This window comes from Athene cunicularia (assembly GCF_003259725.1).
Source record: "Athene cunicularia isolate RWA chromosome 3 unlocalized genomic scaffold, athCun1 chr3_part1, whole genome shotgun sequence".
Taxonomy (NCBI): Eukaryota; Metazoa; Chordata; class Aves; order Strigiformes; family Strigidae; genus Athene; species Athene cunicularia.
In genome coordinates, this window is record NW_020799097.1 from 96,730,895 (window position 1) to 96,832,538 (window position 101,644).

Consider the following 101,644-nt stretch of genomic DNA (forward strand, 5'->3'; position numbering starts at 1 on the left):
CGCCGCCGCGTGTGCGCGGCAGGCTTAGCTCGGGGGCAAAGGCCGCGGCGGAGCCCCAGTGCCCTCCGGCTGTGTCGGCGAGGGCGGGCCGCCACTTCCGCAGCGGGGCCTCGCTGGGCTCAATCGGAAGGCGAGAGCTCTCCTCCGGGAAGAGCGAGGGGCACCGTGCCCCGGAGGGTGCTGCTGTAGCGGGGTAGACAGCGCGGAGGAGGGGAGAGAGCAGGCGGAGGTCAGCAGGGATTATCCGCGCAGGTGCCATCAAGTCTTATTCCTTGTGCTCATCGCTCGGCTGTGTCTGTGATCAGGAGGAATATTTTAATTCCTTTGCTGTGGTTCCCTCTCCTCCATCAGGCATGTAGGGTGGAAACTCACCCCGCCTATGTGCATCCCTGTCACCGTTTTGACCACACTAATATGTCGTTGATGCCCCGCAGGAAGTTTAAAAACACAATCTCTCCTTAACTGGAATACATACTTTTTTTTTTTTTTCTTAATAATAATAATAAGTTAGTTTTCAGAGAGCTGAGCTTTCTTTCCAGTGGTGGTGCACTGCAGATCTACTTTTGGGATGCTTTTTATGTTGGCTGCATAGGTCTTGGATGTAGAAGTGCAAAAGTCTCAGCCCCGAATACATGAAGAAACATGTCAGAATCCATGTTTGTAGGAGACACAGTATTTCAGGGTCTTTTGCCTGCACTTTTTTTTTTAATCATGAGTGTGATATTGGAGTTCTGTTATACAGGCAAGCTAGTTGCTTCTATAATTTTTTCCTTAATTACTTGTCCTAAGAAGGAAGCACCTTGTCAAAATTGTAGTTAGGTCAAAGAATTTGGTCTTTATTTTTTGTATTTATTGTAGTGAGTATGGTGTTATAACTACATAAAGATTTGTGCAAACTTTTTTTTAACACTGGGGTTAGTTCATTGTTTACACGCTCTGTGAATGAGAGAGGTTTGTTTATGACTTCTGAGCCCTGATGGGGTTAGATTTTGTTTTCCACCATGTCCAGTTTTTAAGTCTTAAAACAGGGTTTTGGGAATGAGTTAGCTTTCATTTATGTTAAATGACTTTTCTGTGATAATTTGCATAAACAAAATAATTATAAATAATCTGTAAATATAAATGCCTAGCTAAATAGAAGTTTAGACCTGTTTCCACCAAGGATATGAATGTTGTATTTCTTCCAGTGTTTGCAAAACCTAGTGAGGTTCCAGTGCAGGTGGGTGGGAAGGTGCCTCGTTGTAGCTCTGGTGGTCCCTCCTAAGTCAATGTAAATTTAGTGCCTGGTAGAAAGCCAGAACAGTTTTCCGCCATTCTAATTAGATAAATATGTTCAGCAGAGGACTTTGTGAGTTCCAGAGCTGGATCAGGAGAAGGGATGGGAACAGAGTCAGCAATAGAGAACTCCTAGGGGGAAGTCTCACCATCAAAATAAGGAGGTTATTGCTACCCACACCAGCTTTAGTGGTTGTCGAACCTATTGTGAGCTGATTTGATTCAGTAGTCTGACAGATCTTACCTAAAAAGGTATATAGTGTTCTGCTGGTTTTAGTGACTGAAGTGCAACAGATCATTACATGCTGAAGTTGATGTGAGGGATGGAGTAGACTTGTGCAGGAAAGACCCGGAACTGGGAAGACATCTGCTGTATGGCTGGCAGCAGAACCATGCATTTAGTGTCAAGTCACAAATGAACTTTTCTACTTTGTGGTAATCCAGCTGATACTTTTTTTTTTTTCATCAACTGGAAGCTTAATTTCCTAAATTAGTTTGTTGTAAGATGTAGTGTTCACAGAACTTTACATACAACTTGAAGGACAAACAGTGCTTTTTTTTTTTTTTGACTGCATTCCTAGAAAGGACTTAGTGTTTTATGCGATGGTAATTTGTCTCCAACAGCTGGGTTTTGAATATTTGGTTGCTTTTCTACTCCCCCCACCATGATATTTTTTTCTTGCACCAAAGTATACTCTTCTGTATTTTCAAGTATAAGTAGGGTCATATGTGGGATAGTTTACTGATTAACACTAAAATCTCTTTAATTCTCAGGCTAGGTTTAGTTAGCCATGAGAAAGGGTTCTCCACCAAACACCTTTCACAGGAAATGACAGCAGTATTTATTTCACAGTTTTTAGATTTCAGTCTAAACTGTGAGTTACATTGGAGTAGGACTGAGCAGCACACCTAAATTTGTACGTTCTTTCTGTCCAGTAATTTCATTCCTAAGTATATATTTATTCTAAAATATTTGTCTTACTGTCACTTTACTATGTGGGTCAACGCATCCTAGTGCACAAGTGATGCTCTAGGACCAGAGCGTAAAGCAGAGGTAACATTTATGAGCTGAAATTGCATGTATAAGCATATAATATAATTTTTTTTGTTAATCGTAAATAACTTGGTTTTTTTTACCTAAGCTTTAACTTCTGGAAATTGACCTGTTTTGAAGAATAGAATGACATGGACATCATTTAGACTTGCTGTACTCATTGTTCAGGTCTTGAAATGGTATTTTGAGAGTGAAATGTAGTTTGCTGCAGTAAATTCCAGAGTCTGTTGATGAAGTTCTAATTGTAATAGTGGGGGGAAAAAAAACACATTTTAAAGAGTAAATAAATAACAAAAACAGTCTAGCATTTCAGAAGACAACTGGGTAGATTACTATAAGTTTCTATGTGCTTGTTACAGTTGCTTTAGAATCAAGTCAGTTCAGAGGCAGATTTGACACATTGATTACAGTGGTTATAGAAAAGTTGCAAATCTGTTAATTTCTTTAGAGATGTGAAACTGCAACCATTCATATTAAAGCAGAGATTTTAACAAAGCCTCATATTGCTCTGATTTTTCTAGGAAAGGCCTAACTACCACTGCTGAACTGTAGAGTACAGAAGTGATGGTTGGACTGTTTGTTATGCCTGTGTAATTTTACAGATTCAGAATACGTTGCTTTTCTGCTCAGTGCCAGTATGATATGCAGTGGACAGAGAAGCTGTTCTTCATGCAAATAAGGCTTCAAATTATGTGTCAGTACTTTGAAGGGCACCTATGGTGGAGAGACAACTTTGACCACAGTCGGACAGGGTAGATATGCAAGATTAAGGTGGTCTCCCTGCAGTGACTGATGGGTACTGTTTCACACCATAGTTGAGCCAATGCAATATACTGTGGGAGTGTTTCCCATTTAATTTTGTGTTGGTTAAATATAAACTTCTGAAAATAGATTAGGACAGTACATGGATATCAGATGGCATTGAGTGGTTGAGAAGCATTTCATAGAAAATTAGATCTAAACCAAATTTAGTATTTCACTTGTCTGCCTCTAGTATGAAATGTGAAATGTACTGAGCTATATGTCATCATTCTCGTGGCATGCAATTATGACAAGATAAATAAGCTGACAGATGAATACAACAAACTTCAGATCTAGAACAGCACGCTTTAGCACCGTGCTGATTTAGGTAGTACAGATTATTTACTGGAACTTTGTTCACAGAAGCTTCACTTAAGGGTAGAGATTCTTAAATCTGCTGCATGTAGCTGACTGATGAGAATGCTGTAACCTCTCAATTGATTTTGAAGTAACATTAGAATATCTTTTGGGGACTTTATTCTACACACTCTAGGTGATTATGTTATGGTTTGATGGTACACCTTGCTGCTGTGGGAAAGCTAGTGCTGGGAAGAAGGCTATTGGCTCCGTTCTTCTCTCACTGACCATCCTTCCATTGCTGGCCAGCTTGTCCTGCTCTAAATCAGGGTGCTCCTTGGACCTATTACTTAGATGATATAATTTGCTAGACTGCAAGGAAAAGTTTTCTGACAGGTGGACGGATTTTATTATAAAGGTAAGGATCTGATGAACTCAAAAAGAGTGGGACCGCAGGCAAAAGGAGAAGAGGGAACCCGCTGTGACGACTGTGATACTAGATCAGTTCAGCTGTACTGCTGAACTGCCCTCTTAGATGTATGAGCGCCAGGACACTCATCCTGAGGTCAACATCCTATCTGTCCTTGGAGAAAAGGAGAATTAGGATCTTAATACATACATCATAAACATATAGCTGGAAAATCAAGTGAAATCTCTATTGCAAGTCTCGCAAGGCATCTTTGGCGTTCCTGTCACTTAATTAGTTTGATATTCTCTCCAGTGAGTTTAAATAACAGTTTTCATGACTACAGAGAAAAGAGCATCTGCTCAGACAGCAAATTGTGCTGTAGTGAAGCCTGCTTTTGGTAAGATCTGTGTTCTGTTCAGGGGAGTGTTTGCTGAGGAAGTTGATAAGAGAGTACCATGTGCAATGCTTTTCAAGTTGTCTTTGTAAAGACTTTTCGTACATTGTGGTGTGTTTGTACAAGACTGAAGCATGCTGGTGAGATGGGAAGAATACCCTTTCAAAGAATCTCGGTTTAGATCTGAGGGTTTTGATTTGAGCTTTGGATAAGCCATAAGTTAAAACCCCAAATGATTCATGGTTTATTGCATGCTACTTTTTGATTATTTTATTTTAATTAGCTGCAAGCAAGTTGCTTTTGGCTATTCACTGTTGTACTCAGCAATCCGTCACCAGTGGACAAAAATCTAGAATTGAGTGCTTTATTACCTAGCATTAGCAAAATGATAGAATTAACAGACTTTAAATGCAGAGGAGCCATTCGCTAGACTTGCTTTTGGTAATACTGAAGCAATGTTCTGTTGTAGTAAATTTGCACAAACTGCACTGTTGTATGTGTTTTACCAATGTATATAAAATGTCTAGATAAGAAATAGCACAAATCAAGGTTTTTCTGCTTTTGTTCTTGTGCATCAGACAAAATTTTTAGATACTCTCTTAAGAATATCTAAATAGATAGTCTAAATGAAAAACCAAAATTTTTTCCATTCTTCTAGGATCCTACTGCATCTCATTGAAACAAGGGTACAGTGGCCTGAACATTGTAGCCTTTTTTTTCGTATGTGACCATAGTAAGTTGGGGGAAATACTGTTTAGTAGCCATGTGAATCATGCTGGGATCTCAGGTGGTATATTTAGTCTTATATTTAGTAAATTTAACTCATGTTAAGTCTGTAGTGGTTTTATGAATAGTAATGAATCTTAACTCTTAAATTTACCATTATTCTACCTTAAGCATGACTCATATTTTGAAACCTTATTTCCTACACGTTTTGCCTGTTTAGTTTAGAAAGAACTTAACAAAATATGCACTACTTTTCTTAGAAAAAGCATAACAACTACCTTAGTGTGGCTCTGATAAAGGGAGGCAAATATCCTTATGGTAGTTCTGTAATCCTTTTTTGAATGTTTGAAATTGGGCGGGTTTTACAGAAAGTAAAATTTCCCGTGCTGCTACTGCCAGGGAACCACCTACTTTTGGAGTTTTGGGAAAGATGAGACACTTTTTTACTCAGACAGGTGTTTAACATGTGTACCTTTAGGAAATCAAAGGCACTGCCTAGATCTAGATTCTAGGTCTGCTCTAGAAATGAAAGCATGTAAGTACATGTTAAGTACTGTACTGGGATTCTCGTAAATTGCAAATTTAGGAATATTTTATTAGTTAACTTCCCCATGCATACTTCATCTCAGCATGAGTTTTTTATGAGTTTATCTTCGTCTACTTTCTAGACATTGTAAGCTAAATTGGAGATGAAAAGTTACAGCTAAATGGTGGGTGGTTCTGTGTTGGGATTGCAAACACATAATTGGTTAATTTCTCTGATGTAGGCAAGGTCTATGTTTTTAATCCTCACCATTGTAGACACAAAGCTGAAAATTGTCTAATGGTACAGTTATGTAAAAGCTCAAATATTGGAAAGCTACTTCTAGGCTTGTGATTGTGGGAGTAGGAGAGAGATCACTTTATAGGACTTAATATATCCTTTTGAGTTTCTCTGGCTAGCTACAAAAAAACACAGTTCTGAAGCACAATAAAGAGAAATTGCACATGTTGGGGAAGAATCAGGTTGCTGATCCAAACAGGTTTGAAGTTTATTGAGCAGCTTCATGTACTTGCAAGTATAATGTTTCACATGGAGAAAATTTTAAAATACCATTTAACAGTAAATACTTGGCACTCATTGCAGTACTTGGAGAAGTATCATGCATTTTTCTGTGTAGCATAGCATTTAATTCTGGACAAAGTTAATTACAGTAATTGAAAAAATATGGTTACATCGTAAGATTAAATAATCTAACATCTAGCACTGAGGTAGGATCAGCAGTGCCAAGGTCATATGTGATAGATTTTGGGGTTTTTCCACTCCTAATCTTATTTCATAGTTTCCAAGTGATAAAATTTGACTGTCTAGAACTTATCCTGTTCTAATATTTAATTACAATTAATATTGCCACAATTAATTTTACCAGTGTGATGCCTGATGGATTGGGTACAGTTGCTTCTCCATTTGGAGAGTGGGATGGGATAGATGAGTCTTTTAAACCTATTTTTTTGTGAGTAAATGCACCATGACAAGCAGAATGATTCTCTGTATTTTATCTATATTGCTTTTCTTAGGAGTTGAAGGTTTGCATTTTTCTTCTTTGCTGCATGATGTTTCATGTTTAGTGGTGGCTTATTTTCAGTACTTTCTCAGTTGTACTGCTGTCTGGCCAATTGTACATCATTTTAAGTTTCTGCATGCATTTTTTTGTCCAAAATGCTCAACTTTGGTATGTATTGAATTTCCTTTTTGTTGATTTCAAACCATTTCAAGTAATCAAGATGACTTTGAAGTCTGAGGCTCTCCTTCTAAGAGTTTGCAACCATTATGGTGTTGTCTGTAAATTGTGTAAGTTTATTAACGTATATCATCCAAATAGTTAATGAAATCATTGAATGGGCATGGGTCATATCAGTCGTGTCCCATTTGGGTCAGGACATAGCTGAGGGTCTCACAAAATATATTCCCAATTTTGCAACAAACATTGATCAGCACATTTTAGTTTTTATATATATATTTTAATTATTATTAATATTTTTTAAACAACTACTGCACCCATATTTTTGTAACTAGAAGTACATTGTATCTCCTTGTTTTGCTTATTGTCAGGTAACATAATGCCAGAAGCTGGTATATCAGTCCATATTTTATACTGATTATTCTTCTGCTTTTTCTAGAACTTTCATGAATTTTTGAAGGCAATTCCAAAGGACTAGGGATTGAGTAAACTCTGTTAATGTGTCTTAAATATAACATACCTTAATGTTTCCGGAAATTACTTAGCTCATTCTTTCCTATTCTCACTTGCACACCCATCTCCTTGTTATAATTTAGTCATGGTAAAACTTACATAGTACAGTTGCAGTTAACATTTTTTGAACGTTAAACAGTGTATGATCTATATTTTTTTAAAAAAATCATCTTGGATTTGGAAGCCTTTCCTGTAACCTCTTTATATGACTTCCTGACTGAAATGGTTAACATGGCCTTGATTTTTGTCCTTGCCTTTTTTTTTTTTTTTTTAATTCCCCTTGATCATGTGTTCTTTCTCAGCTTCTAAAAATTAAAGAATCAAACAAGGGACTTGAAGATTTGTAATGGATAACTTCTTAATTTTGTTAGCTTCTTTTTCTGGGGAGGTTGTGCCATTAATTGTCTCTACTGCATTCTTCTTTCTTTCACTTGATTATCTGAAATCAAACCTGTTACTGTGTCCCTTAAGTTTGCATTTATTTGGACATTGACTGTCTGGTCTGCTCAGTCTTTCATCTTTTAGAACAGTGAGTTCTTAGCATTCTTTTTTTCTTTATTTTCTTTTAAGTTTTGTGTTAATAGTTGATTTGTAGTGCTAAGAACCAAATTCAAGACAGTAGATGCCCTTCATCCAGCTTTTGAAGCCAGTTATTTTTAACAAATTCTTATTGTGGGATTGGCTTAGTATTACTCAGTGCCTTAAATCATGCTGAAAGTGTATTTTATTCAAATGCTGAAAGCATACAGATGATAAGATATATCCGAGTCTTATGCTAGACATTGTATTTCAGATTGATAATTGTAATTTAATTGGTGGATGCTAGTGGAGGCGTAAGAGTTCCTCAGGTTATTTTATACTCTTATACTGTTTTCCCCTGTCTTTCTAAAACTGAAGCGTGGACTTGTGTGTTGACATTCCTTAAAATGTATAAATTAACAGAAACACCAGTACCATATTTGATAATACATGGTGTGGAGGGGTAAGTAGAAATGCCCAATTCTGCTGATCTTTCATCAGGTTCAGTTAGTGCATAAAAATAACACTTCAGATAAGAGTATAGTATTTTACAGTGTGTAACTGTGGCAATTGATACAGTATAATATTCTAAATTTATGTTTGCAACAGCATCATGCTAAATTCTAAGCAGGGAGAATTTAGTAACAAATGAAAGTGCAGAGTCCTCACATGCTGTTAACCAGCATATTTTGAGCATTCACGTACTGTTTTTATCTTCATACTTAATCTGAAAAAGCTATACAAGTGATTTAAAATGTTTGTAACTTTTGCTATGTGGAGAGTCTTACAAAGAGGGCTTTTTAAAACAGTGTGGGATTTAAGCTAAGAAATGTAGATATCAGTTTTTGGTTAAAAGTGTGCTATATGGCATAAAATCTAATCCAGTAACTTGCAAAATACTAAAAGCAATAGCAGATTTTTATAGAAAAAGACATTTCAAATTTAATCTGAAGATCAGGAGTTTTGTCCACTTGCACTTTGATTGTTAATGGAAATCAAAGTGTCAATTTCTGTGTTTACAAAGTAAGCCCTGTGTTGCTGTTTGCTTCCAAAGCATTTTTTTCCAACATGACAAAGTATTCTGAAAATACTTTTTTTAGTGGGTGTATGAGTGGATGATACCATTTTCTTTATAAAATCTGTATCTTTAAGAAAAAATAGTTAAAGAACTTGCAATCACTACATTAATTCTTCTAGCTATCCAGTGGCTAACTCATAGTTGAGTATTGCTATTTATGTGTTATTAAAGAGTTAAAGTTGTAGACATCTCATTTGGTTGTTACAACAAGACGCATCAACAAAAAGTGCTGCCATTACTGCATAGGACTCCTCCAGAATCTGTAACAGCAGGGAGTAAAACAACTAGGTTTTTTTTAAACTAATCTGGAGACCTTGCAGAAATTTAGTTGAAGAGCTGGGAGCTGTCTAGAGAGCCAGAGATGAGGCAGGGTAATTTCATAAGTTGCTCAATCTTTTTTGCCATCCAGCATGTATTAACTTCCTTTGTATAGGATTCTGAAGGAGGATAGTCTGGCTTATTTTATGCAGTTGTAAATCAATTGTGTGTAATGGTATTTTTACCTGCACAGGCTGTTCATGATTCCACTGTGGCACAAACACTATTCTCTTATGTACATCAGCTTGTTCTTTTTTTTTTTTAAAAAAAAAGCAAGCCAAGTGCTTATAGTTTAGCTGGAAATAAGAATACTTTCACATTATGTTTCTTGCTGTTGTCAAACTTTATTTTGAGAAAATAAATATTTACATAAATCCAGTGGTGATGTTTGGTTTACATTGCAGGATGTCTGCTTCACACTTGTTCATGTAAAGTCTGCAGAATGGAGAATGATCCTGTTATTCTTCAAGCCATTGTCTAAAGCACTGGCCTCTGCATTAGTTTTTTGTGTGTTTAAATTTAAAAGAATGATAAATAATTTGCTGCCTTGATTTCCTGTGTTCTAGAAGAGGTGTCTGACTGTTCTTGGAGTGATTTTTTTTCAAAAGCATATGAAAGCTTTTGTGAGAAGCCATAATGGGACAATAGACTTCTGTAGCACTTGGACAACTTCAAAATTTTTATTTTTGTGGGAATAGTATTTGAAGCATTTAACTCATGAGGTGATCCAACTGAAAATCTCAGAGAAACAGTTGTCACTGTGAGAAAATATACATGACTATGCCTTTTTAAGTAGAAAGACACTGAAATGAATCACATGTATTTGTCTGCTTATATTAATATGGAATGTTTTTGAGAAACTGTTCATCAGCAAGAAGTGCATTATCTTTTTGACGTTGTGTGACTAGTGCATTTGCAAAATGACTCATAGAAGTGTAATATCTATTTGTTTGTTTGTTTGTTTGTTTTTTATTTAAGCAGAAACATTATGTACCAAATCAGGTTCCTTACAGTTGCACCTCAACAGGAGGGAAGTGTTAAAGAAGAACCAATTTCAGAAATTCAAACCAGACGGACCTGGCAGTTTGACTGGGCATTAAATAAACTGGATAACTCTGTCAGGAAAACTGGCCGCATCCGTAAAACCCTTCTACTAAAAATCTTCCATGAAATATGCAAAACAGGTAAGTTGCTTCCAATTAAAACAAAATAAAAGCTAAATTTAAAGTTACAATATAACGATTCAGCAAACCAAGGAAATTAATTGAATGATCTAATTTATATTTCGTTTTTGAGTGTTGTTTAATCTGCTGCATGTGTTGATGAACAGACTTTAAATGCTTTAAAGATAGTATTATGCTTTGAATGCACACATTTACTTTTCCAGGTTTTTTATGTCTTTGGGCATTTATAAGCCTTTGTAAAAATTCAGTGTACTTCTAAGAAATCTTATCATATTGCTTTGCCTATTCTGGATTTTTAATCTGGTAATGTTACACCTTCCTCATTGTGCACTCTGAACAGGGATCATATCCATCTGTTTTATACTGTATATTTTTAAAATGTCTGTAATAACCTCTTAAGGACAACATGGTTTATTTGTTCTAAAATGGCACTACAAAGGGAAACACAGAGGTGATCCCCAATTTTCCGCATTCCCAGGTAGCTGTGCTTATTCAGGACAAGAAAGGTTTGGGGTTTTTTTGAATAAAACAAACAGCAGAGGCATTGTTTGTTTTCACAGATTCAATGCCCCATTGACTAAAAATAACCACAGTATATTAATATTTTGCAAACCAGGTACCACAATTTATGAGGTTTGGTACCAGCTAGGGTGAGTCAATGGAGATACTTGCTAAATATACTCACCAAGTACTACTGCCAGTATCTATCACTGACAGCACGTAGTTTAGTTTTAGTTTTAAACTTTGCTGTGTAATGCTCTGGATTGTTAATAGCTTGTATACCTGGGATTGCACTTTTAAAAAAGTTTTGCATTTCACTGTTTAAAAGTTGTCTTCAATTCATGTTCTCTCTCTGTTGAGCTGGGTTGTTTTTTTTGTTTTGTTTTGTTTTTTTCTTGTGATGCCCTTTCTGATTCTAACTGCTTTGTCTTTTTTAGGTATAAACTTATAATTTGTGACTGTGCCTTGGCAAGAATTGTATGTCTCTAAGCTTACCTGCAAATCACAGTTCTTCATGATCTTTGGTTAGTTACACAGTTTTTAGGAAGTCATATTAACAAAAAGATTAATTGCTTATAGTGATTTCCTTCAGCTGTGTAAGTATATTTAAAAAAGTGTGGAACTTCAAGAGATTTAACTAGGATGCTATTAAAAGAAATGACAAATGTTTTCATGTGAGAAATTCAGTCCTTTTTTTATTAATAATGTTGAAAACTAATTTAGCACAAGTGTGGGAGGTTAGTTACTGTTGATGTCCTAAAATGATTTGTCTGTGTTTGTATTGTTCTTCCATTTCTAATTACAACAGGAAAAATGCCCAAAGAAGGTCACTGCTGTAGATCTTGTCCTACACCTTTCCATACTCATACTTCCAAACCTTTTCCTGTTTCTTTTGCCTTTCAAGCTATTCAGTCACTAATGTAACACTGGTATTGTGAAAGGCCGACATATATCAGCATTATATTGAGTGAACTAATTGTATGCAGGGATTTAAAGGTTAGTCAAATCCAAGTCCAACTCCCCATTTGGAATTTGTACTTGCTCCCTCTCAATGTTTTAACTTATTTCTTTTCCTGTTATTTCTTACTTTTAACCCCCTACTGCCCGTGTTTCTTCCCTTAGAAGTTTACTCTGTATAAATAACTTTTCTGCTGTAGGTTGCGCTCTTGAAACATGTGATATCCTAGATTTGCTGGTCTTTTTTGGTACCTGAAAATCTGATTCTAGATGGCATATAGCTTTCTGCCGTTGAGGTTTTTTACTTTATTTTACCAGTATGTATAGATGTTTCTACAGCCCTCTATAACTGAAAATTACACTTAGAGTGATCATCAGCAGCTGAAGGTATCTTTACTGGCAACGCTGGGCTGTACACAATTTTGGAGTGTTGGCATGATGATTTGGAAGTAACTTAGAAAGCATTAGTGATGCTTTAGACATTAACTAATTTTGGAAGTTTGAATATTTCAAGTCTGCATGTATGTCTCAGAGAGAAAACTTTTTTTTTCATCGTTTATGTTGTATGTGAATATTTATTGTGCTTCTTGTTAGATGCAATTACTGAAGGTAATATTGAAGTATACCTTTCTCTTTGATAGGAAAGGAAGAGACAACATTTTTGTATTCTTTTCTTTTTTCTTTATGGTGTACTGCTTTCTAAAGAAACTCTCCTTTTTATTAGAAATTGCTGGGTTTGCATATAAAGATGTGATTGAAAAAATTTTTGTGTCTCCAGTTTCTGATAGATTCTGCAGCTCTGCCTTACTTTGCCTCAGGAGTGGTAGTGAAGTCCAAGGGAGACAGATGAGATAATAGTTACTTTTTCAATATTCTCAGGTTAGTGTAGAAGTCAGAGAAGGTAGATATTCTTACAGTTTCTTTCACTATTCTCTAGATGTAAATGATCTCATTTATTTTATGTTGAGCATGGGCAGAAGTGTAAATGTAAATGTGGGATGTCTCTGAATACCAGTTTTGGAGTACTAAGGAATTGGTATAAAGTATGTTGCAGTTTTAGAAATTTAACAGGAAGTTATGTCCCTGTTAGGATTAAATGATGTATGGATGTTGGATTGGGAAATTTCAAGGGCTAGATCATCCGAGTTTAGTATTTTGTGTTGTATTTTTTAAAATTTCTGCTCAGCTGAGCTTGTTATTATACTAAATGGCATCTTTAATTGTGAATCTTTTTCATGGCAGCACATAATATTTTCATTGTTTAATCATTTGGGTATACTGTTCAGTAAAGATCTTCAGTCTTGGAGAAGATTCTTTTCTATACAAAATGCTTAAATATTTCAGTGGGTCAGTCTCGAATCTTCTTTCTAATATTAAATGCATAACTATAAAGAAACTTGTGGTTGTGTTCCACTTGCAGGGTGTCCAGGAAGTAACCAGACCTTGCTTTTGCTGCGAAGTTGTGGTACTCTTTTACCAGAGGTATTGTTACCTGAAAGAACAGAACTAGCCCATATGATGTGGGACAAGATGAAAGAACTGGGTAAGTTAGTTTTGTTAGTCCCTCTTGCAAGAAGAGCTATGTGCTTTAGTTACTGTCTTTGTAACAGAAGACTGAATGTATTTTAATGGTGTTTAAATGTTAGATTATAACAGCAAATACTCATTACCAAATAAATGCTAGGGTTTTTTATTCAGGTGAGAGACCTGTTTCCTATTCTGGGAGTTATACTGACATCTAGGGGTGTTAGTAATAAATCTAAAGATAGTTTTTTGGTAAGATACTTAAATTGGACTTTTGCTTGATTCTGATTATTGGAAGAATGAATTTTACTTCTCTGTTAGATACTACCCTGATATCTGGTGGGCTGATATCCTAGTGCTGCTGGATATTTTATCAGATGATTTCTTAAATTTTAAGTTAGTCATTTATCTGTAGATGTTGCATAGGTGAATTGCTGTTTGATAGTAATATTGCTGAATCTGTAATGTAAATACAGCCATAGAGACTGTGGAATAGCATGCATACAAACATTGATGTTACTGTGCTTTTGTTATGTTTTAGCCTTTTATAAACATATGTGCTGTTAAATAGTCTGGTATTGCAAAGGTGGATGAAAGGAAGCAGTCTGATTATACATAAAGCTCATACAGAATAAAATTTATATGAAATTAATTACCTAAGAAAGCTATAAAATCATGTTGAATTTAGAGAATCTATATTCACTCACTCTGGTTGAAATATTTCCTTAGGTGCTGTGTATGATACAAGCCATTATAATGCTTTACTTAAAGTCTACCTTCAGAACGAGCACAAATTTTCTCCGACAGAATTCTTAGCCAGAATGGAGGAAGCTAATGTGCAGCCCAATCGAGTAGGTACCCTTTTATGATATCTTCACTCTTAATAGTAGTATCTATTTATTGCATGGAAATCATTAAGTTCCTCTTTTTTGTTTTCTGTAGGTTACATACCAAAGGTTGATTGCTGCTTACTGCAATGAGGGTGACATTGAAGGAGCGAGGTATTCTTTTGCATTTATGTTTAAAGGGATTTCCACAGAATCTGTTTCTCATATTCCCTACCATTAATATTAAAACTCATTTCAGTGTAATTCTTATAAATTGAGCAAAGCAAAGACAGGGTTTTAAGTATATTTTAACCAAGCACTAAAGAGCAGTTTCTTAGAGACATCTGGAACCTACACAAGCAAAATAAAAATAAATGATAGACCAGTGTGTTCAAATCAAATTGTATTCAAGTTGTTGAGAAAATAACTTGTTTTGTCATTTCTAGAACCGACACGAAAAAGTGTGAGGTTATGACGGCTTACTGCCTATGTAAGAAAATGGCTACTGGGAAAGACATTTTAACTAAGTGGGCTAAGGAGTAATTATTTTTTGTTGTTGTTACACAGGTCTTGCTGGATATCTAACATCTTAATTTTAGCAAGGTTAAGTTACAACAGCGATTGCTGGGCATGAGAAATAAGTAAAAGGAAGATAAAAATAAAAAACAACCCAGTCCCATCCTTGTGTCTGCATATTTCAAGCTGAAGAATACAATTCATCTGAAAAAATGAAAATGACCAGATTATGAGCATATTATGCCGCATCCCCAAATGTAATTGTTCAGTGACATCAGGATTTGGTTTTGTTTGATGATGCAGTACTTGTCCAGTGAGCAGCAATATCTCAGTAGTTTATCTTTTCAAAGGAAAAAAAATACCTAATCTCTTTTCAAAGGAAACAATTATCTAATCATTCATTGTTTTGTATTTTACAGTGAGATTCTTGGATTTATGAAGAACAAAGATCTCCCAATCACTGAGGCAGTATTCAGTAGCCTTGTGAAAGGTCATGCAAGATCAGGGTAATGTTTAATACTTTTTTTTTTTTTTTTTTTTTTTTTTTTTTAGTTCTACTACAATATAGAGTGATACTGTACAGAAAAATTACATGTTGCAGAATAGTGTGATGGTTTTGAATAATAAATATGTACAAGACTCTCTTTTTGTAGATTTTTGAAGCAAAACAGGGATATTTAACAAAGGAAGTATATTTTTTTCTTGTCTGAAAATCTTGGATTTCAAGATAAATTACTGTACTTTTGTGCTGTTTGGAAAAAATCTGCACTTAATTTTGAACTTTTCCAACTGTTGAAAGAGTATTTTAAATAACACAATAATTAAAGTCCTTGCACTTTCACCTTTCAGGATTTTCTTACTTAAAATAAGTTTCACTATGCTTGTTGCAGTCTTTGTTTACAATTCTAATTATTTTAATGAGGAAATGTGGAAGTCACAATAAACATTATTATGATTAAATCTACTGAGGGTCTTTCTTTTGAATTCTTTTAGAGATGTGAAAAGTGCAGAAAATATCCTTTCAGTGATGAGGATGGCTGGTGTTGAACCGGGTCCAGACACCTATTTATCTCTTCTGAATGTGTATGCTGAAAAGGGTGATGCTGATAGCATCAAAAAGGTATTGCAAGTTTGAGTTTAAATACAACTTGTTTGATCTTTTGTTCAGTTTAACTTTGGAGTGCTTTCTATCCATGCAAGAGGAATAATACTGAATTTCATCACTTTTTTCCTCCCAGTCCACACCAATTAAACAAGTTTGGTTTGTTTTTTTTTTTTATCTGAATAACTGGTTAACTGAAAGCAGTCTCATACTTTATAAAAAATACTCATCTTTTGATAGTCGCCTTTCACTGTGAGAAGATATGTTTGCTGGTGATTTAATAATTCAGGTTTTTTGAGACACATTGTGCACATGGGATAGTTATATATTTATTTAGAAAAATAAACAGGAAGTAATTATTGAATATCCTCCCATTGAGCCATTTTTTAAGCTCCCATTGAAGCCACAGAATCTTACCAGTAAAACTGATTTTTTTTCTGAGAGTTCATACCAACAGCTTAGATATTCATGAAGTGCGGATAAGATAATGCTGCCTTACAGCCCTTTGTGGAGCTGATTTTTTTTAAAGTATTCTCTTTTTTTTTTTTTTTTTTTTTAAATTTGGAAGGGAACGAGAAAAGAAAATTGGTTTGCGTTTAATAAGTAGTATCAGATGGAGAGGACCAAATCAAGGAAGAGGATGTGGGAAACAATATTGTTCTGTGACTTACAAATTAAACAGATCTTCATCAACCAACCTTCTTAGAAACACTAACAAAAAGTTTGATTAATCATTCTCCCCTTTTCAAGGCAATTTCTTTTGAAAGTCATCTCACAATGGGAATACCTCTGGTGTTTTCATATGTTATTAGATATTAGAGAGAAACTATCTATTACATCCCTTTTATCTGTCCCTTTTTCTTTTTACAGTTCAAAGGTGTTTGAGGCCCTCTCTGTAGATCTTGGGTATTCACTCAAACATATTCCATGTATCTAAACCCATGGCTTTAAAAAAGGGGAAAAAACCCCAGCTTTTTTTCCTATGTATCCTGTTTTGAGTCACTTTAGAGTTTATTAAAGGTAAATTTCTGCTCATTTACAGACTATAGAAGAGGTTGAGAAGACTGAAGGTTACGTTATGGATCGGATTTTGATGCAGGTGATTTTTAGCCTTGCCAAGGCTGGATATCCTCAGTACATTGAAGATATTAAAGAACGCATACGATTTGAAAAGGAATTACTTCCAGGTATGTCCTTGGCTACTACAGCAGTGTTCTGCTACTCAGGGTAGAAAGGGAAAGCGTTTTCTTTTTTTTCCTCCCCCTCCTCCCCCAACAATAACTAAGGTTACCAAAAATAGGGAATTTTGTATTTTTCTCTTGAATACTTAGGGAATATAATATTTTTGCCATTAGTTTGTTGATTCAATTGTGCTGCTTTAGATTACATTTTATAAAATTTAAATATAAATCATTTTTAATAATTTACTTATAAAAGTTAAACTATCCACTTTTTAAACCTGTAAATTTCATTAAGATTTTATAGGAAGGCTGTAACTGTGGAGTCCTTTATTCAAACAACACTGTTGTAATTCCTGTTGTGACAGCTCTTTATGAATATCGTAAAAAGGGAAACTAAGAACTGAATATAGTTTTCTTTACAGTTAAAGTCACTTTGTATCGCAGTTATGTGTAATCTGATTGATAACTATTAATTATACTTCATCCATTTTTTGATGTGTCTAGAAATGTGTTTCTATTATTTAGTGTTCTGTCATGCTGCAGTGGTTATGCTTCTGTAATTTTTGGCATGGTCTTCTAATGGGATAAGTGAATTTCATTGGTAAATATAAATCTGAAAAGGTAGTCTTTGATTGGTTAATTATGTTTAAAAGTATGCTAAAGTTTCTTGTAAAATATTTTGCTAGTTTAACTAATTTTAGTATTTTAATGCAAAAATAGTTATATGCACTTTTTTAATTGTGTTGTTCTCTGCTTTTCAATTGCTAGATGCAATGAACCTGTGTTTGACTCTCGTAACTCATGGCTTTGAAGATATAGGTTTCCATATTTTGAAGTCTCTTAATCCTTTATCACGTGGTAATGTGGACCACGGTAACTTCTTCTTGCAACATTGTGTAAATAGAGATATGGTATGCAGAATAGTAATACTTTTTTCTTAATATAATAATAACAGTATGTTTATTTAGTTTAATGAAACTGTGAAGATGGAAAATGATATATTTTTTGTGTGGTTCTTAAAGAATAAAAGAAGGATTTAAATATTTCATATCAATTTGCTTAGTAAATTGAAATTAACAAAGGAATCATGTTTGGCGTGTGTAATATCCATTTCCTAAACATCGAAGAGTCTGATATTCTTATTAATTGGAGAAACTGAAATATATATTTAATTTTTGAAATTCTTTGCAGCCTGTGAACAAGCTGAAGCAATTTTGTACTGAGTTAAAAGAAGCAGAAATGCACTCAGCACCATTACCATTTATTTTGCGTTGTGCTTTGGAGACCAACAAATCAGGTACTCTGCTTGTTTAGTTATTTTACATATGTTTAATTAAAGTACTTGGTCACTGTTTAATTATCTTGTGAATGTTTTCAGCCTTGGCCATTGATGTGATGAAGATAATGAAAGAGGAAGGCTTGCCACTCAGACCTCATTATTCCTGGCCACTGCTAGTTGTGTTCCAGAAAGAGAAGAATCTTGGAGGTTAGTTATCTGAAAGTGCTCCTCTGGCTTTATTGCAAACCTGGCACACAAATCCATATTAAAACATTGCTACAATGTTCAGCAGACTCTTGAAAGTAAACAAGACCTTGCTGCATGTCTTACTTTGTTGCAAACAATTTTGCCTTCAGAAACACTTTTAAAAAATCTTTCTTACTTGATAGTGGTACAGGTTTACAAATTTAAAGTACCTTTGCATAGAAAGATGTTAAAGAGTGTTTAATTATCTTTTTAACTCTTCACATTCTTTCTGCTTTCCACTGGTTCTTTTTGCTGCTCATTACCTTTTACAGAGTTTACTCTTGAAGAAACTGAAATTTGAGAGAAGAATTTAAAAGTAAGGTTGTGTTATAATAGTTCTCTTGGACTGCAAACCCAATCCTTTTTTCAAACCAACTTCTTATCATCTACCTGATAAGCCAAATGTGACTTTTGTTACTATAATAAAAAACACAGGAGAACTTCCATTGCTGAACGTGTGAGCCTGACCTGACAGCGTACTGATTGAAGGACAGAAATGCTCAATCTTTGGGATTCTTAAGTAGGTTTAAGCATTTAGCATACTTACCCCTGTTACACATGGGGATGCCTACAGGATATGAATAAGAATTGAACAAATATTAAATTTGAGAGTACAGTATCTAATTCTTTGGTTTGCGTTATTGGTAATTCAGAAAGAATGGTATTGTAAAAAGATGCTTTTAACAGAAGTACTTCCCCCTTGGGGAAACAAAAAACTGTCTTTTTCATCTTATCTCACAGTATAATGTGCTTTAGAATGAGATGCAGAGTTGTTAGTGTGACATTGGGTGACAAACAAAATGCACAAACAAAAAAAAAGTGCTTTTAGCAGACTCTTCATATCGCAATTTTATCTTAAATATACAGTCACATTCCAGTTCAGAAGAAATGCTGAAACAAGTATTCCCTAATTGTTTCTGGCTATAAAAATGTCTCGAGTCTTTTTCAAAAAGCCTTTGTGAAAACAATATTCAGTTTTTATTAACTCCTTAGGCTCTGTTCCTGCTAGAATACTTTCCAAGTTTGTCTTTCAGGTTTTCAAATGCTTGAAAGTTCTTTGGCAACCTTGTTTTAGTTGGGTACTTTGTGACTTAACTTGAGATATAATGTTGCCAAAAGTAAGTAAGTTGGAATCAGCAGTTTTACTTCTCTGTTGTGCATGTTGCCTGCTGAAAAAAACGTTTTCCACGTTACTCTGTGGAAAGCTTTACCTCACTAACACAGTTATAAGAGATGTCAAAAGTATTTTTGGTTTTAGATATTCTTAGATAGCTCCCAAAACTGAAGCAATAGCTGACCATAGAGAGCAACTTAAGTTTTCATACATATTTTGGTCTTCAGCAAGGACAGAAGTTGCCTTAATTTGGACTCCCACTATAGAAATAGACTGTGCTTTGGCTAGTAGTTACTGCTGCAAGTCATATAAGCAAATTGAGAAGAAAACTTCTTTGCCATTTTCTAGAGAGCCTTTCTTTTTATATTTGCAAAGGCATCGGATACCTACACTTCTGTATGGCTGTATGATAATACTGTGGATTTGCAAACGTGTTTTTATAACCTGGTAATTAGTCTGCAAGTTTGAATTGTCAAGTGGTAGCATTACTACTGTGTGCATACCTACAGAAGTCAGTGATTTCGCAATTCTTAAAATACATAAGAAAATATCTAAGGAATTTCGTCTGCAGTGAAGAATCAGTGGAATTATTCTTGCTGCAGTGAAATAAGTTGTCTTGTTTTTTCCCATGTGTAAGCTCTTATTCATTTTTTGAAATTTAATAATAAAAATATGAATAAATATCATCCCACTACCTAAAAATACAAGAAATATTCTTGAAGAAAAGTAAATGGGGTGAAAAACCCCACCCTGAAATTGTTTCATAGAGCAAAAAATAATGCTGCAGTGAGAACCTAAAGGTGAGAGCAGATAGTAAATTAACAGAACGGTGCTTTCTAGCAGCAAAAGATAATAGAGCTGTGTGAACAAAAGTATAGATAGACACTGTGTCACATCTCATACCAAAATCGAAGTAATGATTCCTTTCTCTACACAGTAGTAATCCTGGCCTAATGTGTGTAATTTTGCATCTCGGTATAGGTAAGGCTGAAAACTGAAAGGAACTTTGAGGAAAAACTATTAAAAATCTGATATGATGTAGACATAATAACGAGAAGCAACAACCTCTCTAGCACTGCAGGGTACAGTGTCTTAATCAGTATGTATAATGTGACACAAACGCTTATATTATTAATCGTAATAATTACACATTTATATAATGTTTATTATAACAAAAACTGACAATGGATATCAAAGGAAGTTCCCTAACTTCTGTACTGTGGAATTGAGTTTGAAAGAAAAATAGCTGTGAAGTGGTGGCTAAGAGGAATGAAACTAAGCAAGGCCAGTTTTAAATATACTGTAGAGAACTTAACCACTCTGAAATAGCAGACAGCTCTTTTCAGTCATCTTATACAGGAAAATAATTTCAGGTGGGCATTCCTGCTTTTATGTGCATCTGTTATATAAGTTGATAATTACTTATTTCCATAGTATTTATCTAAATAAAAGCTATTAGGCTTTTAGGAATGGAAAGTGCTTGCAGGGTTTAAAGGATCAATACGTGGTAGGTCTGAAACTGTTACTGGCACTGAGATACATCTTGTATCAGATTATACACTAAAAACAGGAGGGCCTAGTATAAATAAGCAGAAATGTTTGATTTACACTGGCAACTGAGTATTTTATAGCTCCCCTTCATCTTTCTATAATCATATTCTTTTTAAAGACAGTTTTTAAAAGTCAGTTGTGTATTTTACTTTGGTTTTCTATGAACTGTAACAACACAAAGCACATTTAGTGAATGGTAATTCAATTTTTACATTGGGAAATACGGGAAATTAGAGGCTGAGTCCAGAGAGTAATAAAGGTGGTGGTTTCATGAAGTAACTGCTTGAAATACTGTTTTGAAGACAGGTTTTTCTGGCAAAGAACTTTGAGTGCATCTGAAACTAACAGCACAGCAAAACTATGTTAAATATTATGCTGTTTTCTTGAATGTGACCTCACTTTTTGAACTGGAGGGTGATTTTTTTTTTCTTTAGAAAATGCTTAAAGCCCACTTTTACTGCCCTTTTACATGTGGAACTGGATGTAACTGCTTTAGAAATTCTGATCAGACTGCTTTAGGAAGAAGGCACAACTTACTGTGAGAAACTTAGGAAATGAGAAGTGGACTGAAATGCATGTCTCCCTTTTTACTTCTTGAAAAGCAGCAATTTGCTCTGCTCTACCACGAAAATATTATGACCATCTTGTAATTCATTTCTTCTGTATTTGTTCTTCGATGTACTGATTCAAGGCTGGAATCTGTTCTGTTGAGGTGTTTGAATGCTCTTTCTAGTACTGACAAAAAGGAGAACAGAAGTTTGGCTGTTTTGTTCCCTATTTTTGTTCTTTTCACTCACTCAATTATTTGATTATACTTGGGTCCTGCAGTCCTTACATATCTTAGCCCCAGATCTAAAAAAAACCTATTCTTGATCAAGCAGGGAGATGGCCAGAAGACTTTATTGTGGGTTTTAGTCATACCCGGTTTTCTGGATCAGTAAGCACATCTCCAAAGGGATGTGCAAAGCAATACATTGGGGTGTGAGTGGGCTGTTAATAAATAAAGAATTATTTCATCCTTTTTTATATTCTATTTTTGTGTATGTTTTATATGCGTAATACATCAGTACAGTAGTACATTTATATAATTTCTAAATATACATGTATTAGGGGTGTGTTCCCAAAAAAGTTGGGGAGACCGGTGGTTCTAGGTAAATGTGACTCCACTTCTGTGTCTCTTCTTTAGTCTGTTCTTTGATTTGAGGAGAAGGAATAGATTAGTGTATTTTCCAATATGAGGAGCAAAGAATTTGTTAAAGTCCACACACATAATGCTCAAATCCAATTTCATGTACGTATTTGACAATTTTTACAGCGTTTTGAATTGGCAATGTTTTGTTGCTTTGTATTGTGGAAGATATCTATATCATAATAAAGTAGTTCTGCTGTCATAGAGGTAGAAAAACTGTAGGAATCTGTGTTTGTTTTCACTGATCTTCTGTTCACCCCAAAATTGTTCACTAGCCATCTTAGAAATGAAGTATTGTGTGGCAGCATTTTTTTAAAGTTTGTGTTTAATATGTTTACATGCAGTATTGTTACTGGTATTCCTCCTTAATCTGCATCTCACTGTTTCACTGATGTTCTAACCTTCACATGTGCCCTGTCCTACTGAGGAACTCACAGTTCATGTTTGTGTACTCAGTCACATTTGTGACAGATTTCTACAAGGGAATGGATATGCTTAACAAGCCTGTTTTCTACTCTCTTCTTGATACAAATTTCAACTCAAATCTCCCGAGTTCTTGGTCTTCAAATTACTTCCTAGTGATACAGATACGATTATTTTTGAAAAGGTTTCATCATATTCTGGGAAGCTGAAGACATGAAATAGAAACTAGCTGTCACAATTTGAAAGGGATCAAGAAAGACTTACTGTAATTAATTCTTCATTTATATTTTTTTTTCAGATTCTAAGCCAAAATCACAGTTTTGTTTAAGGCAAACTTGAACAGATGATGCGACTTTAATCTAGTGTGACTTGCCTGCATGTATTTTCAAGTGCTCAAAGGGAATTCACATTTGATTATTTGCACCATAGTGCACTGCATAAAATATTCATGGAAGTGTCACTTTTCCATAGGTGGCACTCCAGGGCAAAGACAGGGACTTTGGGAAACTTTACATTTTTAAAGTAATAAGTATGAAATGCAAGTTGAAAAAAACATATGCTGTTTGGTACTGGTGTCCTGCAGCAACTGACAAATCAATTTTAGACCAGCAAAAAACGATAATACCTGTATTAGTTTTGACAGGGGTTCACAGTTTGCTAGCTAGGGTTACTTTACTGTAAGAAGTTTCTGCAAATCAGCAGAGTGTGAGCAATTAGAAAGTATGTCTTATACTCTAAAACTCTGCACTCTAATTGCTGCACTATCAAGCTTTAGTATCCGTTGCCTTCGAATGCCTATCTACAGTAGTCATATGCAGTGTTGTGTGAATTGATCTGAACCCTGTAAAAGCTATAATGTAGCTTCAGGCTTGGGAGACTCCAGCCTTTCTCTGCATTTCCAGTTTGAAGCTGATGTGTTAATAATCAACCTTATTTGCTTACAAAAATGTTATTTGTTTTAAATTTAGAGACAAATCTTGAAAATTTGCCTTGCTAATCAGGGTTGGATACTGGGAACTAAGCTAAAAATGTATTATGTGTTGAAGAATGTATTTTTATCTTGAATTTGGTTATATACTTTACATCATATTTCAGATCTGGTTTTTATGCACGATAATATGAACATTTGATATACAGCTCTAAAAAATGTTTTGAAAACATAACTAAAAGTCACTGTCATATATTCTCTGTGTTAGAAAATAACTTTTTCCATACTAGCCAAGAGTTTCATGGTTTTTATAGTACAGCACAGAATGAGAAGTTTAATAAATGAATTTTAAGTTTCACAGTTAAGAACTTTATTAACATGTAAATTAAAATGCAGGATTTTGTATAGCAATTTCAAGGAGGGAAATTGAGGAGACAAGTCCTTTATTTGAAAAGCAGCGTTTATTTTTAAATGTTGAGTCTCAAGTTTTCATCTTTCTGAAATGTTTAGCCTTACCAATTTTGCTTTGATAGGTATCTTTGAGGTCCTCAAAGTGATGCACGAGTTGGGGGTGGAACTTGATGTGGAAACGTACACAAACTATGTTTTTAAAAATTTTGCTGATAGTGAAACTGCCCGTGCCCAGCTGAAGGTGAGTTTACATTTGTAATTCATAAAAATAACTATGGCATGACTTTTTTTTTTTCTGTGTTCTCTGTGAAGGCTTTAGATCCCAGCAGTGCTCTAAATGTGAGGTTGGTATGATGAAGCCTGTTGAGAATATTAGATTACTTTTGAAACAGTTGCTGCACTGATTGTTTACTTTGTCTTTTTCCTGCTGCTTTTCTTTCTCCTTTTCAGAGCTAACCAAAATATTTTGCTCAAGACTTAATAGCTTTCTGTTTCCTGAAGTGAAAATTAAATAAATGAATGATGACCTTTTTTTACTAGGGATTAGAAGCATTACAGTTGCTTCCAGTGCTTTTATTTTTTTTAAACTTGTTAAAGAATTCAGAATTGCAGACTTAAGTTTAACTGTTCATCTCTTTCTGCCTTTGGTAACTTTGTCCCTTGCAATTGATTTCAATACAAAAGCTGGATAATTTTTGATCAGTAGAAACTTACCTAGCTAGCTGTGTAGACTTCTGTAGAGCACCTTCCATGTTCTGAACAGCTATCAAGACAAGAATGCCAGTGTCCTCTGGGAAGGAAGTGTATAAAAATATGAAGTATCAGAAGGTCTCTGTGTGTACTTCCAATGATTGATTGCTTTATCTCTAGAAAAATGACTGCCTGTTTGAAACTGTTGGACTCTCTGTAGCAGAAATAAGATATGAAGCAGCACATGGAAGACTGAACAATGTTCTTGATATATGTAAGTATTTTTCATGTTGCATGTGTTGATTGGTTGTAGGTTGAGATTTACATGTATTAATATATTTGGTTTAAAGATACATGGGAAATGAGCAAAGCTTTAATTATGTGAGGTCCTCTATGATGAGACATCAGACTGTTTGAAACTATCAATTCTGGACAACATGTCATGGTTAAATTCTTTTTAAGTGTTAAACCTGACCATAAGATTTACATATAAGATATTTACAGGTTGCAGCTTTGCTGGGATTGTGATAGGATTATGATCCTCTTGTATTTAGGGGTTTAAGGAAATAATTTGCCTTGCACAATGACTGTTAAATTGGTGCAGGATTGTTTTTGTTTGCAGCATCAATTACAACAGGATGCTTAACAATATGGCTCTGAAGTACTACAGAATCATTAATGAAAGCACAAACTTTAAAGAACTGATTGTCACAGATGTGAACCTGAGTGTACTCTGTTAATTGGTCGTGGAAGTTATGTGTATAGATTTGATGGATTAATTAGGTGATGAAGTTGCAAAAGCATGAATTAATCACTTTAAAAAGAAAAAAAAAAAACTTTAGAGTTTTCTCTAAAGACTTCTTATGCTCGGTGCTCACAGAAGTTAATGCATGTCATTTACTGAATGTATGGGATGGGATGATTTACTTGGTTAGGTAGGAATCGATCTTTGTCTTCAAAATGTAAAACAAATACAGTTTTTATTTCCCTAGTATACTGAGAGAATGATAAAACACCTAAATTTGGACTAACTCTGCTATCGAAAGATCTCTTGTAAACAACAGCTTTCATTGCCCAAGATTCAGGGAAAAGCTTAAGCAGTCTTTTGCTGCAATTGTCACTAACCGATTTGTTTAACAAATATAGAAATATGTAGTCTGTACCCCGTGACCCTGGGAAGCTGTTATGTTGAAAATGAGAAAACTAAATGAGTAGTTACCAATTAGTGATTTAATTTTTGTATTAGAATTAGTGAATCTTTAAGGGTCACCTTACATTCTGCAGTTATGTTGTATGTTGTTATTACCAAAAAAACCCAACAAGCCAAACATGAAAAATGAAGTACCTAAATTAGCTTTGAAAATTTTTTGAAAGGATAACTATTTATTAGGAGCAAAGAATTTTTTTCTGGAAAGTGAATTAGGGTGGGGTTTTTTTGCCTACATGAAAAAGTAGACCACCTCTGCACGCTCATTTTGGTTAACTGAAATAGTTGGGTTTTAATGTGTTATAAGGCGCAAATATGTGTGTGTCTGATATATGGTAAATGTATATGATATCAAAATTATGATACAGGCATGTATAGTAGGCTGCGTTCTGTCTTACTGTCATGAAATTAGTCTCACACAGTGTATTTAGCTGTTTTCTGTGTGATGAATTTAAATCTTGTAGTGGTATTTCTGTTTACAAAGACTAGGGTTAATAATTCATAGAGACATATGAAATTTCTTTTGAACTTGAGCTTTAAAGGAAGGTACTCCTGTAAATAGTTTACCAAGCTGAAATGAATGCTAGTAAATCTAATTAGCACCTATGTAATGATAAGGCACAGATATTAAACAGCTGGTGGGTTTTTTTTTTTGACTTGGCTCCTTTTGCTGTATTACAAAGAGGGAAAAATAGATGCAGCATGGAAAATAGTTCAAGATGTCTCATCAGTGTAATCGGGTGAGGTGAAGGTTGGTTATTAATGCTGGTTGCTATCTTGGTGTATTGATTCAGCTTCTCATGCCTTATAATGTATAGATTTCTGCTACTGACAAGATGAAAACTACGAAGCGTCAGCTGAGGAATCTGGGCACATAAGGCAGCGTACATGAGAGCTGCTTTTTCCCTTTATCATGCCGTTCCATTCCACTTCATTGTCAGCCCCTTGATTTTCTCAGACTTGTTTGTTGCTAGGGAAACCAGGTTGCCGATTGTCAGCAGCAGCTGAGCATACTAAGATGCTTTTCTGCTTGTCTTTTTGTGAGCAAAAAGTTTAATATACCACTGAAAGAGGATTTGTATTGTGGGTTTCTTGAAACCAACTTTACTTGAGATTTTCAAATAAAAACAAACATTTAAACATTAAAACAATTAAACATTCCAACATTTAAAACTTAATTTTCTAAATGCCTGGAGTTAGACTAGGGAGTGGTTTTAGCAGGTTGTTCCTGCCTTTTTTTTTCCCCAGGTTTCTATAGAGCCTGGTGGGTTTGTATCAGTTTTGTCTACCATATACCATATTGCAGCCCTTGCTGAAAGGTCCCAGTGCAGTCAGGTTTTTACAGGGGTTAATTCTATCATGATAGTGAAGGCAAATGATAACTACTTCATACAGGACTTAAATGCATCTAGAACTGTATTATTTTTTTTTACTGGACTATGATGCTGGAATGAGACACAGCAATTCTAGAGGAAGAAGGCAGAATTGAGAATATTTAGCCAAGAACTGATGTAAAGATGAGTACATAGGGCATAACTGTAAATTAACTCTCTAGGACATCTAGTTTTCAGGAATTTTAGAGTTTCCTTGGTGTTCAACCAATGTTGTAAATATCAAGATTTAGAACTGTGTATCTTTTTCTTTTTTCCCCTTATATTTAAATTAATTCAGTGGATAGCACTTCAGATGGAACTACTTTTTCTTTCTTGTCAGGCAACTTGCACTAACAGAAGCAAACACCTAAGAAAGTATCACTGGTTTTGGCAAAACACTAAAGCCTGTTTTAAGGCAGATCCTTGATCTGAAACAATTAGTAAACCATTTGCCTCTGATGGTTCTTTTTTTGTTCCAGCACTAATATCTCAAGTTTTCTTGAAGAGGATTGTTTGGCTTTTGTTTTGCTTTTTGGAACATAATGTTTTCTTAGGTCTTGTACTTCTTTACAGATAAGATGCTTACTCCTAATTTGTATAAAAGACCTATCAACTATTGACATTAAAGACAATGAAGAGGGAAAAATCTCTTAGAATATTGATCTCTTGAAATGGAGCAGATTTAGAGCTGATAAAACCAGGACTGTTTCAAATGCCCCAGTATTTGAAATTTTGATTTATTAAGCTAACAAAATAGTTCTTCTAGTTCTTCTGGAATAGTTGTTCTTCTAGTTCTTCACCCTTTTTACATGACCTACTGACTTGTTGCAGTTCAGGGATTTTTTTTTTTTTTTTTTTTTTCCTCCTATTGATATTCACCATTTTAGAAACAGCCTTATTTTGGGCTTTAAAAGGTAAGGTTACTATATGAATACCTCTTTTTTTTTTTTTTCCTCTGTAGCAAAGTTCCCTCTCTTTTGCCTTGTTGATTGCAAGTCTATGCAGCATACACTTGAAGTATTATATATAGTACATTAAAAAGAACTTCACTGTTCTTGTTTGTTCTTCGGTATTTGGCAGTATATAAACTTCTCAGGGTAGCAAACATTTGAGGTTTTATCTTTATTTGCTTGTTTGTTTATGAACTGCTGTGCTAATGTAAGATTTCCCTAAAGGTTATCACTACTAACCATTGAAGTAAATGGGTACTTAAGATGAAATACCAGTAGGAGCCAGGCATACTCTACTACATAGGATAGCTTTTGTGCTCTCTGGGTTAATATGACTCCCAAATGCTCACATTTAACACCTAGTATTGTGCTACATTGCCATGACTTTGTATTCAGAGCCATATGGTCCCATTTTGCAAGGAGGGTTCCTTGCTAACTTCAGGGTTGTTTTAAGCTTATGCAAGTATATGTGAATTAACAAGAATTTCTGTCATTCACCGTTTGCCCCAGTCAAACATTTTGGACTGTGAACGAGGGCTTTTTTTCAGCATACTTATACCACTGGGAAGCAGAGAGCTCACTTAATACTGCTTGGGACCAGAGTCTGAAGGCTGATTTTGTTGACCAAATTATTTCCTAAAATTTTGTAGTGGCTATGAGATGTAGCTATGTTTAGGCTGGACATTAGCAAAACATATCAAGTGAATATGGTCAAAGTAATTTCCTAGTAAATTGCAAGTTCTATCTAGCTGATCCTGCTCTACCATGATAAAAGGGGTAGAAAAAGCAAACTGGTGTTCAAATTGGGTTTGTTAACAAGGCATTAGCTGACTTTGACATCCAAGGGATAAGTGAAATAATGTTTTAGATGCAGTAAGATTATTTTACTATGCCTTTTAGTAGTCAGCCCCAGAATCATTCATTTCAGATGTATTAATTAAAGAAACAGGCTTTTGAAACGCATTTTTTTCTCTGTAAGTATAAATATAAATATTCAGTTGAAGTAGGACTTGCACTAGAAAGAAAGCCATACCAATGTTTACCACACACAGCCAATGCTACCATGAAATACCCCCTACCACTGGAAAATTGTGCAGGTGTTCAGAATGTGATTTCAAGTATCTTTAAGATGTTACCCAACTCGTGTTGTGAAAACTAGCTGCTGAGGAATCATACTCTCCTCAGGTGAAACAGTTACTCTCCTCAGCAGTGGAACAGTTACTACTATTGTGATTTCAATAGCTACTGGACATTTGGCCTAAAAACTTGGAATTCCAGAATTCTGAGGGAAATTAAGGTTGGGTTCTTTTTTGTTTGGGTTTGGCTTTGTGGTTTTTTAGTTGTTTGGTTTGGTTTTTTTTGTTTTGTTTTGTTTTTTGTTTTTTTTTTGTTTTTTTTTTTTTTTTCCCCTCCTGCTTACTGTTTCCACCCTCTCCTTGCCACTTTTAAGCATGGCATATTTTTAAAAATTTCTTTAATATTAATTTCTCTTGTTTGCCTTTATTGCTACCTGGCTCCAGAAGCTATGTCCAACTTTGGTTGTGCCCAGATTTCACCCTTCTATTGTTTCTGAAAGCGTGCCAATTCATGTTTCCTTTTTTATTTTAAATTTAATGGCTAGAACAGCCTGAAAATTAAACTTGAGGGTAGAAGAAAAGAACATTTCTACCTTTTGTAAAGACTGCAGCAAAATTTTATAACTAAATGCAGGTCTCCAATGTTTAAATGAGCCAAATTTAGGACTGTCGTACAGAAGTACAGGGTATGGACAGCAGGGACACATGAACAATGTCTGTGGCAGACTAGTTTATGGATTTTTGTTGAAGCTGCTCTTCTCTAGTAACTGCTTCGAAGTATTCCCATTCTGTCTGCCTGATGTACCATTACTATTTCAGAGTCAAGTACTTTAGGAAATTGATGCATTTGATATCTTCAGTTCATTGTCATGCTGTCAGTGGTAGAGCAAGTTCACCCAGGAAAGCTTAACTAACCTCACAGATAGCTGCTTTTTTTTTTATCCTCTGTGTGGACCTGCATTTGACTCATTTTCAAATACAGGTGGCAGTTGCGCAGAAAGAATAAGTGTTTCATAATCTTGACCCTCCTAAATAAAATCCTAAACTTCTATGAATGCTTTCAAGTTTCTATGCAGCGGTTCAGACTGACATCTTATTTTTCCCTTACGAGAATTACAGGATGATACAATAAAGTCATAAGTTATTGTTCTCTTAGCCTTGTCTAGGCTAATGCTCCTTTATAGTTGTCAAAAAGTTATAGGATCTAGAGAGAATTTTTATATTCTACAAATTACAGGAATATGTCAGTTTTTATATACTTAAGTGAACTGGCTAACAGTTGATCTTTGGTTGTAACCTGATGATGTGCAGTGAAGTTGTCTCCATCAAGTTCTGTCCTGTTCTATGAAGGGAAAAAATGGAGTTCTGTGTTTTGTTTTCTGTTTTTTAAAAAAATATCTATTTATCTCACTATAATAAACTTTATACCTGAAGAGATTTGATTACTTTCTTTTTTGCATGGTATAAATGCATTTATAGCTGCCTGTAGTTACCTGTCTCTACTAAAAACCTAGTTTTAATGCACAGGAGTCTAGGTTTTTGCTCTTGCAAATTCCATGTATTGAGTGTTTGCTTTGTAAAGTGTGACTTGAGTAAAACTTTCTTGAAATGCTAGATAGAATGAAACATAAAAAAGTAATATTAGAATGTGTTAAAAGATTGAACTAAAAATAAAACTAAAATATATTATTTATTTGTTGTAATTTGTTATCTGTTATAGTATATTCTTAGTTATCTGTTTGGATTGCTGCGTGATTTTAAGTTATTTAGCAGAAACTATGACCGTATGCGGTATAGTAAAAAGTTCAGTAGTATTCTGTACAGAGTTGGTTTAAACGATATCTGGAAATTATTTTATTTTAATTGTACTTAAATAATTGAATAAGATCCTCAGTGTTAATGATGTGTGGGGTTTTCTGAAAAAAGATACCATAGTAGAATCATTACGTTGCTTTTAATTTGTTATCCTTTGCTGCCCTCTTCAGCTCAGATGATGTATCTCTTTGGAGCAAGGTAAGTCCATATAATAATGCTGTAAATAAAATCAAGTTCTTTAGGAACTGCATGTTTATGATGCATTACTGTAAATCTGAATTCTGAGCCCAGTAATTGTAGATCCGATTCATTTGAGCAAGACTTTTGTCAGTGGCAGATTGTACAACTGTATAAAACTGAGTTTTCAGATTGGACAGTTAAGTGTAATTGTGAAAAATCAAATGTGATGTTACCATGTAGTTTAGTTTATGCCACTTCCGTTTCTAAATCAGTGTTGTTATAGCTGAAATGGGGTGTGTGTGTGTATATATATATATATCAATATGTATATCATTTAGCTTCTGGAACAGTCTGCCATGGCTGTGCAGTCTGACATTCTTTAATTCCCTTTCCTGCTTTCCCTAAATTTTCCTCCTGTCCCTACACTAGTACTAATAAAACAATAGGGTACAATGAGAATTTTAAAGTTTCTGTCATGTAACTTAAAATATTGAAGGCAAAGCCAGGTAGAAGAAATACTTGCATGAAGCCAAGGGGAAATGACTGATAATCTTGCCCTCCCTGGTTACATTAGAAAGACACTGCAGTATAACTTGGTCAATAAATTTTGCGGAACACTAGAGTAGAGCAGTTGTTGCCTGAGGCGTGGTTACAGAATTTAGGAAGGGATGCACTGTGGTTTTTCTTTGATACTGTACCTCCTAATACATGTCTTCCAGTGTATTTTAGATTTTGCACAGAAATCTTGGAATAAAATGGAAATTTTAATGTGGAAAGTCACTGATTAATGATTTATATTAATCAGATACAGCTTGTGAGGTGCAGGGGCTTTTGTATTTTACTACCGTTTTCTTTTGTGTGAAGATTGTGGTGGGAGGATGTTTTTGCCTTCTGCTTCTATCCTTCCTATTTTGTATTTAAAAAATAAAAAGGGAGGGCAGGGAGAGAAAAAATTGGGATCTTTCATTACTGCCATTATGAAATTAATTTTGAGGGACAGTCAGAGGACTGAAGTAATGGTGGTCTCCACATGAAGTAGTGTCTAGAGTTACTTCTGCTGTTCTCCACAATGGAAGAAAGATAAATTTTGTTGTTTGCTGAATTTATGAGTAAATACATGTAAGATACTAAAAATAAGAAATGCTAATTTGGGAAATAGATAGATACTTAGCATTGGAAATAATATCACACTTTCATTTTCTTTAATGTAACTCATCTTTTTTGGTATTCTCTGAGATTTGATTCAGAACTGTGTTATCGTGACTTCCTTGGATTTTATTGGAGTTGTAGGTTCTTTTGTGATGTTTTGTCGTAGGAGGAAAGGGGCAAAAGGGTAGAAGGCTGTAGTTTTACTGTGCACAGTGTTCGTGGTGTCGGTAGAATGAGAAGTGGTAGATACAGTATTCCATTGTGCATCTGGTATTTTCTGGCTTTGTTTATCTAATCTTCATTAACAGTTGAAGGTGAGGGTTCCTTTTCTTTTGTCATTACTTAACAACACGGCACTTTGACACTGGGAATGCATCTCCCTCTAACTTATTTGAGATTGCATTCTAGAATAATGGCAGATAAAGCAAAATTCTTGAAATACTTCAAAATCTCAGTTTTTAACTGAAGATGGTGTAATTTCTTTAAGAACAGTCAAATGGATTTTTAAAATTATCTAGTTAAGGTTAAAGTATTTGTAGGTAGGATGTGGGGGCTGTTGGGTAAATGCTTCTTTTTCTCTGATGAAGTAAAGTCACTGTATTCCTTCAGTTTGTATGATTGATAAGACCTATGCTGAATTCAGTCAAATGCAGTTAATTTTTATGGATGCATATTTTGTCATTCAAAATTGCACTTATTTACAGCAGCTGTACTTTTTATCTTAAATCTAGTACAGCATGGTAAATCGTGTTCTTCTATATTCTTGATGTATATGCTTCTTTCAAAATAAAAACGCTTTATGGGACAATTTCAGCCTTTTGGTAAATTGGAACATAATTGTAACATCTCCAGGAGCAACACTGGTGAATATTTGCTTTAAACTATGTCCTACGATAGCTAATTTTCTGTAGAATGATACATAAACAGAATACTAGAGTGTCTGTCTTACTGCCATACCTCAGAAAGCATTTCTGTTTGCAATATTTTTTCAAGAAAAACCTATTATTTACAAAAAAAACTTCTTTGTATTTCTTAGGGAATTACTATGATGTGGTAAAGAGTAATAATTTAACAGAGAAATGCTTTATTATTTTGAGAATTCAATTTCAGATACTATTTGTCCTTGCTTGCTTCTTTTGGCTGCAATGTACGATTATTCTGTCTTACCAGATAACAGAACTGTTGTACAAGGATGAACGTTATTGCCTGACGCCTCCAGGACCAACTGGTAGAGTTTCAATTTCTATGATTGTAACTTATCCACAAATCCGTTCTTCTGTGTAATGATGGGTTTGAGGGATTACAACAGTAAACACTGATTGCTTCTTTTTGAAAGTGAAATTTGAAAACATGTTGGGTAAAATCCTGATTCAAATAATCAGAGCATATTTTGAGATCCATGAGATCTTTTGTTTAGAGTTATAAACAAATCTTGCTGATAATGATTTATTTTTTGAAGTTTATTGACCAAAATAGAAATTTAGAATGAACACAGTATCAGTGCTTAAATACCTACAAAAAAAGAAAAAGGGCAGTCTTTCAACCTAGTTTTACCTTTAATAACTCTTCTGATTTTCTGAAGCAAAATGGTACTTAATATCCCAAATATTTTACTTTGAAATAAGTATACTTATTTGTTTTGTTTTGTTTTGTTTTTTTACAAAACAGGGGGTTTTCCTCCTGTCAGGGCTAGAAGGGCAAGGGGGTATGGGGAAAGCTAACCTTTGAGAAGACAGTAATTGCCCTTCCTATTCTCAGCTACAGGACCCCCTATATTTTTGCACGAGCATAGATAAGAAACTTAACCCTATTTGGCAAAAGCTGTTAATCTTGATTTTCATTGGTTGATAAACTATTTCTTCAGTATTAGTTGATCTAATAGTTAAAGTATTTTTAATGTTTTTATATTAATATTACAATACTTAATGTAGCTTGGTAATAGAATATAATGGGTAGAATGTACAGAATAAATATGCAAAGTGGTAGAAATCTGTTTTTTCTTTTGAGCAATGACAAAATATTTGTGGCAACTATTTGGGGTAGTGGGCAGGAAAGGGGGGGAAGGCCTTGGGCAGTACCACTTCTGTCACACAGTAGTGGAAAAAATAGATTGAAGTAAGATTCTGTACTGAAAAGCTGTCACTAGGTCTGAAAATAATTAATATTCCTTTCACTCACCAGTTAGATATGTGCTCCCAAACCACATAATCTCTATGCCTCAGTGATCATTGTTGCCATTTCAGAGCCTCTCATCAGGGTGACATCTCACACCAAAATGATTTCTTATAAATTAATCTTGATAACATGACAGTCTCGGTAATTTTAGTGGAATGCTTTCTCTTGTTTTTTTCCACAGAAGCTGTTGGCTATTTTCTTTATCACTTGATTGACAGCATGAGTGACTCAGAGGTACAGGCCAAGGAGGAGCGTTTGAGACAATACTTCCATCAGCTGAAGAAGATGGTACCATTTCATTTTTTGCTACATAATGCCTGTCCTGCCTGACATGTATCTATTAGATTTGAAATTGCTGCTTTTAAGTACAACCAGACCACTTCTCAATGACATGCAAGAGCTGGAGACTTGAATTACGTCTCAGATAATTTCTGTTAGACAAATTTTAGTTTGGTTGTGTTTCAAAACTCATCTAATTTTTTCCCCACCTCTTGGTACAGAATATAGTTATCCCTACAAGCCACTACAGCGGCATTTGCAGACTGCTGGACCCCTCTCAAGTTCCTGAATTAATTAAGGTCTGTGGTTCTATAGCAATTACTTTGAAGCTAAAAAATGGAGTATCTGTACTCTGTGAATATATTCTCCTTTGCAATATAAATATCTTTATGCAGTGATTATATGTAAGCCTTTTAACCTTTCCATGATTTTTCACTGTTGAAGCTGTTTTCATATGTGAAAGAGATACATTTAATAAGTGCTTTTTCAAGTCACTGGAATAATGCTGCAGAATATAGCTTTTTTAGTATTGCAATTATAAAATTAACTTGAGTGGTTTTAGCATGATATGCTTAAGAGATTGAACTTTTGAGGGGGATTAGTGATATCTTGGTCTTACTATGTTTTAGGATGCAAGGTTATTGCCTCATAAAAAATCCCTGACTACAGACAACATTCCAGAAGTAAGTAAATTCAGAGTTAGCTATGCTTGTTCTTACTGTAATAATAATGTTTGGATATGGGTTTTAGATGAAGTGTAATCACTAGCTTTCAGATCATGGAAGTATATTAACGTTATTTAAATCTACCATTTGAAGTTCAGAGGTTACTTTCCAGAGTAGGAGTAAAGGCTGTCCAGATTTTCACATAGACCAGATACTTGGCCTTGGGGTTGGCTGAGGTTTCATGCCTCAGTTTCCCTGTCTGGTAAATATTTCTTTGAAAGTTTCTAGTTAGTTAGCAGTGGTTATGTGAAGCTTAATTCATGCTTGTAAATTACAGTGATCCACTTGAGTGGCAGGAACCATATAAATCCATACTGCTTCTAATGGTGGAGTGTCAAGTCTTTACATCTCTGATCTGAGCAGAGTGGAGATGGGAAGAGAAACAGTCTTCTGTTCCCTACTTCCCTGAACACAAAGAACTGAGTACGAGAGAAATAGTAATGTTGACCTTTGTAGATATGCTGCTTAATGCTTTTTTTACTGTATTCTGACTCAAATCTTCAATTAGTATGTACTGTTTAAACAGATAAAAGCACCTTAAATGATTAAAAAATTTCTTGGAGTATGAAAGAAGAGGATTATTTTGTCTGTCTTTTATTAAAGTGATACGACAAGTTGTTCAGAGAAGGGTGTTTTTGCAATTGACATTCTTTCTGTTACCTCCATTTAGAGTGCTAAATCTGACGTGTCTGCTTTGGAGAAGAAACTAGAAAAGCGAAAAGCTGAAAACCAGCCTATTACAGATGTCTTGAAACAACTCGTACATGCTCTTTGTGAAGAAGAGGTACCTTAAGCAGTGTGGAGATAATTGGAAACACACAGCTATATTTTTAAAGGGACATAAATGACTGTATTATGGAAAGACACAGTTAAGCAAAGACAAGTGCAATGCTTGAGGTTTCATGGTTTGATGCTTATAAATCAAACATAAGTGCAAAAAGCAATTAAATCAAAAGGTTAACTAATTTCAGCAACACCTTGAATGGCATGTTTTGGGGTTGCTGAAGTTTGTTTACAATAATCTGCAAAGTGAATGATAGTAACAGCTGTGATAGGTTTATCATACATGCCAAATGTCCTTTCAAGCCATGGCTCCGGTCTCTTATATCTAGATTGTCAAGCAACTGATACATGCACTAGTCATTTGCAATTCAAATATTACTAGGTTGTTAATGCAGGGATTGAAATTCCATTTTCCTGCAGGAGGAAAGCTCTTCTGAGATAAAGGGTCTCTTGCCTCCATTCGGCAGGCGTCCAGCTGTAGTTTACATTCATTTAGTGTGTGTCTGTAATTTGTGGGGTATCACCACACTTTTATTCAGTTTCTTGTTCTGTATGATCCTGCCTAAAGCTGTATATATAGGAAGAGTAAGCTGTGCAGATGATAGCACAATATTCTCTGTTGCTAAGAATACAATTTAGAAAGAGTGATTCTCAGCTGTCTGTCTCTACAATTTTACATATGAAATAAGACTAGAAGCAAACAGCGTTGTAAGTTCAAAGTGGTCAAATGTATGAATAGGAATGTATAAAAAAATAAGCTTCCTATGGGATCATTAAGTAGTTTCTTATTCTTTAGAAAGAAGGGGTTTTATATATGTTTGGCAGTTTACCAGGTGAAAATTGTTATGAATTCCAAATAAATAAGACCTATGTTAGAATTTGGATTAATCATGTTTATAGTGTCTGTCTGGATTTTTAAAAAAAAAGGTCTTACATTAAAACATGCTAGAAATATAAAGCAAGAAAATTTATTTAGAAATCTCAGTAAGTTACTCTAAAAGGTGTTTCAGAAAAATACTAATTTATGCAAAATAACTTCACTCTTAAAATTTGCTAAAGCATTACAGCACCGTGTTTTCAGATGTGATCTTATGCTACTAAAAGCACTAAAGCAGTCATGTAACTGCACACTGAACATATAAGAATTATAATGTCATATTGACTTTTCCTCTAGTTCACATCTTTGCTTTGTTCCTTTTTTAGAATATGCAAAAAGCCCTTGAAGTGAAAGCCAAATACGAACCGGACATGGTTGTCGGTGGCTATGCAGCCTTAATAAATTTGTGCTGTCGACATGATAATGTAGAAGAGGCAATGAACCTGAAAGAAAAAGTGTAAGTACACCGGCACTGAAACATGTCACAGAGATTTATGCTGATACACAGACCTTGTTGAATTAAGTAGGTTGAGTATTAACCCCCTCATCCATTTTTAATTAGTTTTCCCTAGCAATGTATGTGCATTTAAAACAGTCACGGGTGTGGTTTTTGAAACAAAAAATTTGCTTGGTATAATTGAACATCAGAAGCAGCTACTTTGCATGGTCAGTAATTATCTCTTTTTTTTTTTTTTTTAAAAAAAGGCAAATTGCTATGTAGGACCTGTTTTGTTTTTATTTTAAACATACATAGTGTCTAAATTGAAGTTTGGCTTAATTCAAGGGAAAAAAATACCTGCATGGTGTGTTAGAAAGCACCTAGAATGAGTTTAGAATATTCTGCAGCTATATTGTCTTTAGAATAACGGTGGTTTTGAGTGACGTTATTTTAAGTCTGTCAACAGGCATTCTACTTCAAAGTTTTGTTTTCAGAGCTTTGTATCTTGGCTGTGAATTATCCTGGAGCAAGTTCTCACAGATCATCTTTCTATTTGTCCCTTCCCTTTTTCCCTTGAAAGCCTCCTTTCAGTCTGATGCTACAATAAATGTGTTACTTTCAGATTGTCTCTCTCATATGCACTCATAAAGTACTTGGTTTTACAGTAGGTTAGCGGGCAGGGGCTCATTACACCTTGCTAGCATTTGGAATTATGTGAAACAACTGAGCACTAATATCAAGAAATTTGCCACTCTGCCAGTAGCAGTAATGTATTGGTTTTGGCTGTACTGCCACTTTCACAGTCCCCATAGTGAGCTTACATGAAGCAGAATTGAGTCTTCTAGTGGAGCTTCACTGCAGTATCTCATTTAAGTAATCTGCCTCAAGTGCAGCATAATATAGATAAGTAGTGACTCTTTGAATACTTACAAAAAGAAATGACAGAGAAGGAATTAATTTTAAAACTTTCAGAAAAAAGAAAACACAAATACATGGCAGAAACTTCAAAACAGTAGCTTTTATCTTGTTACTGTAGGCAAATAGTTTCATATTCTTTATCAAAAAGAATATAGCCCTGCCCCAGCCTTGTGGACTCTGTTTTCTTCCCAGGTTTCTGAGAAATACCATATTTTATGCAATAACTACCAAACAATTAATTAAACCATTTGGCTCTTTAAAATAGAACTTTTGGGTTTGGGTAGTGTACGTCTGTGTGGATAATATTTTAAAATCACATCTTAATGGTGCATCTTTTAAAGTCTATCAGATTTTTCCTTTAGTACTTACTATAACTTTTAGCTCTCAGTGCTGTTGTTTTGTTATGCATCTTTAAAAATAAGTTTCTAAGTTGAATCTATAAAATGTGAACTTCTGTTGATACAATTATTAATGTTTTAATTTCTAGCTTCCCTAAGAATTCACCTGTTGCTCTTGACACGGGAAAGTACATAGCACTGGTAGAAGTCTTAGCAAAGCATGGCAGACTAGAAGGTAATCCATTTGCTTTCATTATGTGTTTCTGCTATATAATAAAGGTATCTTGCCTCAAGAATAAAAATGTGAGTTGATATTAATGGTATATCATGTCCTGGAAAGTGCTTGAACATTTTGCATACAAATTTGCATGTGAATTCAACCAGAGATGCTTGGACAGTGCAGGCCATTAGTTTTAATGGATTGGCAAGCTTGTCATTTACATTTGCACAGCTCAGTGCTTTTTGCATTTCTGCAGCTAGTTTTTATTAGGATTGCTGTTTGGATTGAGTTTGAAGATCATGACTTATGGCACAAATTGCGTATGTGCCTAGACTAATGGCTTTGTTTTTGCTTAAGAAGGTCTGAAGGCTGAACATAAAACCTATAAACATAACCTTTTCATAAGAGCCAAGTACTGCAAAAAATAATTTAACTTTTTATAAAGTATATATTTTTCTGTTAGTATTCTTTTATATGTCTGTTATTGAATTTTAGAGTAAATCTGTCAAACTGACTGGAAATCTTAGCTTTTAATGACTTCTGCAAACTGCCTATTTTGTATTTCTGGATGTTTGCATTAAGCTGTTAGCACTTTTATTTCTGTAATTCAGTCTAATATAATTCTGTAATTTACATGATTTGGTTGATCTTTAAAAGAACTCTAGACTGTCATCAACTTTAAAAGGTGATTCTGACTATAGAGTTCTATGATTCTGTAGAAGTCTCAACGCCATAAAAGCGTGGTCCAAGCCCAGACACAAAATGTTAATGGTTTTATATAAAACACTATACGATAAAATAAAAAAGCTAATGTATTTTTTTCTTGTAAGATCTTTCTTTGAAATATGTCTTGGCCTCTTATTATTAAGCTTACTGTTAGAAAAATAATAAACAAAGCTGATGTTTTCCAAATCATAATAAATCAGATCATGACCACCTCTACATTAAAGCAGTTTGAAAAGATTAGTTTGCTTTTAAGAGCATAAATGTCTCTCAGAAAATAAAACAATTCATAAATGTATCCAAACGTAAAGTGGTCAAAACATTCTGTCTATGCAATAATTAAGAACATTATAAAAATGCACTTATTCCATATACCAAAATGTTTGTTTCTGCCTTACTAATGAAGCTTAATGAACCTAATGTTTTAACATGCAGTCTGTTAGAAAGCTTTCATTGGCTCTCCTTGGCTAATTAGTATCGACACAGCAAACAGGCCCTATCGGTATCAGACCATTAGTCTGGCTGTATATACAGTGTAAACATATCTTTATTATCTGGCCTCGTGACAAGCCATCTGCTGAAGAAACAATGGAGTGATTTAGCAGATGTTAGCATTGAACGATAAAAGCATCCATTTAGTAGAATCTTGCAGCTATAGGGCAGACTATACAGGGTTATGTGGTGCAGAGTGGGCACACAGTTCCTATCTATAATTTGTAGTCAAAGTTGCAGCAAAATGATAAAACCATGCTATTGTGGATTTATAATTGTAGTCTCGTTTAGAAATGCAAGTAGTAATTAACTTGAAATCGGCATTATACACCAGAATTTACATTCCTGCTGGGTTTGAAATGCTGTTTTAATAGCAGTTTGTTTTCCCTACATGAAATTACCTAAGGGTCTTTTGTGTTGTTTCATTGTAGATGCTATTAACATTCTAACAGAGATGAAAGAGAAGGATGTTCCTATCTCAGACAGAACAGTTGCATCTTTTTTCCGCATTCTTAATGCTGCTGCCATGCGAGGTGAAGTTGAAACAGTGCATCGATTACATGAGACCATTGTGAACCTGGGGTTGCCAGAAACTGCTGTCCTTCATTCCCCTCTGATTACAGTTCACCTTGAAAAGTAAGCAACGTTTGAGCTTCAGATGAAAGAAGTTATGATACGGTATTTATTTGTGTTGTATGACCTGCTGCTGTACTATATACAGTTGCATATTCATGTTTGAAAGTGTTCATGCACACAAGCGTGCACACATGCACACACACACACACAATATGTGAGTGATCTAGGAAAAATAATGAATGAATATGTTTTCTCAAGTTAGGTAAGTTTCTTTTCATCAGTTGTACATCACATCATGATCTCTGGGAACAACAGTGGGTTTTATGGACACATCAGAGATGAAGTGGCAATATATTGCAGTATGCTTATGAATTTGTTCTAAAGTCTGTTTGACAAGATAGCTATTCAGAGCATGATAGGTATATTCTCAGCTCTTGTGGTTAAATAGTATGTATTTTCCCATCAAAACAGTATTATTTTGCTGTGCCATCCAATACATCTCAGGTGAGTTGAAAAGTGGTTGTTGAACACCAAAATATTTTTAATTCACATAATTCAAATAATTTCATGTTACTGCAAATAGGCAGCTGTGTTGCTGAATTTGCAACTCAAAAGTATTATCTGGTCTGTCGTGATTTTTTTTTTTTTCCGTATATACTTTCAATACCATTAGAGAAAATGAAGTTCATACATTCATGCTGGCAGGAAGTATCTGTAATTCCATGTGTCATGTTTCTTTGCATACATTTTCATTGAGGTGTAGGATATTTGAATTAATATATGTATGAACTATATAACAATTTCTTAATAAAAATGTGCCAAGAGTCCCTTTTCATGTCCTTTACTCATATATACAATGCTTTTATTTTTTATATCATTTATGTAGTTGCTGGATTTTAACCTCTTGCAGCTAGAGTGATTGATCAGTTTATTGTGGTTTGGTTCATGTATATGAAACGTTCTTGGCTTAAATATAACAGGTATGAAATAAGTGAATTTTTCATAGTATCATGTGAGTCAGCCTCAAAGATGCACATTCACATTGCTGTTAATATGAAGATTTTTTTAGTTCTTGTAAGTATTCTGGGTATTCAAGGTCTGTATAACATTTTCTGTATTCAGAATTCTTGTCAAATGGATGTAACTTGGTAGAAATATATACATTCTCTTCTAAAAATAGTGTTTTAGTGTTATGGTCAAAAGTTCAGAATGTAGTCTACATCTTTTCAGTCAGCAACACTGCCTTGGTTACATCATAAGACAAGGCAGATGTTTATGGAAGTAATTTAACTGCAGTCATATGTAACTAATGTGTCGGAAAAATATCTGATATGCTTTGCAGTGTGCAGTAAGAGCAGCTGCATTTTACATAATTGCTTTATGCACGTTGACATGCAAGTTGTACATGGTGCTACTTGGGTTCTTTTCGCTTGAGAAATAGTATATGATGATATAAATAAAGATGTGTTCATGTGAGGATGCAAAGGGGGACAGTAGAGAGTGATTTTAGTTTGATTCCACTTTTTTTTTTTAATTATAATTGTTTGGTAAAACTTTCTAAAAAGTTTTTTTAATAAAGAGACGTTTGATGAGACTAGGTTTTTAAAGGAGAAAGTAATTCCATCCTGTGAAACTATGGCTACATGTCATTGGTACTCACCTATATACATTTCATATATGTAATTCATATACAATACAAAGTACCCTCATTTTCTGTGTTTTTTTGCTGCCTTATGGGTGGAGAGACTTACTTCCTCTGCAGTGTTATAACAGAAGGGGAATGCTTTTTCCACATAATTTACCTGGAAGGAATAACTGAATTTCACTGGATTTTTTTTTTTTTTTTCCTCCCCCGTCTTGGAGATGCTAAGAGGTTTTGAAAGTTATGAGTGACTAAAGTAAGTGTTAGTCATTCCTTTCAGCAGTAGTGCTTACTATTTGCCATCCTACAGCTCAAGTATCATTCTGAAATGCTGTCATTAGCTCTGGGATATTTTTTAATATTCCACAGCGGTGATTGTGCTAGTGTTTTGTGTTCTTAATTTATTTCCAACTTTTTAATTGCTTGTAAAGGAATCTGTGATTCGCTTTTGGAAGATTTCAACAATTGTAGGTGTAAAATGTTTTCATCTACCTTTTTTCTCTCTACCCAGTCCTGAATATTCTAAAGTTCTTGTTAAGTCCTAGTGCATATTAAAAGTGACAGTTTGCAGCAGAGCGTGGAAATGAAAAAAAATTGTTGATTATGAGCAATGTAACTTGACAAAATCTAACATGTAAAAATCTAGTAGAATGGGCATTTTGCCTTTAATATTTTGAGAAATACTTAGCCAAAGTAACTAGAGAGAGAACTCATACTATTTTGGGTTTTTTTTACCCTGAGTAAATTTAAGGGAAACGACTGCCCTGCTTTTAATTTTATGATCTTTATTTATGACTCTGAACAGTTTCTCAAGATGGTGTAATCCCATTAAAAATTGAGACAGTCCACATGTGGAAACTTGGTCTGTCATTCAAGGTGCTAAACCTGCCTTGGGCAGTATGACAAAAAACTTAGTTTGTAAAATCTGCAAGGATGTGAAGAGCTTGTATTTTTTCTTAAAACATGTCTTACTTTTAAATTGCTAAAAATTGGAAAAAATTGTGGTACTTAAACCATACAAATTTTCTTAGGATTTTAAGGACTGTAGCTTTGGCTTTTACTTACTCTATCAACTGTCAGGGGAAACCTATTTGAACATGAGCCATTTTAAAACAGAAGAGGTTTGTGAAGCTAACCTGCTCCCGTGCTATATGATACTTTGATAATACCTATTTACAGGATGATAAATTAACAGATACAGTAACTACTGATTTTTTTTTTCATCCTCCAAGAAAACTGCACAAGCTAATTTTTGTACAACTAAAACCAGGAACACACATCTTAAAAACTTGATGTGCTTCTTTTCATTAGCATAAATTTGTTTCTGCTCTCCTTGAGTAACACCACCACTGAGAAAAGAAACAATCCATCTTCAGGTTTGAAATTTACTAATTCCCTATATCAGAAGTGCTCTTAAGCAGAGGGAAGAAAAATTTCAGGTAGACTATGAGAACACTGTTACAGACTGTATGAACAAAAAATTTTATAATTTTAAGTCAGTGAATGCAAGCAGTTAATACCTGTATTTTAAACCATCAAAAGAATATAACTGGATTGTGTTTCTTTAAAAATTGTCAGTGTATTTTAATACAGCGTTGTCCAGTAAAGTATTGTGTGCTGGTTTGTGATTAATCTCATATAAAACCATTTTGTTTAGTTTCTTATGGAGCAGATACAGTGTAAATCCAGTGCCTTACCAGTTTTTCTTCTGTTGTTTTCATGGACTTAAATTCACCTACGATTTTGTTTGAAATGATTCCTTAGCATGCACAAGTTAATTGACTTTTAAATTCACTTTTAAAAACAGTCATATTTTAAAAATAGATGATATTTTAGTTGGGGGAAAAATTATCTCTAGTGTGGAGAGTTTTTTCTAATTTTTAGCAGCTTTATTTCAAATATTTGTATTAAAACTCTTTACGTGTTGCAATGAAATTAGGGATGTTTGGCTCTCTTACTCCATTATTGCAATTAGGAATTTAGCATCATCAGTGCCAAAGGACAAAAGTGTCTCATTTGCCCTATAGGGACAGGACAGTGATAAGATGATTTTTCGTCAAGGATCATTGGGTCGTAATTAAGTTACATTCATGGCTATTGCTTTTTGAAGGATGATTGGTAAATGACAGGCTTCATGTGCTTGGTACGGACAGTGTTCACTAGGGTTTTTTCTCCCTCTGTCAGAAAATCCTGTTGAGTCTGATAATGTAAATGTGGCATTTTATTCTGAACAAAAGAGCAGGGAAATGAGCTATCTTGTCTAATCATTCAGTTGTTTAACACCGACTTCCAGTTTAGACTCAATTGGCTGGAAAGCACTTGACATGTGAAGTTAGTGCTGTTCCGAACGCATGTTTGAGTAAATTTTAAAGTAAGTGACAGCTAAATTGTACCTAGGGAAATTACAAAGCCTTCAACACAGTTAATTTTTTGGGGAGGATTAGTTGTAATTGCAACACCAGTCTCCTTGAAGATTCCTTAGTATAGCAAATGAACAGAAAAACATTTAGCTCTTTCAAGAGCCCGTTCTCTTTTAACGGAATAATTTTTGTAAAGCTGATTGTACCTTGCTGAATTGACTTCCCTCTACACTAACATCTGCTTCAGATTTGTAGAGAGGGATTTGTTTTACCAGTCTACCCTCCACCCCCACCCCAGAGAGTCCTTTTTTTCTTTCTACCTCTCTAGTGATTTCAGGTTTGAGAGCTTTTCAATCAGTAAACCCCTTAGGTAAATTGCCACTTCACTAAAGCTTTATGCATAATGTTGCAGCACTTCATTCCAATTAAAATCAATATTTGGAGTCTTATTTTTATCAGGCAGACTCTCTGGTTGGGAAAGTTGTTTATTATAAGTAAAAGGGTTAGATTTAGTGCTACATTCTTGAAGCAGGAGGGGAGTGGCTTGTTGAAATTGAAGGGGGATGTTATATCCATGTGTGTTATAGCCAGTCCTGCTCCAGAGTGTGTTCTGCACTCAGACATCTGAGTAATTTTGTCTCTTCAAATAGCTTTGTGTGAGTAAAATTGCCCATGCAAATATTTTGGAAGAATGGGCCCCTAGTATCTTGGACTTCATAGGTATTCTAAACAGAAACCAAATGAACCCAAAAACTTGTATCTTAACCATAGCATCAATTTAGTTGAAAAATAATGCCAAAGTGGGGCTTACATATGGGCCAAGCATAATACAGTAATGACTGAGGCTCCCTCTGTCATTCAAAAATAATAGTATACCTTCTTTTTTAAAAGAAAAAGTTTCAATGAGAGGGAAAAATACACCTCATCTTTAAGTGGAACAGGTATTAGCTCTGAACAGATAAAATTTGTGAGTGACTTAAAGCTGTAGTATCTGGCCAACTCGGAATGAAGCATGGATCATCTGTGTTCACATTCTAAATACTGCTTTGTCCAGACTGACACTGGAAATCATTTTTTTCCCCATGGCTATGAGTATATGGACTTTATTTCCTTTTTGACTTGATCCATATTAATTAAATAGTAATTTTGGACCAGGATTTTACTGTAGTAGTGTAAATGTATCTTTTGGGAACATTAAAGGGTGTTCCCCATGCATAAGTTCATACAGAAAGATTGCCAAATATTTTCAAATGTATGGCTGTTTGTTAGCTTAAAATCCTTATTTCTAAATAGCATTTTCTTAAAAAGTGGAAAATCTTTCTTTTGCAATTCTTTTTTGAAGTCAGTGAGTCATAACAAGGAACATTAACATGTTACTTATACTTGAGATTTGAAGCCTATAGTAAGTTCCTAATACACATTTTCATTCATTTTCTAACAGGATTGTAAAAACTGCTTACAATAGTAGATGCTGGTACTTACTTAGAATTAGCTGCAGTTTGTGACATTAAGAAATACTGCAGGTTGTTGAATAAATCATATTAACTGAACTACAAGCATAAGCTTGCTGTTTTTTTCTTTGCAATTCTTTTTAGAGGCTGAACTTCTAGACCTTTTATTGTTTTATAGTTGTTGCCAGTTTTATCATTTATCTGTTTTATAAACAAACCCCTTTGTCTAGTAAACTGTGGATGATTTGTTGCTTGAATGCCACTGAAACAAAATATCAGATCTCAATAGATTCAAAACAAATGTCCATTAAATTAGTATGTAAGATACTGACCTCCTTAAATACAGAGTTATTCAGGTGCCTTTGAGCAGTAGCAAGTACAGTATTTCCAGTTTCGGTATCTCAGTTCTTTGCTGACGTTTTTTCTCAGCGTATATAGTATAAATGCCTTCAGAAGTATACATTTAGAGTCTAGAAAACAGTCAGTGTTCCTGTTTGAATGACATTCCAATTATTCATTCATTTATTGATAGCTTTGACCTAAAAACAGTCACTTTAATCCTTTAGGAATACAGCTGAGACAATACCGTGGCTGTTTGAGCATCAATCTGAAAAGCTAGATTTATCACTGAAAACTTTAATTTGAATGTATAAATGTTGTTGTGCCTCCTTAGAAATTGAGTAGTTTTCTGTAAAACTGTTTTTTTTAGATGTTAACTGAACTTGCATCTAAAGCAGGAGAAAAATACTGATTATATAAAGCTTTATATCTCTCTATGGTAACTACCATAGTATTTCTCTTTTATGACAGTAATCTAGCCTGCAACATCTACTTGCAGTTTTGAAATTAACCTGTAATTTAGTCTTCACCCCAAATGACAAAAATTCAAATGACTCCATGGGGTGCCAGAAGATGCATTGTAAACAGGGCTCAGTAAGGGGGATAAGGTAGAAATCCATCATCTTAGGTTCATTTTCAGAATGCCAGTATTACTGAACAAAATTAATTCTTCTTCTGTGTTTTACTTTTAAAATTTAAAAATATTAGCCTAGCCAAAGATAGTAATATAGAGTAGTCTAGGTAGTTCATTCTTTGAAAAAGCAAAATCTTTGTTGCACAAGAAATGCAGCATGAAGAGAGGATGTCTGAATTTGGCTGGTTTTAACAGTAATATCTTAACTTGTTAAGATTCAGTTGATCAATAATAAAGTTGCGTCAGGAATAAAAAAAATCATTTTTTCAAGTCAGTTTTATCATGGCCTTCAGGTACTGCTGTTAAGTGATTTAAAAAAAAATAATTTTTGTTTTTCCTCCTTGCCTACTTCCACCACCTTTTATTTGATAAGCCTTTTGAAAACTAAAATGTAGTCCTATTGACTGTTTGGCTACTTACTTCATTTTGTATCTGTCATCTTGGTTTGCTTCAAATTCAGTTTAAACGTTTCCCTTCAAAGAAATAACTTCATGTTGTTTTACCAGTGTTTGTTTCAGTGGTTGTTCTCTGTTGGTTTGGTTTCTTTAGACTGGGTTGTAATCCTTTGAAAGAGGGTCTGCAGCAGATGATTTAGTTCTGTTAGTTGCACAGTATAGAATGTTGTTATTTTAAATTCCAGATCTGATTGTTTTTATGGCTTTTCAGTTTTGCATTTTAACTATGTATAATTCTGAAGGTGTCAATACCGTACATGTAGGGAAAAATTTTAATGAAGGACTGAGATAACAAAAAAGGAAATGTAGTTGTTACTGGTACTTAGAGCTCAAAGGCTTCTGAAAGTCCCTTTAAGGAAGTCAACATCTTACACACTAATTGAGTAGTACCATGAATATATACTAGTGCCATGGATTCATGTGACATGGATAGGCCAGCATAAAGTACATTTTGGTACCTTAATATATTTTTGAATTAATTGCACAAATTACATTTTTATTGCAGAAAATACACATTGGATTCAGGCCTTACTATAGAATGGAAAAATACTAGCCCTTCAGTTGTGACACAATGGAAATCAACAGAAGATTTATAGCTTAGTCTGTTAAGGTGTAAAACAAGTATAAAGCAATCTAAAGAGCTGTGGTTATCTTAGTTAACTCTGGAGATCTCTTCTGAAATAAAAATGCTGTGGAAGAATTTTAAGGGCTTAAAAATTGAAAATGTCTAAACAGAGACTTGGAGGTAATCTGATATGCACGATATTACTTACAAGAAAAATAGAACTCTCAAATGCAAACTGAAATTTTGGTGGAATTGGGGTTTGGTAATAATAGTAGAATTTAAGAATTTAACTTCAAAAACTAAGTGCATCTGATGATGAAAAGCATTCACACCTTTGTTTAATTTATAGTGAATAGTGGTCAGGCAATCAAAAATTACACAGTCAAGAGGTTTAAGAGTAAATCTGTAGTTCTGTTTTTATTTCTGTCCCTGTCAAGCATACATGGTATTTGTTTGTATGAAAACTTTATCTGTTAATTTAAAGTACCTGTAGTATACTGGGGTTGTGAATGCATACTTGGATTATAGACTGCTGAATTAATTTAATTTTCCTTGAAATTTTCAAGACTAAAGTGGGTTCAGCATGTGCTGCTCCTGCTCAGAATGTTTGATTGTTTTTATTCTTGTTTTGTTTCATTCCACAAGGGATGACATGACTGCAGCTCTGGAAGCTTTAATGAACTGTTACAAGAAGTATGGTAAAATTCTTCAGCTTCATAACATCTACTGTAGACTGATAGAAAAAGGAGACGCTGATCTTCTGCAAAAGGGTTAGTTGCATGTAGTCACATGCTGTCTGGCTATAAGGAGTAGTGTTTTCTGGAGGCTTTTCTTCCAGGATTTGTATATAATTTCTTTCAGCTGAAAGAAAAAAAAAGTTTGTGTTTGTATAACTTTAAAGCACTTAAATGATGCCTTCATTCTTCAGATTGAAAGTTGATATTAATTTTAAATGTAGAAGAATCCTAATGTTTCAATAAAACAGCAATGATCTTGCAAAAATTAGTGCTAATATTTGTTCTAGTTATGTATATTAAGAAACAATAGTAGCACAAAACAATAGTAAAACAACACTTCTGTTTTTCAAATAGTTGTGCAGTTAAGAAATACTATATTCTTGCTTTCTACAAGAATGCTCATATATAGTTTGTCAATTTTGTTGAATGTAATTCAAAATATAGTGCAGAAAACAATTTTAAATGTGCTCAACTGCAAAACTACAATAAATTGTGTAATATGCTGTAATCATTCCATAATTTTCAAAATTTATCTCCCTATAGCTTATTCTTGCAGTTTTGTGATGTTTGGAAAATACTAGGATTAAGAATATCTATCATATATATTGATGCTTCAATATATTGAGTAAATTAATGAGGTTTATTTTGTCTTTAGTTTCAGATTTTATAAGCAGCGAATATGGTGACATGATGGCTCTTTATGATCTCTTCTTTGCCTTCTTGCAAACAGGAAAATACAAAGAGGCCAGGAAGGTCATTGAGGTGGGATTTTAACGATAGTACTCTAATCGTGCAGCTATTTAGACTCTTAATTAGAAACATTTAAAGTTTTTAACCTTTAATTAGACTCGTTCTGATTCATGTTAATAGAATTCAATCCTAATAATAAAAAAACCTTCTACCAGCTTTATTTTGTATAATTACAGTTCAGAAGAGACAGACTTCTTGTATGTTGAAATTGTTTCCTCACTTTTTCAAATTCGCTGTTATATATCAAAATGATATTTGCATATTAAATATTGGATTGTGGAACAATTAAATTAAACTGGCATTCCTGGGTGTAAAGTTGCTAATCCTCTTTCCGAAAGAATTCTTTGTTCTTAAAAGCACTGGAATTTAATTTGCTGCAGACTATGCTCAGATTTATTTGTAATGCTTGTCTACAAGTTAATCAGCCAAACAAGCGCTGTCTGCTACTGTTTGGCATTTAATTTAGCGTTTCTTCTCTCTCTCTCTCTTTTTCAGGATAGTAAGCAGCTTATAGGAAGTGGTAGGTGACAAACTTGGTCTATTTAGGATTAGTATATTTTATCTAGACTTGATTGAAATTGTGCTTACTGAAATTGATAAGTCAAAGGGGCAGCTGCAGAGTCTGCCCAGATTGTGATTATTTTTCTTCTTAACACAGTTGTATGTTTTTAAAATGCTGCATAAGTTTTGTGCTTAATGTGTGGCAGGAGGCATGTTGCAGAAAAAGTAATACTTTGTCCTCATCATTTTTGTTATGTAGATACACAACTCTGGGTTTTGGGGTTTTTTCCTTCCTAAGACAATGTATGCTTTTTTCTAATTTCCTCTAGAATATTTGAAATACCAGTTATCCCTAATTATTATCTAATAGAATTCTTGCAGTTAAAAAATCTTAACTGAAGATCTGTTTGTTTGTGGTGGAACAATACTGTCCTGCTGTGATGTGTGTGAATTGAGAAGCACCATGTTGAAGCATTGATATTTTTGTTCTGAGAGGGTTTTTTGGAGCGTGAAGTCTTATAGTACAGAAGAATAGAAATATCAGTATCTGACAGAAGACAACACTGAGGAGTTGAGTTATTTTTATAGTGATTAAAGCATGTAGAAGGTAAAAGGTTGAAGTATTATATTTGGAAGAAAATTAAAGCTAAATGAGTAAAACTGGTACTTGATTTAGCATTTAATTTCTCAAAACTTAGATTAGTGGCTACAGTTCAGCAGTCGAGAACAGGATAGTAAAGAAATTTTCAAATTGCTGGGTCTTTGGAACTTGTCATTTTCTTAATAGGTGCCAAATTATCTCTGCAAATATTCAGTATTTGGTGATTGATCATAAATTATTAGTAACCACAAACAGACCCTTGAACATAAATCTAAACACCTGATATTTAGTCACTAAATGGAACTTTTCCTGGCTTTTTATACTATTTAAAGTTGGTTTGCTCGCTCTTACCTAACTTCCATGAAGTATAAATTAGAGCTTTGTATATGCTGTTGAGAAAAAGAGCTTTTAAATTCTGGGATTTTTAGGAGTATAGGAATTTAGCTAGGAAGAATATACATGTGTGTTACCAGTGGATAAAGTGGCACAAAATCAGTTACTGTATGGAGTGTTATATTTTAAGTATGCTTTTATTATGTAACATTTATGTTAGGTATTTTCAAATAAATATTTTCTACAAGGGGGCGAAATCTTAAAGGTGCTACTTTGCTGAAGAAGAAAGTAGCTTTTATTGTTTTAAACCATAAAGAAGTTACTATTTGCTTTGTTGGGAAGTGGTAGCCTAAATCAGTATAATGTGAAGATAGAGTACAAGGTGTATGTGTATCCCTTTTTCTAGGCCAGTGTTTTTTGTGACTAAATTATTTCTCTTGTTGGTCATCTCAGATTGTTTTTCTATTTTCTGTTCTTGTGAAATAATATTCAGTGAAGGTGATCAGTTGGTGCTGCTTTCTCTTTTTAGATGCTGTTGCATATTGCCTTTCAGCACGTAATTTTATCATGTATTGCTGATTATGGTAGTCAATTTTAGTCATATCATTTGTTCTGAAAGTATCTATGGAGTTAATAAAGAGTATCTAAAAGGATAGTAATGAAGCTGGGAAAAAGTTTTCTTAGGAGCTAAGGAAATTAAGACCATGGAGGATATGGATATGGTCATTTAAATGGGGTGTTACTTATTGGAGACCACTGCCTCTGCTTGCTCTTGCTGTTTTTAGAAATCAGAGGTACACTAGATGCTTATATGAAACTTAGTGGCAACTGCTGCTTTGAAAAATGTGAAACTCAAAGCTCCAAGTATAAGAAAATAACTCTTAAGTCTCAATCTTTGGTAAAATATTACTGGCTGACAATAGTGGGAAAGAAAGAAGGGTAAGATTTGAGTGAGATGATAAAAATTAGGCCAGAGTTGTGTATGTACATTATCCAGTCACAAATGTGTTGTCCACGCATGTATATAAGCTTGTGTTGTGGGATATCATCTGAGCAAGAAAGCTGAAAGCTCTGGGGCTCATCTGCTTGCTGGAAGGATGGCAGCAAGATTAAGTAGAGAATGGTAGTATTGAAGACAATGAAAGGTGAATAGAAAGGAGATGAGGCAAGGAATGCACCTGACTGATACTAGAAGGGGTAAACTGAAGCCATTACCCATTGTCCTGTCACTACATGGCCTTGTAAAAAGTGTCCCTCCCCATCTTTCCTGTAGGCCCCTTTAGGTACTGGAACGTCACTATAAGATCTCCCCAGAGCTTTTTCTTCTCCAGGCTGAACAACCCCAACTCTCTCAGCCTGTCCTCATAAGGGAGGTGCTCCAGCCCCTGATCATGTTCATGGCCTCCTCTGGACTCAATCCAGCAGGTCCATGTTCTTATGTTGGAGGCCACAGATCTGAACACAGTACTTCAGGTGGGGTCTCAGCAGAGTAGAGGGTGAGAATCATCTCTCTTGACCTGCTGGCCATGCTTCTTTTTATGCAGCCCAGGATACAGGGCTTTCTGATCTGTGAGCACACATGGTTGGCTCATGTCCAGCTTTTCATCTACCAGTACCCCTAAGTCCTTCTCTGAAGGGCTGCTCTCAACCCCTTCATCCCCCAGCCTGTATTTGTGTTTGGAATTGCCTCAACCCATGTGCAGGGTGTAGTTATCTAGCTCTAGTTACTTAGGATTTTGTCAATTACTTGGAAGGCGTTTTAACTGCTTTATTCTTCAAATTTGTTTCTCATAAAAAAGAAAGAAAATTAAGTCAATACATTTCAACTTTAAATCAAACTACATTAAAACTAATGTAGGCTAAAAGAAAGGGACATAAATTTTCAATAAATAGGATTAGGGAAGAAGTACCTCCTAGAAAAATGCTCTATTTTGAAAACAGCTGATCAGATTTTCTCCTGGAGAGATCTTATCTGTTCTTATTCTTCATATGTGTTGCTCCAGAGCCCCATGTACTATATCAGAAAGTCTGGAAGAGTTGCTTGTCCTAATATTCTAAGTCTGGTATATAAATGGTAGGAGAATTTTCTAGAGCCTAGTCCCCCAGATCCCTCCAATCCCCAGTTTCTTACCTGTTGCCAGAACTAGACAATTGGAATTCCTTATGTTTACTTAGTTGTTGACTGCTGCTTTATGGTTGAGAGCTGGACTGGTGTGAAGGTCGTCCAGGAGAGTGGGAAGGAAAAAGGCAATGTTACACCACCCTGGAGGAATCTACTTCCTCCCCTTCACCTGTTGTTCTGTTCTTTGTTTGCAGGCTGCATGGAGATTTAAAGATTTCACTGCCTAAAGCAGTTAGAACGTAACTGTATTCTGTCATTTTGGTCCAATTTTAATTACTTGCTCATCTCTGAATTTTGCACTGAGATCTCTAGAATATTTCTAGACTTGCCTTTTTTCTTCATTTATTCATGCTGAATGCAATTATCAAAATAGTCTCTGAATCTGTGTGTAATTAATTCCATGTCCATGTTTGGCTTTTTCTGATAGAGCTGCAAGACTTAAGTACTGTAACAGTTATGCAGCAGAGGTTCAAGCAAGTCCATATATCAATCTGCTTAACAAAAGTCTAAACTGTGTTTTCATGAAGAGAAATGAACACTTTACACCTATGGCTAAAATATGCAGTGTTTTAAAATGGTGTTAAATCCATTTCTGCACAAAATTGATAAAATCAATACACCTTAAATTCGACAGCAAGATACTTCTGTTAAAATAAAAACCAACACCATAACAAGCACCACATTAAAAAAGGGTATTGGGTCACTGACATTTTTAGTTGGGAGCTTATGGACTCCTCTGGTAGGAACTGGGAGCTGTCTTTTGTTGTTTGACAGATACTTCTTGAAATATTTCTAGATTAAATCACATCAGCTATTGAATTAAAATTGTTCCTTCAGTGAAAGAGTAAAAGTTCTTGTTTTCTGCTCTGTTTGTAGTTTTAGTGGAAATGAAGGCTAAGAGAGGAATTTGGGATATAGGGAAAGATCTCAGAACTGTATGGCAAAATTTTTCAGTAGAAGACCAACCTGTACAAGTTTGCTACCACTAGAAGAACCTCCCTTGAAAATGGCAATGCATAGTGCATGGCTTCAGAATTCTTTTAACCAGATTTTAATTGTGTGATATTTTCCTTATCTTCTGCTCTCATACTGGCATACTAAACATTATTTATATTTAATAGTTGAGATATGTGAGATATGGTGTGATATATTTAAGGCATTTATTTGAAGAACTGAGAGACAAATAGTTGTGAAATATTTTAATGAAGTTAGTTCCAATGTGAATAAAGACAAGAAAAGGCATTTGCAGTTGAAATTCAAGACCTGACAAAAGAACTGTTTTGGGTGAGTTGAGAGTACAGGGATAGATCTATCAACAGATGTCAAGTTAATTCAGGAGGTAAATAGATTTAAGCAGAGAATTGTGACATCCACTGTCAGCAGACCTCAAGATACAAGTTGCCATTGGATTTAATCTACCATAAAAACAATGAGAATATTTCTACTTGATATTGAGAGATTACAACCTTTTTTCATCCAGATTGCTTTTTTAAGTGTCTACATCATAAAATTGAGTCTTGTTGATTTTACGTTGGAGATAAACTATGGGGAGAAGATGCTTTCTTAATTTGTGACAGCAGGATTTAGAGGGGTTTTATATGTAATTTAATGATGGTTATATCTAATTTCTGAATTTACCTATGAAGACTTATTTTTTTGTCCCATTAAGAAAAGAGTGGAGGTGATTAGAGCAAAATTTAAATGTTTGTGAATGTTGCGTGCAAATTGTATTATTAGATAACGGTGGTTTAAGATTGAGGAGTAGTTTGTAGGGGGTGTAATAGCTTTTATTAGAGTAACTGTATACAACTGAGAGGGAAGGGAAAGGCTGAAGAGCTTTTAGGCACTCAAGCCCTATAATTACAAGAAAAGATTATTTTTTTTCTTACTATTGAGTCCTCTTAGTCTAATAAAAGCATTACTTATGAAACTGGACTCCGATACAGCTATTAGTGGTTGGATTTTGTGTCCATGAGTATGTGTATGTGTGGGTTTAAAAAAAAAAAGGGGTGCTTACTAGTTCAGTGCATATTATTTAGAAGTTCTTAAGTACTGCTTTCTTAAAAGAACATGAAGGAATGTGTTTCAAATAAGTAAATTTGGTAAAGGAGAAAACTGCTGAACAAATTCCTTTCAGAAAGGGAGAGAGTAATATGTTTGGAATGTGGGATAATGGCAAGAGCTGTGTATCCTTTCTTGGCTCCAGGGACTTTGTGTTAGAGGAGAGATACCACTGAGTTTTATAATGCTTTTTTCATTCCTCGTATAACATTAAAGCCACAATACAGTGCAAAGAGCAAATTTTTGCTCTGAGTCTAGAACATCCTTGAGGATTTTGTTTTGAGTGGGGTTTTCTGCATATTTTTGATGTCCCATTTTCTTCCAGCATGATTCTTGTGAATTTCTCTTACTGTCTAATGACTTTTATAATAATACTTTACTGTATAATTTATCTTGGAAATCTTACTGGTAAATGTGGAATATTCCAGTTGTGTTTAAACATAACATCAGTCTCAGCTGTCATGGCTAATGCTGAAATTGTAAAGCCCTTTCCTTTTTTTATTTCAATATTTTTTGAAAATAATCAAGTTTCCTTACATTTTTCTTAATGTCTGCCTAATCTAAAGCAGCATATATTCCTGTTTCAAGTGAAATAAAATCATGAGTATTTACTCAACAAATGCTAATCATGTTGGTAAAGTCAGTGAACTGACAGAAGCTTTGTGGCAAATATATACCTCAGGAAAAAAAACCCCAAACCAACAATAAAAATTCTCAGTGGAGACTGCAAGCTTTGTATTTTCTTATTATGAACTACTGCTGCTTTTTATATAAAAATTAACATAGTAGAAGTAGGCTAGTTGCTACCTTGGGTGATTGTAGGTTAGACAGAAGGGAGAGCATAAGATTGTATTCTGATCACTCCCAACAGGAGAGATGGTATACATGTCTAAATATGTAGATGTGTGTCCCTTAATGTCTTTCACTAAATATCTGGTAGTGCAAATAATATACCAAATAAGCTATATTTGGGTAGGTTTTGAAGGCATAACATGCATAATTTTTAGAACTCTGGTGCTGCATTGAAGTACCTCGTTATCAAACAATAATCAAAATGATAATCAAAATTGCCCTCGTTATCAAACATGAATAGTAGTCATACTGAAGGTACAGATTTAGTTATATTCAAGGTTTCATACAGTTGTCCCTTGCCCAAGGAGTAGTGCAAGTGTCTGGATGTTTCAGATGAATTTCTCATTAAATTAATCAGTACTATGGGGGTTGGGGTGTGTTTAGCCTTATTTATTTATGGGTAAAATTGCTTACAAAGAACAAAAGCAATTACTCATTTTTTAGAGAAATCTCATCTTGTTAGTTGGCAGTTAGCAAGATTTCCTTTTGTTTAGAAAGAGTAAAGTGAATGAGGGTATCTTTCCGTGCGGTCACCAAAGAAACCATTTTTGAAATCCATGAGAACTGAACTTCTTTCAAGTTGGAAAATGAACTTGTAGAAAAAGTATTACTTCCATTGCCTGCCATACACAGAAGTGTCATCCTGGTAGTACAATGACTGAAAGAAAAGCTGAGCTAGAGGGAAGTAATGTGTTTTATTAGATAGCTGATACGATTGCAACAGGAAAGATGCTTTTTGATGTACAGATTATTTTTAAATTCCTCTGTCTTTATATTGTAAGAAATATAGCGAAGTAGTATACTTGTTTCATACATAAGAATATTTTTAAAATAATCATAATGTAAATGTTTTAATTAGTATTTTTGTAAAACATGCACTGCTATTTTAAGGTGAAGGAGTATTTAGAAAGAAGCAAAAGCATAACAAGTGTAAGATGATTTTTAACCACCTCGTCCATCAACTAGATTTAGATGTCTACATAAGATAGAACAACTTTATATCTGCATATTCTTTTGACTTTCTGATTAAGCAGTACACCTATTGCTTAGCAGAAGTGAGGACTTCTGCTGAGAGTTTTAACATAGAGGAAGATTCAATCATAGCATACAGTGTTTATGCTGTAAAAACACTTTGTCCAAGTAAGCTGCCATGCAAAAATATCCCAGGCTTCACTGAAGCTGCATGGAATCTGTGAGATTTTCATATACATTTTTGTGGAATCAGGGAAAAATCTGTCTTTAAATTAACAACTTCCCATCAAATGTTCTATTCTCAGTGATGCTTATGTTAGAGAGAGCTGTTAGAAATTACATACATCAGTTCTTATAGCTGTGTGTTCAAGGCTGTCTGTTTGGAGAAGTAATGTGTTTTCTTGCAAGACATTGCATTGGCATCTAAATCTCAGTAACTGGTTCTGATACTGGTAACATAAGTCTGTTATGGCTGTTGATGTAACTCATCATGAAACATTACTCTTCTTTTAGCAGCATTAGCTGTCTCTTATTATTACTGGTTTCTTCAGCCACAAAGAGAGGAATGAATGGATCTACCTGTCCAAAAAATACTATCAGAAAGTGCTGCATGGATGGCGTTTATAAAATTTGACTGTTTCTTTCCAATATGTTTGGATTGGTGCTTACAGTAGAACTGCCTCCCTAAGAAAAGATTGAACTTTGGGAAGAAAATGTAAGGATTTAGAAGACAAAACATTTAAGGAGAGCGGAGTTAAATTGGAATAGTTAGAACTGGTGTGTTATTCACAAGGAAGTTATACCGTGAAAGGCTAGAATAAGTTGTCCAGGATATATAACAACTATTTTGCCAAACAGTGCACAGTAGTAGTTTGTGGAGGTGCAGTGTGGGAAGGTTAAAACAAGAAAATCAACCATCTTGTGTCATGTATATGCCAAATGAAAAATACAGCTATAGCAAAAGTGGTCCTGTTTTGGGACATTCTCAACTCATAGTTTTCAGGAAGTCCCCTTTTTGAACAATACCACAGGGTTTCTAGTCAGTGTGTTGGGTTTTGTGTTTTTTCTCTGTAAATTTTGTGTTAAAGTGAAAAAGGTCGTTTTAGGCAAGTATAGAGAAGTAAATAAATATTTTCCATGTCTTCTGTAAATAAATTTTTTTTAAAAAGTTTTTTTTTAAAGTAAAAAAAATAGTATTTACTATTAGCTATAACAGATACAGAACACTAATGTAAACAAAACTTGAATATTTCTATCATTACCTAAAAATCTGGAAAAACATCAAGTTGATTCCTCTCTGAGAGGTCAATATTTTCCCAGACAATCTGTTTTCTTTCAGCTATAGTAAGTAGAAATTAGCTCAAATAAAAATGTTAGTACAGATAAGATTTTTCTGATGACTGGACCCCTTCAGTCACCTGTCTGAAGTGAATGGTTCTAGGAGGGAGGAGAACAAATCAAATGCTTTCAGTGTGTTAGGACTGTTGTATTCATATGATTTTTGAGTGCTGCTTGGCAAGAGTTCTTTTGAAGATGCAGCATATTTGTTGGTTAGTTGTCTCTTATGTGTGTGAAGGTATAAAATTGGTGAGTAAATTACTGTAGGGCTGTATGTTCGACCTTAGAAAGATAGTATCAGATGTGAAGAAAAATTTAGAATGGTTTCTTCAAGAGGTATGCCTAAGTAGGTGAGTTCTGCTTAGTTTGGAGAAGAAACACTGCAACAGGGAATTATTTTATATATCGCTCATTAATATGAAATAGGATAAATAAAAATCATTTGTGCATTGTTTAGCAATACAATATCTAGAGGCTTCAAATGAAGCTAATAGAAACTAGGCTGAAAACAAAAAAAAAATTGTAGTATTTTTGTTGTTTTCTGCAGAAGATAGTTGAGGCAACCCATTGCCAAAAGATCTTTTGAGTGATAAATCTTACCTGGTTCTGGGGGCAAACAGCAAAGCTCATGGAAGAGAGATCACTCACTAGAAACTGTGACCCACTGAACCTCCAATTAGTTGGAGAGTGAGAACACTAAGGGGGACGGATGTAATGCTGAGTTTTCTGTTTTATGTTCTACAGACACTGTTAGGGAGAGAATAGCAAGTTAGATGTGCAGTACAACTGTTCAAGATATGTAAAAGCCAGTTTATATGCTATATGAATTGCTTGAGACTCTCAATGGTTGTTTCATTCTTTAAAGAAGTGAATGTCTTAAAAATTTTTTTAAAACCCTGCTAAAACAAAATTCTAGGACTCAATAGATTTTTTTCTAGTCCTTTGAAACAAGCAAGATCAAAATTGTAAATGGGAATTTGAGAGAGTTTGAGAGTAACAGATTTTTGCCTTTTTTAAATTTTATTCCTTTTGGGGTTTTATTCTGTATTTTACTCTGCTATATTGTAGAAAGTCTGCTTCCTGCTAAATGCAATGTTTAAAATTCCCTAAGATGGTAAAGGATAAGCTACAAATATGGACTATCAGGCAAGCCCTGGAGATTTAGTTAATCTGACCTAGATGTTCTTTTGATGATTGAGACCTGCAGCATGTGAAAACACTTCTCAATTTCAAAATGAAACACGAGGATATCTGTTGTATAACTCAGCTGTCCTTGTAGTGACAGACACATCAATCATTTCTGAACAAGAAAGGATTTACTATAAAAAGTTTGTAGCTTTGGAGCTGTTGAGTTCATTGGCATTTGGATCAGCAATGATATTGGAAGTTGTAAGTGAATTCAGCATTTGAATTTTACCATGTTGTAAAGAGGATTAGCTACAAATGCAGGCAACATACTTTCTTCTTTTTCATTTTCAAGAGCCTGTTGTGTAAGATGTTAATTCTTGACTTAGTTTTCAGTATATTTTATGTGAAACTGCTTGGTAGCTCTTAAAAAAGTATTGAACGCTACCTGTAAATATAAATAACTGTGGAAAAAACAACTAATTAGGAAAAAAATCAAGTACCTGGAAAGCAAAACTGTGCTTATGTATAGAACTTTTGAATACTTGAGAAGCCACTGTTTTTCTGTATTCTCTTGGATTGAAACTATTTTTATAGTACAGTTAAATACACAGAGAACATACTCCATGTTGAAGAACTGTGGGGTTTTTAAAAACCTTACAATGATTGCACAAAATTGTTTGGGTGATTGGTACAATTATATGGCCTAACATCTACTCTGCAGAATGCTGCTTCCTATATATTTAACAAATTTTAAGTTTTGGTGCAAGTTTTGCATGGTTTTCTGGTATATGCCAAACTATTTTAGAAAGATGTAATAATTCTCCGCTTGGAGAATATAGAAAAAAGGAATTATCTCTGTTCAAAAAACAGACAGTAAATTGACTTTTTCAATGGTAATTGTTCCCACGGTTTTGGAAATAATACTTAATATTTCTCACAGCTTTTTGTTCAGACTGCCTCTTTTATGCGAAGTTGTTCAGATTTTGGAACTTGCACTTCACATTTAAACAGTAGAGATCGCTTATAATATTAACAGCTGAAGGCCTTCAGGAGTCAAAACACATACGTGTCTGTAGGGATGAACAGACATTTCCTTGGAATTACTTTGAGCTTTATTACTGTGAATCTGGACACCTGAAATGAAAGAGGCCTCTCTGTAAATTATCATTGTGCTAAAACAAGAGAGTATAAAGAAAGTAAACGAAGTACTCTGTGGGAAGGTAGGATAAGAGCTGAAAATGATGCATGCTTTACACACATGGTTTTTTTAATCATTGTTTTAGATATGTTGGACATAAGTACTGGCATGCTTGTAACATGTTTCTTTAAGAATTTTGAATTTTCCTGTTTTTTTTAGAATTTATTTAAGTAGAGGAACCAAGTTTTGATTATAGCCTGTGGTGCTCAGAAGGAACAATATGGTAGTCTAGATGGCATGAGTTTCCAAGGACTGAAACCTTTTCAGGAATGTGTATCCAGTAGCTGTAGTCAGCTTGATCCAACAAAGGAGTGAAGAAGCAAAGGCTCATTCAAACCTGAAAAATTTAACAACCAAAAGCACTATGGTGTATTGACAATTATGCATCAGTTCCTCCATGTACACACACTTAAGAAAAATCCTTTGCTCTGTTCTGGGGTAGGACTTTCCTTCAGTTAGTATACCTGCCATCTTCATTGGCAGCATGTTAGAACTGCAACAATTACTGCTCTGTAAATTCCTGTTTTTCTTACAGAGCAGTAGCAAGAGAAGTCAATAACTAAAACTTAATACTGGTTTTAGGTATTAATAGTTGTAAGAAAATAGTTAATGTTAGCAGAGAAGGGGTACCAAATGGTGGTGAAGTGGTTGAGAAGGTGTGGTTTTCTAGTTGCTAAGATGTTGCAGCTGTGTTGAATATGAACATTTCATTGTGAAGACAGTTTGGAAACTTTTGCTGTAATTCTTTACCATGAGTAATACAAAGGATTACTGTGGGTAATAGCAATAGTACTCTATTACTGTGGTGATAGAAATTATTTAGCATTTCAGTGCATCTGAATTGTATTGTAAATCAACTCTCTTGGCAGTGTTCAACAAAAATGGAAAATGTCTTGAATAATATGACTGCATTTTTTAAGGCTCTATAAATGCAACCTAACTTGATTATTTGTGAGCTTGTAGACTCTTTCACAGAATCACAGAATCATCTAGGTTGGAAAAGACCTTGAAGATCATCTAGTCCAGCCATTAACCTAACACTGACAGTTCCCAACTACACCAGATCCTTAGCGCTATGTCAGCCCAACTCTTAAACACCTCCAGGGATGGGGACTCCACCACCTCCCTGGACAGCCCATTCCAATGCCCAACAACCTGTTCTGTAAAGAAATGCTTCCTAATATCCAGTCTAAGCCTTCCCTGGCTCAACTTGTGGCCATTCCCTTCTGTCCTGTCGCTTATTACTTGGTTAAAGAGACTCATCCCCAGCTCTCTGCAACCTCCTTTCAGGTAGCTGTAGAGGGCGATGAGGTCTCCCCTCAGCCTCCTCTTCTCCAGACTAAACACCCCCCGTTCCCTCAGCCGCTCCCCGTACGACCTGTGCTCCAGACCCTGCACCAGCTCCGTTGCCCTTCTCTGGACACGCTCGAGTCATTCAATATCCTTTTTGTAGTGAGGGGCCCAAAACTGAACACAGGAATCGAGGGGCGGCCTCACCAGTGTCAAGTACAGGGGTGAGATCCCTTCCCTGTCCCTGCTGGCCACGCTATTGCTGACACAAGCCAGGATGCCATTGTCCTTCTTGGCCTCCTGGGCACACTGCTGGCTCCTGTTCAGCCGGCTGTCAATCAACACCCCCAGGTCCCTCTCTGACTGGCAGCTCTCCAGCCACTCCTCCCCAAGCCTGTAGGGCTGCTGGGGGTTGTTGTGGCCCAAGTGCAGCCCCCGGCATTTGGCCTTATTGAAACTCCTCCAGTTGGGCTCAGCCCATGGCTCCAGCCTGTCCAGGTCTCTCTGCAGAGCCTCCCTACCCTCGAGCAGATCAACTCTCCCACCCAACTTGTTGTCATCTGCAAACTTACTGAGGGTGCACTTTATCTCCTCGTCTAGGTCATCAATGAAGATGTTAATCAGGGATATATATATATATTCAAAAAACAAACAAACCCCATGAACTCTTATTATGAGTACATATATTATGTTTGCTTTTCCTTAGAAAGCTCTATGTGAAGTAATGATTTTCTTATGGAAATATTTTACAGACTCCCGGCTTAAGAGCACACACTGGACGATTGCACTGGTTTGCAAAGAGGTGTATATCAAGCAATCAGGTATGTGGTTTGTATGATGTCTTCTATGTAACTGTAATTATATTTCAAGAAATATTGGTTTGAAATATTTCATTGCTTGATTTTTGTTTGTGAAAGGACATGTGGCAGGCTGATGAGGTGAACTTCATGCTCTGTGTAAATGGTGGTGTGTACTTAAACAAATACTTAAGCTGAATCCACACAATATATAAGGCACATATATAGAAAAATAATTGGCTGAAGTACAACTATGTTCTTCCTTCTTTATTTTTAAAGATGGAGACTTTGGAACACTTGGTAGAATTAACTCAAAATCTATTTGAATGTGATAGAGATGAGATGTATTACTTCCTGCTTCAACTGTGTGGTAAGTGAGCTTGTTATCTTTTTCATGCTGTAATCTGTTTTCTTATATGATTGGAGGTAAGAAATAACCCTGGATTGGAGAGGAGCTTTATCCTGGTATGCAATTAGCCTGGATACTATTTCTGAGGCATCTTGCCAGGGGGAGAGTACAGGTTTTCTTTCACCTCCAGACACTTACATAGCACTTATATAGTATAAGTCTTCTGATCCATGCTATTGTCTTGTGTCCTAACTTGAAAGTTTACTCTGTTTTGGTTTTTAATATGCTTAAAGAAGAAAAAGTGCTCATTTGCTATACCTTCATAACTGTTAAAGATATGGAGTCTCCTGTAATTGGATCTGGTTCTGAAAGGTGCTTTTTCTAAAAAATCTACCAATTCTTTACCAGCCACAACCTAACTTTTGCATCATTTATAGGAAAGGAACAGTTTTAAAATTGAAAGTTCATTTCTATGCTACAGACTTAGTGTAGGATTTATCTGTAGTGTTTTTCATTTCCTCTTTTCTGTATTTTTTAGTCTGTGCTGGTTTTGTTACTCAGTGCATCATACTGTATTACACATAATACAATTTTTGGAAGTGTTAGTTCTCATCTTAAAAGTCTTGAAAAAACATTTGTTTTAAGATTGGATATGGAGCACTAAGTGGTCAACTGGGACATAAAAAAAAAAGCATTACAGGCATTGCTATGTACTTTGGTAATGTTTATATATATTAATGAGCCATTACAGTGACTTGATATCGTTGGTCATGGGAAAACTTGCATCTGAGCTTGAAGTAATTTTATGCTGTTCCCCATGTATATATTTGGTTGACTAGAACCTTCTTTTTTCATATGGAAATGAAAGAGGCTTCTTCCCCACTGCACTTATCACAAGCAGAAGACATGAGTACTTCCACAAAAAAAATGACCAGAGAACTTTGCTTTTCATTTCCTGAACAGCCTTAGAAAGCTTCAAAACCAAACTGTACTGTTACCCAATTCTGTCTTTGCACATACTGGTTCACTATCAAGAATCAAGTAGGCCTGAAAAGCAATCTTGTCTCAACAGGGAGGAAGCCTTCTTATTTCTTCACACATCCCATTCACCTCTGGCAGTGACTGACAGTGTGCCTGCTAGGAAGAGAATCAAAGAAGATAAAATTTATCAAATCCTGTCATGCAAAATCTTCAGTCTTCTTGCAGAAGACAAAACCAATTCCATCTATTCAAGGAAGTGGAAAACATTTGTAGGTTTCTGTCACCATAAAAGACAAAACCCACACACATTCCTGCTTTCAACCATTATAGATTACCTATCAAGGCTGCCCCATGCACAAGTACACTAGAGAGTTGTCATTGTGCACCTAAGCCATCACTTCAGATCTATTTTAAGCATATAAAAAAAGATTCTACCATCTAGATCAGAAATGTAGAAAACAATGCATTTGGTTTTTCAGAATCACAGAGTAATTTATGCTGGAAAGAACCTCAGGAGTTTAGGCCTAGCCTTTTCCCAGAGCTAGCACACCTTCAAAGTTAGATCACATCATTGCCTTGTCTAGCAAAGTTTTGAGTGCCTCCAAGGGTGGAAATCAAACAGCCTCACTGGGCAACCCATTCAGATCAACCATCATCAGATACTACATTGCTTCAACTTTTAACCATCACCTTTCATCCTTTGCTGCACACTTCCAAGAAGACACTGACTAGCTTGTCTCTAACTGTCAGGTAATTGAAGACGGCGATTAGACCCCCTGTTTTCTGCTTTTCTCCAGACTGTCCAAAACTTAACTTTCTACAATGACTTCTTTTACTTCCATCTGCTCCAGCCCCGTGTCTGTCTTGATGGCTGAATTTTCTCCAATTGCTAACATCTCTTTTATAGTTGTGGAGCCCAAAACTGGACACAGTCCTCTAGTTGTGGCCTCATGAGTGTCAAATGGGGGCAAATACATGTAAAATTGTTAAGACATTCTCTTTCCTATTCTGTGAACTTCCCTAATAATCTGCTTCAAAATATTTTCTGCAGTATTTAGTCCTCAAAACCAATAATTTTATTTGACTTAGGGTACTCACCAAGTTTGCTGCCTCTTCTAAAAAGCTGAAGTGATGCCAGAACCTTGTTGAAAGTGGGCTTGGATCTTGAATCAGCCCAGTTACATATCCATGTGTTTTTCTAAATCCATGCTTCTGGAAAGAAGAGAGCATTGCAATGTAACATTTCAGTATTGCATTGCAATATTTTTTGCAAAGCAGCATATGCTGCTTTGAAACACCAACTTTATAACAATTCTAGAGAATATCCAAGTGTGTCATGCTGCTTCCAGGGAGCTCTTCCAGCTTTTACATGTGTAATGGCTTAATGCAGTGAAGCCTGGGCTACAGAACAGCTGAAGTTCCTTAAATGAACAGTGGAAGAATAACTGAAGAGCTGCTGTTACAGGCTGAAATATTGCCATGTTGAATGATTCACTCCATCATCTGCCTTCTGACTCTTGCCTTCTTGCCTTGCATCTCTTTGTTTATGGGATTCTGAATTAAACCATGGAATGGACAGGTGTTGGGGTTAGGTAGCTGTGAATGGGATCTATAACCAGAAGTCAGTGTTGTTCTGGTGACTTATGAGACACAGAAAACATCCTGCTGTATGAAGTTAAATAGCAATTAACTGTTTTCTTTCACAAAGTCAAGCTTTCTATTTATTTACAGTTGTGTACAGTGCTGCTTATATAAATTGCTACTTTTGTTGAAAACCGTTAAATTATTTTGTGATTTTTGTAGCAATGTATTAAGTTTTTATCTTTCAGAAAACTTACCTTTTACAGTCTTTGGATATAATTCTTTTTCTTAGCAAAATGAGAGCCTGGCGGCCTAGAACACTTTGACCTGAAAGGGGTGAAATTCTGGGATGTAGATGCTCTAACTCAGTAACAACATAACCAGAGCATTTCATTTCAAGAATTTCAGAATGGAACTTAAAAGTGGTACCTTAGAGTGTTAATGTTTTGTAATAATTCAGAAATTTTGGTAATTTTTACAATTAATAATCAAGATTATTAATACTGGTGAGCTGGGAGGAATACTTCTGCAATATTTTTGATGTGATTTCTCATTCACTTGAAAATTCATACAGTCCTTTTGGGTTTCTTTCTGTTTGCATCTTCTGGTGTCCTCTGTGTATTAAAAGTAGAACTTATAATGTTGATAAGTACATGATGAATTGATGAATTCTTTTCTAAAGATACCTTTTTTGAATCACTTGAGATATGTGTGTATACTCTAAACGTGCTTTTCTCTAAAGAGTTGAATCTTGTTTCAGAGAGCAACGGTGACTGGAGAAAGGCTGAAGCTGTTTGGACTAAAATTCAAGAAGAAAATGTTGTTCCTCGTGAGAAAACACTAGCTTTACTGGCTGATATACTTGAGAAGAATGGTCAGGTTGTTCCATTTGATGTACCGAAGGTAACTGGTGTTTAACTTTCCTAGCTAATAGCACTTCTGAATGTATTTCTTTCCACTGATGCATGTTAACAAATAGCACTACAGTAACTTAAATAAGTTTGTTTGTTTTAAAGGTTAGACATGAAGATTCCAGTTTAACTGATTCTAATGTGGAAGAAAGAAGAATAAAGATACTTTGCAGGAAAAACAATGCAAAAGGTGAACTGAAAAACACTTGTTTTTTCCCCTTTCAGCATTAAAGATTTCAATTAACTACAGAGCAACAAATGCTTGCTGCTGCTTTTGTTGGTTTGCTAGTATGTTAGGAAAGGTATATAATAATGTTACCCTGCAATATTATGCTTCAGAAGCTGATATGAGAAGGATATGCTAAAATATTTAACGTGTCATTGGAAATGCTGACTTGTAAATGCATGTGGTGAAGTTGGCAATTTAAATTTACCAAAATATTGCTGGTCTGTAGTTCACTTCATACTGTTGGGTTAACTGTTCTAGACTTTTAAATGTATCCATTAAACACCAGAAACTAAATTTATATACAGGATTGATGCTAAAAATACTGTTTTTACGGTTCCCTGAAAATCTAGCTGTTTGGTCACAAGTTTTATGGTGTGAGAAGAAAGATTAATGTCAGGCGAAATAGCTGGGACATGTTTACATGAATGGAGTTACCTATTAAATTATTCGGAGATTTTGCATTGCACCTGCTGTTGAAGTCTTAATAATAAGATCAGATATAGTTCCAAAGTATACTTCAGGTACCTCATTTAAGCAATAGATCAGGCAAAGAAATTAAATAGATGACATTGAATGAGATGGGACTGCTGTGGAGATAGTCATTGCTCTCTTCCTATCTGGCTTTTTATCTGTTAGTCTGTTTCCTGTCGATGTTGCAAGGCTGTTTATTTCTATTTGAAGGGGGAATTCAATGTGTTTCATAATGTCTTTAGCTTCTTTACAACTATGATTAAAGTTGTCCATGTTTCTCCATAAGATTTGTAAACTTTTTTTCCCCTAAAGACATACACAGCCTATAAACAAAAGATCAAAGTCTGTGTCTGCAAAGCTCACTCTTTTCAAACCCCTGTGCCTGTGGGTGCCACCCCACAAAAAAAATGGCCTTATCGAGAGAGCACTTTATATCAGTTCTGCTATGAAAAATGAGTAGCTCTTCTGTGCAAACTTCCCTGCCTCAGATAAAAACAGAATCGACTTATACATGGATATTTGCCTTTGTATATAGAAAGGAGGAATATACCTCAGTGCAGTTCCTTTGGCTTAGTCTGTGTTCAAATAATTGGAAATCCATTCTATCCATCTTGTCCCAAAGCAGGGTCACAAGGTCACAACTAGCATTACTGGACCTTTCAAAGGAGGGAGGAAATCAGTCCATTTCTAGCATTTGAATATTCTGGAAATCCTTATTTTCTTCGTCTGTACTATGACAAATAACTAGGTATCTCACATGAAAGCAGATTAGAAAATAGAATTAAATAGGTTTTAAAAAATTAATTTTGCTGAATGAGGAAGATCTATAAATACAAGATACCCAGTAATTTTCTTCTGAGCGTTATCAGTATATTTTACATGTTGGACACACATATTTTCAACCTTTGCGTTTTTAAAAGACTAATATGTCAGTCATTCACACAGCTAACTTCTGTTGTCAGTGAAATGACCCTATAAAGTTATTCAGTTTCAAGAGCACTGATTAGAGGTCTAAATTGGAGTCTGGATATTCTGTGTATAGGAGTGCAATGTTATGTATGTGAATTTAAGAATTGTGTATTATAGCAGACATAAAGTTAATGTTTTCTGGAAATTGTTCATGCTGGTCAATTTTGGGAATCAGAAAAAAATGAGAAATGCAGAAATATTTTACTGAAAACCAGGCAAAATGAATGGAATTTATTTTACAACATTACTCCTAGAAAAGTGTCCTGTGCCTCTGATACCATAACTCAAGTGGAAAGCAGGAGGAAACTAAATATGCCTTGGACCTTGCAGGGAGACTAGTTTAAAACAAAAATGTAAAATGTAACAGCTAACAGTCTATGATGATATTTGATATTGAATGTATCAGTGAATTATCCCTGCATATTCTTTTATTTAAAGGTGCAGTATTTGAGAGAATGTGGCCTAGAGCTATTGGGAATTAAGGGAAACAAGACAAATGTTGAGAAACAGGTCTCTTAGTTTTCATAGGTTTGTTTAAGACAAAGTTGTTGCTTTTATATAACAGTATAATGTAATTTTGATGTGAATGTAATAGGGGAGAATATAACTTTTTATCAGTGCCAGCTTTCTGATAGGAGAAAGATCAACTTTATCTAGTCATGTAACTAATTTCATAAATTTATTATCTCTGACATCAATGTCTTTTGAAAATCTATTCTTTGAAGTCCATGATTTATGCAAAGTCATATTTTCATTTTTATTTTGATTCATCAGTGTGAGAACTTGACTCTAGGGAATCATGTTACACATATCCCAAACAGTTGCAATTGCTGAAACAACTTTGACTGTCTTGAGAACTGAAACTTTTTTGGCAAGTTGTCCTTTTGTAACAAATCTTTCTACTTGAAATAGCTAGTGAAACACAATATGATTTTGAAACCAAGAACTTTCTCTTTTGAATGCTAATATAATTAATTAATTTTAAATGCTATCTGAAGGTGTAATATACTGATAATACCTGATCAGGCATATGTCTCAAGACTCATCTAGGCACAATAAAGTTCAGAAAATAATCTGAATAGGATAGTCATTCTGGGGTCGGAACTGACATACACAAGAATACATCCTAGGACATGAAAACAAAACTAACTAATACAAAGATTTTTAGTTTTTCATTGAACTAGTCATTAAAAAAAAGATTTAAATACATTTCTTTGTAGAAATAGTTCTTACATTTTGTGAACTATGATATATGATAGTAACATATACTTGACATCACGTTCACTGGTGGCAAGGTCCATTTCTGTAACCAATCAATGGAAAGCAATATTCAAACACAGAGTGAAATCCTAGTTTAGTCTGAAGGCAGCAAAGCTTTTTGTAGGAGTCTTCAAACATAAGGATTTTTTTGCTTTAAAAATTAGAATTTAAACAGGCTTTCAAAAGCAGAAAGAACAAGCCTGTCATAAGTCAGCTCAGCTACATTTTTGTAAATAGTTGTAACAGATTATACCAGTGAAAGGGTTTTTGTTATTGTTGAATGTGATTGCTAGTCTACTGGTACCTCAGATTTCAGAAGAGTAGAAGAAAAATTGTCTTTCCTACTGAATATAAGTGTGAACACTTTATGAACGCTGGTGTTCAGCACATTGCAACAGGCCAGGCTTTAACCTCAGACCTGTAAGTAAATGTGGTGGAGGATTTTCAAGACTGTGTCATCCTGTTGTTTTGTTTGTCTTTTGGTTGACAATGCAATCACTGTTGTAATGTCAGACATCAGTCATATTCTCTCTCCATCTCCCTTATGTCTCTTTGTCTCTCTTGTCTACATGAAACTCACATACATAGAAATGGATTTAATTTTCACTGTTGATATTTGTATCCTTTATTGCTGTTCATATATATATATATTTAATGTATCTCCAAGTGTCCAAAGTAGATTATAGATGGCAATGTTAATTCTAATTAGTAACTCAGTGTAAGAGTTATGCATAGTGTTTCTTTTTACCCACATTTCAGGAAGTTTTTATGTATACTCTTTGGTTGAAGAAGTTTAAGATTCAAACCAAAACGCACACCAGCAGTTTTGGTTTGAGGAATGCCAGCTTAAAATTCCACAGCACATTATAGTCAGTGCTCTTAGCGTGACACTTCTTGTGATAGTAAGATTCAAATGAGTTGTCTTCATCTTTACTTTCAAAGCAGAAAAAAGCTCAGTGCTTAGCTGTGAAATTTGTAGTGATAGTCCAAGTATTTCTGAAAAGTTTTAAAGGTTATTGTGGCTATTGATTTGAATTAGCAAAGCGATGTTCTTTTGAGTTTCATTAAACGAAACTTAAAATCACATGTAAAAGATATTTGTGGCTCTTAACACAGCTTTCTAGCGTATGTTACAGCGTGGATGGCAGTTCTAGCTGCATGTTTATAGCTGCATAATCTTGTTTCAGAAAAATAAATGACTGAAAAGTGTGCTTATCATTTTTTCCCCCTTTTTGGTAACATCTTTTCATACACTGACAGTTATTGTGAATGCATGAAATAAAACTGTTAATCAGTCAAACAAATGCAGCGTAGTTTACTTGTTAAATATCTGTATATTTGTAAATTGTATGTTTTGTATAAATCTTGTCGTAGCCAAATAATTTGATCTCCCCATATTGGAATCACCTCCTATATTATTTGTTAAATGTTGTTGTGATAATGCACCAGACACTGTAACTATATACCCCAGCATTAGGTGTTGCTTTAATAATCCTGAGTCTTCCCCTTCTAACCAGCTGTGGTTTTTAATCAACAGCCACATAGAGAAAAAGAGCAGTAGCAAACTTTTTGTTCTGTGGAGGTATTTATCAATTGATTGTTGTATGGAAGGAGTTTTGAACAAGCTGTGACCAACACCTTTAGCCTCAAAGATGTAAGCAAAGATCAGTAGATTTAAGATGGACCTTTTCAATGAATAGGTTGATTTTTCTCTGTGATTGACATCATCACAATATGACATTTCATCTTTTTTTGTTGTTCTTCTTTTTTAGAGGCCTACAATATTTTCCTCGAAATGCAAGGGAAGAAGGAGTTTCATCATCGTTCTTATGACATCCTTATAAAAGCGTTATTAATGCAGAATTGTCTTGAAGAAGCCATTGAAGTGAAACACGCGTAAGGTTTTTCTGTGTTTTGGGGATTTTCATTGGGTGGGAGGGGTGGTTTTAAATAATGTCTGGATCATTTTCATGTGAGTCCTTATCTTTCAACAGCAAAACAGGTCATGACTGGTAATTGGGAGCTGTGGTAAGAAATACACCAGTATTTCATAGGGCAATACGCTAGAGTGACAGTATGTATTGCTAATAACTCATTTCAACTAACAGTATCAAGAAATGTACTTGGCATCAGAACTGGAAGTCTACTCTTCTGGCAGTCTGCCTTTTGCTCTTTAGAGCAATATCCAAACAGACAAGATTCCTTTTCTTAACTGCCTGTGAGTCTTCCCCTCAGTGCCCATCCCTGCTGCTTTCCTACTGTACCCACACTCCCTGGCAGCTGGCTGTCTGCCAAATGCAAAATGGTACGTTTGACTGTGATGCCAGCCGCTAGGAAATGACCATAAACCTTAGATCCAACTCTTAACAGTTCTGAAATAAAAACAGCCTGCTGTCCTGTATTTTTAGAATCACCAGAATTGAATTAACCTTTAGAGAGTTGTATGGTATACCACTCACTTTAATTATTGCCTGTAATGTGTGTTCTGGTCACATTATAGGCTTCAGAGTAGAAGTGTTACTACTCATCAGTGTAGAGATAAGAACAACAAAAATAAAAACCAAAAATTTAAGTAATTTAAGTTTTTCAGTTTCTTCAGCTATAACAAGCACAGTGGTTGTCATCATGTGTGTTCTCTGAATGAATACAGTGATTTTGAAAGTACCTATAGGTAACTCACATGATGCACAGAGCACTATAAAAATCTAATAATTTTGAGTCAACTTAGGTTTTGATGTTCAGGAACAGTATAGTGTGACATGATGTTTATTATTTTCATGTTTTCTTTAAGTGTTTAGACCAAAGAAATATCGTTTAATTGAAAAAGTATTCAAGTTCTACATTCAGAAGAATAGATGTTTTTTTTCAAATAGGTTTTGGTAACATATCTTAGAAGTAAAAGAATGTTGATAAAATTTAGGTGGTGTGTTAAACATGCCCAGAAAATATTCATGTATTTGAAGATGTATTGAAAGTTTCTTCGGGGAAGAAATTTGAAACTTTCTACTGAAGATTTGTACATGCATTGACTGCTTCCCTGCTTCACAGCTCAAACACACTTGTAAGGAAGATGCATAAAGTATTGCATGTTATCAGGAGTATTTTGCAGAATGGAAGAGCTGAAAGAACATGGTGGCTTGTTCCTAGTATTTTCATGATTCAGAATTCCCGCTTTAGATAAGTGTTTTAGTATGTAAATTGAAAATGCATGGGAAAAAAAATGAACAAAAAATTTTAAACACTAAAAAAGTTGAAAGGACTAACCCCTCCGAACCTTGAGATACTTAGGAAAAAAATAAAATGGGATTTAATAAGAGGTTCTATTCTTGGTCACTGGTCAAAGCCAACCATCATCACAACCCCTGTGCTTTTCAGAACTCTTGTACTGCCAAATGACATTCTAAGAAGCTTGTAACAGCTCACTGTTCCATCAAGACAGAAAATGCTTCATACTGGCAATATTCATGGTGTTTATCTGTGTATCTTTTTTCTAGTAACAAAATGATGCTTACATTAAGCATTTCCAAAAGTCTGTGAGTTTTAAAGTATTCGCTGAAATAGTGAAAGTGATTGTGTGTCTATCCATGGTTGAGGAATAGCAAATCTATGTGTTTCACACACATTTCTGCATGCTTGACAATATTTCCAACCTCATGTTGTAAAGAGATTACTCCTGCAAAGCCTAAATGTGTGCAGTGGCCTGAAACCTGTGCAACTCCTAATATTTTCATAAAATACAGGAAAGCTATCTTCACGTATGTAAGCTGACATCTTTTTCTTTTTACTCTGCTTGAAGCCAAATTTGAATTTTAAATAATATTTAGAAAGCCTTGCTATGACCATTAGCATAGGCAACAAAATAAGTATTTTATTTTATTTTATTTTTTAGAAAGGTCAAATAATTTTAAAACTTCCCTCCTGTCATTAGAATGGAGGAACTTCCATGAAATAGTGATGTAGTAAAAGGAATTGCACTCCTACTATGCATTTGGAAAAAAAAAATCAACCACCATTACTGATCTGTTGGTCAACCCAATTGCTTTGCATTCTAGCACTGTTTTGAGGAATATTTACAGCATTTAGTCCAAGAATTTTTAAATAGAAATTTAGGAGTATTGGAATGATGGATTAGTTCTGTAATAGTAGCTAACATCTATTTAATCACACTAAAGATTGGAAGATTGGAGAAAGTAAATCCTTTGTTATGTGTAATTTAAAGTCTCATGCATGAATTGTTGACTTAAGGGCTTTGACAGATGGGACAAAGGGGGAAAAAAAGGCGGAACTGAGCAGTGGGTGCTTAGGCAGGGATTAAGAGGATTGGTTGGGAGAGTAAGAAAATCCCGAGTCCAGTGACTGCACTTGTGAGCCTGGGAGGCTGAAAGTGACTGAGAGGATAGTCATATTGTGTGCACTGTGAAGGATTTTCTTGGGATTGAGGAGAATAATTTAGCAATGACCCTGCTTACCTCCCAATCCGCTCAGCCTCTAAGTTCAAGTAGGTAGGCTGCTCAGTTGTTTGCCACAGGATGATCAGTGAGGTTTATCTTGATTGTTGATATGGTAAATGGCAATGCCCCCCTTTTCTGTGTAGAGATTTTGTAATCTAGAAATGAACATTTGTAAAGTTATCCTTCTGTATTAAAAATACAGCGCTCTGTTATTTAGGAACAGGAACATTTTGTAGTGTAAGATCAGTGTGATTGCTGGTTAGTCTCTTGACTAATTTCCAGAGTGTTAGAAAAGCTTTAGAAGTGTTATTAAAGTAAAGATTCTCTTTGCTATAGATACGTGAAGTTTTGTATTACAGGAGATGAAGAATTGATAGGCGAAATACAATTTTGACATGGCTAAGGCAGCAAATGTAGTATGTTCACTTTAAAACCTGTATACATCTAGATGACAGAAATTTGAAAATTAATCAACCAAATGATATGGTGTTAGTTCATAATATGCTTTAGTTTATGTTTAAAATATACAGTGCTGAAAATAAATGTTTCATTTTTATTGCTGAAAGAATAGTTTTATATTTTATAATTATGGTGACTATTGAAAAAAGAAGAAAAAGTATCCAGCTTAGGATACAACAGAACAATGCAGGGCATGCAGTTATTTTAGTCATCTAATATGTCAGCATTCAAGAATCTGAACCGATTGTTTAAAAAAAATCTTGTACTTTGTTTCTTTTGTTGCTCACTTCCAACTTTGTCATCTGTCAGAATGCAAAAAAAAATTATCCTTCTATAACCATTGACAGGATAACACAAAAGCTGTCTCCAGGTCGATATTTTGCAGCAATATTTTTAACATACGAACAGTAGTTTTTATAATTTCACCTTGGTGCTCAACCATTTATTATCGTATCAGAAGCATGTCAGTAATTCCTTTCTAAATGTCTGCTTCTTTTAGTGCTGAGACCCACATCAAGGGCTTCACACTGAACAGTGCTGCCAGCAGCCTCCTCATCATATCGCAAGTTAGGCGGGATTATTTGAAAGGTATGTCACAATGCTTGACCTTTACGTCACATTAATGCCTCTGCAGATTTTTCTTGTAACGCCCTTCGAATACTTGGATAAAGGAGTCCATTTAGCAAATTACCTGCTTATCAAGAGCCTTTTGTGGTAGCTGAGAGACGTAAATTACTGTACATGCATTTATAATACAGCTTGAATATGAATGTACTTGTCATTTGACCACTTAGTCCAGTTTCCATTCCATTTAACACAAGATGGGTTTTCTTAAGATGAATCACAGCTCTTCAGACATGCAAAATTTGTGCTCCAGAACGAGAGAAAGTACAGGCTTTCAAGTGCGTTAAAATTCACAGCACAAGTCATTTTGCTTTGGAAATTAACATACTTTAGAGCATCTGAAACAATTCCCAGCAGTTGTTTCTTGCATATTGTGTTGGTTGTGTGAGATACCAGATGAGTTAAATTGACTGTTAAATGTGCATGATTGTGCACTAAATGATTATAATATTGATTTAAAAACTTAATCAAATACTTTTTAATAGTTCTCAATACCAACAGTAACAAAATATTCAGTTTAGTTTTCGTTTTTAGTGATGATAGGGAAGAAAATGGTGGCTGAAGAGTATGTCAGGGTACCCAACAAGATGGTGGATAAAGTTTACAGTTGTGTTATTTTAGTTCTCAACATTGGTTGTTTTGCAGCCTAGAGTTCAGCTCCACGGTGTTATTTAAATTGTGCAGTAGAACTCTCGTTAGAAAGGAGAACTCTACAAGCACATAGTTTTACATGCAGTGCTGTGTCTTTTATCCCTATGGAAGTGTAACCACACTGTTAATGCATGTTTTTGTCAGTGCCTTTAAGCATTAAAGCAGCTATGTATGAAGAAAATGTGTTACACTGAACTGGGTTTTACTTTCATACCAGAAAGCATACCAGAAAATCCATTTTTGATTCAGCCATCAGTTAATTTTATTTTTTTCAATTGTGCATAGTAGCCCATAAAATACTCATAAGATGAGCATTTAGATGCAGCTTCTCACTTGTACTCTTCCCTGCAAACTTGTCTTTTTTCAGATACCTTCCCCATTCAGTCTCCAGTCTGTCATCATTGCTAGGTGTCACTGACTGAAGTATTTGTGGTGAATGCAATTGCTTCTCTTGCTTTTGTCCAGTCTTAAGTTTTTGCAGCTTTCAAAGCCTTCACCTGACTTTATTAAGGTCTAGTTTTACCTAATGTTATTTTAATAATTTTTCTGCTTTTTTTTTGCCCAGTGTGCCATGAAGTTTTGCCAGTTCTTCCTAAATATTACACACCAAAAATCTTTCCTTCAGAACGTGACTGATGATTATATATTCTGCCAATCTTTTGCGCTAACTACATGATTTCTTTTTAGCCAGCGTGCTAAATTCTCTGCACATCAACCCTCTCCCTTGCTATACTCTAAAAGTGAAACAATACAAAGTTTCTTAAGAAGTCTGTGGAATTACATTCCTTTACAAAATTATGTTTTCCTGTATCTTGTGCATTGATCAGGCTTTACTTTGGTAATTTAATTGAATAGTCAGACTTGATCCTTGTTTGTATTTTAAGTTGAAAGATACTGCTTCTCTTTTTGTAAGTGAAGCCTTGAAAATGCAAGCTGTAATATTTCAACTATATGGGTAATTTTCTGAGGCTCACAGTTTACCAAATAAACTTTTGGGCATGGTCTTTTTGTAATGTTGGTGAGCTCAATTTGACCTACATTCTCTGATGGCTTTCACTTGAGTAAAGCTTGCTTGCTTTAGCACTTCCTCATACAGTTCACCATCATTCTTTGCTGTGTAATGTGGTACAGTTAGAAGTTTTTATGTAGGTCCCTAAATATACTTGTAAAAGCTCTTGTATCTTCTAGCGAGAACTTGGTAAAACCCAGATAACTGGGTCAGAGCTTGAGTTTCATGATAGGGAATTTTCAGAGTTTATAGGAAAGCCTTTTACAAGATAAAAGATTGGTTTTCACAAGCACATAGTTACCTGCTTTTAAGTACTGAAAAATCAAAGGATGAAATTACTGAATTCGTATTAGTAGTAATGAGTATTTTTGCATAAGAAGGAAAAAAAAAAAAAAGATGCCAGCAGAATTATCCAGTATGCTACTAGTATATACTTTTCTTGCAGTAGTGCTGCACACATGCAACGTTCAAATCTGTCTCTGTCCTAGCTTTTGAGAAGGCTGGTCATGCCCGGTGCTAAAGGGAAGTCCACACTTACAGTCAGGAGAGATTGAATTTAGCATGTGTTTTAAGTTTGTTTTTTAAATTTTAGGTATCTTGCCCCAGCGTATTTCACCTTTTTTTCCCTAAAAAGAAAGGGTTGTGGGGGAAGTGGAGGGAGGCTGTGCAGGAAGAGAATTTGCTATGAAGGAAGGTTAGGCATACAGGATGTTTCTTCTTCCTCACTTGTAATATTTGGTTTCTGCAGTACCTGCATATTGAATTGGAAATGTTAATGCTGTGGAGTTCAAGTGGGTGTATATTATTTTAGAAGTGTTATCCCTCGGTATTATAATTATTATCTGTGATTAATCCTGCCTATGCTAGTAAGGAGTAAGAGATTTTTACCAGAGGGACATGTCTTTCTGTGTGTGTTTGCTCATGTATAATGTAAATTGACAAGAATTCTGCTTAGAGAAATGAGGATGACTTCATCTGCCATGGGTTTGGGGAATTTGTGGCAGATGAACAGGAGGTTGATTTTGTGTGGTTTTAACATAGGCAATTGCTATAATTTTAGGAGTTCTTGAGGTAACTGTCCAGATTTGAGTTCATTTTTGGTCTGGTATGGAGACTTGCGTCCCATGTTTTTATTTAAAAATTAGATGTTGGTAAACAAAGTTTTGGTGCACACATAGAGACAAATCTGAATACTAGACTTTAGCAGTTTCAATAATGAATTATATTTTTAAACTATATTTATTGTTAAGTATGCAACAGTTTTGGTTTTTAGTAAAGAAAATTGATTGTAGTTTGGAGAAAAAACAAGCTGAAAAGGTCATTACTTTAAATTTAGCCATAAGGGAAGATATTTGTAAGACAGCTGCTTTCCTTGACCTGAATACTAAAATAAATTAATTATTAAAAGTATCTTAATACTTGTTATTGAGTAAATATTACATCATTTTAACCTGAATTACTGTTGAAAGTTTTTACTTGTCTGTGTATACATTCAAGTTAAAATTCACTATAGAAATTTTGGGGCTTAAATTTAGCAAGAGTATTATTTTCTGTACATGTTTTTAAAAGGGTAGAGTTAATGATACCAGCAGCATGGTTGCCTTCTGAACTAAAATCTGGTTTCCTTTTCCCTTATTTCTTTACCATTGTTAGATGCCATGGCTGTTTTAAAAGGAATACTTGACAGTGGTGTGTTGCCTACTAGACCAGCAGTTACTGCGCTCATTCAGGCTCTGGCAGAAAAAGGAGACCTAAAGAACCTGCAAGCACTTAAAAACATGCTGGAAGACATCACAAAATTAATTGGTGTATCTGCCTCACTAATTGCTAATGCTATTGCTTTGGCTCATACTAAAAAGTAAGTATTTCTAGCACTAGTATATGTAATTCATTTATGCAGAGTAGTGGGAAATCACTTGCATTATCTCTTTCATTCTGGTTCTGTTCTTACAGTGTCCTAGATATTAGAATTCTGGTCAAGCTGAGCAGTGTGCTGTGCAGTTCTGTTCTAGTATTGTTTCCCAAACACATTTGAGGTTGAAAATAATTTAATGAAATACAGGGTTATGAAGCATTTGGAAGAGCATAAGGTATTCTCTGGTGCTGTATTTTGGCCTTGATACATTTCTTCTAATGTATTACACCTCATGTAAAGTGTTCCTCCTTGGTGTTAGATCAAAACCCCTATGAAATCTGAACATAAAATTGAATGACTTCATCAATATAAATATAAAAAATCTTGGACCTTAGTTCTGATGGATTATGCATATAATACTTGTTTGGAAACAACAATCTGCTATCTGCTCCAGTCATTGACATCACAAAATATTATTGTGTTTACCCTCAAAATGTGAAAGCCAGACATATATCTGTGGAGCGGTTTTGTATTATTTTGTCACAATTTTTTAAAAATAGGCTGCTATGCTGTTTTAGGCCACTGTTTTGATCACGATAATTATCTCCATGCTTTGAGTATCCTTTGATTCAGCAGTTTAGTTCAGTATCATGTTCTGCCCAGCATTTTTGTTTTAGTTAATACATTGGTTCTATGCTACTTTATCCTTTGTATAAAACTGCATGGGAGAAGCACTTCTGGGGGAAAGGGCCTACTATGAACTTCTCAAATAATCTTTGCAGGAACCATTCTTCAGGAATCCTATATACTCTGTTATTTTATTTCACACTGGTTTCATCAGGTAGAGCTCCTGTGACGAACTCAGCAGGGAAGCTGTAGAACTGTGTAGTACATAAGATACCCAGTTGCCTCAGGCATTCCAGACCAGAGAGAATAGTCACTGAAGTGTTTGGAACAGCAACAGGACTTGAATTGAAGGAGAACTGTGCAAACCAGTTCCAATAGAGAGCTCACTGTATTTTCAGACACTGAAAAACAATGTTTATAAAGGACTGATCTTGTAAATAATTAGATCTGAGTGGTCCTTGGCACGCAGTTCTAGTGCATTGACTTTTGCCTAAATTAAATGCTCCAAATAGGAGAGATACTTCAGGATTTGTCTCCTAAGCTGCATATTTTCCTATATTTCTATGTCATAAAAGTGTTGCAAAGTCATGCTATGTTCTTAGATGTAGACTGGTGGCAAGAATAAATAAATAAATAAATTGCTGTATGCAGGCACAGGTTATTTAAGCAGCACCAACTTTTCCCATACTGAAACTAACTTGGATGTGTGAGAAGACTTGGCAGCAGCAGAAGTAGTACGCACCTTATATATTCTTAAATATCTTGCAAGCTGTACCTTGAGAACAATGAAAAACAGATTCTAACACATATTTTAATACATGCTCATTTATTGGTAGATTCATGGTTTTGATACATTTTTTAAAGCATTTTTCATAGCTTTCAAATTTGTTGCATTTGTGCTTCATCTAAAAGCACTTACAGTGTTCCTATTTCTTTTTCAATTAAATTATTTTTTAGAGTGGACTGGTAAAAGATACTGTCATTTGAAATTTTCAGAATGCCAAAAGCAGAGTTTACACTTTGGTGAACGCTTCCTGCATTATTTCATTAGCATGCGCTATACTTAAGCCATAAGATTAAAAGTGTTTAGACAAAGGTACTGACTCAGTGGCATTTAATATTGTCTTTTGCATCCAAAAAGTCAGGCATGGCAAAAATTGGGTAAATAATTAATTGAATAGCATTTAAAAAAAAACCTACTTGAGTTGTGTGCATTAATTATTCAGATACCTTCCATTAATGTTTTGATTTTGCCTTCTAGATTCACAGAACAAATTTTTCTGAAGCAGATAGCTGAACTCTTCTTTCTTAATGAGGACAAAAGTGTGTCAAAATTACTTAGGCTTTGTACAGGTTAAAGGTCATTAATACTTTTTATTTATGGGTTAATTTATTCATTTGGTCATAAATGGTTTCACTTTTACAATATCTGAATGAAGTCATAGGTACTCAAACATTCCTGGGAAATATGCAACCTTAATGTAGAAAACAAAAACTTAAATATCATTGTTTATTTAGGTTTTGAAATCTTGATTTCAGAAACTAATCCAGTTCAATCCCTTTTCCTAGCAATGACCTTGATGCTGCTGTGGAATACCTTGAGCCTCTGCTTATCTCTGGTGCACAGAATCCTGATCAAGCTGTCAAAAATATTTCCTATTTGTTAAGAAAGGTGTCTGAGGAAGGATTAGAACCAGCTTTTGAAAAATGTAAGTTAATTGCAATGATATTTAAATATTCTGACTAGACAGAAGTGTTATGAAAGAGCTATTACATGTAAAACCTGCTCGGTCAGCATAAATCATGCCTGTAAAGTTTACAAAAGTGGCTTTTCAATCAAAGATTTTCCTTATGTACCCATCATTTTGCAGTTGGTGTGATGGCAGAACGACTGGCCAGTCAGTTCGGAATTTACAGACCTGTCACAGATCTTTTCCTTCAATATGTCAGTGCAGACAGAGTGGATGATGCCAGATCGTTGATACAGGTAATGACATAACAAGAGAGCTACAGAAATGCTTAGAGCTCTTCAAAGGTTAACTGAGAAATTGTCAAAAAGAGGTGTTGTATAGCGTAGGCTAGTACTAGTATGCTTTTGAATTACAGTGTGAGTAGCACTGTCACAGTTTAGACTATTCCAAAGCATGAGCTGGTGCTTTTAGTACAAATAGTAGTAGTGGGTGCCAGTTGGAAGGTTTTGGTCTCCTAACAACCTGAAGGAAATACTTTCCCTATATTGCTTGAAATTCCATCCAAAGCAAATACTCTTTTGTAAGTTTTCTGCTAGACCTAGCAGGTGTTTCTTGCAAACCATTTCCTTGCAACTTCTCACATAATTTAAGTGCTGTAAACATAATATCTTACAACTGTGCAGTTTGCAAACCAGAAGCAAGCAATGCTTGCTTTTTGTGGACCTTATTTCACTTGGTTTCAGTAATACTGTGTATGCTGTATTCAAGGTTTATTAAGAGCTGAATTTGCTTTCTATTCACTTGAGTGTCACAGATGCACTACAAGACAAATGCTGGTCTCTGAGGCACTGTCTTAGCTGAGTTAGAGACCTTCAAGGGATTGAGACAGCTACATTCATGCTATTTGTACAGAGCTAAAGACAAAGCCGAGCCAGAGGTGGGATAAACTGTGGGTGGTGGGAGCTGCCCAAACAGGCTCACTCAGGGAGGCTTATCCCAGCAAGGTAGCAGTCCAGCCGTCACACCAGTTCTGCAGATGGTTCTATGTGTGTAGGCTCCTGCCTAAGATTGAAGCCTCTTACCATTTCCTGGTGCTACACACTACTCATTTACCAGTTGCTAAGTATATTAAGCTGCTACAGAAAAAGCTCTGCTTCATCTGTCAGATGTTTTATGATATTGCAAGATCTTTTTTTTTATAAGAATGCATACCAACAAATAATAAGTTCAGTTACTTCTGCTACAGTATTATTTGTATATTCCCTGCTCTGGAATATGACTTTATTTATTTCTTTGCCTAACTGTTCGTCTGAGTATTAAATTAAAACGAGACTACAATTCTGATATAAAACCCTCTTGCTATATAGCATCAATATGCATCAAAATGCAAAAAACTCAATTTATGTTATTCTTCATGATTTTTTTGATTGCTCTTTGATTGAAATGAATGAAATTGAGTGAATAAAAAGTGGTTATGATTTCTTGCTTTTGTGAATATAGGGCGTTTTGCATTTAAGTAAAATAGGCATGTTCTTAAAATTTTTCAAAACATGGAGTGATTTCCATTTATATATTCCTAAAAATTATTCCAACAGCATCGAACTATTGGAATTAAATTTATGCCTCAGTAGAATACTTGAAATAACGTTGTATACCCTATATCTTGGGGGAGAATTTCAAAATATTTCATGTTAAGTGAACATTCACAGGTAAGCTTGAGTTGAAAGTACCGTGTGTATGAGAAACTGGTTTTTATATGGTTCAGGAAAAACTTTCAGTCGTGTTAAATGTTCTTGACTGCTATTGTGGATCAAGTATTCTTCTAATGGGTAACTAGAATCTAGTAATAATCGTATAGTAATAGTATTAATACACATACAGTACATTCATCATGGCATAAACCAAAACGTCTTGTTTGCATATGTCTAAAATATTAATTGGATGCAGTAAATTCATGGTATGTGTATTTTTACATGCACAGTATTCTCTTCCTGTGCATTTTGGTACTGATTCCAACTTAGAAAAAGTACTGTGCATTGTAAGAATTTTAAGACTAACACCTTTGAGGAACATACACTAAAATACAGTCTTGTCTATTTTATTTTGCCCTTGTTTCTAAAGTAAGATAGATTTTTGATTTTTTAATCTGGTCTGTCTCAAACTTTTCTAAGTTCAACTTCTCTCTCTCTCTCAAACACTGTCTATTGCAGTGAAAGCCTTTTATAAAATAGAGAGATTGAAATCAGTCCTTTGTATGCATAAGTGTAGGTAATTATACTTTAAAGAGAACTTGCTTTGTACATTTTAATTTTTATAAAGAAACGAGCAGTTATCTCCCTGACACCTTATTAAATGTATAATTAACCTTATGATCCCTAGCTCACTTGTGAATGCTTGGCAGTATAATTGGAGAGGAATAGTGTTTCTCTTTTTCATTCTTTTGCAGTCCTAAACCTCGTTTTTGTGGTATGTTGAAGTATTAGTTTAATTCTTTCCCCTTTTGTTTTAAACAAACTTTGTATCTAGCATTTTAAAAACAATGTTTGCCAAAACAGTGCACAAAATTAACTTGTTTCTTATGTTCAGTGGTGGCTTTTTTTTTTCAAACTAATGGTCAATTATTTGCCTTGTAAATAGGTAATGTATTAGTGTATTATTTTAAACATCTGTAATTGGAATTTTTCACCTTAGTCATTTTGTTTATCACTAGCCTACTCATGACTGCTGCATTAATTATTTCTTTTTCTTTAGAGATATGGTGCATCAATTGAGAAGAGAGATTTAGTGACATTTATGGCTAGATCAGCATCTAAACCTGGACAGGTACGATATTTTTTGTGTATATCATTGTATATGTAGCAAAATACTATTTCATTGACCTTTGAAGTGTTTTGGATCTTGAACTTCACAGTTGACAAGCTTTATCAGGTTCCTCGGGGAGGGGGGAGGTTAATTTGCAGAGCTGGTTACATTTAAAGGAACAGTTTACTTTATGGAGCATGATGGAAAAGGAGGGTGTAGTTTAATATTTTTCCATTGTTTCAGTAATTTCTTGCATTTTTGATGTTATACTTTATGTCCTACAAACATTGTGCTTTAAATGTTTTACTGCACTATCCAGTTCAGTGTTGCAACCTGAAAGTACTTATTTTGTTGGCTGCATTGTATGAATACAAATGCAAGTTTGAACTCAGCCTTTCTCTAATGATAAAATGCCTCTATGTTGACATTAGAAGACACATTTCTTATTTTCTTGTTATGGTGATTTAGGCATGTATCTAGTTTGAGCATCTGCTTAGATTCTTGGCTTTGTGCTTGTTCCCTATAATTCGAAATGCCCTCATTTATGTGCCTGCTTGATTCCTGTCCCTCCCTCCCTCATAGCATAAAGCAAAAAACAACCAACCAACCAAACAAAAAAAAAAACTTCACAAAAAAATCCCACCCAACTCTGAATAACAACAAAATCACCCTAAAAACCACATACATGCATGCCAAGCCACATTGATTTCTCTTTCTTAGAGGAGCTGCATCAGGAGACAGTTAATACACAAATTAGAATAAATATGTTTCAAAGGAGGAAAAATGCACATTTATCTTTTGTGGAAATTTCTGTTAAATATTCATAGATTAAAAGTTCTTCTGTTGAAGTGATGATAAATATGATGATAAGCACCATCTTTTGGTGTCTATAGAAGAAATTAGAAAAAAATGAAATTTTCCAGCTTTTCAAGTTGGAATTTTAAAAACACATGGAAGTTAGTAGTACATGATAAAGACTTTATTAATTTCTATAAACTCTTTCTAATTCAAAACCTGAGAGTTTTTGAAACTGGGATTAGAGGTTGAGGGAAGGAGGTTCCCGATTTAAGCATGTTAGTGATCTTACTTCTTTTAAGCACTGATCATAGCTAACACTGACCTCTAGGTCAGTGAAGGCTGCAGAGTGCTTTGCATTTTTTTTTTAATTGGTTGACTTATTCTCATTAATACATTAATTGCTTCCTTCAAGAAAAACAGAAAAGGTAATGTTTAGGCTTCTTGAGTATGGATTTTAGTCCTGTATTTAGTTTGTTTTATTTTGTGCCTGATTTGTTTGACTATTTTGTATCTGTATATGAAATTTTGGGAAGGAAATTATTATGTCTGCTTTCAGTTGCATGGTCCATTCCTTGTTATTAGTACAGTTCATTTCACTTAAGAGATCTGAAATAATTATTCTAACTTTGGCAATTTCATTTTGTTCTTTAAGATATGAAGTTAATGCTCTTTTTGTCTATGCATTACATTTTATAGGCAAAGAAGATTGAGACACTTCTAGAACTGATTCCTGAGCATCTAGATATGGAAATTACATACCGTTACCTCATGAAATGTTACGGTAATTTACTGTCCTTGGAATAGTTTTTTAGTAAGAAATCTTGAGACATTAGGAAGGGTCGTGGAAACCCTTTGCAGGGGGAGTAGGATTTACACTGTGTAACTTGCTTTACAGTTTGAGCCACAAAGAGGTGGGGTGTTTGGGGTTTTTATGTTTTAAGTCTGTTGTGTCCATGTACTATCTTAGCTATTAGATTGGAAAAGGAACAAACTGACCCAAGCCTTGAATCCTTTACAAAACAGGCTGGGTTAGATTAAAGGATACTCCTACAAGAGAGGTGAAGTGGAATAAAAAAGAATCCATCCTAACCCATGGAGAGAAATACTGTAGAAATGAATGGCTTTTCAAATTAATCTAACTGTTTTCCCTGACACATGTAATATTGGTTCCTTTTATGTGTGTGTTTCAAAATCGTTAAGTGATTAGTTCTATGAGTAATGTGCAAGGACCTTATTGTTATTAGTGTAGATTCTTTGTACCTGTTTTAATTTAACCCAAGTTAATATTCCAGATGCCTTCATTTGGATTTACCTAAATAGTTGAAGTGTTAATCAGTTCTTATAGTTGAAGTCAGAGAGGAGCAGCTCTAAAAAACTCAAGTTATTTATTTAAATATGTTTATTTGCAACACTCAGTCTTTAAAACCCAGGACATATAGTCCCTATGGCAACAGTTTGTTGGAAGCTTGCATCTCTGTGCTGTAGTGTCCTTTGCCTGGTGTACTCTGATATGTTCCTCCAGTTTTATTACAGGGAGTAAATACTCTTCACGCATGTATTACAAACTGAAAGGTATAATGACAGAAGCCCTTGTGCTTCAGTCTATCACAGAGGAGATAAATAGGAATAATTAGGTTCTCATGATGTAGTATCTAACCTACCAAACTGACTTGCTTAGTAACATTCAAAACAGCAATCACTACCAAAATCATTTAGCCCCATAGTTTTATTCCCAGCAGGGGTAAGTTTTCTAACATGTTTTTATAAAACCAAAAAACACACCCTTTTGTCACTAGCACTGTACCTGCTGCTTTAGACTGTCACTCACCCTTTACTGCTTTAACCTCAGTAAAAGTTCTGTAAATGAACTAATTAATTTTTTCAATATACTTTCCAACTACATCATAGGACAACAATTTCATAAAGAGATTGCAGAGAATCGATCACTTGCTCTATTATACCAGAAACAGTGGTTAGAGTGTATTCATCATGTGAAACCATGATGTATGTGAACAGATGGTTGCTGTAGTTTCTTTAGGCAGAGATGTAGGTGGCTCGTAGCAAGTTCTAGAGGAGGCATTCTGTACCAGCATGAAGAGTTTTATGAGTGTTTCTCAGGTTATTCTGTACAAGCATCTCACCTGTATGACACTTGGATTCCACTTCTGTATCAGGTAGAAGAACGCACATCAGTTACCTGATACCCTTTATCAGGGCTGGGCCGGATGAGTTGTACTAGGGTATCTTTGCATTTTCTATTGCATCTTTCTGGTTTAGGGAAATAAGGCATTGTCCTACTTTTAGGATATTCAGGGGTGCTTACTATATTCTTCCCCACGCTGTATAACATGTACAGATCTGTACACATGAACAGCAATTTAGCAACCTCTTCCCCTCATCCCTTCTCTTCCATTTTTTGATACTTTCTGCAGTGGCGTGTTAGTTTCATTTGGCTGTTAAAATGATCATCAGCAAAATGTTTAGCACAACTGAAATTTAGAAGGCTGTGCTTTGGTTGTGTTCTAGCCAAGAGGGCTAGAAATAAGATCTTTTCTTTAAAAGATTTTTTTTTACATTTTACAGTTAGTAAGCTTTTAAATATGATTTCTCATTATGGGCCAAGTCTAACCTTGTAGTATCACAATTTTCTAGAGAACAAATGATTCTTCTGTCAGGTGCATTATTATTTTTAGTTAGAAAGTGAAATGAAAGATAACGGAGTATTATTACTACAATTGGTTGCTGTTGCTAGTTATCAAACTAAATGGGCAAATACAATGGTAATTGTTTATGTGTTTAGCAAAGATATAGTAGAACATAGATCAAAGCTGAAAGAAGTCTAATCTTGTATCAGACCTCTGCAACTGAACAAATAAAGGTACATATACTCCTTTCTTTGTCCTGAGATGTGATCAACTGCCAGGACTATATTTCCTCCTCTAGTGAGATGCATAATTCTTTGCTGTACACCTTCTAGAAAAAAAGAAATATGTAAAATCATATTTGTGTGGTCCATTAAATGCAATCTAAGTATTAGCTCTTCTTTTTTTTTTTTCTTTTCCATGCAATAAATACATCTATTTTAAATAAATAGCAAGTTGATGATTTCTATTAGGCTTTCCTTAAACCGTCACTTCATGCAGTTTTTGCAGTAGCCTCACACATCCAGAAAGGAGCTCAGCCACTTGCCAGATGTGAGTGGAAAGCTTTTTCTCGTGAGAAAGGGACACAAGCTATCCATTTCTGCATCAGTAAAGGTCCTTTTCTTCAAGAACCATTGTTTTTGTAGCCCCTGTAGTTGTAGAGATGATGTTTCCAAATGTGAACAAGAAAGAACCTGAGGCAGCTGCCATACTGCAGATGTTTGTGTTTTCCCAAGCAGCAAAGTGAATGTAACTGGACATGATGGCTTCCTTGTTGTTCACAAGGTGTTAGGAACTGTTGTACTGCTTCTAGGACCCTGAGGACAACAGTGAAACTGTGAGGGTTCACTTCAGTTTCATCCCGATGCTTCTCAAGCCAATGTCTGAGCAGCAGTAAAGTCTATGGTTAAGCATGAGTCACTGTGGGAGGAGGAGTTTCTCCCCTCTCCCACTTTAGAGGGAGGAGAAATATACTCTTCTACAGCTAGAAGTGAATAGTGCTTAAAATAAATGAAGAGTGGATTAGTTAAAACATGTTGCAGGGGATGGTGTCTCTTCTGGAATATCCAGAAAAATATTACTGGTTACTTAAGCAGTTAAGATTTGTAATAGTGTTAGTGGGTCAGCAAAAATTTTCTCCCGCTCAGTAGGATGAAATGGGTTTTTCTTTGTGTTCTAAAATGACCATCTGACCTTTGTTTTACTTTGTTCCTTTAGGTTATAGTTTCAGTGTAGCCAGCACCTGGAACTGCAACAATATTTTCTCTTACTTAAGGGACCTAAATTCTGTTACAGAGTTCTCACATCCTGAATTTGGGTGGTTGATGTTCTAGCTTCTGTTTTTAGTTTTTATCATTTACTTCAGACAGAGGCATGTGGCTTTTGTCTCACATCCTAGAGTGGTGTGTTCTCACTGTGTGGCTCCTACTCCTTCCTGGCTCCAGCACATGCTTGAGGGAATTGATCGTCCAGCCTCAAAAAGGAAGGCTAGAATGGCTGTATGTTCTGTTCTCTTATGTGAATTGTGGATTTGAAGAATATCCAGAATATTTGGAATATTGTATATTAAAATATTTAGAATATGTTTGGGCAAGTAGTAGGAATGTGTGACATCATGGAAACAGGTGAAAAAAGGAACACATAATCACTGGGGGATTTTTGTTTTTTATTTTTTTCCTTAGAATTGGATGGGGATGTTGCTTCTGTAAAGGCTGTGTATGAGAAAACAAAAGCAAAGAATATACAGCTGCACGAGCTAACTCTGAAATCTTTAGCAGTTTTTCTGAAGAAAGTAGGAGAGCCTGTCCCTTTCACTGAACCCCCTGTGAGTATTTCCTAATTAAGAAATAGATCTGCAGAATTGTATATGTTCAGTGTTAATAAAACAAATTGCATGAATAATTGTTTAGGGGTTAGATCTCTACAGAGACTTCTCAAAGGAGGTAATGTATGAAGTGCTGTGTTGTAGCAGCTGTAGTAATCTTGTGTTGGATTTGACTTGAGGAAAAATAAAACCTCTTGAGGTTATGATATTTAAACTACGCGATCCTTATCAGACACTCATCTACAGGTGTAACCTTTTTCAAGTGTACTTGGGGCATTTATCTAAGCAATTGAACTTTAAAAGGTTGTAGAATGTGTATTTCATTAACAATTACTGGGGTTTAGTTTTCATTAATTACCTGTTCTGTATCTAGTACAAGTTGCTGGTTTATTAGGATGGGATTTTAGAACTGTAGGAATTATTTTTCTTCTGCAGTTTTGCTCCTAGCCTTTCCAACAGATCTATGCAACTGTGCAAATACATCTTGTTGGAGGGTGACAAGTGGCATGACACTAAATCTGTCAAGACAGTAAATACTTTTTTCACATCATTCCTTTGACTAGTACTCTACCATTTTAGCAAAGCAGACTTTAAAGACTTACTTTGTTTTCCCTCTCTAAGCAAACTTTTTATTGCCATTTTCTAGCCACTTTTTATGTTCTAAAATAAGTGGTTTTTTAGAGGCCTGTAAAGACCTGATTATATGCTGTTTCTCCATGATAATTGTGATTTTCTTCTCTCATTTTACAAGGAATTAGAGAAAAACTTGGCATAAAATATTTGGTTTAGCCCTTTACCAGCTGTGGAGTGTGTTCTGCAACCTTGACGTAATTTATAATCTGAATTTTTATTTGAGCTGTGTAAATTTAAAACCTAGAATATCTGTTTCTTACATGTAGCTAGTGAAAATGTGAGTGTTTTTTCAAAGTCACTGAAATGATTCATTTTCTGATTTCCCTGTTCGATTTTCCTCTAATGCAGCTTGGTCTTTAAAAGCATCTCATAATTTTTTTGACAGAATTGCAGATTGCAGTTAAAAAGTATTTTCATTTTTAAAATGAAATTGATTATATTATTGCATTTTGTAATAGAAGCTTCATTATGCATTTTTGGCAAGGTTTTCCTTTTCCTTTTATTCTCTCTCTCTCTCTGGTATTTCTCTTAATTATACAGACTTCAATACAGATCTAGTTTTGCATGACAGAGAATAATAGATTTTGCTTTTGTCAGGACATAAGACTTTGTTCAGAATTAGTAACTTTTCAGTTGAAACAATGTTGAACTTGTTTATTCCACTCTATTTATAGGAGACATTCAAGTTCTATGTGGAACAATTGAGGAAAAGAAGATTTGAAACATCATGAACAGACAGTCTTTTATGCTTTAGTTGTTTATGAAATTGTTTAAATATTACACTCAATAAAAATTTTAAAAAGCATGTTGCTCTGTGTAATTTTTAATGTAAATCTGTTTAAGCAGCACTTTGCGTAGCTGTAATGGATAGAAACATTCATTAATAGAGATGCTGTTAAAATTGCTAGTGAAATATCAAGATGCAGCATTCTAGGCTATTTCTGTTTTGATGTATGATCTGCTATAACCTGAACTGTGTTGTGGCTCTTGTTGATTCACCAAATACATGTATATCAAGAAAGTTGCTGGAGGGGTATGTAACTAACTTAATCAAACTGTCTTATCCTTTGTTGTTCTTTGCCCAGTCAATGTACTTTGGGGTGAAAGCAGAAGGGTAAAGAATCTGTATCTGCACAGAAAATAAACACATCTTTTTTTAGATTTCTCCTAAATGTATTCTCTTGTGTTAAGTATCTCATTAAGGCATTTGAATATTATAGGTAAAGGCAAAATACTTTTTGCACTAGCTCGTGTGTTGTAGTTTTATATCATCTTTAATTAATTCTCATAACTGTTAGTCCAGTTAATTTTGTGGATACAAGAACTGCATATCCATGAAAATACGCCTTTTAAACAAAGCAATGCCCATTATTTGCAGGGGTAGCAGTTTTTACTTGCTGGGAGGCTGGTGGGCATGTTTTATTTGTGTATTGTGGGAGTAAACCTACTCTGTGATGTTTTACAGTCCAGAGATGTGGAATCATGAAAATAAGTTACTTATAAATTACGAAGATGAAAGAATACATAGAAAATGCATCCATTATCTCTGTGAATAATGATGGAAACTCGGAAATGTGCACATTGGTATAACAAATGGAGTACGGTGCCTACGCAGTACTTCAAACAGGTTTTAATGAAATGAGAGCTTGTTTCTGTGCATTTAATAACTTTGTTTATTAATCTGCACGTTTTCAGTTAGTTAACCTTATCTTTCTTGCGTTTTCCCACATAGGCAAAACTGTGGTAATTAAAAACTCATGTTGCATGCAAAGTTTTGGCGAAATTTTGGAAGACACGTACCACAGTAATCTGAATATGTCAGAGTTAGAAAGAAATTTGGACCTAATTTTTTGAAGTAAAATTTCGCGTTAACTAGTATATTTACAAATACACAGAAAATTTCAGCTTCAGTTAAAATGAGGTATAACTAATCAGGGGCTGAGGAGAGGTAAATTTGTTTCCCAAACAAACTGGATGAATCCTATCTGTGTCTGTCTGCTCCGTTGGTGGTGTGGTTTTACAATGACCTTCATTACTTCACACGCATAGACTTGACAACAGACTGCACCTACGTGGCTCCAACTGTCTGGCACCCTTTGTTCCTGGGTTGTCAAGATAAGGCATTAACATTTGAAATTTCATTCATAGCCTAATGGTTGTGTGCCCTATCTGAAAGCAAGCCTAGTTTATTTCATTTCACAAATGGAGATGTTTCTTTTTTCTACAGCTACAGCTACATTACATGTGTTTCAGTGTAATAGCAGCATAATTGAAGACTGGGTCAACTAGTTGGCGACCCTTTCTCTAGTGCCACAGCTCTTGTTTTTAGAGGTCACCTCGTGAATCTCTGTTTTGCAGCAGTAGCTGTGTTCCAGTAAGTGGAGTCACATCTGAGCGTAACTGGGGACAATGGGCCTGTATGCTTTTCGAGCTAAGCTGGCCCCTGGGATGAGAATATTACTTTAAGCAAACACCAGGTTATCGCAGAGGAAGCTAACAGATCTTAACTACCTTTTTGACAAGGAGGTGGAATCTCAGGTGGTCATGGACCAGGTGCAGTTGGTTGTCAGGTGCTGCATCTGTCATGAGCCTGTTCATTGATACTGGTGGGTTGTGCTTGCTAGCTGCTGCTTTCTGAGGCAGAAAAGCAGCGCACAGCGCTGCAGCCAGAGGCATGGCTGCCTCTTGCCCATCCACGAGGTCTGACTGTGAAGCATTCCTACTAGTTAGCATCTACACATTCTCCTGCTAGCTGGTTTGACTTGAACTCTAACAGAATAATGCCCTATAATTTAATAGTTGCAATTGTGGAAATGGAAAGTAAATTTGATAGCCTGTAACTGAAGAATATGAATTAAATGGGTTTTAGCTTTGAAACTGCCTTTTGAGTGATCTCGTGGGAAGTTAGGGGTTGAATGAGCCAGCAGCTGAGCTGATGTTTAATCAGTGAGGTGCATTCAGGAGCATGAGACCAGGCAGTACCAGGGTTTTGTGGCAGCAATGAGAGGGTAATGGGAAAAGGTGCACACTTGCCATTTGGGATCATGCTGCAATAGCCTGGGCCCATGGAGCCTTGAGGCAGAGATGGGAAGTCAGAGGTTATTCAAAAGATAGATAAAGGCTGCCACTGTGTGACGATACTTCTGATTTTCTGTTCTAGTAAATGTTTCATGTACAAATAAGGAATGCTTACACAGAGGAGAGCAATCTCTCTTGTCTTTAAAATGTGGGACAATGAGGGATTTGTGCCACTCATGGACACAGTCATCTCGTTCTGAAACGAGGTTATACCAGGAAGGTTTTGCAGAGTCGGCATTTGTGCTGACTCCTCTAGAATACGCTTGAAATGATAGTATTGTGCTATGGTGTGCTGAAGCTCAGCCATTTCAAGCATGAACAAAAACGCTGTTCAGAAGGTTAGTGTTTCTTCACCAAATAGGCGGTTTCATTATTTTTTTCTTTATATTTAAAGAAAGAAACCTGGAAGTTGACAAAATGCAGAATGGCAGTCTTGCAAACTTGTCATGGCAATTTATTAATCCAGATACCAAACATACTCTGTCACACTGACCATAGCACACACCCCTTTAAAGCAGAAAATAATTATTTGCCACCGGCTAGCAGATAACTGGGACTGCAAGATCCAAACCAGGTGCAGTGTCCATGAGACAGGAGCACACTTCTCCAGAGGCCTTGTGGGAAGATGAGAGTGTGCTGACATGAAATGACCTGACGTGTTACTGTAAAAAGCAAATTGTGGGAGCGTGTATGTGTTTGCGTAATAGTGTGTCTTGATTGGGGTTGAGAGGACTGGAGAAAGCTTGCTGCTTGAATTCAGATGGCTTAATCTCACGTCTGTGCCCTGTGCCACATTATGGATTCTCCTTCCCCCACTCCCCTTGGGGCAGGGGGAGGAGGATGCTTTTTAGGTTTTGCCCTCAACATGGGAAAAGTTTCCTTGTTAGCTACCAGTGTAGTCATTTTGCAGCATGATAATTACATGCTGTAGTTCTATCCTTATCTACTAAAACAGTTCATTCAGCTCATTGTCTCCTGGGACCCTTTTCTACAGCAAGAAATGTAGCTTGTAGTAGCTGTCTTTAGACTTTCTTAATGTGTACCCACTGTTGAAAATGGAGTACCTGAATGGATCGTGTCTTTGGCAGTGACAGCTCGGAAGGTTTTTATAGATTGAATGCCTGAGTCAGCAGGATTCCAGCTGCAAATTACAGTAACAGGAGGATCATAATAGTGAAGGTAGGATCACAAGTGCACATATTGGCAGAGAAGTAGACTGGAAGCGTGTTCACCAGAGTATTACCATATATATTGCTCTTAACAAAGGTTTGATATTTCTGGATTCCGCAGAAACAAACACAGCAGAGGAGGCAGTGACCAAAGTGGTGGATGTGACGAGGAGGTCTTGTTCAGTGTGGGAATCTGCATCTAGAAGAAATGTCCAATTTCCTGCACCATATACTGTTGCTGTAAAGGTAAAAATAGCGAGTGTGTAAAAACAAGCTGAGACTGTAATTGGATTTAGCCTTCTATAGCAAAGATTTCTCTGCATTTCTTAAAATTTATTCTCAGAATTTCTATACAAAGTCAACTACAAAAAGATACTTCCTTCCCAGAATGGATGCAGTCTCTAGTGGTTTGCCAGTACTTCTGTGAATCAATAATCAGAGGAAACCACAAATCCTTCTAAATTAGTGGCTTCAACTGAGACTGTAATTTAATCAAAGGCCATCTTTCTGTGTATGACTGTGCAGATCCTCAGGTACAGGAGGAAAGTTCTGGGTTTCCCATTAGGTATGGAAATAAGAACAGATGTGGAAGTTCAAGGTTTGAGTTTTCTCTACTGTTTCCTGTAATTAAGAAAGTAAGATAATAGAAACTGTCTTATGCAGTGCCTGCTATAGACGGGGTTTCCACATTGATCTACTTTTAGATAAAACTATTAACGCAAGCTTTCCCTCTGATACTCTTAAAGCTTTATATTACAGTTGGCTAATACTTCACAATTTCTCACGTGATTACTCTTATAACACCGTGATAAAGCAGTGGTATCTATAGAATTGCTATTGTCTGCAGCAATAGCTCCAAACCGCTTTGTAGTTCTGTGTTTCTCATTATTTCACTCAGCTGTAAGTGCTGAGTGAAATATGACTATGAACTCAAGGTTCAGAAAGCAACGCACCTCAGTGTCTCACAGTGAAAGTGATGATTCTTGAAAACCAGCAGCAAATTTAATTCTTGGTTTTGCAAGTAGTTTGCACCTGCTGTTCTTCACATAGTCTGTGAGACCGGGCAGATCTGAAGAGTGGAGTTTTGGGAAGAGTTGTAGATAGAGATGAATCTTCAGAGGAGGCAAGGAGGGTGGACTTTTAGACAGAAGATGGTTTGGGCTGCAGAGAAAGCAGTTGGGTCCAGACAGGACGAGGTTGGCCTGGCCAACCTCCTTGGAGGTTCCCGAAGAAGGCTCTGAAAGGCTGTTTTACTGGGTGCTGGATTTTTATTTGTGGGAGAGGGGCTGTGTAGGGTGGCTGTCAAAATACAGGATTTCCACAGAGGAACTCTCAAGGGATTGGAAGTACTGGGAAAATACTTAGGTGGGAGAGATGAGAGTTGGTGTTGTGGATGGCAGTAAGACAAAGCTAGCAGCTTCAGCGTGATGCCATAGGCCTGCTTGGATTGAGAGTGAATGACCATGAGGGGAAGGAGCAGCCCTCAATTTGCTGGCAGTCAGGCTGGATGACACACCACTGTGGATCTTTGCCTTTCCCATGGCTCCCACTGTCCCTCCTCAGCCACTTCTCCTCGAGGTTCATGGGGGAAGAAAGCAGCTGTGAAGGACTGATCGGAGCTGCTGAGCCAACCCTGGGCTTCTCGTGCCTTTCCGCCATGGGGAGTCATGATTCTAGTCCTGTAATTACAGCTGGAGCAGCATCATGTGCCAAAAATCCCAAAGGAATTTTGTTCTAGCAGCTGCCTCTTAAACCTCACTCTTCTCAAATTCAAAAGCAACTCTAAGTGCACTATTAGTGTAATTTAGGGTGGTTCTAAAGATGAGTCTGAATATGGGACAGTGTTTAACATTGGGGCTGTTACCATTTCTTTGTGTTCTAAGTTGCAGACTGAGGTGAGGTTGTAACTGAAGCAACTGTCTTAGATTGCTGAGCCCCATACCTAGCCACACTGAAAAACTTTCTGCCTGAACTGAAAATAGATCAAGCAATTGCCCTTGTTATTTGCACAGTTCCTGGGGATTTCCATCTGATCGGTTTAGCTAGTAGTGTGAACAGTTCATGTGTGGAGGTTAACTTGACTGTAAATCTTGATCATCTCTAGCAATTGTCCATTTTTAGGGCCCTCAAAACCCTTTGTAAATGAAATTATGCTCTAAAAATTGGAAATACGATGGAAAGTGTATGCTCACTGGAAAATCCATTAGGAGCCATATATCCACAGACTTTGCTTAAACAAGGTTTTTGCTTTCCTTCATGATTTTGTAGACTCAGCCTGTATTTCAAAAGTTAATGTGCAGAGTGAGAGCTAGTAATATCATGTGTTGCACCTGGTGAAATATTCAGCATTCCAGGGAGGAAGAAAAACCCTGATCAAGTGTGATAGCTGAAAGTAAATAAATATGTATATAATGTTAAATTAATTGTTTTTAAAAGCCTTTAGTTTTCCATCTTTTTTATAGCTTTAGTGACAGCCATATTTTTCATCATCTATAATATATATAAAATATTGTGCTCCAATTGTTTTATGCCCAGGAATAAAATTTCTGCATTTGAGTGTCTTTCTCTCTGTCATCAATAACATTATAGATTTGTCTAAATTCAGCAAGTAAAAACAAGGTTGAAAACTATGTTTTATACCACTAGCTGCAGGGGGCATAAAATTACGGTAATTTGTGGCTTTACTATTGTCAGTCATGTTCAAGAGTTTTTTCCAGTGGAAATTTATTACGTGCCTGGCACTGAACATACTACAAAGCTGCAAGGCGTTTGTCTAATACAAAAGCACTGAGAAATTCCCTATGAAATATATAAAGCTAAAAATATTAATTCACCTTTCTTTTGCCTTGCTTTTAGAAGGTACAAACCTGAAGCAAACCCCTGTGTCCAAAGCGTTTGGCAGTGCTGAGCTCTGCTGTCATCAGTCAGCACACTTTTCTAGGTAACAATTCTTGGCCAAAATGTTTTTTTACGTGATTACTAGTAGGAGTTGTGGGTACGTGGAGAAAGCAGGTACAGCACATGATGTGAAGGGCCAGAGCCACTGTGAGGGGAGTTACTGCAGGACTGGCGGGACAGTGCCAGCTTTCTGACTGCTCCTGATGGTTTGAAGTGCCCCTGTGGCTCCAAGGGGGCTGGCAACTTATGCCCGTATTGCAAGGAATTACAAGCCAAAAAGTTTATTAAATGGTTGTATTAAAGGGATGCTAAAAGAGCGGAAATGTTGTGGGCACTCGGCCTTTCTCAGCTGAGATCAGTCTCCTGGGGTGTTAGAAACTGCAGGTCTGACCTCTGACTTACCCACCTGGAAACCCAAGGGCTGCCCTGTGTCATGTAACATCCCATGGCCGGTGGCAGCTCATTGGGGCTGCACGTGTCCCGGTTTTCAAAGTTTTCAGTTTGTGCAGCACATTTTGCTGTTGCCTGGTTTGGAACCCCATTTTTTGGCTTTGTGCCTTTCTACAATTAGTTGAAGCACTGCGGCAAGGTGATTAGCTATTTTTAACTGAGAGTAGTAGATTTGGGTGTTTGTTGAAAAGCAATCGTTAAAATGATACTCGGTTCTTCTCAGCATCGTGACTTGCATCATGAGAAGGAAGATGTTTACTTGTGTCGAGGATGAGCTGCTGGAGAAGGCTAGACTGACATAGCAGGGGGGCTACTTTTTTTTTCCTTCTGACTTTCTCGGTGATTCATGAAGTCTTATTTATTTTTTAAAAGTTTCTATTGTTTTCTAAACTCTTCCCCCATCCCCCAGTAAGTGAAAGTGAGCAAAGGTACTGTCTGAAGAATGACAATGTTAACTGCTAACTAGTAGGGATGTAAAGTGTTGCAAGCCACTGGGAATTTATTGAAAATTACATGCTCTGTGCTTTTTGCTTTTGCCTATTTGTTAATGTTCATGGATTTCCAATTGCTATGCATTTGCTTGAAAATTCAGGACTAAAGCAGTGGATGACTATCTTGTGGGCTAATTTGCTTGTGTAAGGAATACAAATTATTTTTGAGGCAAGTGGCATTGTTTATTTACTCATTCTGGCCAGTACTTTAACATTTATGCCTCTAAACCCACTCGTTAAACATGAATAATTAAGGTGGTGCAGAAACAGTACTGAGGTATGCTAGAAATCTTATCAAACTCTGATTAGATACTTAAAAAGGAGTAAAAGATCCAAAGGCATTATTGATGGGAGATGCTGGTTCTGGAACCATGATGTGGAGATTGAGGGCGTCTGTTAAGCTGCAGTTTCTTAGCATTGAAAGTATTAAAAGTATCTAATTGTGACCATGAAAGCAAAATAATGCCGACAAAATTTGCAATGCAAAATAACTAAGTTTTATTCAATGACAAAATAAACATCAACAGTTTTATAATTAATTGTATAAATGGGTAACAGCACTTCTGTAAATTATGGATCTGAACTGGTTTCCAAATATTCCTTGAAAAAAATGATGAGCTATCATAGGGATTACAGTTGTGTGTGTGTGTGTATATATATGTAATCTATTCATACAGATACCTCTACATATACATATTAATATGAACACACACACACACACACATATATATATATATATGCTTTGTAAAGCTCGTCAGCTCTTAAAAGGGTTAAGCAGTTTTAAAATTACCTCAACCCACTGCTTAAACATTGTTGCCTTAATTAATAGCTGCTAACATATGAAGGGCTTGTCTTGGCTCTCAGAGTATAAAAAAAAAAGCGGCATGTCACAGAGCTCCATGTACACTGTTTCTTGTCTACTGCCATTAAAATTAATCATTGTGGCTAAAACCTGAAAGGTTTGTTATTTCTGGTACAAGTGGACATACCAACACCTGCAATTTCTTCCCCATAGACTCTCCTTGCATAGTGCATTTTCTGGGATTTTTTTAAGAAAGGGTGGGTTTTTTTTTTTAATTAAAGGGGCTAGCTATTGACACTTGTTACTTATTTAGCATTCCTGAATGCATTTTGCGATGAACATATATGGGGTGAAACTTTCAACAGCTACTCATTAATTTAGCTTAGCCATAGTGAAAGCTGGTCCTTTCCAAATGACGAGTTAAAAGTATTTTGGAGGACTGCCACTACCCACGAGCCAATATGCAAAGCAGCATTTCTATAAATCCATTTTCCAGTGCTAAAAGTTTGTCCCTTTAGCCAAGTGGAGAGACTGCATAAAGTTGGAGTGGAAGTTGGGGAAGAACTTCCCACCTCTCCTTGTATTTAATACTTTTAAGTAATAAAGACAATTTTTTCTTATGTGTTTCTTTGCAGATAAGACATCATCTCTAGTACAAAGAGGTGGTGTAACACCACAGGGTTCTGTTGCCCACAGAGTACTTTGTAACCAACACAGATTTGATTCTGAATTTGGTGAATTTTTCTGACAAACATCATTGCTGCTTGTACTTGATGTTCCCATTCCCAAATCTGATGTGTGTGCAGACTGGAACCCCATAGCCTGTTGCAGTTAGGTCATGCACTGAGCAGTTCCAACAGCGGTTGGGCAAAAAACAACTTGCAACTGATGAAAAGTGGTGCCATTGCAAAACCAGTTTTGCACTGGCTTGGTTGCCTGCAGTAGGAGGGACCATGACTTAAGAGCTGAGGAGATCTTTTCTGAACCCGGTCAGGGAGGGTACGGGAGAGCAAAGACAGCGGTGGGCAAATCCTTGGGACTGGCAGGCGGTGCTCTGCTCAAGGGCCATATCTGCCTTGCCACACTGCCGGAGTCCCTAACAAACTAACTTGTCACATGTGGAACAGACGGTGCAATGAATTTTGTGCAGTGTCTTCCTCGTGATCTTTAGTCTCTGTGTTGAGGTTGTTGCGACTGCTGTAACTTTGGTTATAGTGATACTGGGAGTGCAGGCAGGAGGGCACACTGAGCTGCTGCTGACACGGGGGAGTCTAAGGAAAAGGAGCGGCTACTCTGAACCTTGGAAAGCAAAATGATGCTGAAATTAAATGATGATGTTTAGCCTGCCTTGGTTAGAGCTCATGGGAAGTTTTCTGTTCCCTCACTAACTGCTTGTTTTTGCAGCAGCAGCTCCGCTGCGGAAGTGTGAAACCTTTTCTGCACAAAACTAACACGAAGCAGGACTCAAAGGTAGAGGCCAAAGCATACAGCGTGACCTTTGCTGGCTGAGAGGTGCATAATTCCCCCTAACCTTGTACTATTTTTCAACTCCTGTTAGCACGAGTGGGGCAGGTTGTGTGTCATCCACCCACTCTTCCCTGTGCTCCTCTCCGTACACAGCCCCACGGCATGCTATTGTTAGGCATGAACACTAATTGCTGGTATTTCAAGGCTCCTATCTTCTTATTGCTAAAGCCTGTAACAATAATCACAGCCTATATTCCCCATCTCTAGGCATCAAGGAAACAAGATATGATCATAGGCAGCGTGCTAATGTAATTGTAGTATATGGAATATGAGCTTTTTCTGTGTAAACACAGGCCTGGCCGCATCCTATGATAGCTCTTCCTACACTCCATACGATGGCTGTTCCTAGGCTCACCGCTCAAGTCCCCATTATGTATACATCTACCCCTGTCATAACACCACCTCTGAAACACTCACACCGTTTGGTCCTGCCGCATAATGCTAAGAGGGTGGAATTTTAAATTGAAAAAGGCTGTTTAAGTAATGTCAGCAGCCTGACTAATTTCACAAAAGGAAGGAAATTCAAAGTTAAGGCTATGGTATATTCTTATCTAGATGCCTGAAGATTTCTGTGCATGACAATATGCCCCTAAAATTCAGAGCTGTCCCTTATGTCTTTAATTTCTCCCATTGTGTGTCTCCTTTTTTTATTAAACATCAAAGTGAATTCACAACAAAGAGTCAGCCTAGAATTTAATCCTCTAAATACCTTGAAAATAGAGGTTTAGACTAGAAGTACCAATATATACCCTTAAAACTTCAGTGTAATATAAAAGAGATTCTAATCACAACAGATCATTACAAAGAAGAGTAAACCACTTTAAAAAAATTAAGTGTCTTAAATATAATAAAAAGGAATAATTAAGAATCAAACAGGAAGCTGCTATTCTGACAATTTAATGATGCTGAATTGGACTGAAAGAATTGGCTTTGCCATAAAAAGGCAATGAAAATCTGATAATTTCAAAATGGCACTAGGATGAGATCAAATGTTTTTTTTCAACATCAGTTGTAGCAGAACTGGAGAGAAGTGGTAGAATTCACCTTAGAAGAACCTTGGATTGTTTTGGATTCCTACTGCTGCCTGGGGCTGAAGATGTTATTTTATCAGACCTGCTTAACATCTTTAGACTAGGGTCTTCCTGGGAATTTATTACCATGTGGAACCTGTGGAAAGTAATGTGGCAGTCCTAATTGCCAAATAGAGTAATAAAATATTGATGTTCTTTTATTCTTATTTCTTTAAAAAAAAAAAAAAGGGG

General features: G+C 35.5%; 1 protein-coding gene across 1 annotated transcript; it reads left to right on the plus strand.

The window, feature by feature from the left end:
• Positions 1-8,116: 8,116 nt before the first annotated feature.
• Positions 8,117-91,126, plus strand: LRPPRC (leucine rich pentatricopeptide repeat containing). The gene is made up of 39 exons (XM_026844617.1): positions 8,117-8,172; positions 10,084-10,289; positions 13,168-13,290; positions 14,001-14,122; positions 14,214-14,272; positions 15,034-15,120; positions 15,608-15,734; positions 16,759-16,903; positions 17,666-17,808; positions 18,089-18,194; positions 18,276-18,383; positions 24,161-24,279; positions 24,909-25,002; positions 27,242-27,351; positions 28,140-28,222; positions 31,320-31,347; positions 33,649-33,706; positions 34,835-34,941; positions 35,154-35,231; positions 35,562-35,615; positions 36,328-36,441; positions 37,644-37,774; positions 39,162-39,247; positions 40,879-41,083; positions 49,115-49,239; positions 49,862-49,968; positions 63,105-63,173; positions 63,429-63,519; positions 66,821-66,963; positions 67,077-67,161; positions 71,673-71,796; positions 75,310-75,398; positions 78,748-78,952; positions 81,146-81,285; positions 81,448-81,563; positions 84,019-84,090; positions 85,564-85,648; positions 89,192-89,334; positions 90,642-91,126. The coding sequence occupies exons 1-39, from the start codon at positions 8,117-8,119 to the stop codon at positions 90,696-90,698; spliced, it is 4,200 nt and encodes a 1,399-aa protein (XP_026700418.1). The 3' UTR covers positions 90,699-91,126.
• Positions 91,127-101,644: the final 10,518 nt, after the last annotated feature.

Excerpts from the sequence above, each read along its gene's own strand:
- LRPPRC (XM_026844617.1), top strand. The coding sequence starts at position 8,117 with ATGTATAAATTAACAGAAACACCAGTACCATATTTGATAATACATGGT. Across the intron at positions 36,442-37,643 it reads ATGCTCTTTGTGAAGAAGAG|AATATGCAAAAAGCCCTTGA; the intron begins GTACCTTAAGCA and ends TTCCTTTTTTAG. Across the intron at positions 81,564-84,018 it reads ATGCCAGATCGTTGATACAG|AGATATGGTGCATCAATTGA; the intron begins GTAATGACATAA and ends CTTTTTCTTTAG.